Below are 144,179 nucleotides of genomic sequence, written 5' to 3' on the forward strand. Positions count from 1 at the left end.
CAGCTTTAGTTGTGTTGATATCATATTATATTTGTTTCTTCTTATGCCTCTGATTGTTTTTTTTCCACTATGTTGCCCACTTGTATATTGCCTTTAATTAAATTGAAGTCAGTCAATGCGTTTGTTTTCTATTTAAGTTAATAGAATTTCTTTTTAAGTGTTTACTGTATGTGCCTCCTCATTTTCTCTCATATTATTATTCCAGTTGTTTTGTTCACTTGTCTCATCAACTTTTAGAGGCACTCACCCATAAAAGCCTGGAGGCGTTTTTGCCTACCCCCCGTGCATTGTATGTGTTTATTTGAAATTGTTATATAATGTAAAAAAAATTTGTAAGTAAACTGCTAAAATGATATTATTACTCTCGTATTTTGCATCCTGATGTATCACCTCCATAAAAGAGACGTTAGTGCCGGTTTCTGTGTTCATCAGAGAGCATATTTGTCCCGCTTTTTTTTTCCTTTTTTTGAAAATGCAGCTTTGTAGTTTGTGTCAGTTTCAGGCTGCTGTCACTCAGGGGAGGCAGAGGGGTGGAGGTTGGTTCGGTGCCAGGGACTTGGAGGAGAAAGCAAGTCCTGCCAAATTGGTTGCAATTCCTACTGGCCCTATAAAGGTCATAGATTATTTAACACCCCTTTAAAGCCATGGACAGATTGCAAAGAGCAGCTCTCTGACAGTGTTAATATCTGCATATCAGGAGCCCGTGGCTTTGTTTTTCCCCCACAATAAATTCACACTATTGTTTAATGAGTACACATCTCTGCATGTGATGGACTTAAAGCTCTCAGAAACAGGCAAATAAAATCCTGAACCAGTGTCTGACTAATGGCCACGGAGCCAATATGCAGTCTGTGATAGCACTTGAGTGTAGGGGAGTTTGGCCTTTTCTTTGGTGTTGTTCAATGGTGTATCACTGAGGAGTATCTGCTATGAAGCCAACTGGGTTTCCCCTGACATTTTTGTGACATTTTACCGTCTGGATGCGACGGCCCACAGTATGGCACAAGCTGTCCCATCTGCAGAGTCTCGTAGGGTCCAACCAGCATCTCAGTCTGTGCACGGCCGACTATGAGAATATTAACAGACAGTGAGAAGCCAGGTTACATACAGGATGATGAATAATTCCCCCCCCAAAGCAGCACAGTGTTATCTGGCCTGTTGGGTTTTATTACGTTTGATGAACTGCAGAAGTGAGCAATGGAGAATCCTGGTTTGATTTTTTTTTCCTTTTCTGTCTGAATGCATCACACACACTCTCTCTCTCTCTCACACACACACACTCACCAGTCACATCCACAGAAAACAAATCCAGGCACAAACTGGACCATAACTAAATAATGACATTTTCTCTGCCTACTGTCTGCATGCAAGTTTCCTGACATTATGAGGACATAATATGCATATAAACATGGCTGCATGTGTGCCATGTGCATATTTATACAGCAAAAGAGCAAATTATCATGTGTAATCATCACATGTAAATCATATGTAAATTTTTACTGTCCTGCATGAATTTACAACTGGGAACTGAATTTCGTTGTAATTAGGTCAAATATTTTACAGTGTATGATGTAGGCCTCATATCTATCTATCTATCTATCTATCTATCTATCTATCTATCTATCTATCTATCTATCTATCTATCTATCTATCTATCTATCTATCTATGCCTCAGAGTCCTTATGAAAATCAGTCTATTTAATGCAGCTAATTTAGCAAATTAGCTAGCTAGATAGCCAGGTAGCTAGATGTATTTGTTAATTTGAAAAGGGACAGTGTACATTAATAAATCATCGTAACAAAACGTAGATTTAATGTAAATTTACATTTACGTAAGTTAGCTGAGAGATAGATAGATAGATAGATAGATAGATAGATAGATAGATAGATAGATAGATAGATAGATAGATAGATAGATAGATAGATAGATAGATATTTACACCCAAGGTTCATAAAGCATCTGCCATAAACACATTAGACGGTTTGTTTTCTCCCTCTGGATCCACACTGACGCTCTAACACACATGTTGGTGTTTCCTTTAATTTGCCTGTCACTTGTATGTACGATGCACTTCCTACTAAAGACACAACATGGACTACATCTCCTCACCAAGAAAATTGCAATGAAACAGTTCTGCATTGTCTTCTTGCACCAAAATGTGCAGATAGTGAAAAAAAAGCATTAGCATTAGCTCTATTGTTTTTTTTTCTCCCTCGTGGGTATACGTGATATATTATTAAATAAACCGGGCATTCATTTAACACACAATATTATTAGAGTACATATTTTAATGATTTCCGTCTTATCTCCCCAACCCCCAAACAGAAATCATAATCCACCAGTAACCCCACATTATCTCGCCATAGCATTGCAGGAGATGCATAAAACATTTCATAATGGGCTTCAAGGGAGAAATAAATGCAAATAAATGTGGACATTTGTACAAATAAAAACAAACCATACAGTATAAAACAATGAATGAAGAATTAACGGCTAGGGAGAGAGAAAAAAGTTAGATTTGTTTTTTGTGTAAAATTAATCTAGTGGAGCCAATGAGTTGTAGTAGGGTGGGGGGTGGCTTTAAGCTTATAGTACTGGATCATGGGACCCAAAGTAGAGGGAAATTTATCAGATAAGCCTCTTACTGTGTACTTTATTTTCTCAGCGCTCAACAACAATATTCGGCCACTAAACCAGAGAGAGAGCGACTCCTGGGGGGGTCTTGACAATTTCCTGTTGAGGAAAATCCTTCCACGAGCCAACACCGATGCAAATGTAGTAATTCAGAGTCATTCAGCGGGAAACAAGAAAAGGAATTGTTTTGTTTCTTACTGAATGAAACCTAAGTAGGGCGCCTGGAAATGAGCAAATCTCAGCACCGGGCTGGAGTAGTTACACATGCAGTAAGTGTTTCAGGTGACAATAATATGTGAGCGCGGTTCCTACTTGAAAACCAAAACACCGTCTGTAGCTATACATCTCATCAGGGCGGAATAACGTCGCAATAATAATACTAATACTAATACTAATAAAAAAACAACAACTCTGGGATTATAAACGTGAAGTTTGTGACTGGAGTTGCTGCAGTGGAGCTTGTGCAGTGAAGCGTCTCCTCGCTGCCTGTCTCAGCAAAAGGTCGTTAAATGCACTTTAACTTAACGAGGTCCAGCTGGGATGCGTAACCATCAGGAGAGTGCACCTGTAGCCTGTAGGCTACTGTACACAGCAGGTGAAACTGCCCGAGCTTAACCAGACTTTATCCATAACCAGATAGTTTACACTCTGCTTCTTCCTTTATGTCATTTACAAAGCTAAAGGTTAACATTTCCATCCAGCTATATGATTCAGTTTTGCCTGTTTTTCTCATCAGTAAGATCTGAATTCTCAGTAATCAATACGTTGGAGCTTAAAGGGATATCCCTATAGTCACAGCAGTAGGTTCGTTACCTTTAATTGTTGGTGCAAGCTATTTTTAGAACGGCGGAGCAGAGCCGTGAGCTGCTCAGAGCTACGCTACGGAGGCTGATGGGATTTCTTGGTTTCCCTCATCAAACAGAGTTTGTTTTCGAGGCAATTGCAGAGACTGCTTGCTGAAAAACTACCCTCGACGGGAACACGCATCAGCGGTTTTGCATGAATTTCATAATACATTTTTATTTTTGTAGGAAGAGCCTTTCACGCCACTCAAGGACACTTTACCATTAAAACAACTCTGTCTGGTAACGTTCTTATAACGTTATTATAACGTTATTATCTCAAAGCGTGGTGAATGTGCAGGTCACAACTTGTCCACGAGAGCATTTTGGAGTTGTTGGATTGTGTATTTGATGAGTTTATGAGGGAAACCAAGAAATCCCATTAGCCTCCATAGCGTAGCTCTGAGCAGCTTGCGGCTCTGCACTGACCTCCTCCTAAAACTATAGGGATTATGGCAATGGGCCAATTTGCCAAAATGTTGACCTATTGGCAATGGGCCGATTTGCCAAAATGTTGAACTATCCCTTTAAATGAGCAGAGGCTTCATCTGGGGTGTGTTTGTCATGAGCTGTTTTCCTCTTCTTGTTTTTTGTGTATGAGGCACTTTCTCACTTTCTTTCTCTTTCTTCCAGTTTGACTCCTGGGAAATGTTCAAGTGAGTAAAGTGAGTAATTTAGAAAGAGAGGAAGGTTCTCAGTGCTTTAGAAACACACCTTTAAGATGCAGTGTAAGTGTTGGCACCTGTGGCAAGAGGTCTGATTGTGACTAAACAGTAATGATGTGCACAATCATCACACTGATTCTTACTTCTACGTTGTTGTGTCTTCTCTTCATTGCGCTGCTTCCTGCTCATTTTGCAGCTGCAACTCGAACACAACAGTTCAGGAGGCACTAGGTAATGTTATTAGTGTAACAAAAAATAAAATATGACTGTTCTGTTGCAGTTTGTACCTCAGACAACCTTTTTTAAAATTTAACACCTGCAAACTTTGCTTTGAATGAAAGTTTAAATCAAGTTTGCTTAAGTTGTTCTGATTTATACATGAAGGTACAGAATGGGAAACACTGACTGCAGTGGAAAAGGACTGTGGAGATACAAGTAGGATTGATATAAATAAGAGAATATAAGAGGAATATTTGATATGGACAGAGTTGAAGTGGATGTTAAAATAAAAGAAATTTGTCGTATCTCAAACAGTAGCTGCCTACCATCCTGAATATTTGCTGCTTGTAATTGAGAAAAGATTGGCTCTTTAACTCTGAGGTTTTTCTCCGAAAGTCAGTCTTTTAAACTAAGCTGAAGAAAAAACACAAGTTCCAACACAGATGGGGAGGATTTACCGGAGGGCAGCAAAATAAACGCATTAACCAAGGTGGAAATAACTCACAGACATGTGACGACGGATAGAGCCCAGTCTTAAAAGCCTGGTGGATCCGCGGGTGCTGTGGATTCTCTAAGTAAACTGTAATTTCTTATGGATTAAAAGAATCATCCATTTTAGAGTCGGAGCTGAAAATGAGACCGTCTGGAATACTCGACTTTACCTAAAAACCGTTTTCGTTTTCTTCGGCGCCTGGAGACGAGACATCTCACACATAGTTTTTATTTCTTAACATCTTGATTTTTGTGATTCTGTGCGAGTCAGCACCGTCTCGGCTTCTCGCCTAGCGTCTCGCTCGCTGACATCAAGCAGAGCTGCAGTATCGTATCTCCCCTCCACCGGCCTCCTACAGAGAGCTGATTGTGAGAGTGTGCTTTTTGTTTTTGAAGCGTGGCGCTTCATATCTCTGACCTCTTCCCCTCTTATTTCCACTCTTAGGCCTCTTAGATCTTTTGCTAAATTTATTCTACAGCATTTCTTTTTTTTTAATTTGCAAAGATTCTTCAGATAATTGGGTTAAACTGGGGATTTGTTTGCAACCTCTCTGACCCCCTGATTATGAAGCTGTGGGCGGTGGCGCTGCCTCATCCTCAGATCTCATGAACCAGAAAGTTGAAGTTGGAAAGTAAAATATTCACATAAGGGATGGAAAAAAATAAACAAACAAAAAAACTTGTTTTGATTTCAATGGATTACCTTTTATCTACATAATAGATTTTGTCGCCAGCTTCTGTAGTGACCCTGATCGGCCAGAAAACACCAAGTTGTTACCAAAAGGACAAAGATTTAAAAAAAAAAAAATAGATAAAGATAAAATGCTAAAACACAATACCTGTTTGGTTGGAGATTGGCTGATGCCGGTACAAACACTTGATGTTTTCGTTGATGGGAAACTCACACATCAAAGTCTGTTTACAGGTGTTGGGGAGCTCCACTGCTGCACATGTGGGGGAAAAAAAAAAAAAGCTGTGTAAAGGCTTTTGTGGTTTCAGAGGGAGCTGTGTGAAGTCCGATAAAATATCAGTTGGTCTGAAGTCGACAAGTTCAAAAATTAAGGAAAAAAGAAAAAGAAACAGAGAAACCTGGGGGTGTGGAGTTGGAGAGGAGTGAGCTCGCCACACCTCTGCAGCCTGATACATCTCCACTCAGATTTTGGTTGAAAGAAATCGGGAACCATCAAGGCCGAGCGTTGGAAGAGGACGATCGTCCAACCCTGACCTCCTCCTTTCTGCTGCGCCACGATCGACCCTGCTGCAGGTCACCTCAGGCCTGCAGAGCTTTTATTGCTCATTGTTTTCATTCACCAGTTCGCAGATTTATGTTTGGAAGCTGTTTTCTAAAGAGGAGACTCTAAAAACCCACTGAACGTGACCCTGAACGCCACATACAGTACTGTATTTTCTCAGGAGGTGGAGGAGAGTAAAACGGAGCTAAAAGGAGAGGAAATGTTGGACCAACAATGCGTCAGATGGACAGAAAAACACAACAACACTAGAGTTTCAATGTGTTGTTGTGTTTGCAGCTTGTACTTACGGTGGCCCTGAGAGAACATAAAGGTTGAAGTGATTCATTCCTCTGAGTCTTTTACTGGAAAAGGAAAATACGGTGGCCCTGAGAGGTCAAAATACCAAGTTAAGCAAACACAGACAAATGGACAAAACACAAATTGAGTGTTGTGGGTAGTTGCAGCACAGATTGATTTAAAAGAAAGGGAAAAAAATCCTGAATTTGTTTGTGTTTTGTCTCAGGCTGAACTGTTTTGAGCTCTCTGGGCCACCGTAGCTTCCTAATTCACTTTGCACAGGTTTGAGGTCGAGTCCTGCTACTTCACACAACAGCATGAGGTTGTTGTCAGGTAAACTTAACATAGTTTGCCTTCGACATGTCAACACAGTCTTTAATGTATTTATGTTCATTTATGCATGTGTTGTCTCCAGCTGCAGAGCGTTGAGCTCTCAGGGTCGCTGTAGATTTATCTTTCATTTATTTATCTCTGTATCAATTTGCCTTAAAATAAAAACTTAACCGCACGTGTCGATATTTGTGCTTTTAATCACGTTTCCATTTCATTACAGCAGAAGATTGACTCACTGCCAGCTTCATGTGTTTGTATAGGATAATCCATAGGTTTTTATTTTAGTGCTTCTAGGCTCCACAGGATGCGTTTACTGTCCAATAACTCATGCTGGAAATGTCAGACTGAAATAGGAACATTTTTATGTACTCAGATAGAGCTAATTAACTTAGTTTGGGAAAAAAACCATTAAAACACATAGGAAAGTAGTTGATTTGATGCTTCCCATATCACCAAGACTGTGTTTTTAACAAACAGAATCAGTTAATATATCAAATATATGTATGTATTACGAGTATATTAATGTAATATGACTTTTTACACTAAGGATAAGGTGGATGGAGGCTATGTTAGAGTTAGTATCATATGAACAAACATGAAACTCAGTGATGAGCTCCATGGAGATCTTGTCAATGAATATTTGAAGCCACAGTCGCTCTGTCAGTTGATCTGTGTTGTTATCAGTCTCGTAGCTCTTGTCAGACATGTTGTGTTGTGTTTGGGTTCAGGTTCTTCTCAGAGTCAACACTTCAGATTCACAACAAACAGTAAAGCCGATTCCCACAAGGCCCAAAACATATGGTAAAAATAAAGTACCTTTATCTTGTTTGCAGTGCAAACAAAGACCAGAATCAAACAGTAATTTATATTCTACTCTATATGCACAAAATTATAATTTATCATTTTATTCTTCGCTGATTTAAGATAAGATAAACCAACTTTGTGCTGCACCACAACAACATTATGCAAAACAAATACATTGCTTTACAATAAATACATTAAATAACAAACATTACAGACATTTTGTTACGTGTTCTCTGCACATGATCCTTTAGTTTCCAATGATGAATATCTCCTTAAGTCTTTTTCCCAGTTTCTTTGAACTACCATCCTGATGCTTTTTTTTTTTTATCGATTCACATCATTTCTACTCTGTTTTGTCCATGAATTCTTGCTTGGACTTTCGACTTTGCATCAACTGGAGCTTCCCTTTCCTATTTGGTGAGTTATGATCTTATTTGCATTTAAAAAAGTCTTTATTTTCAACACCGTTTGTAGCTTTAAGCTGAGCAAACATTTTAAATTCTCTGTCATGTAGATTTCTCATATCGTAGCAGTCGATATTATCACTGATTAACCTGTCGTTCAGCATGAATCCGTGTTTGTTCTGTGTTTATTTTGGTTTTAAAACCATGAAAATGATGAGAGATGATGATAGTTTCCTCTTCACCTTTATTCCTCTCTCTGTGTGTTTCCTACCAACCAGTAGGTGGAGCTTGTCTCCTTCGGCTTGAGAGAAAGAGAGAAGGAGGGAGAGAAGGAGATGATTAAAAGAGAGAGAAGAAAGACAGCAAGAGGAGAGGCAGAGAGACAGAGAGAGGGAGAGAAAGAGATGGAGGAAGGAAGGGAGGGGGGGAGGAGAGAGAGGGAGAGAGAGAGGAGAGAGAGAGGAGAGAGGGAGGGATGGGGAGGAGAGAGCAAGCGTCAGCACTCCATGCGTTAAAAGGGCAGATGGTAACCGCGGGTAACTGAGGAGCAAACCACTCTGCTGGCCACAGAGCAAGAGATCAGCAGAGAGAGAGAGAGAGAGAGAGAGAGGGAGATATAGAGGGAGGGAGGAGAGCGAACACATGCAGCGCAGCGGAGGAGAGGAGGAGGAGAGGAGCATCTGAGAGGAAGCTGCACGCCTGCTCTGACTGAGAGAAAGACTGAGAGAGGAGGAGGAGGAGGTGAAGAACAAGAAAAAGAAGACTGAGTACTACTTCTCCACAGCACTAACAAGGAGGAGGCAGAGGGACGGAGAGAAAGAGAAAGACGGGAGAGACAGGAGATGGAGAGATATTATTAAGAGGAGAGGGGGAAAAAGTATCCCTCCCCTCCACTTAGAGAGATACAGAGACAAAGAGGGAGGGAAAACAGGAGGAGGAGGAGAGAGAGAGAGAGGGAGAGTGGAGGATAGTTAGAGGAGCTCCAAGACTGATCAATGAGCGGCTGAGATTTCTGCAAAGAAATTTAGACTCAGCAAGAAAAGACGGAGAAGTGAGAGAGCGAGAGGGGGAGAGAGGGAGAGAGGGAGTCAATGACAGGGAAAGATTGATGAATGAAAGATGGGAGCAAAAACATCTGGAGGGAAAAAGGACTTAAAGAGAAATATTTAACGAGAGACAGAGGAGTCTAGCGGGAGGGAGAGAGAGAGAGGCAGACTTGGGTACAGAGGGAGAACGGGAAGAATAAAAAAAACATTTAGAGTGGATGAGAGTGGAAAGAGAAAAAAAAGGAGGAGAATGAGGATGGGGAGGAGGAAGTGAAATATTTAAAAAGAGAGAGACAGAGAGGGGAGATGAGCAGAGTCAAGGAATCACCGGCGGAAACTTAAGAGAAGAGAGAGAATAAATCAGAAAACCTGCGAGCTCCTCCTCGACTTCACACACCAGAGGAAGAATGAGGAGAGCGAGGGAGAGTTGAGGAGGACAAAAGAAGGAGGACGAAACAGTTTTCATGACTTTTTCCACTCAGAGTCCACTACTTCGATAAAGAGACAAACAGACTGTGTCCAATGGCGTGCTACTACATCGTGATCAGTTCCACACACCTGCGAGACGGACAGCTCAGGAGCATCAAGGGGGTTTTCAGAGGACCAATAGGAACCAACGGACAGAGACACACGGTAAGGCCTCACTCTTCACCTCTTTTTATCTCTGTTTGAGTTTGAGACTTTGAAGAAAACACACACAACACAACACAACACAACAAACTCCTGTGTGCTTTTATTCTGAAAAGTAAGGGAGTCATTAATCCGCTCTGATCCTCTGGTCTTTTTCTGTGTGAGAGTGATTGTTCTGTTCTGTTTGGTTTTGTTTTTTTTATTTCCTGCATCAAAGAGGAGGCAGGAAGTCGTTACGTCTAAATCAGCATCACTTAAACTCGCTGCCACTCACTCACTTGATTGTCAGGTCCTTAATCAGCGTGTTTGCAGAGTTAATTAATTGCCACTTCCATTAGGTTAATTGACTCGGTATTGGAGGCAGATGGGGGAAGTGGGGGAGGTGGGAGAGTGGTTAGACCCCCCCTCTACTTACTCTTACACTAAGAGCTGCTCAGGCTCTTAAACATGTTTTGCCTTTTTCTTCCTCCGTGTTTGATGTTTGAGGTCAGTGAAATGTCAACAGGCTTGTTTCTTTTTTCTTTTCTTTTTTTAAATGTTTTATTTACATCTATCTTCAGCACTTCCTGTCTGTCCACACACTTCCTCCTCCATGCACATTTATTTAATTCTCTAAATGTCAATAAGATGCTGAATGAAGATGATTGACATGACACCGGTGCGGTTGGCTATACACTTAAACTTCAATCATATTTTGATGGTTTTTTTTGTTGTTGTTGTTTTGTTTTTCCTGACATGACGAATTAAAAAAGAAGCATTAAAGTGCATCTTATTGAAATGTGAATGAGAGTGAGTCCAGTGTGATGTGTGATGTGTGTGTGGGAAGATTTGAAGCCGTGGCCAGATGAGTCAGACGCTTCTTTACTTTTCATATCTTCATATCGTCTTTTTCTTTTTTCCTTTTTTTTATATCATCCTCGTGATCTAAACTCCAACTAAACCTTGCTCCTTCGTTCTTCCTGGTGAATATAATCACAGCGAGTCCTTGTACAAAAAAAAAAAGAGTTCCTCCAGTAAAAGAGGCACTGGAGGTTGTGTGAGGGCACAGCTAGTTGGCTCATTAAAGCACTTGCTTTTCCTTTTTTACATAAAATAAAATTAACTTTACAAATCAACCAAAAATACAAACTTTGACTGTTTTTACCATCGTTTAAAGTCTCGTTTTAAACCATTAGAGGTGAATGTAGAACAAGAAGAAGCGACGGCGGGCGGGAGGGCGGCTCGGTGTTTGTTCATATGAAGTCGGCAAAGTCGGATCATATTTCATTTTTACTTATGTCAATAGTTTTAACAGCCGCCGTAAATCATAAATTATGATGTGACACGTCACGGTGAAATGATGGAGCCATTCGTCTTCAGGTGCAGTAAATCACCACGGCAGCAGCAGCGGCGACGGCGGCGGCGACTCAGACCGAGCTGGGAATTAACAAGAGAAGACGTAACGACAGCTCTGACCTGCTCTGATTAAACCACAGCAGCAAAATGCAAAGAATCAAACTTTGAGCGTCGCTTCATGCTGCTTGTTAGAGCTTCAAATGAAGAGTAATGGTGCAGGTCCAGTTGTGATGTTGACACAGTTCATCCTGTCAGCTACAGATGCCAGATCAGTTAGAGGAAATAAAGTGTTTCTCAGCCTTTGGCTCGTAGTTGCTGCAACCTTTCACTGGTTTTTTTTTCTCTCTCCACTGAGGCTTTTGAGCTGAGTGTTCGTAATAAAAGATCCTGGATCTCTTCCACAAACACTCGCACTTTATTTTTTTTCCCTCCTCACAATTAAATGACACTTGAGTGAAGCGGCGGCAGCTCGGAGTAAATCAGTGAGAAATCAGTGTCATAAATCACTGCGACAGCAGCTGTGGCTCAGCCTGGGTTTGGTTTTGTTTGGTGTGGTTTAGTTTAGTTTGGATGATGGTTTAGTTTGGTGTGGTTTGGTTTGGTTTGGTTTGGTTTGGTTTGGTTTGGTTTGGTTTGATTTGATTTGATTTGATTTGATTTTGTTTTGTTAGTTTCATTTGGCTTAGTTTGGTGTGGTTTGGTTTGGTTTGGATGATGGTTTTGTTTGGTTTGGTGTGGTTTGGTTTAATTTGGTGTGGTTTGGTTTGGTTTGGTTTGGTTTGGATGATGGTTTTGTTTGGTTTGGTTTGGTTTGGTTTGGTTTGGTTTGGATGATGGTTTTGTTTGGTTTGGTTTGGTTTGGTTTGGTTTGGTTTGGTTTGGTTTGGTTTGGTTTGGTTTGGTTTGGTTTGGTGTGGTTTGGTTTGATTTGGTTTGGATGATTGTTTGGTTTGGTTTGGTTTGGTTTAATTCGGTTTGGATGATGGTTTGAATCTGATAAAATGTGGGACCTTATGGGACCGTTGTTGTCACGGTTACAGCAGTAAGCACTTGGTTAAGGTTGGGAAATGACGGTGATAATGAAAGTGCTGACTATCATTCATGATTTAGAGATGAGTTGTCTTCATGTTTGGAAACTTACATCAACACTTTAAAGGTTTATTTTGTGTTTACCTCTAATTTACACTCTGGTCTCTGGTGTAACACTTGTGCTCCATCTTTCAACAACAACAACATGTCTCCTCTGAACGTAACCCAGGCAGTTGACTGTGTCTTGATTTCTGTTCTGTGCTAAATACAGACAAAGTGATGTGTAGGTGTGGAGGCGTGGAGGTCGTTAGAGTCTCCTGACGGAGCAGCGCTGAGTGTTCGGGGTTGGTAATGTAATGGAAGTGTTACTCAACCCTGACGCCACAAAACAGGAAGTTAAGTCCAATGATCCACCCCCCCTCCTAAGACCTGAACCCTCATGGGCTTGTATCGTGTTACCTTGACGATGCCAAATCATTTGCATCCAATTCTGTGGGTTTGGGACCTCCGATCTGACACTCATTGTGCTTCCTTCACAAACTACACAAGAGACTACACACAAGCTGCGTTTACATTCCTGATCATTTCTGGCGGCTTTGTTCCTTCCTCTCATGTTTTGTTTGTTAACTCTTCTTCTTCTTCTTTCTCATCATTTCTTCTCTTACAATTGCTGGTTTTTTGTTTCTTTACGCTTATGGTCATCCTCTGATAACCAAGGTAACCCTGAGTGTAACTTTAGGGAAGTTCCCTCAGGCAGAAGTGTGAACTTTGCGGGGGAAAAAAAAGTGTGCAGGAAAGTGTCTGAGCCTTTCGTGAACTCTTTGGACAGTTTCCTCTGTTGCCCCTGACAACGAAGAGTCATCATCTCTGGAGATATTCGTCACATGAACGTAAACAAATGTATTTCTGAGCCTTTGTTGGAAACACACACACGTCGTCACACACACCGACGCTGTTGCTGTTCTCGGGTCTGAAGCTACTTTTCTCATTAAAGCCTGTCAAAGGGAAAAGTCAAAAATAGCCTCTCACATGCTAATTATTGTGCTTCATTAAAAAAGATGACAAACTAATGAAGCCTTTATCACACCTTTAACAAGGTAGAGCTTTCACGACTTGTTAAACGACACAAAACTCAGCAAACAGACGGTAAAGTTTCCAACTGCAAAACACAATACCATAAATAAATCCTCTTTAATTACCCGCAAGAAAGTGGAGGCATTTCAAAGGCACGTATTCAATTCCGTTTGTCACCTAATCCAGGAATAGAAAGCTTTATCAAGAGATTTAATTGGCGAACAACCACACATGACTATCACCAGTCACCTTGGATCCTCACAGCAAGCTAATTTTATCTCCCAAGTTTTTAAGCGCGGGCAGGTCTGATGAAATTGCATGAAACAATCACGTCTTTAAAAGATTTTCAAATAACATGCTCCATGCACGGGGGGGGAAAAAACGAGAAGAGGGATTGCATGAGGGAAACATGAGCAGAAACAGTGTGAAGCCAAATTAAGTGTAAAGTGAGAGCGCAGCAGATCAGTGGGATGGACGAGTGTCTGCAGTTTCCTTTCAACTTCTAGTGACTCAAAGTTCAGTCCCATGTTTATGCTAAGATGTTTTCCCCCCGAAATCTTCTCTTAAATAAACCATTTGAGTCCCTGAACTCATCACGTTTTAGCTCTGTTACTAAAACATAACGTGTATCGGGGATTCAGTTTGGCACCCTAATGGTTTGAAAAGCATTTAAGCAGCCTCCTGTTTGAATCCTGTGCATAAATGATTGTCATTATCACAGTATGGCTGTCTGGTAATACACATTCAAACGCATCATTATTGGTATGGCGCTTCACAGGAAACAGAGGTACAAAATGCCTTATGGAGAAAAAAAGTCAGTGGAAAGAAAGAAGTGAGAGTCAGGTGATCATCACCTGCAGAGAAAAGAAAAACAACGGACAAAAACAAGTGGGCAACATTTTACCACAGGAGATTTGTTTCCTAGTGTTTAATCTGTTAAATCCACCACTAATAAATCGCTTTAATCTGCAGATGATGGATAATAACTCGCTTGTTATTCCAAAATTTGTGCCCTTTGGTTTCTTTTTCTGGAGCTACAATGCACTAAATGTACCTACAGAGTTATAGCTGGGTTTCCTGGTACTGAAAAATATTTCTTTTTAAAATGTCCAATCATTGCTTCCCTTTCTTTCTTTATTCCTTCCACTGTACCGCCAGTGATATATGATTAACAATGATTCATGCGATTGAACTACGCTGTGAATCAGCGGCTGCACAAAAGAGGACAAAGAAAACTTGGAGAGAGAGTGAGAGATGGAGCAGGAGGAAGAGAGTTAGGGGAAGTCGGTTTTTCCTGAGGCCAGAGGCGCGCAGGTCTCTGACTGTGTGATGTGGATACAGGAGCTTTGAAATGTACAGTCGAGGTGATAAAGAAGTCTGAGTGATGCCCATAAAGATGTGTGCAGTGATGTAGGCAGCGCAGGACGACTCTCCCTTCAGGTTGCTGCAACATGCGAAGCACAGTTTGCATTCAGCACGTAAACAAACAGAAAAACAAACAGCTGAGAAAGTGATATGAATGTAAATAAATATTGATGCAGCGTTCCCTGACAGGTTTCTATAGAAGAGCGGCTTTGAAGCTCAGAGCGAGCTGTTCCGTTCTCGCCACCCTCTGCAGTGTCTGACCCCGCCTCCTAATTCCCAGCTTATCGTGATTAAAGATTGTTTTTATAAAAATAAGTATCTAAAAATCGTATAATTATAGAAAATATAGAGTAAAACATACAAATTCAGGTGGAGTCAGTTTGTGGCAAGACGACATCCAACCACCTGTCACTCAAACAGGCCACGCCCCTAATTATGCTTAACTTAATGAGAGTCATAGACCTGTGGCTCGTTTTCTTTGTTCCCGATACAATTGTTGCATTTCTCTTTTGGGTTGTTGGTCTAAAGTTGTAAACAAATACAATGCAGGAACCAATTGTTCTCTCATCGGTCAGAAATCTTACCCCGGAAAAAACAAAAACCATGGAACAGAGATATGAATGGGCCTGAAAATTAAAACCCAGCCCAGTCCGAACCGCGGTTGAAGCCTGGACCCGATCCGATCCGAGTCAACTGTATGTATTGTCGACCCGAACTCGGTCAAAAAAAGGACTGTGATTTCAGCCCACTTGTTTTATTCCAAATCTGCCCAAATGAACTGATCTTTGCAGTTAAACGCTCCCTGTTTTGGAACAACTGCTCCAAACAAGCCAGGTCTGAATTTATTGATAAAGAAGGGGTGGTATTATGCAAATTTCAAAACCTAGTTACATCACAGGAGGACAACTGAGAAAACAGCTCGTAAAACCACATGGATTTCAACCTAGGGAGTCTGAACATTACAGATTTTTTTTGTCAATTCTCACATTTTGGGGGCTGGAAGGTAAGACAAAGAGCCTTCAAAAAGTGATATTTCCATAATATGTTCACTTTAATGAGAGACAAAATCTGTTTTGAGGGACTGCCTCACTGTTGGAGACCCACACTAGTGGTCAGGAGAGGAACTGCAGGTTGGTGTTGGCTTTTATTTATCATTATTGGATGTCGCTGCTTATCTCAAACATGCAAAACTATACAGTAACCACGCTATAAATGAACTATCTGGGAAATATTTACCTACCTGATGCTACATCTCAGTTTAGCTTAACATAAAGCCTGGAAACACCTTGTTTGAAGCTAATGAATCAACCCACTCAGGCTTATTAATGTATAATCTCACATTTCTTTAATAAACTGCAACGTGTAAAAACGCCAGTGAGAGGAGGATATTTCTTCAGCTTCTCTAAGACTCCGCTACTGGTTTTTCTGACAAGTTCAGGGCGACAACAAGAACCCACTTCATGCTTGACCGTGGGTTTACAAATATATATATATATTTTTTTCTATTTCTAATTTTTCTTTGCTGAGCACTTTGAGGACGTTTTGAATGTGCTGCCATAAAAGCTGAGATTCAGAGTTCCTTCGTCACCTTGGAAACAACGATTGAAGAACACAATCTCACTACAAGGTCCCTCTCATATCTATTTTGGAGCTTTTAATCACATGTGACCTTGTGCAGAGATTATTTTCTCAAATCACTCGTGGGTATTTTAAAAACATTATGGTGACGGTACAAATATTATGATCCGAAAACCTTGGATGGATTACGGTCCTGAGAGGCCTCCACCCCCTCCACCCCCTCACATCCCCACACCCACAGTGTGAATGTTTCTGCATCTCTTTGCAGCTGTTGTTTCAGTCTGGGAGAATTTTTTTTTTGGAGGTAAAAAAACAAAAAAAAAACAGACGGCCCCTGAACCCTTCAGGCCCGTGTCCAGTTGGTCCATTCGGTAATCCATGCGTGCACTAACCCGACATCCCTGGAGTATTAAACAGGGAATGAAATGTTCTGTATCAAATGAAGTGTATCAGTGGCCATCTGTATTTTCTTTCCATCTCACCGGCTGTCATTCTGATTAACTCTTTTTTTCCTTCTTTTTGGACTGCAATGACCTTTTTATACAAAAGTATCTTTAATGTGAAGAACATCTGGATATAATAGTCAAGTCATTCAGGGATTCCCAAACTTATCCATCCCAACGGCCCAGGGAACATTATACAAATACTATGGCAAATATATTTAAAAAAAAAAAAAGAAACTTCTTACAATGTTTTCTTATTTTTATTGATCAAATAATTTGTATTTGCAACAGCCGGGTCTTTTCCTTGTCTATTTTTTGTAGCACCAGCTCGCTAGATGCTAACAAGCAAGCTAAATTTATGACCTGATAAATGATTGATTGAAGAAATACAATATATTTTATAATAATGCAAATTAACTGATACTAAACTACTGATCCAATTCAAACCTCTGCAACTTTATTATTTATTTGTCCTTTTCCATTTTTGTAGCATCTCTACCTGCTAGCAAACAAGCGAGCTAGTTCGTGATCTTATGAATGATTGTTTGAAGAAGTTTTATGTATTTTATAATAATGCACATGAAATAATACTAAACTACTGATCTAATTCAAACCTCTGCAACTTAATTATTATTTTTTCTAAGGATAGCCATCATAGTTTTGGCCTTAAATCTCATTTCCTGTAAAAAAATTCCAACACCTTGTTGTCGCACAGGTGAGAAAACACGTCTGATGCTGTCGGCTGATATCACCTCCTCTCTCCTGCTCTCACAAGGAAAACAAATCCTCCTCACATCCTGAATTAAATGCTTTTTTTTTATTTCATTTCATTTATTTATTTCATTTTTTTTTTTGCATTTTGTACCCTGATTGCTTGAATGAATGTACCACAGATATTTGGGCTTGTTGCCCGTTGTGTCTCTGTGTGTGATTATTCATGCTGTCATCACTGCTCATCTCAGGTGCTGCCTGGGTGGTCCAAAGTCTTCATTTATTAAAATCAGCAACAAGTGTGCACACAAACACATACACACACACACACACACACACACACACACACACACACACACACACACACACACACACACACACACATACACAAACACACACAATGAGGTTGTATAGGAGTGTGTGTGTGTGTTTTTATAGATCAGGTAGTTCACAGTGGCTCAGCGGCGACATTAATTCATGATAGCCCGCCAGCTGTCAGGGAATTTTTCACACCTTTCCCAATATCAGCAAGGCCAGAGTTGCGTTGCTATAGAAACATTGATTCCAGTAAGTTAAATAACATCAGATTCCTTTTCTGAGTATTTAATTCTCTCTGTGCCGTGATATTTTCCAGCAATTTATCTGTTTTGGAGGCTTCCTGTGCCGCGAGTGCGAAGTGCACAGTCGCTCCTCAGCGAAGTGACAGAAGAGAAGAGAAGAAAAAGCAGCAGTAAAAAAAAAAAAAAAAAGGAAGGGACTAGTTAACTGTGCCCTGGTTTATTTATTTTAGCTCTGTATTTAGTGCTGAGTGTTTTCAATTAAACCCACAGGTGCTGCTGAGCGTCGGCTAAGAGCATTAACGTCCTTGAAGCTGCCGGGTTATAGAGCAATATTCTCACTCGGTGTTTTCAGCTATTTGACATCAGGCCTAACAGCACCCAGGACGCTACTGCACCATAACCCACCGCCTCTCCGCCGGCAACGCTGTAAACCTGCAGGAGAGAGAGAGTGTGTGTGTGTCTGTCTCTGTGTGTGTGTGTGTGTGTGTGTGTGTGTGTGTGTGTGTGTGTGTGTGTGTGTGTGTGAGAGAGAGAGAGAGAGTGTTTGAGCTAACTTGCCAACAACATGGCTCCTCACTCCATAAATTAGCACCAATGAGGACACTGTGTGCATGCGTGTGCAATTGTGCATGTGTGTGTGACTAAAATGACTCTGCATGTGTGTGAGTGTGTGTATGTGCATGTGTGTGTGTGTGTGTCTTTGTGTGTGCAGTGTGCATGTGTGTGTGTGTGTGTGAGGAGAATCGGTCAGTCCGTCTGGGTTCGAGCAGTTACGCATGTGTGCGTATGCAAGCATGTTTCCCTGTTTGGGAGTGTTGTTCCATAGTGGTGACCGTGTGTGTTTGTGTGTGTGTGTGTGTGTGTGACGGAGTGAGGGGTGTGTATTCAGTAGTTGTGAGTACATGGTGTGCTTCACTGATGTGTGAAACATCAGCTATGACTATGAAGCCATCTGCTCCAAAGGGAGAGATAGAGTGCAAGAATGTGTGTGTGTGTGTGTGTACAGGAGTGTGTTTGCGTGACACAGCAGTGTGTGTGTGTGTGTGTGTGTGTGATTTTCTGACACAGTTTGACTACTTGGCTGAATGTTGATTTTGGTGCATGTGGGACATCATGGAGTTTCTCAGCCTGAGTCTCACTGCACTAAAATATCTCTTGAATCTTTTCACCTCTGGATCAAACAGTGTGTGTGTGTGTGTGTGTGTGTGTTTGTGTGTGTGTGTTTTCATGCGTCACGTTCACATCAGCTTCATTTCCTCTCCTGAGGATTCATGTTTATATTTAGATAATAATCTACAATAATCAGATTTTATAGGAAACATAATGTGTGGATTATGTTTCCTATTAACTTAATGAGGATCTGCTGTTAAATGACGTGAACGTATCAATGAATCCTGTTTGGTTTCTGATCGTTACTGATCATTAGCCTATTACTGATCAGTTTGTTATTAAACTGTTGCTCTTGTGTTGAGGTTTTTTTTTTGTGTTTTTTTTTTTGGAGAAGAAGGTAGTGTTACTGCCTCATGCTTTGTGCAGCCTCCACCCACCAGAAACTCCTCCTGGCAACAGCTGCTGTTAATAATAAATGTACCGTTTCATTCATTCAAAAAAAGAGAGAAAGTAAAAATATGGATTCAGTCGTGACTGCTGCGAATCTGTTTCTGAGGTCAGCTGATCAGGACTCAGAAAGTTTGTGTTTTTTTTGTCATGTGCGGTTGAAGACAGGGAGACATTGACTGATTGATTGATTACCTCAGAATAAAATGTTCTCCACCTCTGCTGTGCAAAATACAATAGAAAATAAATTTTATCCTCAAAATTTTAACATGTGCAACATGAAATGAGCAGGTAACGATTTATATTATAATTACACACCAGACAAAGAGACAATGTGACAAAGGAGGAAAATAATCATAAAAGATAAAGTCTAATGTGGATGATAAAAGTATTAATCATGGATGTATTTCTAAATGGAGCTATTGTATTTTATTGTTCCACTGATGATGGAAACGTGTCAATCACTGACTGTTAGAACATTAGGAGACTTACAGTAGAGAGATGAAGAAAACAAGTTACTTTATTACTTTTATGAAGCAGTAACTGGCCAAACAACTCAAATACTTCTTGATAGAAGTAACTAAGTTAAAATAAGCAATTGCCAACACTGTTTAAATCTAAGGAATACTACTAAGGAATATCTAATCAGGTAGGCTATGTTGTAACGACTGGTTGAGGCCACAGGAGCGTTTACACCTCCAGACATGAACCTGCTAATATAGATTAATACGCCACAACCATATAGATATATCATGCTTAAAAAAAACAAACAAACAAACAAAAAACAAACAGACTTGAATCGCTGCATTAAAGGAGAATTCCAGTCATTTTCTAAATGGCGCTCTACAGAGGTCCCCGAGTGCGACCATAGGAAAATACCAGAGAACAATTATTGTATGTGCAGCCAGGAGGACCTAGCTCTCCTCCTGCTAGCTGTGCAACACTGCAGTTAAACAGCAAAGTCATGGGGGCAGAACTTTAAAACTGTGACTTTGGCCTCTATAATGCTCAAAATATCACTACACATGCTTTGCAACATCCACCAGTTCCTTACCACACAACACTGACTGTGCATAAACTCTGTTAATATGTGAGAGCAGTGTTTATTGTGTGTTTTTGTCACGTAGCTCTGTTCATGCTGGCTTCCTTGGTAGACCTTACTAGTCGACTGTCGAGTGCATCGGTGCAGAAAGTGGAAGAAAGAGAATATGTCCGGATCCGATGTTGAAGACATGGAGGAACATTTTGAATTTGACGGTCGTGCGTGTTCATTCGAACCAGAATATGGAGATGAGGAGCAGTCTTCATTGATATGGAAACAGTCCTGAGCTCGACAGTCGACTAGTAAGGTCTACCAAGGAAGAAGAATTACTTCGCTGTTATATCTTTGCTGCAATGTAGCGCAGCTAGCAGGAGGAGAGCTATAGGTCCGGGCTGCACATATTTTTCTCGGGGCTTTTCCTATGGTAGCACTCAGGGACCTACTGTAGAGCTGTAGAGTGTTATTTAGAAAATGACCGGAATTCTCCTTTAACTATGAGAATATGGTTTAATTTGATTAGTTTTCCACCTCATTTCTGCTTCTGTTGGTTTGTTTACAACATCGATCATCATCCTCCGTCTTCGTAAAGTCATGTGGAGTCACTTGACTAAGGCAATTGGCTTTTACTGCTACTACTGTTGTACTGTTTTATGTAACTTATATTAGTTCACACAAACACCCGGTCCGTCCGTCACATTTTAAAACTCATTGTGGCCCCTGAAACAATAAGTATAGTGGCGTATCTTATGGAGTGAGTAAAGTGACACTGGAGTGAGGTTTCGGTGTTTGATGTTAGACTCAGAGATTAAAGACTGAGCAGCTGCTTCTATTTTTTTTTATTTTTTTTTATTTATTTTTTACAAGAGACAGAAAATTACAGATAAACTAAACCCCCCAAAGAGATAAATGTGATTTTATGAGGATTTTATGTTGTTAACATCTTTTATCTTTATAGATAAGGAAAACTGAAGGTCATTTCTTTTGTTTTGTTTTGTTTTGGATATAAACTTATATTATTCTGCACAGACGTCGTTATTGATTGACATAAACAGTTTGCTGAGGTTTGTGCTGATTTTGAAAAAGTGCAGCAGCTGATAAAAATCTTTAAATTGATAAGTTTATTAGTTTAAAACAACAAACAATATAAAGTGTTCTCAGCTTTTATACCCAAATGAGCATCGTTGTGGGCTTTTTTTTCTCCTTCCTGAGTCGTGAGTTTTAAAACGTTCTCCCCCTCCCGAGGTCACAGGATGTCACGCCTCGCAGGTTGTTTTGTGTGTGTGTTGTTTTGTGTGTTGCCCCTTTAAGAGGGAAAAAAATATAACTACACCTCCTCCTCCTCCTCCTCCTCCCTTAGAGATGTTTTTATTATTTCTTCTTATCTTTTTTTATGCAGAGATGTTCTTAATGAGTTGTGAGGGTGCTGAATGTTAAAGTATATATTTATGTAGCACGGTCGCTACTCGATTACCATGGAAACTGAGGTAGCATGTTGGAGGTGAGTGGGCGTCAACGCGACTTGGATGAACCCTGCAAATGTGGTGGGAGGGACGGAGAGATAGAGAGAGAGGGAGAGGGAGAGGGAAAGAGAGATAGATAAAGAGGGAGAGAGGGAGAGAGGGAGCGTGACAGAGGAAACAGAAACAGATGGAGAGAAGACAGAAACATTGTGAGACGTTCGAGGAGAAAGTTTTGTCGCTTTGAGAAGTTTTTGCAGGTTTCACTTCTGACTCCATGTTTCCTTCCCTCCTTCCCTCTCTTCTTTCCTCCCTCCCTTCTCCCCCTTATCGTTATTTCTACTCCTCCCTCCTCGTCTCATCCTCTTTTCTTTCCCTTCTCCTCTTGACATTGACAAACTTTGCTTCTTTTTTTTTCTTTTTTACCAATTTTCTTCCTCTCTTGCATCACTTCCCTCTCTCCTCCTTTGTTTGTCATCTCCCTCTCCTCTTTCTTCTTCTCCTTCCCCTCCTCCTCCCTCTCCTCCACCATCACCTTTCTCCTCCTTCAACAGGCGCTTTGCTTTGCTTTTCCACTTGTCTTTTTTGTCCTTCCATTTCTCTCCTTCATTTCCATTTCTGTATTTTCTCTGTTTCTCCTCACATTGGCAGCTTTTCTTTCAACTCACCCCCCCTCTCCTTCCCTCCCTCCTCCCTCCTTCATCCCTCCCTCCCTCCCTCCTTCCCTCCCTCACCTTTCATCATTATCTTCTGCTCCTCTTATCTTCTTCTCTCCTCCTCTCTCAGCTGTTTTCTCTCCTCTCGTCTTTGTCTCGTCTCCTTGTTTTAAACACATCTGCAGCTTTTCTTTTCATCTTTTGTACTAACACTCATCTTTTCTTATCTTTCACCCCCTCTTCCCTCCCTCCTTCGATTCTCCTCTTCCTCTTCCTCTCCACAAGACGTTGGCATCATTGCTTTCCAAGAATCTCCTTCCAGCGCCTCCTTCCTCTTTCTTCCTCCTTTCACCTTCTTCTCTATTTTGTTTACTCTTTTCCATTTCTTTCTTTCTTTTGCTCCTTCCTCCACTCCCTCCCCTTTTTTCCTCCTTCTCCCCACTCCCTCCCCTTTTTTCCTCCCTCCTCTCTCTCTCCTCTCCTCTCCTCTCTTCATTCTCAGTTTAGTGAGCAGTAAAAACAACGATAAAATAATAATAAAAACAACAACTGTCCCGAGATTATAAACCCATCTCCATCTGGATCTCTCACACACACAAACACATTCACGCACACACATTCACACACACACTGAGCTGAATAGGAAGTCAAACAGAAGGCCAATAAGACACGGTTGACTGGAGGCGACTGCGGTGAGCGTGCGTGTGTGTGTATATGTGTGTGTGTGTGTGTGTGTGTGTGTGAACACAGAGTGTATTCACCCCTGTCATTGTGTGATCCTCCTCAGCGTCCTCGCAGCCACAGGAAGACGAGATAAATCCTCAAACGTTCCCGTCGATACTCGAGGGAGAAACGTTTCTAAACCAAAGACACCTGGAGGTCAAGGGGGGTTGGGAGGGGGGGCGTTGGGGTGGCGACCGGTGATCGCCACGACGACAACGGCCGTAATATTTTTTGATCAGTATTTGCAGATTTAAAGGAGTCTTTAATGACTCCTCTTGTTTGAGTCATAAGACGCATCCGACTGTCAAGTTTTACAGCAACAAGTTTTAACGAATGACTTTAACCCTCCTGTTGTTCACCTGGGGCAAGGAAGGAAGGAAGGAAGGAAGGATGAAGGGAAAGAAGAAAGGAAGGAAGGACAAAGGGAAAGATTGGAGGAAACAAGGAAGGGAAAAAGGACGGAAAGATAGATGGAGGGAGCTAGGGAACAGATTGGGTCAAGAAGGAAGGATGGAAGGAAGGAAGGGGGAGGATTGTGGAAAGAAGGAAGGGAAAAAGGAAGGAAAGAAAGATAGAGGGAGGGAACAGATTCGTTCTAGGAAGGAAGAAGGAAGGAAGAAGGGAAAGAAGGGAGCAAAGAAGGAAGGGAAAAGGGAAGGAAAGAAAGATGGAGGGCCAATTGGACCAAAAGAGGAAGGAAGAAGAAGCAAGGACGAAGAGAAGGAAGGAAGGAAAGAAGGAAGGAAGGAAGGAAGGAAGGGAAAAAGGATTGTGGAAAAAAGGAAGAGAGAAAGGAAGGAAAGAAGGAAGGAGGAAGGGAACAGATTGGGTCACTTTGACCCAGAAGGACGACAGGAGGGTTAAGACATTATTACTACCAACCTTGAGTGTGTGTTTGACTGCTTGATGAAGTTAAAGAAGCAGTGGTGCAAAAAATGATCGCAAAAGGGGACACATCTGGTCACAACAGCCTGAGGGACACACACACACACACACACACACACACACACACACACACACACACACACACACACACACACACACACACACACACACACACACACACACACACCTAAGTACTCCAGCTGACACACTACGATAAGTAAATCCAGGTTTACACTCTTATCTTCAGTTCCTAAAAGACGTCGTCATACATACTTTTTTAACATCTTTATCGTTGCCATCTATAAAAAAAAGCAGAACTGATCAGCATCACGTCACCTTTCCACCTCTGATTGTCACACCTCACGTTGTCGTCTTTGTCTTTGTCGTAACAATTCTGCTCGATCTCGATATGCAAATTAAGTGGGGGAGGAAGAGGAGGAGGAGGAGGAGGAAGAGATGCACAGTGGCTATTTATTCCTCCGTCGTCATGGAAAATTAGCAGAAACACCTGCATCATCCATGTGATTTTTTTTTTCTTTTTTAAAAGTTCATCTATATAAAGAACAGTGTCACCCTCAGATGATAATTTACTGCTAAATGTGAGGAAAATCACGCTAACGAAAGAGAAATGAGATAAAGAGCAGCACGTGTGACTTTTAACGTACACAGCAAATAAATATTTAGAGCATTTTAAATCACTTTTAAAGACATACTTCAATTCTCGCTGGCTTTCAGATCAAGTTGAGACAGCAACTTGACTTTTAACCTGTTATCAGTTTTGCTTTTATTCATATTTTACCTTATTTTAAAAAGTTGTCTTAACTTTTATTGTTGATCTATGTTTTCTTACTGTTATTTTTATTTGCTGGCACTTGATTATATTTATGTTGTGCAGCACTTTTGGCAACTGAGGTTGTTTTAAATGTGTTAGCCTATATGAATACATTTAAGTTGATTTGAGTTGAATTTTGATGTGATTGGATCAGATGAAAATCTATAAATACTGTATCAATGGCATTTCTTAAGATATTATGTTGCAAAGAAAATTGGTTATCACAGTAAATTGTAGAATTAATCAGTAGATTAAAAAAAAAATCAATATCTCAACTTTTCTGTGAAAAAACAACACTGTGAAAACTACATATAGCCATGCAACGCTTCAAAGAATCAATATGATATCACGTCATAATATATCGCTCCAAGAATTGATAAGGTATTATATCATAAAATATCACAATGTATATTTTTTTACATCCCCGATATATATAAAACAAGAATTTGAGTGTTTCTTCTCCATTGACATTGAAACCGTAGTTTGCAATCAGATGGAGATCTATAAATATAGGAATAAAATATATAAGTTCTTGTGGCATTTCTCAAGATATTGTGTTGAAAAGAAAACTGATTATCGCAGTAAATTGTGGAATGAATCAGTCATTAAAAAAAAAAAAATTGATAGACAGCTCTATTTTTCCGTGAAAAACTGAAATCACAATGTGCAAAAACAGTCAAATTAATGATGAATTATAACATATAGACTTAAAATGACTTATAATTACTTACACTACTGACACTACGTCCACATGTGAACGCGTTATTCAGTTAGTTTTTTTACGATACATCAATGTAAACTTTACACATTTGTAAAGTTTGCATATTTATTGTGTGTGTGTGTGTGTGTGGTTCTGACCCGTTCTCACGTTTCCCGTGTCTCCCTCACTTATCTGTGTTCAGACGCTGTCAGCTCTCGTTCACTACAACTCCTCCGACAGCGTAAACACTGATGACCTGCAGATGCCCTTGCCCCGGGGCACGTCGGCAGCGTTGATACCCGAGATCAAACGGGTAATTCCTCCTCCTCGTCCTCGTCCTCGTCGTGCTCCGAGAGAGAGAGAGAGAGAGAGAGAGGGGGGGGGGGGGTAAAGAGAAAAGATGGTCAGATTGTTTTGGCACTCGCCGAGCCCCGGTCTAATGACACAGCAGACGAGCAGATAGCATTGATCAGAGTGACCCCTCTTTCTAAATCAATAGGAACGATCCCATCTAGATAACGTTACACACAATCAATAACACTCTCTCTGTGTGTGTGCGTGTGTGTGTCTGCTCTGATGACCTGACCTGTGTCTTGGTGAGGCTATACCTGTGTGTGTGTGTGTGTGTGTGTGTGTGTGTGTCTTAATATAGGCTCAAGATTGCATTTGTCTGTCTGTGTGTGTGTGTGTATATGTGCATGAGTTAGTGTGTGTTGGTGTGTTGATGTGTTGATATGTGTGTGTGTGTCTGTGTGTGTGTTGGGGGGCGGAGGTGGGGCATCTTAAGGTCAGACAAGGTGAAGCGTAATGGGACTCTGACCAGATCCAATCTGGGACCACTTGTGGCAAAATGAATTGGCCTCACACAAGGAAGCTGAGTCTATGTCTGAGTGTGTGTGTGTGTGTGTGTGTGTTTGTATATGTGGAAAGGCCATGCTTGCTTGCTGTGGAAAACTAATCTAATTCTGACAAGTTCGCACAGACAAAAGGGCAGATTTATGAAAAAAAAAAAAATAAATCACGATGCGCTACATTGACTCTGTACCTCTGAGTGTGTGTGTGTGTGTCTGTGTGTGTGTGTGTAGACACTCGCTGCAGCCGCTTCGCCCCCATCGGTGATAAGTGTAAAAAGGTCACCTGATCGGTTTTGCCACCAGCGTCTTCTCTGTTTCCTGGTTCATCTCCTTCGTGGTCGAGTGCTGATCGAGGATCAGTCTCCACATCAAGGTCACGACTTGGACCAGAGACCAGATTCACTGCAGATAAACAAATAACCAGAGGCTGTAAAAGTTTAACACAATGATACAAAGTCATTTTACATGTGTCTGTTTTTCATGATAAAACTCACATTCTGTTATTTTGTCCTATGGTCCGACCCGTAGTTTGAATCGGTTGCCGGTGTTACAGTGAAATCTGTGTTGACTCCTCCAGATCAGTTTCACTTGCCTAAAGAAATCATATTAGACCTTTATTAAACACTTGAAGAACAGACCTTTAAGATGCTTTTACAACAAATAAAAAATGTGCGATTAACTCACTTAACGTAACTTAATTGTGTGACCGCTGTGATGACAGAACTTGTGTTTAGGGGAAAAGCAAAGACATAAAACCAGATTTAGTTCTTAAAACAATTAATGTACTAATGAGGAGAGTCATTGACTGAACAAGAAAACTAAAAGAGCAGATTAAAAGAAACAGATGCTTCTCGAATCAAAACAGAATGAAACCAAAAGGCGACTCGAGAGGACCTGAGAGAACGTTAGTGAATCGTAGCCTACTAAAAAACTAAACTAAACTAAGATCAACACAACACAACTAAACTAAACTAAACTAAACTAAACTAAACTAAACTAAACTGAGCTAATACATAAAAAAATACAAGAAGCTAACGGTGAAATGAAAATGTAGTTTCTGGACCACATCTGTCTTTATCCACTATTTTCCATGTGGCCAAGAACGAGCAATTAGCGATTTATCGTGATTAACTCATACAATTAGTCATCATTAATATTTTAAATGCAACACAAACACAGACCACTGTCACTGTGTAAACTATATAACAATGCAACAATTGATACAGTCTCATGTCATATTATATCACAATATTTCAGTATATTGATTATTCCTTTTACACCTTTAATATATAAAACAAGAATTTGAGTGTTTCTTCTCCACTGTTCATTTAACAAATTTACCGAACATTACAGAGCCTTTTCTTCTTTTTCTTCTTCTTCCTGCTTGGATCGACTCTTCCTTCTTTCTCTCCCTGCCACAGTAGATTATGTTTCTTCCCTCCTTCATGGTGCGTTTGGAGAGCACAGCAGGAAATAAAACTTCATAATAAGTCCAGAGAAAAAACATCTCCACCCACTTCAGCACTGGAGCATCAGCGTCGGCAGGATTAGGACTCAGGATTAGACAATTTCAGGGCAACAACAACGTTCATCACTGCTCATGTAGATTCACTGAGTTTATTATTCTATTACTCTGATCTCACATTCACAGGTTTAGCACGTTGACGGAAATATGCTCCAACAACAACACGCCAGCATTTGTTATTTCTATTATTATTATTATTATCATCATAAGCATAAATATATGCAAATGAGCTCCAGGTAACTAACACCACACAGGAAGCGTTGAACCACACTGAAGTCGTCATGAGGAATTTACGAGAGGCTCTGATCAGCGTCGGCGACGTCGCACACGATCAGCACAGCCGATGTTTGATCAGATCATTGATGGAGAGATTAAATAAAACATCACAGACACAATTAACATGATAAGAAGAAGAAGATGCTGTTATTGTTGGGAAAAAAATTAACTCCAGACGACATCGTTTTCACCTCCGTGTTTATTTACTGATTTATTGATTCAGTGTTTTATCGACGTCGTCCTGCTCTGACGCTTCAGTCAGCTGCACAAAACTGTTTGTCGATGGCTTCGAGAACCAGGTTTATTAATATCAGATCTATTGATCATATAATGACTTTTTTTTCCCTTGGAGCAACTGTAACATGATACAATTTCTCCCTGGGGATCAATAACGTATCTGATTGTGATTGAGAAGCCAGAAACGTCACAATCTCTCTGATTCTCATGAATGAACTCAACATATTGACCAGTGACTGTATGAAACGTTTGAGTGGATCATTGAACAATAAAAACACTTGGGGATTATGGTGTTGCACCTTTCATCACTGGTGTCCTACGGTGGCCCTGAGAGCGCAAAACACAAAACAAGTTCGGTGCTACAACACAATAAATTGTCAATTCTAATCCCATTGTTGCATCTCTGTGCTTTAACTCCACTACTTTTTATTTACTACCGTAAATTCTCAAATAAAAGCCGAGTCTCAGTTACAGTAGAAACTGGGTTAATTGGTGCCGATTAAACTTCTAAATGAATGCTGCTCTGGATCCGTCCCTTTCCTTCTATTCTTACTCTTTTAAATAGTAAGAACAGAACGAGTTGAGAAGATTTTCCATCTTTGATGAGCATAAGATTCATTCTAATGCTGCGTTCAATTGAAGAGCTGACCTCCGAATCAGAAAAGTGCAATAGAACCAATCAAATCAAAGAAAAATGGCGTTGCACACCGTCAGAGGTGTTTATTTATTTTCCAACTTGTTTAAGCAAGGTGGAAGTTATGGAAAAGGGAATATAGTTCAATGCGTACAATGCAGCAAGAGTTGACATCTGTGCGGCTCGCTATGACGCCATTCCCCTCGCCAGTGCGTTCAGGACTGTGTGTTGCAGAAGTGGCGTTTCTCTTTCTCTCCCTCCCTCCAGTAGCTAATGTTCTTCCCCAGCAGTAGCCTACTTTTTGATGCTCGAAAGACATCAGCTCACTGTGGCCGGCCATATTTTCCGCGGTTGCGCAATGAAACGCATTTACCTCAGAAGTCGGAATTTCAAGACCTGGATCTTTCTGCGTTCCAAGTGCAATTGAACGCAGCATAAATCAAATAAAAGCCTGCCCCATGTAGACGCATGTCTCAAATACAACCCGGGTCAGTTTGGCATTTGAAGCAAATAAAAGCCTGGGCTTCTATTGGAGAATTTACGGTATTTATATCTTTGTTTATATTTTATTATAACTTTTTCTTTGTTTACTGTTTAACTGTTTCACAAAAAAAACACCAAATCAAATTCCTGATGTGAAATCTTGGCAACAAACCAGATTCTGACTCCAGGCCAACCAGGTTCACCACATCACCACGCAAACACCTCCTGTTGTGCTGTTTGCATGAATTTCCTGGAGCTGCAGTACGTTGAGCTCTCAGGGCCACCGTAGTCATTGCTACTAAAGACAGTGGAGGTTAAAGGAGACATTAGGTCAGGTTCAGGGACACAGTTAAAACAAACTCTTGAAGGTGACGTTTTAGGGAAATTTCATCGTCATGGTGAAAAGAAACCAAAAGGATTTACAAAACAATTGCTCAAACGCTCTACTGGGCCATAAATCCACCACGACCTTTTCAGTGAAACTGGTCGTTTAGTCATCTTCTCTGGACGGTCTCTTATTTACTGACGACAATGAACGGAGGAGTTCATCATCTCTTAGAAGACGAAACTTGGCTCTGTCGTTTCTGTTGTGAACCTGCCTGCAGTCGACTTCCTGTCAGCTCAGCATCCGATCGTCCAAACACTCGTCGTGTTTCTGTAAAACCACAGGGTCGCTGCATGTCGTCGTTGTTGCCATCCGTCGCCGCCGGTGTGTTGTTAATAAGAGGCTTTTAAAAACGTTTCCCCTCTCTCTCTGTCGTCGGTGTCACCGCAGCTGCAGCCTCACCTGTCTCAGCTTTCCTGTCACTTCTATTTCCGGCTTCCCTCGGTTTACCTCTCTTTCTCTCTCCTCACCACTCACCACGCACCACCGTGCAGCGAGGAATGTAAATAAACCGACGCCGAGAAGCCCACAGCCAGCACAAACACACACACAAACACACAAACACACACACACACAGATTTGTATGCGGCAACGAGTTTGACCGTGTTTCTATTTCGGGACGGTTTCGACTTCTTTGTAAGTCTGCTGCGCCGCCTTTAGAGCGTTTCTTGGTTGTAAAATAAAGGCTGCGGATACATGTACTTCTCCACAAAGATTTGTTAGCTCTCTCTATTACAAGGTGTGTGTATGTGTGTGTGTATATTCAACAACTGTGTGCGTGTGTGTGTGGAGAGAGAGAGAGAGAAAGAGAGAGGCAGAGATAACATTGTTCTCCCAGAAATCTATCAGCGCCAACAGGATTGCTTTTCCCCCCGCCTCGCTTTTTCCTGTGTTTCATTCCTGTTTCCATCTCCCCTGCTTCGTCTCTCTCCTTCTCTCTATCCACTCTTCCACCCCTCCTCCCTCCCTCCCCCTCCCACTCTCTCTCTATTTCTCGCCCCCTCTCACTCTCCCTTTACCTCCGACTCCTCTCCTCTTTCCATCACTCTCTCATCTCCCCAAACAGAGCACCAGTTGCACTTTATAACATCTAGTTTAGCAGCTGCCCACCAAAAACAGAGACGCACTGGGAGACAATGGATAGCCGGGCTAACTCGTGTGTGTGTGTGTGTGTGTGTGTGTGTGTGTGTGTGTGTGTGTGTGTGTGTGTGTGTGTGTGTGCGTGCGTGCGTGCGTGCGTGTGTGTGTGTGTGCGCATCGGCATGTCTGCGAAAGCTATCTTCTCTAAATGATACTCTGCCTCCTCTACCCCTGACAGAGAGAGAGATAGATATGAGGACGGCAGAGAAATGGGAGTCGGGAGGGGAAGTGGTGAGGCGGGGAGACAGATGTGAAGAGAGGGAGAGGAAAGAGAGGGATGAGGGGTGGGGGGAGAAGTGAGACGACGGAGGAAGATACTGAGGGAGGGAAAATGAGTGATAGAGGGCGAGAGAATAAAAAGAGATCTATAGGGATTAGGTGAGAGGGAAAAAAATTAGTTATGGCTGGTGCAGATGGGAGACAAGAGAGATCGAGGTAGGGCACAGCAAGGTTGTACTTTGCATTTGTCAGTTCAACTCTGTTCGACTCTGAATGTATAATTTGCTCGTGCAGGGGGGGGGGCAAAACACATGCAGAGCAACAACACATGACAGGGCGAGCAGGCAGCCAAGAGATGTGATATATAAGAGAATAAATGGCCTTTTTATAAAACACAGGGACCATAAAACAGCTCTAAAGCGTCGCAGCGTGAAGCAGATACAGCTGCCGGACGTCAGTGTCAGAGGACGACCGGAGAGCAGAAATAAAAAAGATGGACGCAGCCGCTGGTGGAGCGCAGAGTCGGCTCGGCACAGCTCGGCTCGGCTGCTGCTGCTGCTGCTGCTGCTGCGCTGTCGCCATCTTGGCAGCGTTTGGCTCCGCCCTAATTCTGGCTAATCCAAAAATGTCATCAAAAAGGAAGGGTGTGCTTGTGGCCACGCCTTCGATTATGCAGAATCATTCTGTTGGTCATTTTAGCATATAGGAGTTAATGGGGATAAACTCTTCAGCCCCTAGTGGCCACTAGAGGAACTGCAGCTTTCTGTCAATCCACTGATTCATGATACTGTATGTTTCGCTTTTTATTGTGACCCAGCTTGGTATTTATTCTTCTCTGTGGAGAAAAGAGAACATGCTTTGATTTTAAGGGCTTTTATAGGCTTCTTTATTTATCTGTCTATTTATTTGTGTATCTGATTGAGAGCGAAGTTTTACATTTGTTTTACACTTGTATTGACATTCTCCTTTTAACTTACTGTATGAACGTGTGTGTGTATGTATGGGTATGTGTGCAGTGCATATATTTAAAAAAATATATTTTATTATTTATTATTATTATTATTTATTTATTCATTCTTGGTTTTTGGATTTCAGTGCACTGTTTTTAACGCTGGTTTTAGCCTTGCATGTGACAAATAAAAAAAGTAAAAACAAATATCTACTATCTGCATCTAATTTGACAACAGACGACTGAAAATCTGGGGTTTATGTGAACACTCATTGGTTCTGGTGGTGGACAATCTTGCCACATGTTGTTGTGCCAGAGCAAACGCGGACATGAACCAGCAGCTGGCACCATTTATATGCAGCTACATCTGTCCAGAAAAGGACAAAAACTAGACAACAGGTCAGTGCATGTTGCTCAGATCTTGTCTTACTGGGTGCAACAGTCACCATGCCCCCAGAATATATTAATAAAAAACACAGAAGAATGTCTGGATGGGTAATTTAACTATTTCTGGTGAAAGAAGTATCACACATGGAGTAAATTGTCTATAAACCTATCTGGAGGGGAGCTGGTCAATGTTTTGGAAAATGCAGCAGTTCTTTCTTGGACTTTAGATGAGAAGATCGATAAAACCACTTGTGCTTTTCTTTTCTATCTAAAAGGGGACAAAACAAAACACAACACAATCATAAAGGAAACGCAGCGCGAGTAGGAAACACATTCCTCTCAAATGTCAGCTTTCATGTAACCGAGAAAAACATTGCTGGTCTGAGACTAACCGCTCAAGCACTCGTTCACCTGAAGTTCAGACACAACAAAGTCAAACCAGTAGTCGTCACACTGAGATAAAACCAGGATTTTATTGTTGGGAAAGATGCAACATGGCTAAGATTCAAAGCTTATTTTGAGAAATGCGTATCAGTAAGACAATAGAAATAGTAAGGGTATACCCTGTTAATTTATGTCTATTTGCTGTTCGTCCTTTGATGTTTTAAAATAAATTTTTCTTTTGGGAAAACAAGGGGAAATCAATTTATTGTATTGTACTTTGTTGTATTTTCTGTTAAGGATCCATCTAAAGGGGCTTATCCCTCCAATAAATATATATAAATTTAGATTTTGCACAGTCACATGTCCAATAAACACGCACCAGAGGTTGTGTTTGTGTCGATCTGATGAGTTTAAGTTCAGTATTTACTCGTCTTTTAGCTCTGTTTTGGTCTCCACCAGCTCCTGAGAGATTCCCTTAAATATTAAGCAGAGTTTGTAGATAAAGATTCACAATAATCAGTCACCTCTCATTCAACGTCATCATCAACGGTGTTAAATTTGTTTATATTACGAACACAAAAATACTCTGTACCTCGTATCCAAACATTTGCTCAAACTCTCCACCAACCTGAGCCGACACCAGTTTATTGGATTAACCGTATTTATTCTACTCTGAAATGTATTAGCTAAATGTGTGATAGAAATAAATAAATAAAAAAAGTATAATAGCTGTTGCCATTACAGGTTTTAGGCTTTAAGTAATTATGTTGCAGGTATCTCCTGCTGGGAAGTTAGTAAACCTTTCTAATTGCAGTATTGGATTGCTCATGCCTTGCTGCAAACCATTAACTAAACGTCTGAGGAGCCAGATATATGCTGTGAGGTAGTTAATTAGAATGGAGCAATGCCAGCGGTTAAGACATCCCATAATATAGCTATAATGCCTGAGAGATCTCGGCTGAGCAACCTCTCTGACTGGAAGCAGGGCGCCTCTCGGCTTCCAGCTGCATACTTTCCGACGTCCAATATTAAAAGAGGTTGTTTTTTTTTCTTCTACTCTCCATTCATCAGTTTCGTCTTCGACCAATTTTGGAAAAAATAATTCCCAATCTCAGCGTCTGAAATCTTCTCTCCGCCTGGCGTCTCTTCGTTATTTACCCACCTGCGTTTTCTCTCCCTCTCATTGCCTTGTCTCTCTCCATCCCTCCCTCTATCTGTTTTAATCTCTTTCCTCCTCCCTCACCTCTCTCTCTCTATCTATTCATCTCTATCTCCCACTACAGTATCTCTTTATTTCTATCTGTTCCTCCCGTTCCCCTCTAGTCGCCTCTTAGAAATTCCTTAACGACACTTTTCTCTTTTTTTTTGTGGGAGGAAAGACAGAGATTGATGGAGTGAACAGCAATAAAGAGACAGGAGGAGAGGGAGAGGGAGTAAGAGTGAGGAGGAGGAGGAGGAGGAGGAGGAGGGGGTAATAGACAGAAAGAGTGAAAGAGCAGGGAGGGAGAAAAAAAGAGGAGAAGTGAAAAATCTCTGAGCCATAATCTTCACTCAGCCTGGAGAAGCTCTGCCAAGCTGACCACACACACACACACACACACACACACACACACACACACACACACACACACACACACACACACACTGTGTGGGCTAAGTTTAAGACAGAGTGGAAATCAATGCAACCACTACCACTATGCATGATAATGAGAAACACTGTGCCTCTGTGTGTTTGTGTGTGTGTGTGTGTGTGTGTGTGTGTGTGTGTGTGTGTGTGTGTGTGTGTGTGTGTGTGTGTCTGTGTGTGTGTGTGTGGCTGTATGACGGAGGATGTGTGTATAAAACGAGCATCTGTTTGTGTGTGTGTGTGGATGCAAGTGGATATCTGCAGAGTGTGTGTTTGTGTGTGGTCTAATCCTGACTAAGCCTGTGGATGTATGTGTGTGTGTGTGTGTGTGTGTGAGACTCTGATACAGAGTCGTAGGCTGATTGGTGTGTCTGCCCCGAGACTGTGTGTGTGTGTGTTGCGTTGTGTATGTGTGTGTGTACATGTGTGTGTGTGTGTGTGTGTGTGTGTTGCGTCCTGCAGCCTGAATGCACCGAGGCAGAGTTCAGGTTCAGCGAGGAGTCACTACATTAGACGTGTTGGGGGGCAGGAAGTGAAACTAAGCTTCTTCCTGGGAAGAGGAAACAGCGATGATGATGATGATGATGGTGATGATGATGGTGGTGATGAAGGCTGGTGTTGGTGTTGGTGTTGGTGTGGGCGGAGGTTAAAGACGGGGCCTTGTAACTACAAGCAGCACTAACCTGTCAAGATCCTTCGCCGCTTAAAGCCGGGATCCAAAAATCGTTATTTTCCCGGTCACGCTGCAGAGGCTCCGTCTGGAAATCCATACGAGCTCGGACCAGAAGCCTGACGCGTCGGGGGGGAAGTTCATCAGCAGCAGCAGCAGTAGCAGAACGCCGATCGCTCACTCGCCTCAGAGCTGGAAGACAGAGAGCAGCAGACATATACTGTAAACATGACGACGTCAAGGTGGAGCTGAAGCTTCACTTCACTCCGTCTACACCTACAGTTGTTTGTTGTTTGGACGTTTCCTACCTGGTCACAGCTGATGGATCAGGTGACGTGATGAAGGTTTCTACCCCATTAACGCTACTGTTGTCCTCCCGGGTCAAGACAGGATGGAAAGAAAGAAAGAAAGATGGAGGAAGGGAACAGATTGGGTCAATGAAGGAAGAAGAACGAAGGGAAAGAATAAGGGAGGAAGGAAGTGAAAAGGGTGGTGGGAAAGGAGAAAGGAGGGAAAGAAGGATGGGCAAAGGGGGGTCAAGGAAGGAAGAAGAAGGAAGGAAGGAAGGAAGGAAGGAAGGAAGGAAGGAAGGAAGGAGGGAAAGAAGGGAGGGAGAAAAGAAAGAAAGAAAGAAAGAAAGAAAGAAAGAAAGAAAGAAAGAAAGAAAGAAAGAAAGAAAGAAAGAAAGGAAGGAAGGAAGGAAGAAAGAAAGAAAGAAAGAAAGGGAACAGATTGGGTCAAGGAAGGAAGAAGAACGAAGGGAAAGAAGGGAGGAAGGAAGGAAGTGAAAAGGATGGTGGGAAGAAGGGAGGGAGAAAAGAAAGAAAGAAAGAAAGAAAGAAAGAAAGAAAGAAAGAAAGAAAGAAAGAAAGAAAGAAAGAAAGAAAGAAAGGAAGGAAGAAAGAAAGAAAGAAAGAAAGGGAACAGATTGGGTCAAGGAAGGAAGAGGAAGGAAGGAAGGAAGGAAGGAAGGAAGGAAGGAAGGAAGGAAGGAAGGAAGGAAGGAAGGAAGGAGGGAAAGAAGGGAGGGAGGAAAGAAAGAAAGAAAGAAAGAAAGAAAGAAAGAAAGACAGAAAGAAAGAAAGAAAGAAAGAAAGAAAGAAAGAAAGAAAGAAAGAAAGAAAGAAAGAAAGGGAACAGATTGGGTCAAGGAAGGAAGGGAAGTGATGGTGGGAAGAAGGGAGAAAGGAGGGAAAGAAGGATGGAGGAAGGGATGAACAAAGAAAGGAAAGGAGTGGAGGAAGGAGGGATGGAGAGACAGAAGGAAGGGAGAAAGGAGGGAAAGAAGGATCGGCAAAGGGAACAGATTGGGTCAAGGAAGGAAGGAGGGAAAGAAGGGAGGGATGAATGAAAGAAAGAAAGAAAGAAAGAAAGAAAGAAAGAAAGAAAGAAAGAAAGAAAGAAAGAAAGAAAGAAAGAAAGAAAGAAAGAGAACAGATTGGGTCAAGGAAGGAAGGGAAGTGATGGTGGGAAGAAGGGAGAAAGGAGGGAAAGAAGGATGGAGGAAGGGAGGAACACAGAAAGGAAAGGGGTGGAGAAAGGAAGGAGGAAGGAGGGATGGAGAGACAGAAGGAAGGGAGAAAGGAGGGAAAGAAGGATGGGCAAAGGGAACAGATTGGGTCAAGGAAGGAAGGAGGGAAAGAAGGGAGGGATGAAAGAAAGAAAGAAAGAAAGAAAGAAAGAAAGAAAGAAAGAAAGAAAGGGAACAGATCAAGAAAGGAAGAAGGAAGGAAGGGAAGTGATGGTGGGAAGAAGGGAGAAAGGAGGATGGAGGAAGGAGGGAGGGAGGAACACAGAAAGGAAAGGGGCGGAGAAAGGAAGGAGGAAGGAGGGATGGAGAGACAGAAGGAAGGGAGAAAGGAGGGAAAGAAGGATGGGCAAAGGGAACAGATTGGGTCAAGGAAGGAAGGAGGGAAAGAAGGGAGGGATGAAAGAAAGAAAGAAAGAAAGAAAGAAAGAAAGAAAGAAAGAAAGAAAGAAAGAAAGAAAGAAAGAAAGAAAGGGAACAGATCAAGAAAGGAAGAAGGAAGGAAGGGAAGTGATGGTGGGAAGAAGGGAGAAAGGAGGGAAAGAAGGATGGAGGAAGGGAGGAACACAGAAAGGAAAGGGGTGGAGAAAGGAAGGAGGGATGGAGAGACAGAAGGAAGGGAGAAAGGAGGGAAAGAAGGATGGGCAAAGGGAACAGATTGGGTCAAGGAAGGAAGGAGGGAAAGAAGGGAGGGATGAAAGAAAGAAAGAAAGAAAGAAAGAAAGGGAACAGATCAAGAAAGGAAGAAGGAAGGAAGGGAAGTGATGGTGGGAAGAAGGGAGAAAGGAGGATGGAGGAAGGAGGGATGGAGAGACAGAAGGAGGAAAGAGGACCATTTCAAACAGATTGGGTCAGTTTGACCCAGGAGGACGACAGAAGGGTTAAAGTGAAACTGCTGCAGAGAATCATTGAGGTGTTTTTCCAGAATTTTTTTGCAGCACAAATAAAAAATTGAGGTGAAACACGAGGTTAATGGTTGAAACAGTAAAGATGTGACGGTCGCCGGCCTGCAGCTGTTAAAGAGAAATCTGTTGATACGAGACGACGATGTAGAAGACGACGTGGAGCTTTAAATGAGAAACAGTAAAGTCACATCAGGCGTGACTCATATTGAATCTACTGTAAATCTACTGAGGATCGCTGCGAGTGTGGAAACAAACATCTAGAAAAAGACGACGTTAACGAGCAGTGTGAAATATGTGAATCATAGAAACACTAGTTCAGTGCTGAGGGAATTTAATTATTATTATTTATTTCAACAAATATACTTGATTTTTATGATTCAGGTTGTTGAACTACACTTGGTTTCCATTGTTTGTTCCATTTCGAAAGTAATTGAGTACTGAGTAATGAGTAATGAGAGCGCTTGATCATTGAAATGACTGATAATACAACCAACATCTGGACTGATGTTCAAACGAGATAATTAAGAGTTGGTAGCATTATTATTTATATTAAAAGTAATGAAATTAGTGTTCCTTCCTTTTTAATTCTGCATGAAAAACTAGTTTTAATTCCTTATTCTTCTGTTTTCACTGCATTTCTTGAAAACCGTACTCTTTTATCAGTTTATCATGAGGTCACGTTGAACTAATAGATCAATATCTATGACATCGTCTTCGCATTGTTTACACAGTTATCTCAATCACATGCAGCGTTTCTATCATTAACACACATTTAAACATAATCATTTCCCTCTTCATCTGAGACCTCTGACCTGAGCTGGACGTTTCACAGTTGAACGATCATCCGGTGTCGTTGTCGTGGCGACACACACACACACACTAACTCATATCTGGCCTTTCCTTTTCAGTGCTGCTGGTTCTTGTTAGTTAAAGGTCGAAATCCACACAGATCCCAATAAATCGAGAGTGACGCTGAAACCTGGAGGATTTATTTATCCCTCCGCTGTTTATGAGCTGAGTGTGTGTGTGTGATGTGTGATGGAGCAGCTAAATCCAGATGTTGCAGCTCTCTGCTTGAACGTAAATGAACGGAGACGTGGACATAAATCACAGCGGCGGCGGCTGAGGTTCGGTGGTTCAGTCCACACTGAACTGGACCAGAGGCTCCTGGTAGTTTTTTTCCTGCTCTGCAATTTGTTCGACATGATCCGAGAAAACACAAAACCAAAGACCCTTGTTACTTTCACTCTGTTGCCATCATGAATCTCCCTGCAGCAGCGCACACACACACAGTTACACACACACACACACACACACACACACACACAGTTTCCCCATTGTGTATGAAAATATGAAAATATCCAGCAGCCTCGACTTTGTAAACAAATGTGCTGTCAGAGATAAAACATTTAGTCCGACCCGAACTCATCGTCTTTATTAGAAAAGGATCAGAACCCATCAGACTCAGCTGTGAGAATATCTCTATATGTGTTGCTATGTGTGTGTATGTGTGTGTGTGTGGTAAAAAATGTGTGTCTATGGCTGCTAGTGGTGCAAGTGTGAGTGAGTGTGTGGATGTGGGGTGTGCGAGTGTGATTTGTGAGTGTGTCTGTGTGTTAATTGGAGGGCTGTTGTCTTGAAAGATCATCCATTTGTCTCCATCTGGCCCTCTGGCTGCAGATACCTCTCTGCTACATCGCACACACACACTAACACACACACTGACACACTCACAAGTGAACAGTACATCCACTCGGCACTGATGTTTCCGCGGCGAGCCAAGGTCCTCACCCGCTGCACTTGAAACATTTTTTTTTTTTTCCCAGAAGACAACAGGACTGACAACATTTTATCAAAGCTGCCACTCAAAACGCCTTTTCTATAGAAAAAAAAAAATCTACATCTTCAAACAAAACACACAACGGTGTGATCTCAAGGTTTCTGTAGTCTGCACGATTAAAGGGATAATTCAACATTTTGGCAAATTGGCCCATTGCTATAATCCCTATAGTCATAGCAGTAGGTTCGTTGTCGGTGCAAGCTGTTTTTAGAACGGCAGAGCAGAGCCGTGAGCTTTTCCAGCGTTTCCAGACAGAGTTGTTTTAGAGGTAATAAATTCATGCAAAACCGCTGATGCGTGTTCCCTTCAGGGGCAGTTTTTCAGCAAGCAGTCTCTGCATTTGCCTCTAAAACAACTCTGTCTGGTAACTTGTCCACCAGAGCGTTTTGGAGTTGTTGGATTGCGTATTTGATGAGTTTGATGAGGGAAACCAAGAAATGAGCCTCCGTAGCGTAGCTCTGAGCAGCTCGCGGCTCTGCTCCGCTGTTCTAAAAATAGCTTGCACTGACAATTAAAGGTAACGAACCCACTTATGGCAATGGGCCAATTTGCCAATTTGCCAAAATGTTGAACTATCCCTATAAAGCCTTTAATATCAGTGGCAAAGAAGGAGGACGAGGTGGAGGTGCAGCCCGGCCCCTCGTTCATTTGGAGGTGAAGCTCAGACGCTCTATTAAAAACACAACAACAACACAACGGCCTCTTTCCTTCATCCAGACTGAGCAATAAAGTCTTGGCTGAACAGGAAGTAGCTGCCATAACTGTGAGGGATGAGATGAGGCCTCAGCAACGTGTGTGTGTGTGTGTGTGTGTGTGTGTGTGTGTGTGTGTGTGTGTGCTGTCTAATTTGAACAATGTTTATTCATAGGATGAGACTGTTTGGCTTGAATGTGGGTCGTGTTCACGAAACAACATGGCAAACACTCTTGACAGTGATGCAATATTAATGTCAATATGCCCGGCTCATTTTCATCTCGTCGTCGCAAAAAAAATTTGGCGGGACTTCTTAAAGGGCCGGTACGCCCATTAAAATAAATAAATAAATAAAACCTGGTGACGAGGGGATAACGACACCAGCATTGAAAAAAGAAAAAGAGAGAGAAAAGTTTACCATGCATTAGAGATGAACTCAAGTGCATCAAAGTCTTGAATCTTCTGACGGAGCGACCCTGACTCTGGTTTTTCATTAGTCTCAGTTCACTCACACAGATCAAGAACAAGGAGTTGAAACGAGGACGACAGCTCAGAGAGGAAGGTGGACGGACGTCATCGTCACCATCAGAGGTGGAAAACATCTGTAGAAGACGATAAAACATCTGTATCTGTACATGTGCAGATGCAGTGCTGAATCAGTGATGTAATAGATTACCTGGGCGACAGTCTGTTACATGTGATTCATAAATATCTGACAGGGATGGAGCTGCTTCAACCTGTATGTTAGTGAGTGTAGCCGAAGCAATTTATTGGTTTGGATCAAGTAGTTGTTGTTATCAAGTGGTTTTCAACCCTCTGATAGGTAGGAGCGTCTTCTGAAATAGCGCTCCTTGCGTATACTGGTCTGTGGTTGTCAGGGTTACAACAATAAACACAATACAATACTCACAAGGTCAAAATAATAACAGAAAAGACTTGGTTATATTCAAGAAAAGATGGTGTTTTAGCTTAAAATCTGTGTTTACTCTACATTAAATGATCTGCAAATGTTGGAGTAGTAGCTTCTCCAAAGAACTGAGCACAAATCACAACAAAATTACTAAAAAAACTCCAAGTCACTCATATTTTAAACTATAAAAAGCTTTTTTTGTACCAGTTTGGTCCTGTGAGACTTTAAAAACCAACAAACTTTGATGTATTTCAGCATCGAGTCTTCATCAGGTAAATTATTTTGACTTACAACAAGATTTTTGTGATCTATAAGTCCAAATGGCTCAGCTGGCAGAGTAGTCTTTGTACCAACTGCAACAAACTCTTAAAAAAAATAAATAAAATAAAAGCAAAAATTGCCTAAAAATATATATATTTTAAATGAATGAATAACAGTGTCTCTGTCTGTTTTAAAACTTTTGAGAATCGAACACCACACTCTCTCGTCTTGTAATCATCCACTACAACCTCCTACAAACATGGCCTCTCATTCGGCTAGGTCATTTCCCCTGTCATACTTGCTGTGACCACTAGGTGTCGCCTAGTAACACAATGTAACGACAACCTGCTGCACAGACGTCCTCTTGGCTCATCGTTATAGAGTCCAGGAGACAAATCAAGTCGTAACAAAAAAATATGAACAGTAAACAAACAAAAGAGATGAGATTTAAATATTCAAAGCTTCATTCATATTAATCTTCACACACAAGAGTCGACGGCTGCAGAATAAATAAAAAAGGAGGAAAACTTATGTGCACGCAACACCACAACAGTTCACACACTGCTGTTGTATTCACGGAGCGGAGCAACAAAGTGAAGCGAGTATTAACTTTTGTTTTCATTAATCGAGCTTCATCTGACTGGACGGATGAGCGAACTCGTTCTGCCGTGTAATCAGAGTTCACACAGAGAACAAAATTCACCGTTTAAAAGCAGCTGGCATTAAACACAACTTGGCAATCTGGCCCGTGTTCGGCCTGTGTGGGCGCACGCTGCGACACAACAACAACTACACACACACAGACAAAAGAGTTTAACACATATGTTGTTGTTTTTTTTTGTGAAGCCTGGAAATAATATTCTCAGACCAGAGTCACACTCTTTGTAAAGTTGACTATTTTTTTTAATCAGAGCTGTTTTCATCATCAACTGATCCGATGACTCATTTCTCAATTAATACATTAGTATATTTTAGTCTATAAATAAACCTCATAATATTCATGTTGTGCAAATTCATGTATTCAGGGCTGCTGGTTGAGTGCGGCCGACAAGTTCAACAACATTCACTTTACCAAAATAAAAGTGCTTCAGAAATCAAAGTTTGTTGTTGTTCACCAAAGCAGCAATTAGTCAGTGTTTCATGAGGACACACTGCTGATCCTCCAGACTACTGTACACAATGTCGCTGTTTAGTTTAACCGCTTCTTCTCGATTTATTGTGTGTACATATGTGTGTGAGTTTTTCAAAATAAAACATTTGTTAATTGGCTCGCTTGTGCTCATCTCCCTCTCCTCGTGGCCGCAGCGTTGTGTAGTTATAATTACGTCAAAAGTTGGCAAAGAAGGCAGACTGGTACAAATGTTAAAGCTTTTTAAACATTTCTTTAAAAGATTGAATTATTGTTGTTTCCGACACCGCTCCATCTCTTTATTCTTTAACAAAAGGGGGAAAAAATGAAAGCGAAGTGGGAGGGTGAGCCCATGTAATTAACCCACAAAGTACACTGAAGACATCAAAAACCCTCTTTACTTCTTCCTTTATCTCTCTATTTTTTTCCTCCACCCCTGTCTGTATCTCTCTATCTTCCTCCTCTCTCGCCGTCTCTCTGAAGTCCAGTTGCCATATCAGACGGGCTAATTAAAGCAGCACATAATGAGAGAGCAGGAGAGGAGGAGGAGGAGGAGGAGGAGCAAAGGGGAGGGTAAGAGGGAGCGACGGAGAAGAAAGGAGTCAAGATTCGTGGATGTCACATTCCTATCAAAGGAACTCGCTCTTCAGACACGCCGCTCATTTCCTCTTCCTCTGAACTTCGCTGTAACGCCGGATTTTTCTCCCTCCTTTTGTATTTGATTTTTTTTTTCCCCCCAACCCTCTAGATTAAATAATTCAAACCAACTAGAATTATTAAATGCACACATTTGGTAACGTCCCCGATAACGAGAGGCCAGATGCTGCCTGTGGGGTGTTAATTAAGACGAGTTTTAAAAGTTAAAGAAACGGTAACGTGCAGCCCTAAGGACCTCCCCGGAGAGTCCAGGTCCACGTTTTGAAACGCACGGATCCAGTCATTTTAAATGAGCTGTGAGAGGCAGAGGTGCCTCGTGGGGTGGAGGGGGGGGCACACACCTATGTGCAGTATTTCCTGTGATATATTTCAGAGTCATTTTTATAAATGGTAGGTGTGACTGGAGTGTGGAATAATTCCTGTGTGGGATCCACCTGGATCTGAGCTGCATGTTAATGGCAGGTGTAAGAGAGGAGAAGAAGGAGCCATGTTGCAAAGAATCACATCTGAAGCCTCCCACTGCTCTGACACAGGACAGAAGAGACTCTTTAGTGTTTGATGCTTCTGATCTTTTGTGCCATTTTGCCTCCCTGTGCTCCGCTCTCTGTTGGAGTCACTTTCAAATCTCAGAGAGTTCACTTTGTGTTTTTTTTGTAGTGGTTTTGCTTCTACGTGCACATTTGTGGGTTTTTTTTAGACTCTACGTTTCCTTTTGTCCATTTGGCATCCCTTTGTAGCAGTTGTGCTTTTTTTCATTTTGTGTCTCTTTTCTTGTGTCTTTGTAGTCCCATCTTCAATGAATATAGTATTTATTTCTGTCATTGTTAGTTGGTCTGTATCCCTTCATTTCCGTTTGGACTTCCTGTGACCATTGTGCATCCCTTTGTAGGTATTACACATCTATTTAATTCTATTATTTTGTGTCTATTTGTTTTGGTGTTGGGAGTCTTCATTACCACTTTGGATTTATTTGTAGTCATTCTGCATTTCTTTCTGTCAGCTTAGCTGTTTTGTGTCCATTTTGCATCCCATTGGGGTTATTTAGCATCGTTTTGCAGCCATTTTATGTGGCACCCCTGTGTAGTGATTTTGCCCTTCTGAATGAATTGAGTAGCACTTTGTAGTTACATTGTGTCTATTTTGTTTTTGTTTTCCATCTTGCTGTCCTCAGTCACCATTTTGCATCCCCCTTGTGCAATTATTTTGCATCTTTTTGTACTTATTTCAAGTTTTCTTGAAGTCGGTTTGCAAGTCTTTGTTTGCTTTTTAGACCAATCTTTTGTCTTCTTGCATTGCTATCTGACCATTTTGCTTCTTTTTGTGGCCATTGTGCATCCCATTGCATTATCTTGCATCCATCTGAGATCAATTTGTGCTTCTTTTTAATTTTATTTCCCTCTCTTAATCTCCACTTCAGATCTCTTTGAGGTCACTCTGTCTTCATTTTGCTTTAATTGTGTCCATTTTGCATCACTTTGTGGTTATTTTGCATCTATTCGTTTCCATTTTCTCTTTGTAGTAGTAGTTTTTCATCTCTTGACTCCTGGCTGTCATTACTGGGGCTCTTGTCTTGGTGACTGTTGTGAGCTCTTTTCATCTCTATGTTATCGGGTTACATCTTTTTTTTTTTCTTCTTGTGGCCTTTTTGCATCTCCGTCTGATTGTTTTGCATCACTTTGTATTTGTTTTGCGGCACTTTGTGGTTGTTTCGTGCCTTTCTTCATTTCTCGTTTCGACGTTGGGTGAATCCATCCAATGGTCGTGAACCACAAAGAGCTACTTTGTGGTTTTGGTTTAAGTCAAGAAGCAGAAGAAGAAAAAAAAGGAACATAGTCTCTGAGTGATTTTTTGACTTGGTCTTGTCTCTGCTGCATAGATGATGATGAAATGACGTGAAAGATGAGAGACAGACAAAGAAAGACAGAGATGTGCAGCGGCAGAGAGAAGAGACAGAAGGAGAACGAGACAAAGATGGAGACACAAACGGACGCGAGAGACAATAAGGAGGATGTTATTCCTGCATCATTACTTCAACACCCATTCTCCCTCCACTGTCTCATCTTCTCGTTTTTCTATTATTCGTGCTCCCTCTCATCTTTTCTTTCTATTATTCATCCTCTCTCTTCTTGTCTCTATCATTAGTTTTTATCTCTCTGTCTCTCTCGCTTTCTGTTGTTCAGACACTCAGACAAATGAGCCATGAAATATCCGCCATCAAGAAACTGAGAGAGTTTCTGCAAGTGTGTGTGCGCGAGTGTGTGTGTGTGTGGGTGGCAGCTTGTGCGCATGCATGAATATGTGTGTGTGTGTGTGTGTGTGTGCTGATTTTGATGTCTGTCAGGTTTACTCGCCACTCTGGAAGGTGGCCCACCTGTGTTTGATCAGACTTTTGTAATCCAAAAAATAATTTGGCAGACAAAAAGTCAAATTGGCTGCTTGAATCTGTGAATTTGCTGGCGGCTGCACAGCTGACCGGCCGAGGAGGAGAGAAAGAGAGAGGAAGAAAGAAAGAAAGAAAGAACCACGTTTCATCTCGTCCATAAATCTCGCTCAACAAATTCAACAAATTAAAAGCTCGGCAATGGAAGAAAAACAGGCACGACCGCGACCGTGTTTGATGCAATCTGATGGTAAAGATTTCAAACAGGTGCTGAGACATTTCAGATTCAGGTTCACAGCTGATCTCAGACCTGTAGTACATGACAGTATGTTTTTATTATCACCTGTGGTCTTCCCCTGAACTCACCAAATGTTACCTGCCTCTCTGTCACCACTGATTTTGGGTCATTTTGCTTCAGTAACACGTCTTCACTCGCACTGGAGGAAAGAAAAATATACAAAATACACTATACAAAATGTTTATTCTACTTCACCTTGTCTTTTTACATCGGTGCGTTTTCCTTTTTAATTCAGTCTGATCTTTGCTTACATCAAGTTTCCTATAAAGCCTGATGTGTAAACAGCTGTTGTGTTTTAGCAACAGCTGCATTAATGTAAAAAATAATCAACAGGCTCCAGTTCCATCCTGGTCTGTGTGTTGGTTCAGTCTTGGGTTTTTTGATAAGAATAAAATAAAGAGTGACTCATTTTATGTAAAAAAAAAAAAACAAATAACAAAAACATTAAGACTCCTTACCCACACGTTACCATGGTAACAATAAATGACAGCTGCACAACAAAAGACCAGAAAAACATGGCTGATAATTTGTTCGAGTTTTTTTTTCTTTCCTTTTAACATTTACTTACCAAATCTGATTTTTTTCACTTGAATTTCCAAAATATTTTATTTATTTATTCATTTATTTTTTGTAGTTGTTGAATTATGTTTTAAAAGACTTATAATTTTTCTCTGGGGTTTAGTGGTTTGATGAGGTTCTTTGGTCGGCCATTTTTTCCTAATCAGTCTTTATTTACCCAGATTTCCTTGCATCTTAGTCCATCTGGGGGGAAGTTTCATGATTTCTCTGAACATTTTTGAGTCTTGGTTTTATCCAGTTTTACACATTTGGGTCTCCAGTGTTAAACAGCAGCAGCAGCAGCAGGTCGGAGGAGGGATCAGACGTCTGATAACGGCCTGAAGCAAAACACTGGAGTCAAACGACTCAGTGTTGATGTGATAGTTGTTCAGAGTCAAACTGAGAGAAATAAGTGACGGCAAAATGGTGCAAACATTGAGTTGTTGTGAAGCTCTGATTGGTCAGTTCCAGCACGTTGTCGTCTCTTCGCCTTGGACTAAAATACACCTAAAAACCTGTGTGTGTGTGTGTAATTTACATGTTGGTCTCAGAAGCCGGGGCAGCCAGAGTTCAGGTCGGGTGAAAAGGAAACTCTGAATCGCCCATTAAGAATAAATGTGTTTGTCAGAACAAAGACGGGGTTGGTGGAGGTTGGTGGAGACGACCTGACCTGAAACAGAAGCAGCGTTAAAGCGGCTGCTGAATACAAACACGTTAACACAGTTAGCGCTGCAGCTTTATCTGGTTTCACTCTGTAAAAACACATGTTTCTTTTAGATTCATCATCTCCAATCCAGCAGATGTTGATGCTTTAACCTGCATGAGCTTCGTCAGGTCCGTGCTAAGTGCTGTTGGAGTCATTACCTGGTTCCTGTCAGAGGTCACTCAAAGTCCTGAGTCTCCTCGTATCTCATTATCTCGTTAAGATAATCAGATTAACTGGCTCTAATTAACCAGACACCGAAGGGACAAAACAGTGGCCTGACTGAACCACAGGGCGTAGCCGGCTGATTCTCCGCCATATTGTTGGAGAAGAGTTTTTAAACTTCAAAATTCAATGATCTGCATTTTACATGAGCTGCTGTTGGGATGAGCTTTTGTCAAAGTGAGAGTATAAGGAGCATCAGCTTTAATTTGTTTGCAGCTCGTCCTCGTCCTCTTTACACAACACCACTCGTAAAATATGCATAAAATTCTGCATTACGAATATTAAGCCAGAGGCGCTGCCATATGTTTGATCTCTCACGTCTTAAGGCTGCAGCCCACATACACACACATATACACACTCTCTCTCTCTCACACATACACATTCACATTCACACACACAATGACTTCTCTTGTGTCTGAGACTCCACGTCCAGGGTCAAACACACACTCCGCTCCCGACCGATCACAGGTGTTTCTGTGTTTCTGTTTCTTTGCTGCAGGACTGGACCAACTATGATGTTCAGACTGGTGTCACGTTCACTGACATCATGTTAATTACATTAATGTTATGGAGGTGCACGCAGTCTATACAGCGGCATGCAAAAGTTTGGGCACACCTGGTTTAAACATTTCTGTTAAGCAAGTGGAAGATGAAATGATCTCCAAAAGGCATAAAGTTGCATATTACACATTCTCTTTACACCTTAAATATTATATATATATTTTCATCTTTTACATTTTCAAACTGACAGAAAAACTTGGAAACTATCACAACTTGTAAATAGTAAATATCTTATCTAATACCTTGGTCAAAGTCTCCTGGGTTTCCCATTCTTTTGCAGGCTGCTGCTTTGTTTCCCTTTTTCACTCTAAACCTGTAGACAACGAAGATAATACATTGATGTTGTTTAAAACATTGCAAAAGAGTGTTTCATGTTTAACTTTAAATGCCTTTTGGAGATCATTTCATCTTCCAGTTACTGCTTAACTGTTCACATTACCAGAAAGTTTGACCAGGGGTGCCCAAACTTTTGCATGATGCCACTGTAGTTGATCATCACTTTGGTTCAAGCTGTATTCAGATCAGATCTCACTTCCTTGAGCATTAACACACACTTGTAAAAAGCTAATTAACAAGTTAAAACACATTAAATCAGCTGTATGAGCAGTAGTGACGGCAGCATGGCGTCATTTTGGCACAGACTCATTCAACAGGGAGATCTGCTCGCCATCAAGAAGTCCCACAATCCTCTAGTTGTTATTTGACGACGTGAAAGTTTTTTTTTCTCCTCTTTTAGCTGCCAACGCTCAGGGTCTGTGAAATATTCCCTCGGCTGTATCGTAAATCGTTCACTTCCAGCTACTTATCAAATGTACAAACACATTTACAACAATACACAACGACAACGGCTTCTTCTTCTTTATTCCTAATGGATATAATAAAAGGCAAATTAATTCATATCTAACAAGCCAGGTAGGACTTGATCACAAAACACGTCCTCTTTTCAGACCAGTGGAAAGAAAATATGCAGCGATTTATCTTTGTATTCAGCAAGTTTGATCCTGAACTTGAGGTAAATAATCAACTATAAAGCGTAAAGTTTACTTATATCTCTTTGTCCTCCCGGTCTGGCCCCTCCCACACTGGTGAAGACAATATCACCACATTGAACATGTGTCAGCTTCCAGTTTTACATAGGCTACTGTATATTAATAATAGATTAAGATGCAAATAATGTAACAGGTGTTTCAGATATGAATATCCAACTTTTTGCATTTATCTGTAATAAATCAGTATCTGCTTTTTATTTCACCAAGCAAAACTGCACAATTCATCACAAAGAAATGAATAATCATTAATCAACAGGCTCTAATACAAATCTTAAAATAATAAGATCAAATAAAGGCTGACTCATTCAAAGTAAACACTGCGAAGAAAACAGAAAAAAAGAAGAAGAAGGGAATTGTTGAACTTTCAAACTTTCAAAATAAAACGTTCTTGTTGTAGCTGTTGAGCTCTTTGAGGAGACGGGCCGGGCTGGACCAGACACACACACACACACACACACACACACAGAGAGCCATTTGTTGGAGTCATGGGAAATCATGTATTCTTACAAAAGACTCGAGTGTCTCAGTTAGAAAAGGTTGAAAAGTTTGAAAATGTCTCCAGTTCAAAGTTTCATTGTTTCAACAACAGCTCTCAGACACAGTTCATATCTGCAGGCCCCCTGCTGCCACACACTCACACACACTGCTAAAGAGCTACTGAACAACAACAGAGGATGATGGAGTCTAGAGAAGCTCTGGCTGCAGCCGGAGCGCACACACACACACAAACACACACACACTCACACTCACACTCATCCTTTATATTCCCGACTCAGCAGCCGGAGCTTCTGCCTCTTTGTTGCCGTCCCTCAGCTCCAGCGCTCCTCCAACCCTCCGCTCTCTGACTCTGACAACATGTTAAGGAAAATGTGCAGTAATCCGGAGGGTGCAGACCAGCGAGGGGAAGTTGTTGGGTTTTTTTGGGGGGGTGAGGGGGGGTGAGCAGTAGCAGCAGCAGCAGTTTCCTCCCCAGAGGCAAAGATCTGAAGCAGCAGACAAACGATCTCATGTATCTGCTCCACCACCATCAGCTCCACTCCACTCACCTCCAGTGACCAACACTCAACTATCATCGCTACACAACACTACACAACACACTGATGATGGCACTAATATGTTCAAACGTGGCAGGAAAAACCACAAGTCTGAACTTCCTCTTTGTTATTAATCCACCAAAAAACCCTCGTCGTCGTGGTCGTCACCGTTAATTAAAATATTTCGACCGTCACCAGGATCTTAACATCTTCTCTGTTGTTATTCAAGGAGAAATAATCACATTAATAATTATAATGATGCATGTTGTATCTCTAATGAGTCACATCCATGGAATAATGAATCTCTGAGTTTCTTCCCTTTTTTTTTTGCCAGTTTGGTCGTTACGGTAACCGTGGTTACAAAGAGAAGAAGGCTGAGATGAGATGAGATGATGAGGTTAAATCTGTGATGGGAGAAGAGTCAGAGGGAAACGATCTGATGACTAAACACACTGTTTTTCTTTGGTGTGTTGTGTTTTTTTGTTTTGTTTTGGCTTTGTGTCATTTCATTTGATTAATTCGATGCTCTGAATCCACGGTGGCCCTGAAGGCTCAACACACTGCAGCTCACAACAGAACTGAAGTGCTTGCAGGGAGACAAAAAGGGTAACACTTTAAGTACACACTATTAAGCATTAGTTAAAGGGATAGTTCAACATTTTGGCATATTGGCCTATTGCCATAATCCCTATAGTTTTATGAGTAGGTTCGTTACCTGTAATTGTCGGTGCAAGCTATTTTTAGGCGGAGCAGAGCCGCAAGCTGCTCAGAGCTACGCTACAGAGGCTTCTTGTTTCCCTCATCAAACTCATCAAATACGGAACGTCTGATGGAGTTGTTTTAGAGGCAAATTCATGCAGAACCGCTGCACGTTCCCGTCAGGGCAGTTTCTATAACTCTAACTATCCATTCAAGCATTAATAAATACAGAATTCTTCATTTAAAACACATGAATACTCATTAGTATGTAGTTTGTTTATAAACTACATACGACCACATTAAACATTTCTCTCTGTACTACTGATCATGTCACTGCCCTTTGTTTCTTTGATTCTGTTTGCGTCCACTTAAAAAAAAATGGCTGCTCATTTTCACACACATATATGAAAGTCTGTATGTCTAGCTCTGAGGAGGAGGAGGAGGAGGAGCGGCCACGCTGCTCTTGACCCTCGTCCAATTTCTGGTGCATGAACACAGAGACATTTGCTCAACTAACAGACCCTGAAACGTCCACGTCAGCTCAACCCACACAGAGAAAATTAAGGAAATGAAACTTTTTCTTTGTCTTCAAACATAATTTTTTTTCTTCTGCTGGCTGTCTCGTCTGCTTTATCCAAACAGCTGCTGCAGGTCACAGGTTGGACTCAGTGAAGCAGTTTGTTCCTGTGTTTCCTCGTCTGGATGTCTTCACAACTAATTAATAAACTCTTATGTCCCTGTAGAAGACCAGAGCAGGCCACTAATAAAATAAAATAATATAATATAATATAATATAATATAATATAATATAATATAATATAATATAATATAATATAATATAATATAATATAATATAATATAATATAATATAATATAATATAATATAACTAGAAAATTTCCTCTCGGGAAATTTTGAATGGGCCACGGGAGCTACTGCGGGTTGTGCCATCTCTGTCAACATGGGAATCAAACCCACGATCTTAAGGTCAAGACAGAGCTGATCAGACAGACACATGATCATCTTTCTATAAGCACTGATATGGAGGAGCTGTAACCACATTAGGTTACCTGTGTGTGTGTGTGTGTGTGTGTGTGTGTGGTGTGTGTGTGTGTGTGTGTGACTGTAATCACATGAAGCTGGCTCTAGAGTCTGTGTGTGTGTGTGTGACTGACTTGTCACATAGTTAGTTAGTAGCTGCATCCTGTGTCAGTCTGATTTAGCTGTGTCTGTGTTTATAAACATTTAAACGAGCGCCAGGTGGATTGTTTATGAAGTTAACGAGCTCTGGCCTGAGGATCAAAGAGGTTACCACGGCGATAGGGGCCCCCGCAGGCTGAGACAGACAGAAACGTGGAGAAAAACAGCCATTTTCTGCCTCTAAACCGGCCTCACAATTAGGCTTAGCATGACAAAACGGTAACTCCTATCAGAACAAAACACAGATCAACGTTGCTCTAAGGACTTACTGAAAATTTGGTACGATTTGGTGTTTCTACAGTAAATATTTTGGCGACGCTGGCAGTTTTAAAACATCAGGCCGTTCTGCTCCTCTCAGAAAATATTTGTATTGGACTCAATGAGGAGCAGGGACAGACGTGGCCGCACTCAGAGGCTGATTCTGTAAGTTCTGTAAGTCTCTCTGATATTTTGAGCACATGACATGAGAGATAACAAGTTTGTCTTACAAATTCTGAAAAAATTATGTCTGTAGAGTGTAAATTGTGGCCGTGGTGGCAATTTATCCAGAAAAAATACAGAATGTTTCTTCACTCTCTCCCACTCTAACCGATGATGTCACGCACTCTGACACGAACATTCCATGCAATACACACCCATTATAAACTCATAATTTCTCCAAAAATGATCATGGTCATTGATCAGGGATTGATCAAAAACTATATGACCTATCAAAAACGTGGAGTAATACGACAATACACAAGACTTGTGTCTACTGTTTAAAGTTTAAATGGAGTCTCTAGTGAAAGTATGCCTGAGCAGTAGACTTTTTGTTAAACTCCAATGATTGGTCTTTTCGGTCTTTTTTTTTCGCCCGTCCCATTGACGTACATGCAAAATTTTTGCGCAGTTTTTTCGCGACTACGTCGCGAAAAATTCGTAAACTGTTGAGAAAAGTAATAGCACACCGATCCCGATCAGGACGCACGTTTTGATATATAATTTGTCCTGCAACTCTTCGAGTTGCAGGACTAGTAGCGCATCGAAAATCGGCCGGAAGTGGAAAAATAATAACTAGAAAATTTCCTCTCGGGAAATTTTGAATGGGCCGCGGGGCTACTGCCGATTTTGCCATCTCTGTCAACATGGGAATCAAACCCACGATCTTAAGCGCAAGACAGAGCTGATCAGACAGACACATGATCATCTTTCTATAAGCACTGATATGGAGGAGCTGTAACCACATTAGGTTAACTGTGTGTGTGTGTGTGTGTGTGTGTGTGTGTATGTGTGTATGTGTGTGTGTGTGTGTGACTGTAATCACATGAAGCTGGCTCTAGAGTCTGTGTGTGTGTGACTGACTTGACACATAGTTAGTTAGTAGCTGCATCCTGTGTCAGTCTGATTTAGCTGTGTCTGTGTTTATAAACATTTAAACGAGCGCCAGGTGGATTGTTTATGAAGTTAACGAGCTCTGGCCTGAGGATCAAAGAGGTTACCACGGCGATAGGGGCCCCCGCAGGCTGAGACAGACAGAAACGTGGAGAAAAAGAGCCATTTTCTGCCTCTGCACCGGCCTCACATTTAGGCCTAGCATGACAAAACGGTAACTCCTATCAGAACAAAACACAGATCAACGTTGCTCTAAGGACTTCCTGAAAATTTCGGTACGATTTGGTGTTTCTACAGTAAATATTTTGGCGACGCTGGCAGTTTTAAAACATCAGGCCGTTCTGCTCCTCTCAGAAAATATTTGTATTGGACTCAATGAGGAGCAGAGACAGACGTGGCCGCACTCAGAGGCTGATTCTGTAAGTTCTGTAAGTCTCTCTGATATTTTGAGCACATGACATGAGAGATAACAAGTTTGTCTTACAAATTCTGAAAAAATTATGTCAGTTAGAGTGTAAATTGTGGCCGTGCTGACAGTTTATCCAGAAAAAATACAGAATGTTTCTTCACTCTCTCCCACTCTAACCGATGATGTCACGCACTCTGACACGAACATTCCATGCAATACACACCCATTATAAACTCATAATTTCTCCAAAAATGATCATGGTCATTGATCATGGATTGATCAAAAACTATATGACCTATCAAAACGTGGAGTAATACGACAATACACAAGACTTGTGTCTACTGTTTAAAGTTTAAATGGAGTCTCTAGGTGAAAGTATGCCTGAGCAGTAGACGTTTGTTAAACTCCAATGATTGGTCTTTTTCGGTCTTTTTTTTTCGTCCGTCCCATTGACTTACATGCAAAATTTTTGCGCAGTTTTTCGCGACTACGTCGCGAAAAATTCGTAAACTGTTGAGAAAAGTAAAAGCACAGCGATCCCGATCAAGACGCACGTTTTGATATATAATATGTCCTGCAACTCTTCGAGTTGCAGGACTAGTTGCGAATCGAAAATCGTCCGGAAGATGAAGGAGAATAATAATAATAAGAAGAAAAAATCCACACAATAACAGTAGTGCCCGGGCTTCGCCCGGGCACTGGTCCCTGCAGCTATTTCATAGCTGTTGGGACCAGTGCCCGGTGCGATTGCCCGCGGCCCTAATAAGAAGAAAAAATCCACACAATAACAGTAGTGCCCGGGCTTCGCCCGGGCACTGGTCCCTGCAGCTATTTCATAGCTGTTGGGACCAGTGCCCGGTGCGATTGCCCGTGGCCCTAATAATTGTTCCTTTTATGAGAGCTGGTGCATTTGGTAAAATGTAAGGAGCTGTTGAAGGTCGACCTCTTGATTTCTTTTCCTTTCAATTACAAAAATGCACTTAATCTGATTGTATGATGCACACACACATGCACACGCACACACAGGCATGCTGTACTTTATAGACACAAACATGCTGTACTTTATACACACACACACACACACACACACACTCATTTCATTTCACTTCATTTCCCTTTTAATTTCAGCCTTTATCGTCCCTGAAGGATTTTTTTCGATTCACTTCAGGACTGGATTTATGATCAAAAACACAACACACTACGATGCAAAGACACTATACAAGATAAATAAATAAAGAAAATGAAGTTCAAAACAGCTCTGGAGACAATGGCTCCATACAGGCCAATAAAAATGATGATAAAAAGCCGAATCGTTCCATATTAACCAATTAAACTGCAGTGGATATAAAATGATCCTGCGATTTGTTTATTTATTTCTTTGTGAGAGGAAGTAATGCACATTAATCAACATTCAAATGAATGTAAATGTCCCTGAGGCTGATCTTCACTGGTTGGATATACAAATAATAAAAATAATATAGACTCCAGTCGCTCTGTTTGCAGGAGATGAAGCCAGACAGAGCGGACGGAGCTACACTGAGCCAGACATTTTTGTATGTGATGAAGGTTTTAAGCTTCTTCAGAATATGGTGATGACGAAGAGTGAGCGACTTCTTGTCTGAAGTTTAACATGTTTGTGTGTGTGTGTAATGATTTATCATGTGAATAAGTTCAGTTCATACAGATGAACACATTCATTTGTTCCTTTTTGTTCATATGAATAAGCTGCTGTTGTTTCTCTGTACAACCTCCTTCTACCGTCAGCTCCACATCATCACGACTCCACAACTCCACCACTAAAACAATGCGTCATGTTCTGCTCAAAGTAAAAACAACAAGATGCAGTTAAAGGTTCACTGTGGAAATACCTGGAGGCACAATTACCATAAAAATATGTCTTTTTTTCCATCTGTCTTCACTTGTTTGTTCATAAAACTGCAGTTGCATCTCTACTGTCTGTCAATATCAACATCAACAACATCAACACACTGTTGATGCCGGGCCGTAGCTATGGAGGCATCTTGCGGTGTGCCATAAAAATCTTGTAAAATGTTCGCACTGATTGTTTATCAACCAGTCAAGAGTCCAAGGTTTGTTTTGTGATTGTTGCGGGCAAAAATCCTTGATTATGCAGCAGGCTTTCCTAAAACATGCAATGAAGTATTTGGGGTTCTATGCAATTTTATGCGATGAAATTTCGGGAGCTAGAAAAAATAGATTATTTCAACATATTTCAATGTTTATTGTAAAGCAATTATTTTTAATAACTGGGCTATATTTTATTCTATCTCTCTCACACACAATTTTGTTAATCTTCTCACACGTAATTGCGTCACTTCATAACGTTCTCAAGCCAACAGGGGGCAATGGCTTCTCCTGTGTGAAGTGTCAACTTTTTTCAACTTTCTGTAAAGATATGTCTGACTTTTTCGCAACGGAAGTGCAGATATTATGAAATCATGCCAGCCCCGCATATTATGTGGCCTGGGTATACGCATGCTGCCTGCCTTGTGCGCAAGACGATGACGACACACCAAAGTGACTTTGCTGATAGCTTGTTGATCCAACATGGCGGCAGATGCTTTACCTTTCGATGCGGCAGTAGAAAGTGTTTCAAGTAGTTTCGACCGCAAGTTTATTTTCGTATTTCTGTCGCTCTACATACGCCATCGGGTATGATTGATACGATTGGCTATAAGCTACGTACAGACGCATTTGATAGACATTCGGGTGGTTCCCAGACTGAATCTCAATCTACATTGGGATGAGGTCTGGTGTTAGCCAGGCTACTGCACGTTTTTATGCAATCTACATGGCGAAAGTGCTGCACTTTTGAAAAAATGCGGGGCTTTGCCTGATTATGTATATTACGTGATCGCGTTTTTCTGGAGGGACTGATAAACAGATTTGTTCAGTTCGGTGTGTTTTTGCAGCAGACTGCGTAAAGTCTGTCACTTTTTCTTCCATTTCTGTCACATTTAGGTCAAGAAAAATTAGTCGTTGTATAGAATAAAGAGCAAAAGGTGAAGATCAGAGTCCTGGGGGGAGCTGGTGTGTAATGTGAGGACAGTAAGATGTGTGGTTGTTTGTCGGCTCCGTCTGGGATGAAAAGCTTCTTTGCACTTGGTCGGTGGAGAAACTGTACAAGGTGACAATAACATTCAAAGAGCTCAGTCATTGCTGAATGTGTTCTTTCTTATCGTGCAGTTTGAAATCGACACAACATTTGTCCACACCGATTCCGATTTTTCACAATTTTTTTAAAATCAAAATGGTCTTCAGGAGAGGGCAGCGACCTTGTCCTTGGTCTTCAAAAGCAGCACAATGGCGACAGTGCCAGACCACGGGGGCGACGAGTGCTCGACATAAAGGCCGTGCCCATTTTCTCTCTTCTGAAAAAGATTAAAAATGACCTGACTTGACCCCCAAAAACTTGATAAAAACGTCTATCTACATAGTGGCTGCGGTTAGTCATTAGTGTTAAGAAAGTACAAGCTTGGAGAAAGAACATAACCCTGAGGGAGACAGAGAAAAAGAGATCTCTCTGAGAGAAAGTCATTTACAGGAGCCGCTCAGTGAGCATGGGAGACGGAGGAAGAAAAAAGCTGCAGAGGAGCTTCACTTCACAAGTCTTCACACTTCAGACTTATCAAGCCAGTTATAAGGCATCCAAAATCAAATTAGTTACAGCCGACAGCTTTGTTTCAGCAAAAGTAATACATTTCGAGATATTGAGTTGGGCGAGACGTCCTAAAATGTAGATTATTTGATGCTGTTTTTCTCCCTTTATCCTATTTTCTTTTTTATTTCCTTCAGTCACAACGAAAATTATGAAGCAGCAGAGTCCAAATCAAACACCCAGTGCTGCTAATTGGATAATAACAGTGACATAATAACAGAAGAGAAAACTCAACTCTGAGGCCCTGAGCAGATTTTAGGCTCTTTGAGCTCAGGTTTTCGGTTTAGAACCGAAGCTCAAACACAACACAAGCTAAGTTTCCATCCATACGGTTTCATGCACATTAAGTTGTAGCAAATTAAAAACTATAATATTTGATTTAATGTCATGAATATTGATGGTTTGTACTATCGAACTCATTGGATCTTCTCTTGATCGATTTAAGGTGCAGCGATAAATGCCAATGGAAAAACAGTTCGTTACTGGATAAATGTTTTATGTCAAAAGTATTTCCGTATTTCAATGACAATGGATGGAAAACAGAAAGATGCAAAGAAATGTATTTGATATCAGTTTGAGCCCAAAACAGCATGTGACGTCTTTACGCAGATATTTTTATTCAATTTAAAGCTCTTAGATGGAAATACACTTCCACCAGCTTTATTCGCTTTAATATTTTTAAAGATCTTCAGATGATTTGATTGACAAGAGGATGGAAACGTGGCTCAGAGACTCAGTAAAAACAAGGCTGGTGACGGAAGTGGAGCTTCCAGCAGCTAAAGAGCTCAGAGCTAAAAGTAGAGATGCGTTTATTTTACGTATTTATTTGCTAACGTATTAGCCATAAGCTGATTTGTGTGATTTGAAGTTATGTGTTACAGCTTTTTATAAGTAAGATTTAAATTATTAATGTTCCAGCTACTCTAATGTTCAGATTATTTTTGATTTCTGCCACTGCAGCAGGGCTGTAAAGTAAAGTTCAAGCGATAATAAGCTGTGCAGCGGAGGATGATGGATCTTCTTGAAACCTATGTGACAACTATGATTGTGGACATTAAGAGTGACTCACACTGTAGAAAATAGGTCTAATAAAACCCTGTGTTGAACTAATTCGATGCATGTCAGATTCTGCATGAATATCAGAGCTGACGTCACCCGGCTGCACAGCTTCCTGGAAAAACAAAAAACAATGAGGAGAAGTGTGGGTTCTTCTTTTTGCCTCCTACACAATATTAATTATTGGAGATTTTGAAAAGTTGAACTGGCCGTTGTATTTCTTTTTAACACAATCTTAAATTGTATCATGATTGGCTGATTTGAGGTCATATCGTTCAGTGGACGTGTCTCAGTTCGATTTCAGACCATTGACGGTCCTGAGGTTCAGATCTGAACATAAACAAACAAACCAACAAACTGTAGCTCAACAACTTCCACTCTGACTAAACCAAAACTTCTGATTAGACTTTCGTGTTAGAAAAACTCATTATCTAAACTGACAGTGATATTTTTTGTAAATTACAGCTTTAACCAGTGATAACAGTCACAAAAATACCAATAACAAGATCCCAGCAAATGTTTCAAATCAAACCAACAGATTAGAAACCCAACAATCTTAAATTCACCAAATAAAAGCGGTGAAATCGACAAGGGATGATTTTCAAATAGTCAGAAGAAGAAAAAACTGAATAGTTCATGGGATTATCATGCTGATTTTCAACAAAGTGAAGGCAGGTTAGTATTTGTGAGACACATGCGTTGACACATGCAGAAAGTTAGAGTCACTAAAAAGTTCTGTGTCGAGCTGCGTCGAGGGAAAACACGACAATGAGATGCAGCGAAAGCACTCATCACAAATCCACATCAACAACAACAACAACAACAACAACAACAACAACAGCAGTACGCACTCATTTAAGAGCGAAGCACGGTTTGCAAAAATTAGCATACTGCAATTAGCTTCATCCAATATGCACATTTCCATTTTTCAAAATAAAAGCATGTAATAGCCTAAAAGGCCTGAACAGGGACAAACTTTTAGGAATAACTGACTAGTTTTTACTTAAAATGCAACAAATCCTCACTAACGTAAAGGGAACATGTGGATGTTTCTACTTTTCTCTGTAATTCATTTCTGTCGATTGAACAGACGTCTTGTCTAAGCAATAAAACCAGCTGAAATCAAACACTGCAGCTGTTTTACATCACACCTGAATCGTACCTCTAGTTTTATGAGATGACAAAACACATTGTCATCAAAATATTTTTCATAAAGCAGTGGAAGTTTTTTTTTTTTTGGCACATATCACGCCCAGCTGAGAAGCTTCTCAGCAGATGTTTTCCCAAAATCATGTGGTTTAAAAACCGAGTTTGCAAAGACGCCGTCTGGACTCGGGAGGTTTGTTTTTTGCCTCCCAGCTGCACATCTCAAGAGTTTGTCCTGCAGGTTTTGAAAAATTCATTCACACTATGGGTCGGGCAATTTCCACAAAAACTCTCCTTCAGCTAAAGTTACCAAAAGGAAAAATAAATAAATAAAAGGAGAATGAGATTTTAACACAGGCAACAGGACAATCCGTCTATTTTGTTGCACAGAAAACCTTCCTAAATTGTAATGCGTTTTAATTTGACTTTGCTGAGCAGCGATTTTCCAAGCCATGTTTAATGGACATCAAAACCCATCTTCGTGGGGCTAATGCAACCCAACGACATCTTTAACGACATAATGCAAACCAATGCTGTCTTTGATTAAATAATGCAAATGTAATGCTTCGTTCTGTAATAGAATAATGTAACATAAATTCGTTACTTAATGGGATTACGGCAGCAGCAGTAATCACTTGTCTGATGAGCTAATGCTGACTGAGGGAGGGAGGTCCCTGCGGTAATGGCCGGGGACGGTGGACGGCTCTTTAAACGAGGTTGTCTGCGTTTTCCCCCTCGGCTTTTTGTCACCGCCGCTCTGTTTGTCTCCATCTGTCCTCTGTCACAGCTTTCGGTCTGGCTCGCCTCCCTGTTTGTCTTTATGTCTCTGTCTCCGTCTCGGCCGCCCGGCCTCCATCGCTCTGTCTCCTGAAAGCTGCTCATGGCTGCACAGTTCGGGAAGCTGCTGCTGCTTTTTTTTTTTTTTTTCACAGACACACAAAGTAGGAAATATCCAACTTGTGCAAACTGTGACGCACACACTACACAGAGAGCACAGACCTCCAGTGAAGGTCGTGTCACAGATTGAATGTTCCCTACTTTTAAAGATAAATCAATCTTCCATTAATGGAGATGGTTGGTGTGTGTGTGTGTGTTTCTGTCTTTGTCTCTGTGTGTAGAAGCCTGAGAGTAAAAATCCTGCAATTCTACATTTGTGAGTTAAGTGTGTGATTGCTGTATCAAAAGAGATGCATGTATGCCTGTGTGTGTGTGTGTTTGTGTGTGTTTGACTGTTTGGGATCACTCAGACACTCAGATTGCTGATCAATAGTTGTGATTGAAGGGGCCATTAGCCATCGGAAGCAATAGAGACAGCATCACTCCACATGACAAACTCTGTGACACTGACGCACAAACACACACACACACACTCACTCCTACCTGGACAAAAGGGGGAGTTATTTAAAAAAAAAATGTTTTACCACAGTTGTTTTTTCTGCTAAAACCAGAAAGTGAGATGGTTTGTTGATGTTCAACCCACCAACACATAGTACATCGTGTTACTGGAGGCACTGGGAGCTTCTGTTGAACCAGCAGCTGTTTGAGTGGAGCACTTCAAACTGACCGAGGACTGAACCCAAACAACAAACACTAACACACAATCCTGAAACCTTCTCTCTCCAATAGTCTGAGCTTGTTCCTTAAAGCTCCGATATTTGTCTTTGAGCGTTCACTTCAAATCCGCAGCAGCGCTTCAGGATTGAACCTATAAAAGTCCGACAGCTCCCTGATCCAACCAGACTGGAACTTCTTGGAGCTTTTCTCTCTTTACACTTGAACAGGCCTCTGACTCTGACTCCTTCAGCCAGTTTAATAAAAGACCACTTGTGTTCGTCCTCCGGAAGTCGGACATCAGATTTCAATAAGTCAATACGTCCTCTGACACCTTGAGACATTCGGTTCAACAAACAAGAACCTCATGACTTAGAGCCTCAGAACAACTGACCACGACTCCAAGACTGTGAGAACATTAATTAGCAGACCTCCAGACTGCATTTTGCCCCTAAAATTCATCTACTTGCTCATGTGCAACCAGTAAATTTGCTATTTTTCTTTTAACACTGGTGAAACGTGGAAGAGGCGACTCAAAGAATCGGGAATCTGTCATTACAAGTTGCAGACCAGTGTGTATGTGAGGATCATGAATGGAAGGTTAATAATGACAGAAATGTGAATGTTTGCTTTCCAAGTCAATTTGCAGTTTGCACCCCTAAATTTTCAGCTTGCACTCATAAAAATTTAAAGGAGACATATTATGGAAATATCATTTTTTAAAGGGTCTTGAAGATAAATTTGGGTGTTTGTTTTGCCTTCCAGCCCCACAAAATGTGAGAATTGAAAAAAATAATCTGTAATTTTCAGACTCCTGAGGTTGAAATCCGTGTGGTTTTACGAGCTGCTCCCTCAGATGTCTTCCAATGATGTCATTAGTTTTTCGAAAATGCATAATTAGGGGCAGGGCCTGGTGAGAGGTGCTTATTTGCATTTAAAGGGACAGGCCCTGAAACCAACCGTTCTGAACAGGGCTGTTTTGAGAGGATTAAAAGAGCTGTGATGTTTGATCCTTTGATTTTTACCAAAGCATGTCACAGACATGTCTTTAAGACGCCTGGTAACTATTTTAATTCGTGGAAAAGGGCCATAATATGTCTCCTTTAAGTTAGGGGGCACTGTGCTCCTGGTGAGCCATTATGCTATTATGTGCAATAATCCAATTACAATTCTGTCCATAATTTAATCTGTGCACATTTACTGTAAATAACAAAATGCATATACCCTGCTTACAACAAACCCAGAGTATATTTTGTTATATATGCAGTGGGAGCACTGCAACATAACAATTTCCCAGAGGAGATTATCTGGTCTGAAATGAAAATAAATTCACATTTATTCTGATTATGATTCTGGGAAACAGTAAATAATGGCCGGTGGTTTGTTCAGAGCACGAAGCTCAAGTGTTGAAATATCTCGGACTGAAGGGAGTTTTGAATTTTAGCCACCATGTAAACATTTATTCAAGGAGAGATTTATATAGATTATGTAGAGGGAAACAATGTGTGAATGACTGTAAATACACACACATACACACGCGCTAAAAGTATAATTTAGCTTTAAGGACCCTGCACTCGTCCGTCTCTGCCTGCAGCTTGTCTCATCATGCTCCAGTGAACAGGAGGTGAAAAGTGTGGATGTTTTTTTGTTTTTTTTTCCTGTTACATGCATCAACAAACAGTGTCATCCTTATATGAAGAGAGGAGACAAAACATGTTTTAAACTTGTGTTTCTAAAGTTTTATTTGGAGGAAAGAAACAGAAATTAACTTCTTCTGACAGTTGTATTTCTTTCAAATTAGATTTTGAAATGTTTTTATTTCCCCGTCTTCTGGATTTTATCAGAGTGTGGAGCTCATAGTGTTTCAGGAGTTGCCCCTTTAGTCCTATATACGTCTACTTCACACACTGTGAGTGAATGAGTTGGTTAAAGTCTCGGACTTCAGTCTGAACTTTATCACTCAAACACCTCGAGCCTGTCCCTCTCGGCTGAACTGAAAAATAAACTCTAAAGTTTTAGAGAGTTGGAGGAATAATTACGGTGTTGATTTACGGCTCCAACAACAACAGCGGACCTTTAAAACGTCCCCTGTTGGCTCGTCGGTCCACTGTTGGTGGTACTACACACACACACACACACACACACTGGATGACAGGCTACAAATTAAAAGCTTGAGTATGATGAATATACATCCCCATATAAACACATTTTATGACCTATACCGGCCGTGACGATAATTCACCTCTCCTTCCTACACACTTTGGTTTTTCTACACACACGTTCTGTTCTCTGTTTGGTTTTCTGACCGGCTCTGTAATTACTTTTACACACACACACACACACGACATGTGAAAGCTTTTGTTTTTCCTGCCTATAGTTATGTGGGTAAAACTGATTAAAACCTGAGTTGGATGTTGTGTTTTTTTACCTGAGGATGATGATGAAGAAACAAATAAAAACAGGATCTAGGTACCTGGAGTTATTTATTTACTGCAATACATTTTTTGGGTGTCATCAGGGACCTTTGAAATTAATTCTGGACATTTTTCTTTTTATTATAAACTGAAGCCGAGGAACTACTTTTCTTGGTAATGGAGCAGCAACGCTTAAAGGGATAGTTCAACATTTTGACGAATTGGCCAATTGCCATTATCCCTATAGTCACAGCAGTAGGTTCGTTACCTTTAATTGTCGGTACAAGCTAATTTTAGAACGGCGGAACAGAGCCGCGAGCTGCTCAGAGCTACGCTACGGAGGCTCATGGGATTTCTTGGTTTCCCTCCTCAAACTCATCAAATACGCAATCCAACAACTCCAAAACGCTCTGGTGGACAAGTTGTGACCTGCACATTCACCACGCTATGAGATAATAACAGAACGTTACGAGACAGAGTTGTTTTAGAGGTAAATTCATGCAACACCGTTGATACACGATGCCTTCAGGGACAGTTTTTCAGCAAGCAGTCTCTGCCTTTACCTCGAAAACAACTCCTTTTCTCATAGCGTGGTGAATGTGCAGGTCACAACTTGTCCACCAGAGTCTTTTGGAGTTGTTGGATTGTGTATTTGATAAGTTTGATGAGGGAAACCAAGAAATCCCATGAGCCTCCCCCGTAGCGTAGCTCTGAGCAGCTCACGGCTCTGCTCCGCCGTTCTAAAAACAGCTTGCACTGACAATTAAAGGTAACGAACCTACTGCTATGACTATAGGGATTATGGCAATGGGCTAATTTGCCATAATGTTGAACTATCCCTTTAAGATCATCACAAAGACACAACACAACAAGTGGGATTTTCATAATTACACCTTCTCCTTCTTCTCCTCTATCCAGGAGGAGGGCGACTCCAGTCTGTACTGCGAGCTGTGCGATAAGCAGTACGTGAGACACCAACAGTACGACAACCACATCAACTCCTACGACCACCACCACAAGCAGGTGAGTCACAGCCAGGCAGCCGCCTAACAAGGCACCCGGGGGTCTGCTTCATCCTCTCACACACTCACACACTCACACACACTCACACAACACCTTAAACCCTCCTCTACCAAGGTCAGGGATCTATTTCATCCCAGGGCCATAACGAGCGCCGGGTGCTCTCGCCGGTTTCTCTTACACAACACGACACGACACACACACACACACACACACACACATTGTGGCCGACAACATCACACAAACATCTTTTCTCATGGCCACTCGCTCTGGGAGCTGTAACACTTTCTGCTGACGGATTATTCACACGTCAACACTCAACCACCAGCAGCTCGACAGCAAATTTGTTTATATTTTTATTTAAGAGTTGGGTTTTCTAACTTCCAGCCTCCCCCGCTCTTTCTCTCTCTCCCTCCCCCTGCTCCCCCCCGACATCTCCTGGGGGGGATACAGGAGAGAGAGATGAAGGAGGGAGAAAGCATGAAGCAGATGTGTGTGTGGTGTGTGTGACTGTGTGAGGTGAGGGAGACGAGTGCATGCAGGTAAAAACAGCAGGACATCAGCGGATCATCACGTTATCACTATTATTGGATTTTAATGACTTTGGCATTAGACATTTAAACATCTGGATTTGTCTTGTTATTTTAACCATTAACGACTGATTTTCCTGATGAGATGCAGGAATAATACAACATAAAGTTACCAATCCTACTGCAAGATCTATAATTCTATAAAATCTATAATTGCTGTATAGAACGAATTGCCTTGTTGTTAGCCTAACAACTATTTCCAGGTAGAAAACCAGCACGTAATTTGAATGAGAAAAGTAGTAACGAATGAGAGTTTAGCTATATCGCCTATATCGTGTTTTTTACGCCTTATCACCGTTTAGACAAATCTGAAATGATTGAAGATACAATACTATTTCTTGTTTTGTGTTGCTGTATGGTATTTATTCAGCTTGGGGGTATCACAGTGTCTAGAAGCATCAGCAGCTGACAGGGACAGCTAACGGTGGTAGCTAAGCTAATGGCGGTAGCTAAGCTAACACCAGGACGTCAGCTGTTAAAACCCTCCCGCTGTCGGACACGACATGAAACTACTCCAGTTAGCTCAGTCATGTTGTAACTAAGATATATCCGCTGGAAAAAAAAAATTTCATGGACCGTTTATTGAGTCACTGAGTTACTAGAGTTAAACAGGTAGGCTCGATTAGCCCTGCCAATTTACGATTACAAAAACGCGCACACAGAAATAGTAGCCTATGTTTGTCCAATCATTGGTTTTATAGACTTTACAAACATCAGATTAGTCTAAACGATGATATAGTGACGTGAAAAATTAGATAAATAGCCTATAGCGAAACTCTCGTCCGTCACTATTGTCCTCATGCTGGTTTTCTACCCAGGAGTAGCCTAGTTGTAAACGGCGATTCATTGTCCCTATTGTAGCAGGCAGATCAGATCAATATGAACATCGACTGTTACGAGCAGAGTTCATCTGGACCCTCAATTGTCTAAAACTCTTTAAATTCAATTAAATCCTGCACAAGTGAATCTATAAAAACACATAGACTAGAACAATAACGACGGCACTTATCCAGAGCAGCACAAGGCTATGGGTTCAGATCGATAGTAGACATATACAGCCCTGATTACATAATAAAAACACAGCTTATCAATAACACACACAGGAAAAAAAGACAAAGAAACAAGCAGAAACAATCAGGAGACTTGTTACAACTCTTTTCTTCTCCTGTCGTTTTTTAGTTTTTTCCCCCTCCTCTCTTCAGTGTAATTTTCAGAGTTTTGTTCTTCCACAGTTTGATGTGGAGGCGACGCTCGGCTCACAGCTTTCTGGGTGTTTACTAAATTACAGGTGCTGGGAGGGAGGAACGGACCCGCTGCAATTATCATTTGTTCTCTTGCAAGTGATGAAAGAGGCCTAATATTTTTCACAGTTAGCCGAGTGTCAGTCTTATTAAGTTTACCTGAGGATGCAGAGCATTTAGGGCATATTGTTTGAGACTTGGAAGGAAATGGATTTTTCTAAGAGTAATATTCTCCAGCCTGCACACACACGCACACACACACACACACACACACACACACACACACACACACACACACAGAGCTATAAGCTGGTTCATGGTCAGTCACGGTCTCGTCTTCTTTTGGAGATGAAGTGGTTTGAGCCAAAGCTACGTCACTCGATGAGCTGACAGAGAGAAACCTCCAGGCTCGGCTCTGCTGCTCAGACAGACACTGTGTGTTTTATAATTTAATATATGTACAGTATATATATGTATATGTATATATATGTATTTATGTGTACAGTGAGATCTGTGAGTGGGAGGGAGGTGACACAGTATCTGCTGTGCTGTCACTGTTTTCCTGAAGCCAAACAATGACTCAGACGTCAAAGTGCCGACTCGGCTGCCGTTGAAAATAAAAAATAAAATAAAAAAAACATTCATTGGAATAAAAATTAACCCAAGGAATCAAGTGTAAATATATTTAATTGACCTATAACTTATAGCTGAGGCACAGTAAAGCTGTTTTGCTCAGGGAGACAAATGGGAAAAATGATGTTGGAGTGCAGCTCGATGATGATCAGTGGTCCTGACATAAAGAATATATTAATGTAAGATTTAAAATAATGAGAAAAAACTACCCACATTTTCTTTTATAGTCTTGGATATATTCGCTGATTAATTAAAGAGCAATACATCTCTGAACTGCACCGGATGTTACGTAAATATGAGATTGGAAAGCCATAATCAGGTCCCTGGCGAGTTGCCGTAGAAAACACATTGAACAAAGTCTTCAATATGGAATCAACTCATCGTCTTCGCTGTTCTTCTGGGGACGAGTCTGATCAGCGGTTTAACATCGAGCTCATTTCTTTGTGCTGAACAAACGGCTGACGATCCTCAGGTCCCGTCCTTCTCTTCTGTGCCTCATGCGGTGCAAACCGATCGATTAACGTAGGGTATTTATCTATTTACTGCTGAGACTGGTGCACATGCGCCTGATTTCCATTATCATTTTAGGAAAGCAACGCTTACATGTATAATTTCAGTTTTTGTGCACAAGCTGTGTCCCAATCATAGACTGTAAAAAGAATGGACGTAGCATCACCCATTGGTTTGGGGGAGTCTGTTTTGTGCCTCTACTACGGGGATTTGAACTGCGCCATATTTGGAGAGGTGCGGCGGTTAGCCGGCTGAGAACCCACCCGCTGAACTCGAAGCAACCAATTAACGGCCGGTAAACTGTCTGTGAACCCGTCACTCAACGTAATTTATGCACGAATTTGAAGCCTAAACAATACTAAAACGGTTGTGGTACAAACCCCCCCCCACACAGTGTTCATGGAGGTGGAAACTATCGATAGAGACCAAAAAAATAAAATGTACCAGGCTGTAAATATGTTTTTTTAAGCTTTAAAGTCGGATATTTTAACATGGGGCTCAATTGGAGTTGCTCCCTTCTGGAGCCAGCCCCCAGAGGCCGCCGGGGTACTGCAGCTTTTTGAACGCGGAAGTGGAACCCACAACTCCCCCCTTGGACCCAATACAGAGGAGTCTACTACTACAGTATGTATCTGTAGGATTAACCTTCCCATTTCCATCTGAAGTGGATTTGTTGGTTCACACCTGCCAGTCATCGTCAACTCAACAATATTTCAAACTACAAGAAACAAGACAGCGACATGATGTAATGATGAGATAATTGTGGTTTCATTATGTGTGATGTCAGTCACAGCTGGATTCATAAACTGAACTTCACTCACAAAACTTTGAACAAATTCGATCTTTTTTCATCTAAGCAATTATTTCCTCCTGTTAATAACCTTTTCATTTTAGCTCCAAGCTCTATAAATTTGTTAAATAACGACGACTGACACTGTGGTGAAGCTCACAGCCACATCTACATTAATAAATAAATCAAGCAACTGTTGCTATGGTGCAAAAACAGATGTTGATGGGGCGTTTCTGTGGGGACACTGTGACTCCAGGGGACCCACCCGAATGCATAATGGGAGGGGTGGGGGCCTTAAAACAGACCCTCAGTCAACATCAGGAGGATCCAAGTCCTTTAATACGCAGCATCTGTGAATCTTCTAATATTCACACTTCATTATTTATTTGTTTATCAATTCCTCCATTAAACAGCTGCACACTGCGAGCGCTGCACACATGCTACAGTAAATCTATATTAAAATTAGCAAAGCAATTTAATTTGCCACGTAGGAGGAGGAGGAGGATGGGGGTGGGTGGTAGTGGTGGTGGTGGTGGGGGGGCTTTCAAGTGTTTGTGCCCGAGGGCCCATTGTCTCATAATCAGTCCATGAACTAGATGATATTTTACATTTGGAATATGCACCGTCTCGTCTCAACAAACAAAATTATGCAGCGAAGCAGCTCCCAGCTGACACCGCGTAGTGTCTGATATTCAAGGGAACATATTTATATTGTGCATTAGTTAATAACTGCAGGACTCCAGTGGATTATCCTGCTCACACCGACCACCGCCTGTGAGTAAATGTTGCTTAAGTTTGGATCAATGGAGCCTTTTAATAGAAACTTTACTTGATGCAATGTGTGCTAATGTGTTTTTTTTTTTTTTGTGTGTGTGAGTTGCGATAGAGTTAAATAGAAAACAGAATATGATGAGTTGCACAACATTCAAACCCGATGTCGAACTGGAAAGAGCACAAAGATGATGCTGTTTCTGGTTTCTGACAAAAGTCTTGGTAAAAAAAAAACTGGAAAATATGTGAAACTGAATGAAAACATCTGATGGAAGCAGCGCTTAAAGCTCAAAGGCCATTTTGGAGATAATTATAGGTCTGTGGAAAATGTTCTTGCTTATTTTTCTCTACAGCCATAAGGTCCCATATATTTTGTCTTTGTCAATTAGAGCGGTTTTATTAATAAAAACCTTTAGACGGACAGGTCAGGTCGTTCTTTATGTCGGTGAAAGTCTTCGGTGGGAGAAGAGTTGAGATATCTTTCTCTTTTTCTTTCAAGTTATCATGAACATTAACATTAAAAATAGATTAGATTCATTGTTTCCTTCATCAGTCTGTAGCCTGCAGCTCATGACCCCTCGACCCTCAACTCATGTCAGACACTGAAATTCTCCTTGTTTTAAAATGTAAAGTTCATGAACATTTAGTTAGTTAGAGCTGAGCAATGTACAAAGAACACCTGGACAGATGTTGTGACATGTGATTTCAGACAGTGAACAGACAGTTTTACTTTATATAAATGAGGCGCTGTGAGGTTTGTTGGGTGTTGTACCAAACAAACTTAATCTTTTATGTCTTGATTTGTTGTCCGTGGCAACCCTCACATGGTAGTAGTGCCGACAATGCACAGAAATGTTGTGAGTTGTGAGGTTTTAACTAGATGAAAAAAGAAAAATTCCTCCTGTGAATTGGATGTTGACCTTGGAGTTTTTGAACTGCGCAGCTCTACAGAAGACAATGAAATTCCAACATTTGATGCAACTTGCAGCTTAAATGTTTTGCAACTCATCACATTCTTGTTGTATTTTACGTTTTGTACACACAAGTCCCAGTTTTGTAGTTTAGATTCCTGCACAGACGAGCTCACAATCACATGTGAGTCTCAGTCTGAGCTGGATGAAGACAGAGCCTCACACTGAGAGATGATAGAAAACATCTGTCGGTGTCCGTGGGTCGACGACTTGCAGGCAGGAGAAGACTTTAAACGTGACAGTTTTGTTTATCTGACCAGTTCCATCCCTGTCTCCCACACAGACGTTCCTATGGTGACGCAAACAGAAGATCTGGGGGGAGTTTGATGAAATTTTAAACACTTATTTCTGATGAGAAAACGAACGTGAAACTGTCACAAAAACACAAATCACAGCACAAACATCAGCTCATCTGAAACCGGTTAAACTGTGGAGCTGGGAGTCGTGTGGGAACAAACAAAACAAAAAATAAATAATAATAATAATAATCACCAGTGACTGTTGTCGTTAAAGTATTGATTCGACTGTGTGGTTATTTTTAAAGTCACAGTTTGTTGTGTTGCTGCTTCTGCTGCTGCTTCAGAGTGTGTTGTTGAGGTTTCCTGTCACTTCGTCCAAACCTTCACACTGTATGTGCACCGTCGAAGAAACGCTGAGGCTACAGTGCAACGCTTTGAAAACAAATAAATAAATAAATGACACACACACACGCACACATACAAATGCACGCACACATACACACACTCTGTCTTCCTGCCTGTCTCTTTGTCCCTCTGTGTTTTATCTGTCTGTCTATTTCGGTCTGTTTATCTATTTGTCGGTTTCTCTGCCCGCCTCGCTGTCTGTCGGTTGTCATCTGTCTGTCTGTGATATGAGCCCACCGGTATATTATTGTTATTGTTGTTTGTGACACACACACATATACACATACACATACACACACGCACACACACGGGGACACAACACAGTATCAGTATCTCCGGCTTGCAGACAGCTTGCAGACAGAGCTCAGTAAGTGAATTAAGCTGGTCTGGCCTGTACTAAAGCTGACACAGGCTGACTTAGTAAGTACACATACTGTAAACACACACACCGACACACCGACACACACATACACACAACACGGAGCAGATAAAAAATTGCAGAACAGAAAGATAAACTCCCACACACACACACACACAGACACACACAGAAACACCACATCAACTTATTCCGACACATATTTTTAACAGCGCAGCCTCTTGACCTCTTATTTCTCACTACTACTAACATTACTACTACTACTACTACTATAACTACTACTGCTGCTACTAAAACTACCTGTATTTGTCCTGCAGAGGCTGAAGGAGCTGAAGCAGAGGGAGTTTTACCGAGCGCTGGCCTGCAGGAGGCAGAGGAGGCGCAGGGAGGAGAGGAGGGAGGAGCGGGTGCAGAGGAGGAGGAGGCTCCACCAGCAGCAGCAGCATCATGAGGAGAGGAGGACCGGAGAGTGGTGAGTAAGGTTAAAGCTGCCATAATCAATAGTTTACTGTATATAGTCAAATAAAGCTAAAGCTAGCGGTGAAAAACTAAATAAAAACTACAATGAACAATGCAAAACTATCTAAAACTAAATTGGATGTCAGATAACATCGGCTCAGTTTGTTGCAGGAAGAAAACGCTCAATATGGGACGACAGATTAAAAAAAAGCAAACCGAAAAACTGAAAAAAGATAAAAACTAATGAAAATTTTAAAAGTATAATAACAACTGGATGAAGAGGAAACAGAAGAAAAACTCCCCGACTGAACTCTGATCTGTCATCGTCTGTGTCATGATGTATTGAAATCAGACGAGCTAATCTTCTGCTGCTGGACTTTAGTTCATTTTCAGATCCTCTGCTGCATCAGCAAAAAGAAAAAACGACCTGACGTTAGTGAAACGCAGCAGCCGCAGCAGCAGGAGCAGACGAGTGATTTATGAAAAACAGGGTCGTAGTGAAATGGACACAAGATTGAATGTAACATAAAGTAAAGTTGTAAAGTTCAAGTGAAGTTGGTGAAAATACTTTTACATTCATGAGTCTCTTGTGAAGCCACCCTGCTGTGTTCCTTCAGCGGCTTATTGTGTAGAAATGGGACCGGGTCTCATTGTGCATTCAGACCTGTGGATCGTTTGCTCTGTTTCGATTCAGGAGCTAAACCGATACAACTGTTGCATTTTTATTTTGGGTTGTTTGTGTTCACACAGTAACAGTCACAAGCGATTCCAAAGTTGTACCAACTCTACTCTCATTGGTCAGAAATCTGACCCAGAAGGAGGAGGATGAGGAGGTTACCCGGGAAAACCAAAAAACATGGAATAGAGGTCTCAACAGGCCTGAAAATCTGTCCGGTTGTTGAAAACCATGCAACATCAGCAGTGTGTCACCTGTTGTGTCGGTTGATGAGTTGATGACGTTCCAGATCCAGATCCAGATCCAGAGCTCGAATGGAAGCGAACTGAGATGAGACCGCCACGACTTCTCTGTGATCTCGGCCCACTTGTTTCATCCCGTATCTGAGCCCATTAGCTGTGTTTACATGTGGCCAAACGATCCGATCTTTGGGGTAAAAAAAACTCCCTGTTCCGGAACAACTGCTCCAAAAGATCCAGGTCTGAATTCACTACGGTGGCCCTGAGAGTCCAACACACTGCTGCTGCTGCTCGACAGCTTGATGCAACAGTCATGTCTCCAAATTCCTGTTAATATCTGCTGGATTTGTAAATAAACTCGTCATGGTCTCAGCTCTTCTAACTCTATAAATAACCTCAGATACAACAATGACGACAACAACAGCAGTAGAATAAAGACTTTTATTGTGAAAATCCCTACATTTTTGAGCCAGTGACCTTTCATCCTCACTATCGGCCTGTTTTGACCTCTTCAGATTTACTCTTTGGTGACGGTTCACGGCACATCTGTCGGCGGTGCATTCATGTGCGGGCGGGAAGCTCGGATATTTGGCACTTTTTTCAAGTGGGGGCTGCCAGACAGTGATGTGTTCATCTGGTGTTCGTGTTAAAAAAAGAAACAAACAGATGTAATATAAATGTTAAAAAAAAACAGGAGAGAGCTGATCTGGCGAACTACCGAGCACAGGATTTGTTTTTTGTTTTTTTCTCTAAACGTCTGCGATGGTACTTTTGAATTCGCAGCAAAATTTTAAAGCTCAGAGCTGCGAGTCACAACCTGACGATGCCCACGCACACAGAGAGAGAGAGAGAGAGAGCGTAGGTCTCCGCCAGAAAATAGTCCCCGGAGACACAATCAAACATCTCCGACTTCTTAAATCCATGCATGAAAGTTTAGAGCTTCAACGTGGGCTCCCTTTTTTTTTTTTTTTTTTTACAGTGAGTGTGTGTGTGTGTGTGTGTGTGTGTGTGTGGGCCTACGCATGTTTAAAAGCAGTTGATGTGCAGACTGACATGTTTGTTTCACAGAGTTTTTTAAACGGGTAAAAATAAAACAGAGACGGATCACTAACCGACGACTCCCTGGTAACTACAAGCGTTGGCACATAGCAACCGATAAAATGCGTCCTGCTGTTCTTAATGGGGGGATTATCAGCGCGGCCTGTAGAAAGTGTCTCTGACCAATCACGGCGAGCGTCTGAACTCAGGAACTCGCCGCCTGTCGCTGCCATTTTCTGATTTGCAACAATGCGAGTGGCTCCTGGCAGGAAGGGCGGAGAGGAGAGGAGAGGAGAGGAGAGGAGAGGAGAGGAGAGGAGAGGAGAGAGGAGGCCAAATTGATTTTCAGCTGGATTTCAGCTCTGCTCTCTTCCTCCTCCTCCTCCTACCCTCCTTTGTTTTTCCATCTCCTTTCCTCTTTATTTGATCGACTTCACTCTTCTTTCCTTACCTTTAATTCATCCTTATTTCCTCCTCTCTTTGTCTTCTCCCTAACTTTCTACCTTTCCTCCTCTTCTCTTTTCATCCTCACACCAACTCTTTTCGTTTGTTCTTCTCTCCTCGTTCATTTCGTTTCTCCTTATTCCCTTCCTTTCATGCTTTCTCTTTGTATCCCTCCGTCCTTAATTCCTTTCCTTTTGTCCCATCATCATATCATCATCATCCCCTCTCCTCATTCCTTCAATCTTTCCTTTTGTCCCGTCTTCTTCTCTTCCTTTCATCTCTCTGGTAATTTCTTGTCCTCCTCTCATCTCTCTCATCGTTCGTCATCTCATCCTCTCCTCTCTTTGGTCTTTTCTTGATCTCCTTTTGATCTTTTTTGTCTTTTCATCCTTTTTTCTCTCCTCCTATAACCTTCTTACGTTTCATCCTTTCATCCTTTCATCCTCTCTTCTCTTCTCTTCTCTTTCTTCCTCAGCGCTCCAGGTTCTGGTCCCATGTTCAGATCCACCACCGTGGCCGTTGATCCGGCGAACCAGTCCAGACCGGACTCGGTGCAGAACTGGGCCGACGTCTACGCCAGCAGCAGCAGCTCCACACTGGGAACAAGTGAGAACTCTTATCTGCTTCAAAGCTGCGGCGGCTGCTTAAATAGTTTATGAGAGTGTGTTTGGTTTTGGTGATGAGGATATCACTCTTCATATTGAGGGATTAAACAGAGTGTGGTCTGCTGCAGCGATGTTGGAATATCTTTATCGACAGTCGACTTTAGACCAGACATGAGTGAGTGATGATGATGATGATGATGCTGCTCAACAGACGGAGGATGTGCACAAAAAACACTAACAGAAACAATTATACACACAATGTTTTTTAAAAAACAGGCTCCAGGGGCTGAGCAGCGTTTGTAACGTCTGGGATTTCAAGCAGAAATCAATACATTTAAAAAATAAATAAAAAGGGAAACTGCAGCAATCAGTGGATTTGTTGTAAAAAAAATCAACAATGGAGCTTCTGTGCAGTTCAACTTTTGCAAACTCTGACGCACAACTTCCTGCTGGAGACCAATTGAAAATGGTGTCGACAGCGCTGACCTTTGAGCGAGGGGGGGAACAGTAGAGAGCTATTGTATTAGTTGTGTCGCACCGGCTCGAGTCGACGTTACATAACCGAGCTCTGCTGAAGAGTCGACGGCTCGGGAAGAAAGACTCTGCAGCCGCGAGACAGGAGGAACAAACACACTTCCTTAAATTTAAGGGGGATTTGGAGTTTGTGTGTTGGAGGATTAGAGCGTCGCCACAAAGCTTCAGAGTATAGTGATGTGCACTTTTTCTTCATTCCTTCTTCTTAGTAACGCGTTTAGCAGATGGTTGTTCTTTGTCACAACAAACAGGAACGTAAACACGGCGACTGCAGAGAAGAAGCAGGAGTTGGTTCCCGTCGTCTTCACATTAAAACTGAATCAGAGAAGAGTAAACACAAAGTGTGAGAGTGTGATTACCCAGGATTCATCACTTCAGGGGCTGAGGTGGTCAAAACCTACCGTATGCACAGTATTTATGACTTTACATTAACTTTAATTCGTTAAGTTATTAGTGACTCGAGTGTAAATGGCCTCTAAATGGTTCACATTCACTGCTGCAGAGCCACTTTTATTACAGACCTTTATTATTTCCACTTTCGTTAACGATATGCTTTTCAAAATAAAATGTGCAAAAAGTGAAGCACTCAGTCCTGTGCTCTTTTTTTGGGAAAAACCCAAACACCTCTGCACCAACAATCTGCCAAAACGACCATGAAGTTGAATCAACGCCTCTTAAAAAATATGATTTAATACAGAGCTGCTGCGTTGGACCGAGTCTGAGGTTGATGTTCTAATAAACGGTGAATACACAGCTGTAACGGTGAGACTGGGATATTATTTTCCAGTTAAATGTGCCTCTCAGTCCATGTCATGTGGACTTTAAGGTACAAAATGGATTTTTTTATTTTTTATTTTGGCGACGGCGTCTTCGGTTTCAGGGAAACAATCAATTGTCAGAATGAAAATCTATCTGTTCCTTATTCAGTAAAGTTTTTTTTTTAAACTTAGAAGTGATGGAAAAGTTCGACAACTCCACTTAAAGTCGACTCTCTCTCTCTCTTTCACCGAGTGCTAAATGTATTTCCACTTTTAATAATTCATTTGCAGGCCTCCGCTTCTAAAACTCTAATATTTAACGGAGCAGCAGAGAAAGCCACATTATGGATTACTTTTTAAAAGTTGTGACTCATCTTCAAAAAACCTTCACTCGAGAAATAATTGCCTGATTCATCTGCCACCCTGACACATGTCTGGCAGCGTGTTGTGCTCCCAAAGTGGATCTACGCAAAAAAAAAGAAAAAAGAAAAGAAAAACGGATATAACATGTTAAAATAAAACCCTTAATCTTAATTTTATTTTTTCTTTCCCCTGTTTCTAAGTACGACACATATTCATCCGTCTGCTTAGTATATTTTTCTTAAGTCCATCCAACACCCACGATTCATATTCAGACGCGTTAAAGGCAACAAAGGAAGTAATGGTGAGCAGCCAGAACACTGAATAAATGCATAAGGAGCTTACAGTATGGGAAGTCTTGAAAATGAGAGCTATTCTTCTACATGTATCTCCTCCCACTGCTTTTCTTTATAGTCAGGTTAGGCAGATAATCCTGTTATGTTTGTGCATGTGAATGTAGCCGGTGTCAGCTGTTGTTTGTTTGTTAATCCTTTCTCTGCTCTCCCCTCTTCTCCATCATCATCATCATCTCAGAGCCTCAGACCTCCCTGATCCGGCCCTTCCTCCCCCGACTGGACCCAGGACTGCTGAGCGACACACAGTGGGTGTACGACCGAGTGGACAACAACGCCACAACAAACACTGCTGCTGCTGCTGGTGATGATGATGATGATTCCTCCTTCTTCAACAGGACCCATCTGGACGACAGTGACCAGGCAGCTGCCACCGCTTCGCCCACGAACACCTCCACTTTCTCCAACAACGACAGCATCGACAGCAACGGCAACATCGTCATGGACACTGACAGCAGCAGCAGCAGCCACTTTAACAAGCTCCCCTGGGCTCATCATCATCATCATCTAAAGAACACCTTTCCTCCCGGTAACGTCCCAACAGCTGCCGCCATCACCAACGCCACCGCTAACGCCTCCTCCATCCTCAACAAAACCACTGTGACCAGCTTCGGCAAGAAGAACATCACCACCACCACCTCCTCCTCTTCCTCCTCTTCCTCCACCAGCATCAGCATCAACAGTAGCAGAGCAGACGTCCTGTCCGTCCCCGGCAGCAGAGTCCGTCCCGTGTCCTTCTCGCTGCCGAAACGGAGCTGCGTCCTCCTGCACCAGTCGGCGGCCGTCTTCATCCAGGCTCCCGGCCGCGGCTCGGGTTCTTCCGGGAAACACGAAGTGGGGTTGACGCAGGAGAGGCCCAAAGATCTGGGGGCGAAAGTGGCCGATCAGCAGCTCAGATCTCCGGTATCTGCAGACGTGGATGTTGTTGTGGCTGTGCATCATCACTCTGACACTGGAAACCAGTGCGGTGTGGACAGTAAAAGTGCAACCCAGCAGCAGCAGCAGCAGCACTCGGAGGCCGGAGCCAGGGAGTCTACCGAGAGGGGACCGGCTGCTGCGGGACTCTCTGGGACCGGAGCCCAGCTGTCTTTATGTAATCGCAGCGGGATCAGAGTTGAGGGCTCGGTTATCAGCGGGAACGGAGCCCAGCTCTCCTTATGTAATGACAATGGGACCGGAGCCCAAGTCAGCGGGGAAACTGAAACTGGGACTGGGACTGGGACCGGTGCGGATCTTCATTTAAACGTCGGGACACTGGGACAGATCGCAAATGACTTAGACCCCACCCAGGAAGTAAAAAAAGACCTGCTTTGTCCCTCTGCGCCTCAAAAATTGATTATAAATGAGACCAAAGAGCCGAAAGAATCCAACTGGACTAAAGAGTCGACCTCTTTGCCCCTGAATCGGCCCAAAGAGCCGTTCTGTCGCGTCCTGAGTCGGGACGGCACCCGCATCCTCCTCTGGCCTTCGGAGATGGTCAGCTACACCAAAACCTCCCCCTCCATCTCCTACAGCGTCAACCCTCTCCTGCACGACTTCAGAGCGCATCACAACAACCGGGCCAAGGAGGAGGGTGAGGACAGGAAAGGAGGGCTGGAGGAAGAAGGCAGGGAGAGAATAAAGCCATCTGTGATCAAACAACCCAACTGCCAACAGAGGCAGGATGATACGGAGGGAGGAAGGGAGGTAAAGATAGATGAAAGGGAAGAGGAGGATGAAGGAAGACAGGCAGGAAATCCTATGGAACTTGTAGCCCATTGTAGCCGAGGCAGCGCAGCTCTGGATCGCTCCGGCTGCCGTGATGAAAGCGCTTTAAAATTCGTTCCCGTTTCCGCAGAATGCCACCTTGCACCGACGACAATGACGGCGGCACCGGGCCTTCAGAAAGAAGGAGGGAGGTGGGGAGGGAGAGGGAGACGGAGGAGGAGGAGGAGGGGAGGGGTGAGGCGAGGGATGAGGAAGAGGGGGAGGAGGAAAAGAGGCGACAAGACAAATAGAAAAGACCCAGAAAGGGGGAGAAGGATAATAACCGGTCTGTCTGTGAGTCAGATGTTCGGTGAGGAGAGGTTGAAAAGAGAGGGCGCGGAAAAAGAAAAAGACGAGAGGAGGGAAGAAAAAGAAAAAGGGCTATTAAGTAATCTGGCGGCGCATCATCGGCCGGCGGGAGGCAGAGAAAAGAGGATGAGGAGAGAAGAAGAGGGGAGGATAAGAGGAGATCAGACGGAGCGAGGAGAGAGGGCAGGTAGAAATGACGAGAAGAGAGGCGAGCTATTAAGTAATCTTCCCGTGAATCGGTGTAATCGGTGTAACCAGCTGTGTCTGCAGGTGAAACCCGAGGGCGGCCAGCATCAATCCCAGCAATCAGCCTCCGGGTGGGGAAAGCTCCTCTGCAGGGGTGTAGCATGCAACTCAGTGATTAGCCCCGTCCCGTCGGAGTCAGTTACAGACGGAAGCGCGCCACGCTGTCCCGCAATTACACCCGACCCTGCTCAGAATGACAAAGAGACGGGGGAGATAAGAGACAAAAACACGCCGGTGGCGAGGAGGAGAAGGGAAGAAGAGGAGGAGGAGGAGGATGAGGAGCGGAGGTATCTAAGGACGACGAGCGCCGTTCAGGAAGACGTGTGTCACCGAGCGATTAGCAGCGTTTCTTCTTCTTCTTCCTCCCCCTGTCGAGACGACGCAGCACGCCGGCCCGAAATTCGCCTTTCAGTTCCCGCAGCAGCAGCGGGCGCTCCGGCGATTAGCCTCGTCCCCGCTCCCGTTGGAGAAACAGCGTGCGGTCAAAGAAGACAAACAATATCCGCAGCAGGCGAGCCGCCACGCTGCTGCTCCGCACAACAGACGGAAACCGAGGCGAGATCAGTGACCCTCAACGCCGAAGACGATGCTGTTTCAAAGGAAGTGACGTCACAGGAAGCAGCAGCAGCAGCAGCAGCAGCAGCAGGTGACAAGAGGAAGATGACGGAGTCGCCACCGGAGCCGCCGCCGAGGAAGAAGCGGAGGAGGGGGAAGAGGAAACCGAGGAGAGCGACGAGCTGTTGTACAGGAAGTGAGACAACAGGGACGACGGACTGGAGCTGTCTCTGCAGGACGATGAACGATGGCGGCGGCGGCAACGACACGATTCAGCGCTACGACGCCGATGACGCCGACTGCGAGGAGACGCCCGAGAGAGACGACACGATAAACACACACCTGGACGAACTTCACGCACCTGTGGACTTCCTGTCTGACGACGGATGCACGCAGGACGACGACGCGTCCGCCGACTGCGCTGCGGAGACGGACGGTTGTCGTAGAGACGCCAACACCTGCGATGACGACGACGACGTGCGCACAAACCAGAAAAGCGTCTGTGGCGCCGGCTCGGCGATCGATCACAGAGGAGGAGACGCCGATCGACCGATTGATCGACGCATCACCGATTGTGACAATGTTGATGATAATAAAGGAAGGGGAAACGGAGGGGGGGAGGATGTTGCCATGGAGAGGAGAGAGAGAGAGAAGGAGGAGGAGGAGGGGGAGAAAGAGATAGAGAGGATGAAGGTGAGGGAGAAGCAAGAGGAGTGGGGGAAGGAGTGGGTGAGGAGGAAGGAGGAGGAGGAGAGGGAGAGGAGGAGGAGGAAGGAGGTGGAGCTCGTATACCCGGAGAAGAAGAAGATAAAGAATATTAGGCCTCGTTGTTTCCCCCACGCCTCCCTCCCTCACCCGCCGCCGCCGGCGTGCATCCCCCTCCACGCCGCTCCCCCACTCCTCCTCCCCCCGCCCCCCTCCTCCTCCTCTTCCTCCTCCTTCTCCTTCCACCACACCGTCATCCAACACCACCTCTCCCTCCTCCCCCCACCTCCTCCCCCTCCTCATCATCATCATCATCACCTCCCGTACCCTCAGCTCCTCCCTTCCTTCTCTCCTCACCTCTGTCCCCTCGCTCCTCCCCCTCCTCCTCCTCCATCTTTCTACGCCTCCTCCCCCATCTCCCTCCTCGATGCCCCCGGGCCGTATCCCATAGCAGCGGCCTTCCACCACCACCACCACCCCCACCCTCACCACGCTCACCCGCCTCTGTTTCCGTCTCCACATCCGGCCGTCCTCCCTCTACAAGTGTTGTTCTGAAAAAAAGAAAAAATAAACTGACTCATTAAAGGTTGAGTCTGGAGTTTTTTGCCCAAAAATAAACGTAAGGCTTACACAAATGAAATCTGTCAAGCCACCGGTTCATTATGTTTTGAAATCCGTCTTAATCTAGTCCTGTGTGGTGGTGGCTGTGTCTGCAGAGCCCCCTCCCCCCTGCCTGTATTTTAGTCTTTTGCTCTGTTTTGTTGTGCACGTGGACGTTTCTGGGTGGAGAGCGAGAGAGTCTGTGTTTTCTCTCCAGCCAATGACGGCGCTCAGGTGAAACTACATGCAGCAGAGTAGGAGGCCTCAGGGCTGCTAGCCGCACTTGCTGTCCCGGATGTTAGCAAGTGTTAGCATGACTCTTTCTCTCTCAGCAGCAGCAGTTAGGACCGCAAAGAAAAAGAAATACAGTCTGAGTGAAGCCCTGGAGCCACGGACCGATTCCCGACCGTCACCGACAACCAACAACAACCTCAAGGGGTAACAAGTACGGGGGTCGTTGTGGGGAGCTAGCTCGATGCTAACTTCGGCTAGCGGTAGCGGTTAGCATCCACAGCTAACACTCTTCTTAGTTCACCACAACAGCATAACAACATAACACGGAGGCTCCCGGTGTTGGTGACGGTCGGTTATCGGCCCACGGCTCCAGCACTTCTCTCGGACTGTATTTCCTTTCCTTTGCAGTCCTGACAACTACTGCTGTCAGAGGCAGGAGGCTACACAGTTGAGCCCGAGAGGAGGGGCTGGGTTTCAATGTTTTGTTTACAAACTGCAACAAACAAAACTCCAGACTCTGCCTTTAAAGGTTCATTTTCTGTTTTCTCCCCAAAAAGTTGGCTCGGCTGTGTGAAAGCAGCTTTTATGTGTCATTACCTGCAAACAGCAAAAAGTGAGGGTGAAACACGAGGGGTAAACAATTTCAGAGAGGGGGGGTGGGAAGGAAAAAAAAACCCTAAAACTGGTGTTTCTTGAAGCCGAACCTCTCCACCTCCGTCGCACAAACACTCCCAGCTCTGATTCACACACATGTGGGGGAAAAAAAAGAGAGAGCGAGAAAGAGAAATGGCTAATTATCTTCATCAGTCGCAATCCTGCTCAAAATGAGCCTCAGGTGTGCAGCCAGCGGGATCGTGGTGACGGTTGAGGGGGGGTGGAGGGGGAATACACAGCTGGGCTCGTTTCCTCCCTCGGCAGAAATCAGTCGATTTGCTCCTGTTTTGCTTTTTTTTTATCCAATGATTTGCTTGTGAGGCATGTTGGGAATTTTTATGGTTTGTGACTTAAAAAAGACAAATTCATCCTTGTAACACTCAGATATCTTCAGTCTGTGATAATAAATGCAGGATTTTCCTTTTTCTTTTTTTCCCCCTTCCTTCCTCCTCCTCCTCGTTCAAATTTACATTTTCTTCTTCTGCAGCAGCAGCAGCTCCTCCTGCGCTGTAGCTCCCGGACTCACTGTGGAGTTGTGATGTGAACTTGTTGCTCTCAGCTGGTGGTCATCAAAGCCCGTGACCTGCATGACTCTTTAAAGAGGAACTACTGTATGCAGGATTTGTAGCTTAACTATGCTACATTTGTACCTTAATGAAACAGCTTTGGAGTAATTGTGATTAGGCTCTCTGCCTTCCACCTAGCATCTCTTGGCTGAAAACCAACCATGTAAGATCAGAGCCTCCGACCCGGTGTCCCAGCTCTCAAACACGCCTCGTAACCCGTAATCTCTTGTTTATGACAGATAAGGCTACACAGATATACACTTTGTCAAATTGTATATGATATATATCGTTATCCACCGCTCTATTGATTGATTTCTTGCCGGCTTTGTTGAAAACTGCACATGACCAGGAGGAGGGTTAGCAGCAGAAAAGCGACCAGACTATAGTTCCTCTTTAAGTTTATCCCCCTGTTAGGCTATTATTCTGCAGGAAAACAGTGGGGTTTTTCCTCCGTCCGTCTTTCTAACAGGCTCAAACAACATCCTGGAGTTTCCTGTCCACAGTTATCAGTAAAATAAAAATGTAGATTTGCTCATCTTATAGTAACAAACCCCAGTCTTCTGTCACTTTAACTGGTTTCATATAATGTGCAATTATGAGTCGGAGACATCAGGAGGTGGCAGCAGCAGCAGCGGTGGCAGCGGAGCCTCCATCACTGGGAGTTACATAAATAAAATCCAGAATTAAAGGGGAGCTCCGCTGATTTTTTTTTTTTTTAAACATCAAAGTCCATTTACAAGTCATGGGGAGTGCGAGCGACTGCATACAGTATGTGAAATAAGTTTTGTGGCTCCAGAGGGAGCAGCAGCGTGTGAAGTCGGATGAATTGGGGCGTCGGCTGAAGTTGAGAAAAAGGAGCAGAAAAAAATTGTTTAAAAAAATTGTTAAAAAGTGAACTTCTCAGACCTCTGTGGCCTGTACAAACTCAAGCTCTGACTGAACTGTCGGCTTGCATTGTGGGTAATGTAGGCCACCCGGATTATGGAGATTAATAAATTATTTCAAAAGCTAAAACATGCTGATAAAAGCTCATTTAGACTCATTTGTTTTTATTTATCAGATCATAATGTTGATCTCTTGGAGCCTCTTGGACGCTGTAGTTACTTGAATACTGACAAAATAATGTCTTTATTCTTATTAAATGATGATAATAATGATTTTTTTATTACTATTGTGGTAAAAACCCATTTGGCTCAGAGTGTGGACGGGAAAAACACAAATATCTTGATTGAGCTTTGTTAGAAAGTGCAAGGTTGAGGTTACTTTGCTTTTCTTTTCATGCAGAGAGGGGGGTTATGGGTAACTGGTGTGTGCACACCTCCAAAATCTAAACAACGGGTCGTGGGGGTCGTGCACACCTGAAAGCTAATTGGCTGATCCGGCTCCTGTGGGGAGGGGAAGGTCGGAAAAACAAAAGGAGCAAATGCATGTAAATTTATAATCTATACAAGTTTAAAGGAAACGTCTGAGAGGAGCAGCCGAAGGAAAAGGAGCTCTGCCTTTTATTTTACATTAATTTAGTATTTAGTCTGAATCTCTGCATAAAGGCCACTGAGAGAAAAGTTCATTGATGCAAACTGATCAGTGATCACAGCTACGGTGACACCTCAGAACATTAAAGAGGAGATAATTATGAGATATCTGTAAAAACACACTGAAGCTGAAGTGACGGTGACATTTTAAAAGTTGCAGCTTGATTGACGTCACATGTTCAGTTTTTCATTTTCTGTTCGTACAAAACAGAAAAACTATAAAATGATCAATTTATGATAATTACTACACTGTTAGTTGGCAGTATGGAAATAAGACACATGAATGCATAGATGCATAGTCATTAGTGTGTTACTGTACTTGGGCTTAATCCCATTTCTTACTCACATCCCTTCACCTGTACAAGTGTACAAGTACAAATATTCACCTACAACATAAGACATGACTTCTAAACCATAATACGTCCTCATCTGGATTGATATCAGTTAAAAGATTCAACTAATTCTCTTTAAATGTTGGATTATCTGCAGCATCAGACATGAAAATATGTTAAAGAAAATGTGGGAATGTAACATTAGCAAACTCAACAAACAGCTAATGAAACATAAAAAAGTTGTTTGAATTTAAAATCCTTATTCACAGTGAAATATTTCTATTTGCATGTCTCTTGGTTGCCTGTGCAGCCGTCTGGTTGGTTCATAGAGAAGTAGAAATGGGCCCCAGTAACTTTTTTATAGAGTATGTGCATCTCCCAGTGAGTATGTTGACTCAGCACACACACACACACACACGGTGACACACAGTGTGTAAGTTTAGAAATGAGCCTTTGCTCTTTGATTTTGAGGGACTGACTCCAGCGGCCGACCTTTTACACCCGACGTTTTCCACTGTTGATTTTCTGCCATCTCGCTCTCTCTTTCTCTCTCTCTCTAAAAATAAAACACCCAACGTGGTGGAGAACTTTACATTTAGTGACTCACCCTGAGAGGAAACAAAGGTCCAGACACACACACAAGGAAACACACACACACACACACACACACAGTGGGGGGGGGGTTGGTTGGTTGTGCGACTGATCCGGCACGTCGACACGCGACACGCTCGGCTTCAATAGCACCGAGTCCCTGGGAGAGAGAGGAGCCGGTGCAGAGAGATGAGTGGTGATGAAATGTAGGAGGATTTGATTGTCAGGCAATCACAGAACAACCGCTTTTTGATTAAATCCCCCCTCCTCCCTCCCATCCCCCTCGTCGTCTTCATCCTCACCCCCTCCCACCACCACCACCTCTGTAACTCGTGGGCTGCTTGTTGCAGTTTGACAGGTGAATTTCCGCTCTGGGTTCTGCGACAAAATAACACAAGTGTATTGTGTCTTTTCATTGAAATGCAGGAAGTTTAAAGTGTTTCTTTTTCTTCTGCTACTACTACAACTACTGGCACTTTTCTATATCTGAGCGGCCCCCCCTCAGGATGGATTTTTCTCCTTTAAAAGCCTGAGGGGGGGGTTGGATCTGCCTCTGCTCCTGCTCTTTGTTCATATTCTCCTTATTTCCGAGTCCTAATGCTCCGACTTTGCGTGGCAGAAATACCTCGCAATTAACAAAGCATGACTGCCCTATGTGTCTCCATCATCATCACTCCAGAGACGCTCGGAGGTGTGAACGAGCACGACGACTCCCACACTTACTTTGTCTTCTCTCGCTCCTCTGAATTGGAAACATCTGGCTGTGCTGCGATGGCTCTGGGGCGGGAAGTGGCAGCGCCGATCCATCCATCCATCCATCCATCCATCCATCCATCCATCCATCGCAGCCAACAAGAAAAACAAAACAAAACCTAAAAAACAAAAAGAGAAACATGCATGAGAACTGGACCGGAGAGGCTTCATGCACATATTGTAAAATACTTTAGCCTCCTGGACGCAGTTTTTCCAGTTTGCAGATGCCGATTCCTCTCTAGAGAAGTTTAGCCTACGACTTCTTCGACTATAGTGCAAGAAAAAAAAAACACCTGAATCATATTTAGCCGGTGTGATGACGACTCACTCTTTGTCTCTCTCCCTGTAGCTCTGTGACCACGAGGGGTTTGAAAAGCCGTACGTTCCCTCTGCGCGAGCGTACGGTTTTCTGTTTATTATTGTGATAAAACGGTGTAAATTAGAGAAGAGTACAAAGCTGTTATTAAATGTATTTTTGTAGAGAAGCCTCAGTTGAATGAGGCACAGTTTTTGTATATGTCCTCTGATGCTATATTAGCTAGTAAAACCAACTCAACGCCTCTTCTTTTGATTTCTCCTCCTGTCAACGCTGTTGTACATAATGTTCTTCAAAGACTTTGTCGTCATTCAATGGGTTTTAAAAAAAAAGGTCACGTTTAAGTTTCACCAGAAAGCTGTTTTTTTTTTTTCACCCTCCTCTGTTTTTTTTTTTTTTGTCAAAGAGATGTCTTGAAATCCTGATAAACTAATATTTGGCAACATCCTTCATGTAATCTAATTTCAGCAGACTCATATCCACAGATGTTATCCCTGCTAATATAATAGGTCTCGTAAAAAAATAAATCCATGGAGAAAAACAAATTACTCTGGAAAATGGAAATAAAATCAGTAGAGTTGATATCACAACGTTTTTTGTTGTCACTGTGTTTCTTTCTTAAAAAGGATAAAAGATAAAAAACCTGAAATGACTCAGCTTTCATATAAAAGTCCATTATCAAGCCGACAAATCTGTGAATCGATACCTTTTTACTGACACGTTCAACTGTAATTTCCCCTGTGCGTGAAATAATAAAGGCAAGAAACGGCAAAAGAAAAAGAAGAAGAGGAGGACGAGGAGTGCGGAGCTCATTCACAGAATATTTTAATCACTTTTCAGGCTGAAAAGAAAACGACACACACACACAGCTTATCAGATGCTTAGGGACTGAGACCTTGTGTGTGTGTGTGTGTGTGTGTGACAGCTGGGACCATCACATTCAATGACTAAAATAGCGGCAAAACTCAACATGTTCAACACCTGGGGCTGTTCCGACTGTGTGTAAGTGTGTGTGTGTGTATAATATCAGATTAAGTGTGTACAAGTTATTTTTGATTCAACGTTTCTCCATAATTTGCTTCGGTGACCTTTAAGAAACCGACAGAAAAACCTTCTGACATTAAAACTTGACTGCGTGGAATTAGTTTTAAAAAAAGAGTGTGTGTGATCTTTCTGCTCCGAAACTTATGTTCTTTGTTATTCCTTTTTCCTCCACACAAACACACACACACACACACACACACAGGAGGTTTGACGGATGTCTCGTCTCAGGCAGCTGCTTGGCGAATGAGTTAATAGACTCCACGGCGGCGGCGGCACATTATCGGATGGCTTCCCTTTCGCTCCGACCACAAAAGCTACTCAGGCGACGTGTTAAGAAATAAAAACCTCGGAAGCGGCTGATTGTGTTCTTCGTCGGGAGCAGAGAGACAAAGCTCTTAGGGAGAACGCCATCCATTAATGAGTCATTGTGGCTCCTGTCACTCTCCCCGGGATTAACGAGAAACTAAACGCTGAAAAATTAATGATATTTTCATAGTGTTCAAGTGATTTAAGTGGCAGAGACGAGCTCGGAGACAAGTTGCCGAGTGCAGAGGACGGGAAACAGGCCAAGAGAACAAGGGAACATGTTTATATAAACTACTTAGATCTCTGTTTAAGTGTTGACCTCTGATCTTTAGCCACCAAAGTCTCATCAGTTCATCCTCCAAGTCCAAGCAAAGATTTGTATACAATTTTAAAGGGATCTATTTGTCCAAAGTGTCGTGAAAACATTGATGTCAAAGTTTTAGAGGGTCACTGTGTCTTTAAACTTTGACCTTTGACCCTGAAATCTAACATACTAATCTTTGACCATCCCCAAGTGAAAAAAAACCTGAACCGACTCCCACGAGGAGTTCTGGAGACGCTGTGTTCACAAGGACAAAAGTCACTTTTTGAGAGGTCACTGTTTCCTTGATCTTTGACCTTTGAGAGACAAAATCTAAACAGTTCATCCTTGAAGACATTTAGGGCGCGTTCACACCGCTAGTTCGATGATTTGGTCCGCTCCAGGCAGTAAAATTGTTATATTGTAGCATATGGACTGCAGTGTGGTCCGCGTTCACACATGCAAATGAACCAAAATTGGTCTGAATGACGTTTCGTCATCTTCCGGTAGAAGTAAGCGCCAATTTGGACTTTCACAATGGAGACAACACTGTTGTAGTAGTAGCTCTCAGTGGCTACGTGAGATTTGCTGCGAGATGTTCTTCCATGTTTACATCATACATCCAATGGTTTACAACGATGAACGAACATCTCACAGCAAATCTTGCGCATCAACAGAGCAACTGGGAGCTACTGCTACAACAAGGATAAAAACAGAGATCAACTTTTTCATGTGGCGGCTTCAGGACACTTGGGTCAGTACAGACGAGCAGTATGGAGGTATCTGGATGTTTCATAGTGTGTGTTTTGGACGATTCAAAAGTGTTGGCATGACGGTGAGTAGAAAACTGGTGAATTATTGATTTTGGGTGAAGTATCCCTTTAACCATACAGTTCCTGTGCCTTTCTGAAAACGACTCAACACACGGTAGTGCACACACTGCCACACAAATCCACCCAAAACAAGGAAGAAGAGTGGAAAGCTTCCCTGCTGTAAACAAAATCCAAACATTATAAGTCGACTAAACACAAGACGTCGTGCCAGAACAAATATGATGATCGATGCCGCGTGGATGCGTTTCAGGCGCCGTATCTGACGAAAGTCCGCTGTTGTTGTTGTTATGTTGCGTCCAGCGGTGCAGCTCAGGTTTCAGGTATGAAGTGCGCTTGTAAATAAAACTTAACTCGTCGCATTTCAGCCGTTTGTTTATCGTGCATGTTGACAACATCGCAATGATGATGAAAATACGGTCACGCAGTCACGCAGCCCGAGTCAAAAGAAAACCCCGTTTTCTTTGACCTTTGACCCCCAAAATCTCATCAGTTCATCCCTGAACACCCAAGTGAAGGTTTGTACAACATGTGAAGAGTTTCCCATGAGGAACTGTGGCACATTTTCTGAGCTCACTGTGACTCAGTTCAGCCTCAAAGTCCAAGTGTTTCAAAAAGGAAGTAATCTGTCCGAGGTGTTATTACATTCAGAAGACCAACACATTGTTTTATGAGGTCACCACACCCTTGGACTTTGACCTTTGACCCCCCAGTTGATCCCTAAGTCCTAGTGAAAGTTTGTACTGTGTATTCCTGTAATAAAGTCACCTGACTTCATACAGGTATTAGAACCAGTGATTTCTTTAGAGTTTAATCTATTGATCCTAATAGTATAATTCAATACACGGTATAAACTGTATTTATTGTCCTGTACCAGTGGTTCAAGTCTCTGCAGCAGAGAAATGAACAGCAGCTGATTCTGTTCGCTTTGTTATTTGGCTTTTTATTTAAAAAAACAAAACAAATCACATCACCAGAAGTTCAGCTGTGAAATCAACAGGCGTGTTCTTCTCGTGTTGCTCTCAGTCTGTTTAACACGTCGCATAATGCAATCAGACACAGCGGTGAGTGAGAAATTAAAGAGCACACAAACACACACACATACGCACACACTAAATCATCACACATACTCAATCATATTTGTTAAAACCACAGTGAAACAACTTCTGTTCTCATGTTTCTCCTTCACATTGAGGAGAGTTTCAGTCGTGGACGGTGAAGCTGAGATTCAGATAAATTTAAGGCTAAAACTATAAAAAAAAGTAGTTTAGTTGTTGTTGTTTTCTGTTTTTTTTATGTGTGTGTGTGTGTGTGTGTGTGTGTGTGTGTTTTGCTTTGCGGGGCTGAAGGGCTCAGTGGCTCCAGGGAATGTACAACAACTCCATAATCGTTTTGTCTTGGACTTGAAGCGTTTCGGCTTCACACTGGGATGTTTGTGAGTTTTCAGTGTGTGTAGGCTTCACAAAGCGCCGCAGACACCGGCTGGTGGGCGGTAAGTACATTTACTGAGGGACTGCGCTTAATTCTCAACAACTTTCTGCACAGATTAGTACTTTTTTCTTTTTACTTTTGTTTTTTTGTTTCTCCTGCCAGTGTTTACCTTTAGATTTTCACATGCAGCATCAGAGTTAGGGCCACAACACCTAGCTATACAGTAAGGCTGAAATTATAAAGTTCTGAATATATCAAGCAATGAGATGGGAGACACTGCAGGTGAATAGGGTAAAAAAAAAATGTAAATAACAGATATCACCATGAAACTTCCCAAGTTTATCACTTACATTAAGAGAAATATTTTTTGTATTTACAAGTTTTGTCAAGTTGTACGTTTAAATATGTAAATGAGGCTATATCTGATGAAATTTGCAATCTGAAAAATGGATAAAGCCACTTTCAAAATTCTTGTTTTATTTTGTTGACATATTAGAGTCAGAAGTTTTTACAGAGGGGATTTTGGATATCTATTTTTATCAATCTGTAAATGAGAAAATACCGTCACCAGCCCAAAAAGAAATCCAATTTCGTCCTGTTTTTAGGAATAAAATGTAGTATAAATCAGGCTGTGAATGATATATCAACAAACCCCTCTGTAAAAACCTTCAGAATATAGACAGGAATAAAACTGGAAGGTTTGGTGTCTGTAAGTGCTGCTGAAGTGGAGATCTCCAGCTCAGAGTCTGAGGAAAACCTCATTTTGAGAAAATGGCCTTTAAAAGACTTGTACTGTAAAATTCCATAGATTGTTAATGTAAATTGTACTTTTACGATTGGTTGTGGATACGAAGGAAATGAGTAGCTGTTAACTTTTGGCGAATTTAGGAGAAATCTACCGAGGAAAGAGACAAAATGAAGTACAATAAAAACCTTAATGTGGATTTTCAACCATTTCTCTCAACTTTTCTGAAAGAATACATGTTAAGGAAGAAAAATAGCCCAAAATCTCAAAATTGATCAGTGCATTTTGCCTGTAGTGTCTCACCTCAATAAATGAAACAAACGCCACATTTCTATGATGTTTTCTACATTATTTATCACCTGCGCTGAGTTGAACTGAGGCTCCTGTAATTATGTCATCTCTGCAAAAGCAGAGGGGGGGGAAACCTGGCTACTGACTTTTCAGACATGATCTAAGGGAGAATTTCCCTGAGCCTGTGAAAAAAAAGGAGACGTAATCCCTCTTTTGTTGGCTCTTAAACATTTTATCTGCAGCTTTTGGAGATTTTCATGCTTCAATATTTCATTTTCTCCAGTTCTGAGGATTTAAAAGTGTGACAGAGACCAATTTGCACAATGAGCACTTTAAATTGTGTCACCAAATTACATTTCGCTCCTGTTGATGCAGGACGTTTTTTTTTTTTATATACCCGTAAAGTGCCGTTATTCCTCTGTGGTGTTAGTAAGATTAACTCCTGGGGGGAGGGAGGGATGGAGAGAGGAGGGAAGCGGTGGACGTGTGTGATCCTCCAAGGAGTCGGGGTTAAGGTGTGGTGTGGTGTGGATGTACGGCTGCTAATGGCTGCGCAGGACGGGGTCGACATTTCCTCCTATCGCGGGAAGTCATGACTCAGAATCAAAAAAGAAAAAGAAAAAAAAAACCACAGGGAGGCAACAGAAAGCAATAACATTTGTTCTAACATTTTTTGATCACTGCAGCTACTGTGCAGAAATGGGTCACGGCTGCCACAGACACATCAAACATCTTGTAGTCGTCTGAGTCAGTGGAATCTCTGATGAGCCTCTTTTGCACGGCGCTGTCAACACCCGCTCTCCGCTGTTCAAACGCCGACAATGTTTTAGTGCTGAAGAACTAAAAAGTTTTTTAGCCTTTTCCACTTTTCTGCTCATTTATGATGACTGATTGCATCTCACTTTTCCCGCCCGGAGTCACTGGTTCCTTTCTCTCATCGTCGGCGGCTCCTGTTTAGGTGAAACAAAAGGTTATTTCCGATTGAATACCTCTCCACCGCGCCTCCGACGCTCGCTATGTAAAGTGATTCATCATCTGTAATCAGCCCCAACTACTGTGGCGGGCGTCTGCGAGCTTAAACACTCGCGCACACACACTCATCCTGGGATACAGAACCAATTGTGAGCAGAAAATACAACAGAGGGAAGCAGCAGCCTTGAGCGCTGAACAGAGCAGCAGCTTCTTTCAGCCTCCATGACCAACTCCTTTTCTTTCTTTCTTTCTTTCTTTTCTTTCCTTGTAAAAGACTCTGAAAACCTAATTACACAAAGTTTGGCTCTGATTTAAATTCAGAGTTTCTGGTCGTGCGATTGATCCGACATTGAACCGCAGTCCCCGGCAAAAAAAAAAAGAAAAAGAGAAGAAGCGGAAAAATCACTAAGAGGATCTCAATTTGGCCGCGATCGACCGATAACGTTTGACTGAGGAAGTGTCTGAGCTGAGCCGAGCCGAGCGGGGGTCAGGGGTGATGATCTGTTTCCTCTCACACAGAAACGTATCTGTGGATACTAAAAAATAAAAACGTAAAAAATTATGTTTGGACCTGAGAAAACATTTTGGTCCAGATGTTACATTTGAAAAAGTGTGTTATTTGGAGGAGTTAGACATGAGATGCTGTAAATGTTTCAGTGGCCCAGGCAGGAACCCCCTCAAGCGCCTCCAAAAAAAAAAAAGGGGGGAATTATTTATTTTCACAATATTTTCCATTCATAAATAACACATTGACAGAATATGTGACTCCATCATGGTGCTCCTGGGTCTCAAATGCTCCTTTCCCACTTCACAGTTACAGCTCTACTCGACTGGATTTGGTTTAGGGGCTTTTCCATTACAGCTGAGTTCTTCATCGTGGACGGGGTCGTCATATCACGGCGGCTACGGCCATGTCGTCTCGCTCTCTTTTTTTAAATCCTCTCGTCAGCTTCAAACCATAGACTGTAAAAAATATAGATGTAGCATCCGTGACGTCACCCATTGGTTTTGGGGAGTTGTTTTTGTGACTTAAATACGGCGGCCTGACCAGCGCCATGTTGGATTTACCGGCCCACTCGCCTCGAAGCAGCTGTCCACGGACCTGTCACTCAACGTTTCCGCACCCTGAGAATTTTAACCTAATAACAGTAAAACGGTAGAGTTAAAAAAAAATTCACCCCCCTCAGAGTGTGTGCGGGGGTAGAAACTATCGGTTGAGACCAAAAAACGTAATGGTACCAGGCTTTGATCATGTTTATTTAGGATGTAAAGTCGGCGATTTTAACATGGGGGTCTATGGAGAAATGCTGCTTTCTGACACCAGCCCCCAGTGGCAGCCGAGATGATTGCAGGTTTTTGAATGCGGAAGTGAGCTTCACTTCTCAGACCGACAACTCCCCCCTTGCTACGGCCACTTCGTCTCGCTCTCTTTTTTTAATCCTCTCGTCAGCTTCAAACTCACTCGTCTGCACCTCGATCACGGACCACAGCGTTGTTTTCCACACAGTCAATTAACTGACGTAAAAGAACAACAGCAGTCTCAGTACAGATCAGTGGCCGGCCGCCGCTTTTTAAAATGAGCGGGTTTGATTCTTGTTGTGTCGTTACGACGTTCTGGCCAATCTAGAGCTGTGCGATATTACGATATATATCGTAGTACGATATAAAAACGTCTACCGTACGAAAGAGCCGTCTATCGTTTAAATCGTAATTTTAACTACATTAATCAGAGAGGGCTCTAATTGCAGCACCTCGCCACTACTTTGCGGCGGCATTTACGTCACCCGCGACTTTACGGCACTGGCACTGCAGCATGCACAGGAGGATGGATGCAAACAACCATACATGTTGCTGCACCGTTGTTGTTATTAGCAACCTAGCCGCTAGCTATCGAACGGAGCAGCTCTGTGCTGTAGCCACGGTAACCCGGCTCTGCGGCCGGCTCAGAGGCGTGGTCGCCCGCTGAGCTGAGCTCTGCTCTGGCTGCACAGGTGAGGAGCTGAGGCAAAGCATCTGAGTGTGACAACTTTTAATAAGAAAGCTATGAAAACACATTACTTGTGCTCTTTATTCTCTATTCACTTAATAGCCTTAACAGCCTGAAGCTTAGCCCCCTGGCTGCTGTTCAATGGTTTGTTTATTAGTATATGAATGATAACTGCCCTTGTATTGATTCTACTTCTTTAAAAAAAAAAAAAAAAAAAGGAGGAGGAGGAGCGGAGGAGCAGTAGAGCCGTTGCAAGCGGCACTTTCAATTGTTTAACGTCCGGCTGTTGTTTACGTTACGCCGTTGTTTACGTTCGGATCAGGTAATGCTCTGAAGGCTAGACCGTCCCATTTACCGACCGTTGATGCAGCCGACGGAGGAGCCTCCGAAGCCGTTGCCTCCGGAGACCGCGTAGGCTGGGTCCTCCGAAGGCTGCAGCCCCTGAATTGGGACACAGCTCACGTATCCCGGCAACCAGCTCTCCGTCAGAGCGGGTCTTCAGTGCGAGTGGGAACATTGTTACATGTAAGAGAACTTGTCTCAAGCCTGAAAAAGTTGACCAGCTTGTGTTCTTAGCTCTCAACTTGTGAAAAATGTGAAACAAAACATTTTAAAAAAATGTCATGTCATTTTAAGAGGTTTCACAAAGTTGTGTTCCTACTAAACCTCTCAAACAGTTTACACTTAATTAGCACTTTTAGTTGTTACTTGAAAGGCATACCTGAATGTTACTTGAAGCAACATTGTTTACATCATTTCTTTGCACTTTATACTTGATACTACATACTTGAAACTGATTATTATGTGGACCATTTGTCCACTGGATATTTGTGTGATTAGTGTTTTATATTATTTTTTTTATGTATTTTTTACTGTATGGAATTAAATGTGTTTGGTAAATAAAAGGAGAAAAGATAAGAGAAATTGCCATTCATTTCATATATAATGTTAAGACAAAATAATATATCGGGATATATATCGTTATCGGGATATAAAATTGTCTATATCAGGATATTAAAAAAAATCCATATCGCACAGCTCTAGGCCAATCAGTGGTCGGCAGTCGGTTGACGTATCGCTTCGGCTCGGTTGGAACCCAGGTTGAGATGTTACCAAAAAAGTACCAGGAACCAGGAACCAGGTTGGTTAGTGGAAAAGCGAAAAAAAAAAGTTTCTGTATAGAGAACCGGATATGAAAAAAGTCCAAGAGCCTTTGTTACAATAATTATAATGATGGTAATTATTGTTATTATTATAAACTTCATGTGTAGAGCACCAGAGCTCAACGTGTGTTTGCAACAGTCAGACATGTTAATTATACACAGATGAAAATGTGAAAGAAACAGAAGTCAAATCATGCATCGGATTTGATAAAATTAGATTATCACTGACTCAAACAGAGTCTATTGGATTGCAAAGGCTACTTATAACAACGAGTTCAACACAAAGCTGCAGTTCCTCTCCTGACCACTAGAGTGAGTATCCAACAGTGGGTCAGTCCTTGTCCAACGATCTTTTTCTTGTTCATTTTGAAAAATATCTCCATAAACACAGCATCATTTCAAGAAATGTCTGCGTCCACACGGATCCACTGAAAACGACTCTAAACTCTGTCGTACATACTGTACACCAGGCCTGGAGGCTGCCACACATAAACACCAAAATCACAGAAGAAGAAGGAAAGCTTCCAGCTGTTTTCAAACTCCAAACATTATAAGTAGATTAAATGTTGACTGGGAGTCGTGTCAGTGCAAATATGACGATCGATGATGATTTAATGGACGAGATTCAGCCTCAGTGTCAAGTTACAGGTGAGAACGGTGGGGGGTATGACATTGTAGTTTCTCAAAAGATCCGTTTTGGGTGTCTACATGAAAACGCTGAGGTGGCGTTTTCAGATTTTCCCACCAAAATCCCATTTCTGTCTGGACAAAATGCCAAAATGATTAAAAAAAAACTGGCACAAAGCCGAACTGTTTTATTCTCTACAGCTAATTTTCTCCTTCATAGCGATTGTTTTGCATAACCGAAGGCGTGGCCTCTGAGTGACATGTGGGTCACCGTATGTCCCTCCTCTTTGCCTATTTCTGGATCAGCTGTGAGTTTCAGGTGCTGCCAAGATGGCGACGGCGCAGCAGCTCGCTCTGAGCTTCAAAAACAGAAACCTGTGGGTGATTCACATCTTTATTTATAGTATTAATAGTTATTGCCTCTTCCAGCTTAGTAAAGCCAGGTGGTTAACAGGTAATAGAGAGGTATTAGATGTCATTATACAGCTAAGAAACTCCCATCAGAGGTTCATCAGCTCTCAGTGTCTGCATGAAAGAAGCAGTGAAAACCAGAGAGGTCAAGGACCCAGGAATGAACATGCCACTATTTGGAATTGAAAAACAACAAAAATAAAGATCTTAAATGAAGGACTATTGTGAGAAGCAGAGTGAGTGAATATGAAACTAACAGACGTGCTCCACCAAGGTTGGATTTACTGCTCTAATAGACGTGAATGTTTCACTCCTGAGACAAAAAGCTTCAAGGATGAAGATGACTTTCTTTAATTTAAATCGATTGTGATGAATTGATTTGTTAATTTCTACATGAAAACTCTGCCTGATGTGATTTCCCACAGCCGAGGGAGATCATTTACTACTTTAAACATGACGAAAACGATTCATTTAATATTGAAACAGGTGCAGAATAACTGCACTTATATATATAATATCTAAGCACTTCTCATAAATGCCCAATTAAATCCTCGCTGTCATCAAATGTTAAGCTTGTAAAACGTGTTTCAAGTTTGAACAGAGGACCTGATGTGATCAATAATAATCCATCACATTTATCACATTCCAGATGTTGCTGTAATTGTTAAAACTGTTTACAGCTCTGTCAACATCTGTGTGGGCTCATACTTCACCTGCAGAGCTCACACTTCTCGCTCGCATGCAGCCGTGAAATGAAATGAAGATCTCACCGACTGTCACGGCGTGAAACAAAGTACAGAGCCAGTGTTTTAATCATAGTTGGGTGGGTGATGAAATGCTGATGTGCCTGCTGGCCGCTGCTGCTGCTGCTGCGGCCGCTGAGCTGCTGCCAGCGCCGTCAGCACAGGTGGCGGTGGCAGCAGCAGCAGCAGCAGCAGCATCGGCGGTGGCGACGGCCAGTGGAGTGATTACGGTTCAGGAGCTGAGTGGATGAACTGGCCAGAGCTGAGAGCTGCACGTCAGCTCAGTGGAGCTACGAGTTCAGCAGAGGCCTCAGAGGCTTTTTCTTTTTCTTTTTTCTTTCTTTTTTTTTTTTTGGCCCCGATGTGACATTAATGTGCTGATTGTCAGTCTCTTAAAATCCATAACAGGTAGGTGGACAGGTCTGATGCGCCTGGAGGATTTTTATGACACGGTTTTAAGAGACGTAGTCGCTGCTTTCATCCCTCAGTCGGTGCTGCCGTGTCACACACACACACTAACGCAGCTCTCCATTGCTCTCGCCAGCACTTTCACTTAAAAAAAAAAAAAAAACACACTCACACACTCACAGCTGTTTGTGCCACAGACAAAAGGAGCTCTGACACCTGGACCTTTTTATTGTTTTAACAAAAAGGATTGTTTCCATATTTTTTTTTACACTTCTCCTGTGTTTTGTTTGAAGTGTGATCCAATAAAAAACAAAAAAAACAAAGCGGATTTCAGAGGAAAACACTCAGAGAAACCAAATCCCGCAAGGTTTAGATATGAGGTCCAAGTGGGCGGGGTTTGGTGACTGTTTGTTGTGACATCATAAAGTGACAGGAAGTCAGCTGGTTTTAAGGCTCAGTTTCTGGTTTCTGAATACAGAAGTGCATTTTTCTATGGACTGAGGCTGAAAACAAAACCTGGACCTGATCTATAATTAAACTACACATCATTTAATATAATATGACATTTTCATATTCACCATCAGTTTCTTCTGGTGTATTTTGCAGCTAAAAAATGTAACTCTCTCCAACATAAAGTTGCTTGTTTTTCATATTTAATGTTTTTCTTCTCCACTTGACTTCAACTTTAAATAATTTCTATGACCTGACCTGACCAAAAAAAAAAAAAATTCTTTCTCTTTGTCTTTCTTTGTTTGCACATCCAGACTTTTTGCTTTTTCAACCATCGGTCACTCAGAAACCGTCCTCTGCCGACCGCCTCTGAAAACACTCCATTAACCTATGCATGAGGGTCAAATTGAATCGGTTGTTGTTCATATTATTCAACATGTATTTTGTAAATAATATTTATTTGCCAACATTTCAATGCAGCTTTAAAAAAAAAAAAAAGAAGTCACGAAATGGTCCTCAGGTTTATATATATAGAAGAATTTATACGAGACGAAACACACACACACACACACAAATCCACACAGAGGCTATTTTGGCAGTCAGCCTCTCTTAAAGCCGTAATCCATAGTGATTGAACTGTGACATCCGAGCTAAAGCTTTACAGATGACAGTGCTGAGCTCTGTCTCTCATTTTGCTGCTGTTCATTCATCAGGCCTCCCTCCACCCACCCACCCCTCAGGACCACCACTACAGAAAAAACAAAAAAAACAAGAAACAAAAAATAAAAGCGATTGGGAGGTGATTTCTGCTTCTATTCTTTTCAGGTGTAAAAAAGGGAAATGACTGAGACAAACTCAGGAATAGATTTGCGAACGCTGATAACGCTCCCCAGAAACACCACAGTGACATCTGTGCCGCTTCGCCGCCGTGTTAATGATGACTTATAAAAAAACAAGACACTCCACATTTCCTCCCGCTCTGATTGGCCGAGCCGAAGCCGTTGTTAAACACCCAATAAACACGCACCTGTGGTCGCATAAATGCTAATTTAAATGTTAATGCGGCAAAAGAGAGAGAGAGAGAGAGAGAGAGATCAGTGCTCGTCCAATGTGATTGGGGCTAAACTGCTTTGATGGGAGGATCGGCTTGTTACAAGAAAAGTGTTGTAATTATTCAGCATTTTTGTCCCAGCTTGTTTTGCAGAAGAAAAAGAAGAAATCACAGCTGCAGCTCGCCATCCTCAGCTTCCATCACATTAACAGTGGAGCGAGGGGCTGTGGTTACACTCAGGTTGGTGTTTATGTACCTCCTCCTCCTCCTCCTCCTCTTCCTGCCTTTGCTTTTTTTTTTTTTGCGCCTCGGCTGCTGAAATGAGTGTGATCTCGGTGTCAGTAGCTCAAACAATCATTACAGAGACTCTGCAAAGTCGGAGTTTCTCTCTCTTGTCCGTGGCGCAGCGCTGCAAAGTGTCGGCTGTTGCCACTGCTGATTAGAGGTTTCACTCTCTGGACTCTTGGCTGTGGGGGAGGACTGCGCACCAGCTCCTCCTCAATTACATCAAAACACAGAGGCGAAGAGGAGGAGGAGGAGGAGGACGAGAGCTCAGAGAGAGACAGATGAAGGGGGGAAAAAAGTAGAGAGAGGGGAGAGACCGGAGGAGCAGAAAATTAAAGAATAAGCCGCAGAAGAGGCCGCAGTGATTTGAGGAGGGAAAAGTCTTTGTCCTTTTTTAAAATCCTGTTAGCTGATTTAAAATCAGAGTAAAGCAAGCCATCAAGTGGCTTATTGCTTCTTTTATTGCTTGTGTAAAACAGTCTTAACAGCGGCGTAATAAAAAGCGCTGCAGTAATATGAATCATAAAGTTCCAATCTGCATTATTATGTATATATATAAATAAATATCAGCTTTGCTATTGTTTACGGGGCGGCGCATGGAGGTGAGGAGCTGCAGCAGAAGTAGCGGTGTGCATGTGTATGTGTGTGAAGTACCGACTGCATGAAAAATGAGAGAAATATGTTCCAAGCCGACATGAAAAGCGCTCGGCAGACAGCGGTACATACAGGCTGAGGTCTGACAGTGAAATTGCAAAGCGCAAGGAGTCGAGTGTGGAGGCAGAGCTGCTGGATCAAAGTGTGTATTTACCTTCAACTCCTGTGACCTGACTCACATCCCAACACACACACGGGCAGGAAGCAGGAAGGGTTTCCTCTGTCAAGAGAGTTTTTCCATTTTCAAATCAAAGTTTTAAACTCATACGACTCCATTAAGTCAGTCTCCACCTCCACCTTCTCCTCCAACTCGGACCAGGATGAAGCCGTTTTGACTTTAAATCGAGGAAGTTTGACCTGAACTGAGCCGATCAGCGCCTCAGTAACTGGGACTGTTAGAAATGTACATGTAAAGAGAAGTGGGTCCAGTTCTGATTTAGCCTGTTTCTGAAGATCAGTGATGAAAATTAAATTAAAACTACATGAAGCATTTCCTGGAGAAAGTGCGTGCAAATGCTGAAAGCTGAACGTCTTTGCTGAAGCGCTGTTGAAAAGGCTGCATGGCACTAAAGCTGTAATGTAGCCTACAACTTGTTAAGCAGGAGATTAATGGCTTAAGAAGTAGAGATGTTAAAAAGGAAAAAGAAAATATTGAAATCCTGCATGTTTAACAGTTGAAGAGTAGAAATCTGCAGTTAACCTGACGGTAACGAATACTGATGAACCAGTGCTAAAAACTCATACGACTCCATTAGTGAAGCCATTTTGACTTTAAATCGAGGAAGTTTGACCTGAACTGAGCCGAGCAGCGCTTCAGTAAAGAGAAGTTGGTCCTGTCATGATTTTGCCAGTTTCTGAAGATCAGTGATGAAGATTAAATTAAAACGAGATGAAGCATTTCCTGGAGAAAATGCGTGCAAATGCTGAAAGCTGAACGTCTTTGCTGAGGCGATGTTGAAAGCATTGGCCCAAAAGCTGTAAAACAACTGTACAACTTGTAAACCAAGAGATGAATGGCTTTTTAAGGGCTAAAAGAAGTAGAAAGGTTAAAAAGAAAGAAGAAAAGTTAACCTTGATTACCAAGTGTAACAGTTAAAGAGTTGAAATCTGTAGCAAACCTGAAGAATATTGATGAACCAGTGCTAAAAACTCATACGACTCCATTAAAGGTTCAGTGTGTAATAATTGTCAAGGTTTATTGGCAAAATCTGAATATACTACCCAATAAGTGTATAACCACTATAAAATAAAATGTGTTTGGTTTATAATTATTCTTTTATATATACATATAGCAAGGGTCTTGCTTTAGAGAGCGTCGCCATCTTGCGCCGCCATGTTTGTGTCCAGTTATGATCTGATCTGGCATGTTTCTGAAGATCAGTGATGGAAATTAAAATTCATCGACGGTAATGAAGAAAAAACACATCAGTTTCAGCCTGACATGTCAGAGCTGGACTTCATCCCCCGAGGAGGTGAGGAGGAAACTAACATGAAACGGACAAGAAAAAGAAAAGAAAAGAAAAGAAGAAAAGAAAAGAAAGGAAAAAATAGCACAAAAGTGGTCGACCAATTGCTCAAAGAAAAAGAGCTGCGGCAGAAAATCCACATGGGGCGATGACAGAAATCTGAGTTTTTATAAAATGTGGAAGATTTATTCCGATACTAATCAATTTACAGTTGATTTGCCCATTTTGACTTGTGCACAGATACGAGAGTTTGCTGTTAATCAATATTCTCTCTCTCTGTTGACAAACCCCATTGAAAGATTGAACGTCTGTTCCCAGTGAGTGAGTGTGTGATGTGTGTGTGTGTGTGTTTCTGCTGCACTGTCCAAAAGCCATTAAATATACATCAATGAAACACAGAGGGCGACATATTTCTACAATACCATGAACACACACACAGCGTCCCACTGCCCCAAATACACACTACTAGAGCCACAAATGTGTATTAATCCGCAGATGAAAGTAGTCCGCCCTATGAAATCTAGAGAGGAACTGGTTGGAAATGAGATTGTTTGACTTTTTAAAGATGAAATTACACATTGGTTGTTTAAGATTTTTAGTTTTAAGTTGAAGCCAAAGAGGAAAGTGTTTAAAAAATTGACTGAAACATTGCTGATTTTGGAGGAGTCATTCATTTATTCTCGTCTTTATTATTATTATTCTATGGTTAAATGGTTTAATTAGTAAACGAGGACGGAAACTGTGTTTATTGAACATCCTAACCAACTCTTCCAGCTGTGGACGTTGGGAGAATCTATGGTCCAAACTCTCAGACTTTTTTGTATTATATTCTCTGTGCCTTTTCTCTCTCCCAATGACAGCGTCTTCTAAAAAACCCAGAGTCTGGACTGCTGTGTGTATTTCTGGTTTCATGGGTAAAGTCTGTCAGGAATTTATAAAAAAAATAAAAATAAAATAAATAATTTAAAAAAAAAAAAATTTATCTGGTACTTTGCAACAGCTCCGAACACTAACACGATTCAGCCAATCAGAGCTGAGAGCTGAGAACTAACCACTACATCAGAGAGAGTTAATGGCACGAGGAAGATGGAAGGACAGAGCACTGCGAGGCATGAAGAGGAGAAGACATTACTTTAAGTGGAAGGGGAGGAGGAAGAGGAGGAGGAGGGATGACACGGAGAAGAAGGAGCTGGGAGAAGGAGGAAGAAGAAAATGGCGGAGATGGGAGGAGGAAACAGAAGGAAGAGGAGGAGACGGAGCGTGAGATGTTTCTGCCGTCTCCACCAGCAGATGCTGAGGGGTCCGGCAGCACATACACACACACACACACACACACACACACACACACACACACACACACAGCAAAACTCTCCCAGTCCACTGCCAGATAAATAGCTTTACACACACACACGCACACACACACACACACACATACACGCACACACTCAAAACTAAATAAATAGCTTTATACTCAGCAACAGCCAAAGTGGGTCAGACATCAAAGTAGCCACTCGAAAAGCTGCTGGAGCTGTCGACACACACAAACACGCACACATACACACACACACACACGTCGGGCACGCACACACACACACTTGCTTACTCCAAATTGCTACTTGAACTGTCTACACACACACGCACACACACACAGACAGACACACACACACATATTTGAAGACACACAGTTGTGCTTACTCCAAATTGCCACACTCTTCTCCTCTCTTTCATCCTCTTCTTCTTTCTCTTCTCTTCACACACAAACACACGCACACAAACACACACAAACACACACACAAACACACGTACGTACACACAGGGTCTCTTGCGTCTTGTAAATTGCAGCGAGCGGGTGCCATGGCTGACCAAATAACAGCAATCAGGAAGTCTGAGTGCTGAGGGACAAAGGCTGTCGGCCACTTTAGACACACACACACACACACACACACACACACACACAGTCGCACACCTTCAGCAGCAAGGACGCCGTCCTCTAACTGAGCTCAGGCTAATGGGCGAGGGGTCAATGACGACGGGGTACAGTACCAAACTTTAAATACCGTATTGTGATATTCTTCATGAGCTTTGAACCAGATGTTTCACTGTGACATGAAAAGAGTCGACTTTTCACTTTTTTTTCCTCTTTTAGCTCATTATTTGTGATTTAAGACAGATTATTAACAAAGTGAAAAACAGAGCGAGAGAGAGAAAGAGAGAGAAACCAGAGCTGGAGCCGCAGTAGGAAGGGTTTGAATTTTCCTTTTGACAAATTACTGCCTGAATAATTAATCAATTATCAATGAGATATCTGTCAAATGACTAATTGACCAGTGTGTTCACTCTCACTTTAATCATTTTTTCTTTAATTGTCACTTGTTATTAGGCCTGTTATTAATGCAAATCAATTCAAATATTTGTTGGTGTTGTTTCTATTTGATGCTTCAGTTTATTCCTGCTCCATTAGATTACATTATATTCCAAAGATAGACACTGTTTATTGTATTTTAAAAGTTGTTCATAAGATGTCAACATTATAAAACATGATGCAGTGCATAAACATAAATAAATCTTTGATTAAAGGGATACTTCAACATTTTGGCAAGTTGGCCCATTGCCATAATCTCTATAGTCATAGCAGTAGGTTTGTTACCTTTATTTGTCGGTGCAAGCTATTTTTAGAACGGCAGAGCAGAGCCGTGAGCTGTTCAGAGCTACGCTACGGAGGCTAATGGGATTTCTTGGTTTTCCCTCATCAAACTCAACAAATAGACAATCCAACAACTCCAAAACGCTCTGGTGGACAAGTTGTGACCTGCGCATTCACCACGCTATGAGATAATAACACAACGTTACCAGATGGAGTCGTTTTAGAGGTAAATTCATGCAAAACCTCTGATGCGCGTAATGCGGTGCCTTCAGGTAGCCTGGCTCTCGCCAGACCCTTGTAGTTCCGCAAAGCTCCACCAGAGGCACTACGCTCAGCTTCACACAAGGGTCTGGACTCGAGGCCAATGCAAACTTCTTCCCCGGAGCAAAAAATAATGAACCAATCAGGATCGCCGGGCGGGACTTTCTGAGGTGTGAGCGCTGAAGCGACTGTTTGAGTCAAACAACAATGGCGGCTCGCAGTGAGGAGTCGTGCGTTGGCATTGATTCTGCTATTTCAACTGTTTTGTCGAATCTATCGAATATTAATTCTTGATGAACAGAGAACGATGTGAGTGGCTGAAGTAGCACGTCATTCAAGATAACGGACAAGTGGTTTATCCAATCACATAGGCTACAAGATTTTTTTACAAGGCCCCGCCTTCTGAAATGAATCGCCTATGGAGCAGTCCCAGACCCTTGTGTGGAGCTCAGCGTAGTTTTGCGGAACTACAAGGGTCTGGCGAGAGCCAGGCTAGCCTTCAGGGGCAGTTTTTCAACAAGCAGTCTCTGTATTTACCTCTGAAGGTAACAAACCTCTAAAGGTAACGAACCTACTGCTATGACTATAGTGACTACGGGAATGGGCCAATTTGCCAAAATGTTGAACTATCCCTTTAAAATATATAAGTATTCACATATCCTTATTAAAAAAGGGTCAAAGTTTGTTATGCAACGTTAGCAGTCTGCATTTAACATTGTTCCCCGCAAATGCAACAATTAACAGAATAATATAGAATGTATATAAATGTGTATAATAAATATATATAAAGTATATAGTAGATTGTGACTGAAAGACTGAATCCACTATCTGGGTGTTATATTTAGAGACTCCTGCTGTATACTGGATCAGGTTCAGGCTCCAACATGATAACATTGATCAGAGAATTTGCTGTGAGGTAGGTTGTGAGAGGTAGAGGTGACGATCACAAGCGCCTTTTGGGGACGACATTTGAACACCTCATTGAACAGCTCATTATTTACAGTCAGACTTTGTTATTTATGTAATTTACAAGGTTTTGTTTTGTCAGAAACAGAAAAGCATCATTAATGTTCAGGATCTATTACAAAAGTTAGTTTAAGGTCAATTAAAAATGTTGCAAACACTTTAAAAAAAAGAAAAAAGTCCCAAGTTGCATCACATTAATCTTGGGAACATGAAATCATGATGTGATTAACTGTGCTTATCAAAACCGACTCCAACATAAATATCAACGTATCCTTGAATAACCTCCTCCCCTCTCTCCTCTACGGCACATTTAAGAAGTTGTGTTTTCACTGAAGTCAAACTCGGTGTTGACTCTGTTGTCGAACGGCAGCGGCTGCGATTCTGAATTTAGCTCTTGTGAGCGCCGGCATCCCATAACACAAACAGGCAGTGATTTATTGCAGCAGACAGCCAGTGTTTTCATTGTCAGGAGGTTGGTAATAGGAGCCAGTTGAAGAGTGAAAGAAACATTGTGCTGCTTTGAGTGTAGGAACTATAGAGCGCAGCGCTGTGGGAGTGTGTTGTTCTTTTACTGTCGCCCCCCTCAAACCGCCCAGAGCTCAGCAACACCTCCACACGGACCCGGACCGGCTCTTAACTCCCATACAGCTGGCTGCCGGCCTCACATGCTCGCTGGTAATTGTGTAAAGCAATATGAATTTAATTGTCTTTCCAGCTGATCTTCAGTGGGATGTTGATTCTCTGCAGGGGGGGCGGATAAGAATGAATAATAATACATCTGAATGTTGGATTTGTTAATGTGACGTGACGTTCTCCAAAAATGTTTGCACCTCCGGGATTTTGGTTAAACCTAAACCGTTTTCACACCTGCCAGGTATCGTTCGCTTGTAACAAACTCAAATTTGTTTCCCCTCCTCGGTGCCGACCTTTTGGCCAGGCGTAAATACAGCCAACCAAGCAAGCGCACCAAGAAGAGGTGGTCATTGAAACAAACCTTGGTACGGTGCATTTGAGGTCTGAACACGGACCAACTTATGCTGCGTTCAAAACAACTCGGAAGTCAAAAAAAAAAAAAAACGAGCTCCGAGTTGTCAAAAATGAATTGAATGACGTCGAACTTGGAAATAACAGGTCGGAAACTCGGGTATCAATTCAGAGCTCTTGACGTCACGACAACATCAAAACATGGTGGCCTTCGTCTTAAACTGTAAGAAATTAAAAATTTTAATTTGTTGAGGTTTCAATGCATATTTTTTTGTGTAATACTGCACTACTTGAATTACATTTATATTAAGCTGTGATTATTGTATTGTGTGAAATTGTGGTCCTTGTATGCAACGGAAATAACGTTTAACGGTTATCTAAACTATAATGATATGCTGCATATATTTTTCGTATTCAGCGATGAGCCACAATATTCCAAACTTCCTTCGGGTATTCATGTTTTTTCTCTTCCGAGTCCCTGCAGTGTGAAATTTCAGAGTTGGGAATTCGGACTTCCGAGTTGTTTTGAACGTACCATTAGCCTACGTACTTCCACTCGATTTCATTTCCCTTCAGGGTTGAAACACTTGCACACTTTTTCTCCTGCCGATAACCGACCAGCCAATCAGCAAAGAAAGGGAGTGGCTGAGAACGATGACGTGGAGGTTTGAAGTTGTAGTTCATTCAAAGACGTTGTCTTTGTGGCAACGCTGCTGTTGCTGACGGACATCTAGCCTCTCGCTGTCATTGTTTACAGCGTGCAGCAGCTTCATTGCGCTCTAGCCAATTTCGGCACTAGACGTATGTCATGAGCAAATGTTGGCAGATGCGATAGTTCAACAGAGTTTCCACCAGGAAGTAAAGGTTTCTGAATGGAGAGCCTCTTTACACAAATGAAATCAGGTGTAAGCGACTGTTGGGACCAGGCTAGACCCAACATCGATCCAAAACCAGTTGCCATGAGAACACCTCTCTCCTTCTTGCAGAAAGTCTTCTTCATTGTACGATGATGAGAACAGTAAAACTGACGTTGTAGTAAATGCTCTTGCCTGAAGGTGTACGATCCAGATCAATATCAGAACAACAAGTGCAGTGTGATTGTTCACTTCCTCTTTCGCCTTTCTGACCAATCACTGCACTTCTTGGATGTGGACCAGAATTTGTAAACAAAGCCACATGTATGCTGAGGTTGAAACTCTGCATTTAGTCTGGACCAAAGCCAGTGAACTAACAGACTTTCCTGGTGTGAAGATGCCCTGATTTTGTAGATTAAAGACGAATTGCCGTGACTTCTTCTTCTCGGCAGTGTTGAGGTTTTGTGTTTATTCCTGTTAAACTCAGTCGTTTCTTCTTGTGCTGCCTTCGTGGTCTTTGAGATTTGCCCCGGTGCCTCCAGCGGTGCGCTCACTTCTTATCAAAAAACACTTAATTTTCCCCTCGACCCCGCTCACCTGGGAAAGAATCACCTCAGCCATAAGCCGAGGCACCCACAATTCACCCGTCGGTGGCCCACGGGGCACGGGGAGTCGCACTCAGGCGTGAACACACTGTATGACAACTCAATGAATAAAATGAATAAAATGGCTGCAGTAATGACTCGAGTGAGGCGGCTGCTCCACTCGACTAGTCGTAGAGTTTTATTACAGCGAGGAGAAGATTTTTACCAAAACAGGTTAAAACCTGAAGTCAGGAAATATCTCAAGAGCAACTTTCTGAGCCGAGCTGCTGCAGGGACGGACGGAGGGACAGAGGTTTGTCACCTACGGGCTTCTATTACGACCATTTTTATTAAAGTCGGAGGAAATTAGAAATGTAGGAAAATGAAAATTGATTGTTTCATTTATGTCTGATGCTTCTCAGATTCAGGAATTTCAGAGTGTAAGCTTCATTTCAAAGGTGAGAACTAATATTATCTCAGTCTTCAGATGTTTCAGATATTTAGTTTAGTGTCACAAAAAACAAGGAAAAGTATAAATCTATAATTGAAACAATCAAATTTTGTCATCTTTGCAACCAAAAAAAACACACACACAACTTAAATAGCAGCATAAAGCATCCACAACATCATCACTCTTCAGAAAAGGAAGTGTTTCATATAACCTTTAAAAAGTTAACATGTTTGCAACAGCAGCTCCATGTTGAAGGATGTTATCACTTCTATCTAGTAACATTTAACCCAAACAATCTTTTCTAAACGTTCCCAAACACTCTAGCTGAATAAACTTTATCTCAGATGGGACTGTGGATGTGAGCCCTGCTCTCTGAACATGGTTAGTGTTGCTAGACAAGAGGTCGTTGGACGAGAGGGTTCCTGTTTAGTTTGTATCAACAACTTCAGTGTTCAAGGGAAGTTCAAGGAAACGTAGCCAACAGTGACAACAGGGGTTCAACAGCTCCAGGTCTTTTCAACAAACCTCATCAGGATACTGCACTGCCCGTCCAAAAAAAAAAAAAAAAGTCACACTTGAATATTTCGTTGGACCACCTTTGGCTTTGTTTATGGCAGCTGGTGTGGCATCGTTTCAATAAGCTTCTGCAGTGTCACAACACAACACTTTATTTACGTCCAGAGTTGCATTCATTTTTCAAAGACTCTCAGTGGGGTTCAGGTCTGGACTCTGTGGTCACATTGGACCACATTTCTTCCTTGAAGATGATGGTTCCTCACTTATTTTTAATAATGTGTTGGGCCGTTCTTAACTCAGTTTTAGTAGTTTCAGCAATCCCCTTAGATGTTTTATTTGCTTGATGCCAATAATTTGACCCTTGAAACAGATTAATGGTTGTTGAAATGAGACTACACCAGTTAGGGTTAACCCTCCTGTTGTCTTTCTGGGTCAAATTGACCCAATCTGGTCCCTTCCTCCATGCTTCCTTCTTTCTTTCCTTCTCAATACCTTTTCCCTTCCTTCTTTCCTTCCTTCCTTCCCTTCATCCTTACTTCTTCTTCCTTCCTCTTTTGATCTACTGACTACTATGTCTGTTTTTATCTTGTATGAGGCCAAAGATGAATTTCCACGGCAGTGGACAATAAAGACTTCAATTCAATTCAATTCAATCCAATTGACCTGATCTGTTCCCTCCCTCCATCTCTCTTTCCTTAATTTTTCCCTTCCTTCTTTCCACAATCCTTTTCCCCTTCCTTCCTTCCTTCCTTGAACAAATCTGTTCCCTCCCTCCTTCTATATGTCCTTCCTTTTCCCCTTCCCTCTTTCTTCCCATCTTTCCCCTTTCCCTTCCTGCCTGCCTGCCTGCCTTCCTTCCTTGACCCAAGAGGACAACATGAGGGTTAAATAAGTTGTTGCCAGATGAAACATAATCATCCATACAGTAATTATCCAATGGGAGGCTCTGACCTGTTAGCTTAGTTAACTTTTCAGGTGAGTGGGCCGTGTATAGGGATGGGTATCGAAAACCGGTTCCTCTTCGGAACCGGTTCCAACTTGGATCAATTCTTGGAATCGTGTGCGTGTCTGCTTTAACGATTCCCTTATCGATTCCGTTTGGTTCAGAAACCCGCGCATTAATTGATTAATGACGTTACGTGACGTTACGTTAAAATCAATCTTCATTATAAATGAGGGTGCTTAGTGTTTATATCCACGTGTCACCGTTTGTTCTCCCAAAATAAAGTTAGTGTGGTGTCTGCGTGGAGCGGAGCTGCTGACAGATGCAGCTGACAGTGACGTTTCCTCATCACTAACCTGTGAGCCAGAGCCACCCTCCGGTCCTCGCTCCCTCACGTCGTGAGGACAGGTCAACGTCTCCTGAACAGGCTACATGTCTATTCTTTGTGTTTTTCTCTCTTCATTTCCAACCACCTCGTTTCAGGTTTTGCTCGTATCACGTGAAACGGTGCGCCGTGTGTCTTTTCTCTTGCGCGCTCTCTCTCTTTCGCTCGCTCACTCGCTCACTCCGCATAAAAACGAACGTTATGAAAACAATAACTAGTGAGAAGATACAGATGCATAAAAACCATGAAATGGAAACATTGTTAAATTCCTCCTGTGAGCACAGCTGCCCCACAGCCACAGTGGTCTAGTGTTAACCTGTCCAGGCAGGTCGGTCCTGTCTACTTTTTTAATGTTAGAGCCATTAATACAGTGTTTTCAACCTTGGGGTTGGGACCCCATGTGGGGTCGCCTGGAATTCAAATGGGATCGCCTTAAATGTCTAGTAATTGATTAATTTTTTTTTTTTTAACTAATTATTTTTCACAATCTTAAACAACTATATTCTTTATACATTCACTTTCTTGAATATAAATCAAGATCAAATAAAATGCAGCATATACAAATATCTGAGCTTGCTCATCTTGATTGAGGGTCACCAGAAATTTGTGATGTCAAAAGGGGTCATGAGCCAAAAAAGGTTGGGAACCACTGCATTAATGCAAACAAACCCATTTCTCTTTTATTCCCTCACCCAATGAGAATCGATAAGAGAATCGATAAGGAATCGAATCGATAAGCAATATCGATAATGGAATCGGAATCGCTAAATTCTTATCAATACCCATCCCTAGCCGTGTATCAGTGTCTTAGACCTATTCAGTTTAAAATCGCTACAATATCATATCAGGGTTTATATAACATGATAATATTGAATCGTTCCAGTCCTGAATGTGAACAGTAAGTGGGCTCTTCACCACGGCCTCATCACATCACTTGTCTACAGTACAAACTCTCTGCAGATTTCCACACTACTTCTTCGGAAAGTGGAAGTTTATGTTTGGAAATTGTCTGCGAGAGAACACACACGCACACACAGACACACACTGGGCCTGGTAAGGTCTGAGTCATCATCACCTCTGTGACTCAGTCTGGGCCGAACCCTGACATTACAGCCGTGTAGTCTGAGCCTCTGCTGCACAGCTGTCGTATTGTTGTGTTGTACATTAGACTGAATGTTTGTGCTGTTTGTGTTATCGTGTCCAACCCCCCCTGCAGCAGCAGCAGCGCTCCCCTGCTGCTCCACACTATTGAGGCAATAATTGCACAATCTCTGCTTTTGCTTTACAACCGTGTGCACAGCCTCACATCACACACACACACACACCCCCAGTATATTTGCTCACGGTGCCGTTTTTCTTTACAGCCTCAGGAATTATGCATCGTTCTCCGTAACTCTGAACTTTTCTCCAGGAGTTTTTTTTTTTTTTTTTGTGTAACTTTCTGCTTTCATCAGCGGGATCCAGGACCGGACCGAGCCGAGCTCCGTCTGTTCAGAGCTACAGTTCGGCGGCGTCAACTCCCTGCACACCGGACAGCAGCGCTCATATATACATCCCTGCTTCGGTATGCTGTATCATTACAGAGCGAATGTATAATTTCTTTAAATCATTCAGGTATAGAGCTCCTTCCAGCTGACCACTGATTATATCCTGCAACTCCTATGAATCTGATTTCATGCACTCAGACTTCTGTTACTGCTGCAGCGTCCTCAACATATATATTCCTGTAATTTTACAATGAATTTAAACTCGTAGAGAGAAAAACAATTAAATAAAATGAAATGAAAAAAAAAGTGATGACTCTTCTCTCTCTCAGCTCCATCTGTCTCCTCCTCTCCTCCCTCCATCGCCGCCTTCTGTTTTCCTCGCGACTGCTTGAACCCTGACCGACATTGTCCCAGTGTTGTCATGACGACAATATGGAGAAAGTTTAAGTGTTAGTAGGTAATTGTTGTGCAGATGCGTTTTTTTTCCCGTCTGGAGTTAACGCCAATAACGGTGACAGAAGAAATCACCGTCTAATGAGCTGTGATCCTCTTCTATTCCTCCGTCACTTGTTTTTTTTCTGTGTTTGTTTTTTAATGAAAGCTCAGTTCAACTCATGAGGTAAAAAAAAAAACGTCTTATATCAATCTTCTTCACACGTGTGTGTGGACAAAACTGCTCATCACTATTAGAGGAGGTGATTAATAGTAGCAGATTAATTCTTATACACTGATGTTTGTTAACCGCCATTTGGCTGTAAATGATGATCATTATCATCTCAGCTGAATGAACAATCTGCCAATCAGAGCCGACCCCGGGGCCTCCAAGCCTCCTCTGTTGTCATGGTAATAGATGCATCACCACCACCACCACCATCATCATCAATGTTTCACCACAGAAGTCCAAAGAAGACCACGAGGAGCTGCTCATTATGTATTAATGTTAATTATTACTAGTTATTCTCATTCCAGGACGATTCATCTTCTGATCGCTTTGACACCGGGAAACCAACGACTCTTAAGCAAATTACATGTTAACTCTAAGTAACAGATGAACTGTCTCGTATCTCCTACATCATCTACAGGATGTTAATGAGCTGTGAACAAAACGCAGTGTAACGCCGCAGTCGGATTTTTGTCTCCGTGTTGTGAAAACACCTGTGTGGGCGTTCAGGCCTTTTAAAACACGCCTTCAGTTCAGTCGAACAACAAACACCTCCTCTCTTTTCCTCTCCTCTGTTGCACCTGTTCGTTTAAAAACTCCTAATTAATTAGTTTATCAGCAGTGTTAACGTTTCCCGCCTTCTCAACTGTGAGGATTTGCTGCTTTAGAGAGAGAAAAACACAAATCTTTGCGTTTTTTGGAGGCCGTTGAATGATGCACATTAATACTCTAAATAAAAAATAAAAAAAATCTTTAGTGACACATGGTCCCAGAAATAATACAAACAAGATACAGGACTCATAAAAATAATAACAAGGCTGCAGCTGGAGATTATTTTTATAAATTAATCTACTTATTTGCTCGCTTAGTGACTCCATTATTCAGCCTGTAAAAAAAAAACAGAGAAGATGCACATTGTGAGAAACAGTGTCATGACTTCAGATCCGTCTGCAAAGCCAAAACATATTCAGGTTCTTATTAATGTTATTATTATTATTATCATCATCTCATAAGCAGCAAATCCCCATCGTTGGAGGGGAGGCTGAAATCGTAGCTGCTGATTCATCCTTAAAAATAACTAACAGGATTAAGTGATCGTCAGAATAAAACTGGACCACAAACAAAAAAACAAACAGTGTATGAACACACAGGTCCCGTTGTTGTTGTTGTTTACTGTAAAGCAGTGTGTGTCTGTTTGTGTGTGTGTGTGTAGTGATGATGAGGATGAGCTGGGACAGTTCATGCTGCGTGTGTTCATAAAAACTCAGAGAAGCTTTAATTCTTGTTCCTGATCCAGAACATGAAGAGAGAGCCTCTGTTTTAACTCAGTGTTTAAATAAATAAAATAAAATAAAAATAAAAATAAAAACCCCCCAAAAATACAAACACACAACAGTCACTCTGAGAGAAATCTATCAAAGAGCAGGCGGCGCAGTAAACTCCTCCGCTGACAGTCGCCTCATCCGACTACAATGGTGCCACATGACAAGTTGTGTGTTTTGTGTAAAGCTGCACGAGTCTCACTTTACTTGACAAGAAAAACAAAGATCAGAAAAAGCGGCTCATGTCGCGCCTGTTACCGCCGCTAAAGCTTAAAAAATAAAAAATAAAAAAATAAATGCAACAAGTTCACGCTGGAAGTTTGTCAAGTTTGTCTTCTGGAAGAAGAAGACGACGGACAAGAAGAAGAAACTTGGAGAAATATTGTACTTTTTTTTTTTTTAATAATATGAAGCCAGGTTTCTATAGAGGTATGAGCATTAAATGTGAAACCGAGGAGCGACACAGCGAGCGAGATCTGATTATTTGCTTATCAGGCTTCCACCTACAGCACATATTTCACCGCTTCCTGCTGTCAACGACACTGTAAAGAGACGGAGAGTGATAAGTTTGTGGAGGAATGAGGAGGAAGAAGAAAAAAAAAAAAAAAAAAAGAAGAAGCTCTGTTCTTCTGCTGAGTGAATCTCTGACAGGAAAATGAACCAGACCCAGAAAAAATGGCAGCACATCAGATTTCGCTGCCTCGCATGCACCAAACCAGTGACTCTTTCCATGGCAACCGTATCAGTGGCTGTTTTGGCAGCCGCCCGCGGTGTACCAACCAAATGACAAATCAACAATGTTGATTCCATCACACTTCCACAGAGATGACTTTCATTCCCGTCTTTGTGTGTATGTGTAAGTGTGTGTGTATGTGTGTGTTTTCTCTCTTTCCTGCCTGTCTGTCCACCAAGATATGTCGACCACGGATCAAGATAGAGAAGCACAAATAAAAGCCGAGCGCTAAGAGGGCCTGTGGGAGAGAACAGAGGGACAGGGAGGAAAATACGAGTGTAGGTTTAATTTCAGCTCTGACAGGGAGAACACAGTCTGGATTACACACACACACACACACACACACACACACACACACTAAATGCATTTGTTCCTTCATCATGCTGGAAACAAAAGGAGACGTACTGGGAGGGAGATGGAGACACATCCTGTAGCCGAGTGTGAGCTGCAGTGACTCACTGATGTGAACACATGTACAATTCACCGGAAACTGTTCTGACGGTCCATTCACCGAACTGAGATAAAGTCACATATTCACAGAAATGAGGACATGGAGGATCATTTATATCCTGTAGCTGCTATTATAAACTATTATATTTTAGATTTCAAAAAACTGTAGGTCGCCTCAAACGATATATGTTATCAATCTGACACAGTCCAGCAGAAATATATTTTATATATACTTTATTTGTATAGCCTGCTTTTTTTTAACAGTTTGTCTCAAAGGGCTTTACATGGCATCATAACAACATCCCCTGCCCTTAGACCCTCACATCGACTGAGGAAAAACTCCAGGAAAACCCTTTTAAAAGGGAGTATGAGGAGTTTTGGAAAGTGAAGTGTTTTCTCACTACATTTCCCATGAGCCTCTGCGCGCACAGTGAAATTCTTGGACCGGCGCAAGACGGACGAAAGTGAAAACATTTGCCAAGAATGTTTTCATTGATCATGAATGAAAGTCGGAGGTTGAAGACGATCAGATACCGTCGTAGTTCCGACCATAAACGATGCCAACTAGCGATCCGGCGGCGTTATTCCCATGACCCGCCGGGCAGCATCCGGGAAACCGAAAGTAGGAAAACCTGGGCGAGCCGACCACTAAATAATAATATCAGAATAACTATAAAGACAAAACTATATACATGTATTTATCGAAAATGGACCCATTAACAAGTGTGGGTAACGTAGATTCATCCACATTATTATGAGACTCTTTTATAACCAAATACAAACTCCTCGTTGTCGCTTTAACGGGGAAACCATTGGAGAAACCTCAGGGTGAGCAACAGAGGAGGGATCCCTCACCCAGTACAATATCTAATAGTATATATTATAAATATAACTGATGCTGCCATCGATCTGAAGATTAATGCCAAGATAAAGTGTACAGTGAACAAAACAGTGACACAAGGGTCACATTATCATCAAAAATATTGGAAATGGCAGGAAAAATTGTGGTTATTGATATTGTCAAGTTGTCTTGTTGTCTTTTCATGTTGCATGGACTAAACAATTAATCGATTAAATAATTTGCAGATGATGTGATAATATGAATAATAATTAGCAGCAGGAAGCCCAATTAGTTACTTTGTTGACATTTTACTGTACTATACATTAGTATTATCAGCAAATACATACATGTTATAGGCTAACCCATTTAACAGAATTATTTTTGATTAATACATTAACAGTGTGAGCAGTGCAGTATATAGGTGGGGCTACATGCAACTCAATAATAATTTAACTCATAATATTATTTTCTATTATCATCATTCACCATTAAAGGCAACGATGGGATAGTCTATAGCAGACTAATGATAAATAAACTCATTGATTAACAGAGAAAACAAATCGACTATTTTCAGACAAATTTTCTGCCTCACAAATGTGACGGTTTGCTTCTTCTCCGATTTGATATCTTTGTAAATAGAAGATCTCTCTGGGTTGTTGGAGTTTGGCATGTCTGTTTGGATTTTCGTCTTCAGGGGTGAACGAGGACGTCTGGACTGATTTAATTTGATGCCGATTCGCTCTCGACCCCCTTTTTGTCTTAAACAGTCGCAGGTTTGGTGCAATGTCAGTGTTGAGTCGACTCGCCTCTAAAATCGACCACTCAGCTCCAACTTCCTGTAACACTTGAGCCTCTGCTATGGCTGACAATCGCAGCAGCAGCTCATTAGCAGAGAAGCTGCTGATGTGAAACAACACCCGGGCCGGCTGGTCGGCCTGTGGGCCGGTGGGTGGGAGACGAGCAGCTGAGGAGTGAATTGTTAGAACGACAGCGAATGGACCTCAAACTGAGAGAGAGAGGAGGAGGAAACTTCACGGATGTGTCTCACTCATTGTTCACTAGGTAATTATACCTTATACAGCGCTGCAGGAGAGTGAAGGATATTGCTTCTGTAATGAAACAGTAAAACATGTCACACATAAGCTCCAGCGTGTCCCACACACAGACAAATGCTCCTAAAAGCTTTGGGTAATTTCACATGGGCTTGTAAAACTGAAACAACTCCTGGACTTTTATCTTACTTATAATGTTAAAGCTGCGACAAGTAGCCTACATGCAGCGTCAAGCAGAACGAGTCAGAACTGATCAGAAGAATACGCTTCTTAAAGCAGAAGTAAGCGATCCGGTTGTTTTGGCTAACTTCCTGTCAGCAGATGGAGTTAGCAGTCCCCGCCCTCGTCCCTACGTCACCACATTCACGCGCATCCCTTGGCTGCACACACAGGCCCTCATTTATGAAACTTGCGTACACCAAAAAAATGGGTGTACACCAAATTCACCGCAAGGATCGGCATTTATTAATCTGAGCGTGAGCGTAGGGTACGCACAAATCTCACGCCAGCTCTGACCAGGTGTACGCACATTTGGAACCAGCGTAGAACATGCAGGAAGGAGTGCTGCTGTGTCAGAATGATTATTAAACCATAGTCTAATAACGCAGCGATGTGGACCACATGTTGTTGTTGTTTATATTGATAAAAAGTTAAAAAGTAGCCAAAAAAGAGAAACGCTACAACCAAGTCCGTGTTGAAAATTTAACTGGACTTTTATTTTGAGCAACTGAGATGAATTAAAAACCACGACGTGACAGATGCTCGTTAATCAGCTGTGTCAACAGAAACAGTCAATGACAGACAGACCTGTTATTGTTAGATCACACACACAAACTTCCAACATCTGCAGCACCAGAGCATGACCGGACGGCTCCTCAGTCTCTCTCTCTGCCGGACACCGGAGCCGGCGGGGGGGGGTGGGGGGCTCCGCTACCTGTCCAGGTGCAGCTGATCTCCGCGGCGGAGTGTTTTTTTTTTTTTCCCCAGTCACCGGGACCTGTCAGCGGGACATCGGGCCGGTGTTTCACATCCCTCCATCAGCCGACCCATGCCAGCGGTGCTGATGGTCATAAAGTCGCGTTCGCAGCAGTAATATGCCTATGATTTCTCCTCAGTCACGTGTGTTTAGTAAACTGCAGGAGCATTTCATGAGATCACTGGGTTTCCTGACGTGGTCGGTGACATGTGCTTCTGCAGCCTCCATCCACCGGGATGACGCTTATCAGTCACAAAACCTATCAATCTATCAATGTCCAGATATTTAATGTTGCCGCCCTCTCCCTGTTCAACGCGGTAACGCCAGTAAAGTCCCTCTTCTTGGCCGTCTTCCGTGTCTCCCTGTCGTAAAAGGGGCAGGGCGACGCCTCTAAAGCAGGAATATATCGGGGCGTGACATTTAAATGACGCTCGTTTTCAGCCGCCGGATTTATCACCACCACGCCGGTTCTACGCCGAAATCAGCAGCGTACACACTTTTAGTAAATCACACGTGACACTTGCCGTACACTGATATTTACACCAGAATCTACACCAGATCCTGCGCAAGTTTGATAAATGAGGGCCACAGAGAGGACCGCCCCTTTATACTGTTCTCTCTCCTCATTGGATAAAGGTTGTAGGATACAAGGAAAGTTTTCTCCTCGGCTTACAGCAAAGCAGAGTGACTGACAGACCCGTGTTTCAAACCAAACACTCTATATAAGTGATTGCTGTCGGAAGAGATAACTATTTAGGACTTATATTAACACAAATATTCCTCTACTTCTGCTTTAATGTATGGTTGTTGTATTGTTGTGTGTTTGAACATGTATCATCTGCTGCTACGTTTCCAACATCAGGGTTTCCGCCACAGCAAAATAAAAGCCACCATACCTTCAGAATGATGATTTTTAGATGTTAAAACAATGTAAAGCAAGGTTTCCACTACCAGTTACCATTACTTTGCACCCCTTTCCACTACACAGTACAACTCTACTCGACTCGGTTTAGGTCCTTTTCCATCACAGCTGAGTCCTTCATAGTTCCTCCTCAGTGGGGGCGGGGTTGTCATATCACGGCGGCTACGGCCACGTCATCTTGCTCTCTTTTTTCTGCTCCAAACTCACTTGTTTGCTCCTCAACGGACCACAGCGTGGTTTTCCACACAGCAGTCATTTAACTCAGGTGAAAGAACAACAACAGTCTCAGTACAGATCAGTGGTCACTGCTGCAGCTGTGTTTTTAAAATTAGCGGGTTTGATTCTCATGTCCAACGTAGCGTAGAGTGCTAGTGGAAAAGAAAAAAAAAAGAAAAACAAGTAGAGAAGCAGCACTAACAACCAATTATGCAACTCCATCACTCAGTCAGTCACTCAGTCACGTATGTCGCACTGGCCTTTAGATGCACTTTTCTATTTTCTAATGAATTCACAATCACAACCATCTGAAATCCGCTCCTCTCCGTGCTGATCTCTCGAGGGAACGTTGGCAGGAAGATGGAAACAGAAGAGTCACAGATGTTCAATAAATTGAGTAATTATCTCCACCCCTCTGCACTCTCAAACGACAGGGAGCGCCGCCCTGTTTTACAACCTGATGCACCTCATTTACCGACCACCCAACCACGCTTTGCCATCACGGGGCGCGATCGTACAACGTCATTAATTCTGTCAGTACAGTATATACGCTGCGTGATCAATAATTAATGTGCTGTTTAAAGCCAAACTGCAGAAGAGAGGCGAGCTGTATGAAGTGGAAATGTAAACAAAAATGTAAAACACGTGTTTTACAAATGCACATAATGTCTCAGAATTACGCAGCAGAAGCAGCACTCAGAGGAATTGCCTTCATAACGTTACGCCGCGGCACAAAAGCCACTTGATGTTCTCTCTTAAAACAACAGCATAAATACAAGTCACAAAGCAGCAGAAGTGATGTGACTCAGCCCTCGAAAAAACACACAAAATAAAAGTGAAATGAATGAATAAACCACGGTTGGAAAATGGTCTGTCAGTTACAGTAATAACTGAACCCTACAGGAAGAGACACTGAAGAACATGGGAGAGCTGAAATTAACATGTTTGTTCAATTATGTTTAAAAGACGAAGAGACTGGGGTTAACAATGTGGTCGGTGATCAAAGAGAGGACACAGTTAGCACAAATAACATGGGTGTGATTTCATTTGTTATGTCTTCTTTTCAGTTTTCAGTTGAGAGTTTTTTGATTCTTTTGAACAGACAAAGGGAAAATGTTTCTTTACCTTGACATGTTTCAACTGCTGCAGTATGTGCAGTCTTCCAGCTGATTGTGGTTGTGACGTGGTCAGTGGTCTCATCAGGCGTGGCCAACTTGTTGGATCTGACAGAAGAAAACAAGAAATGCAACGTCATGTACGAAATCCCATGCAAATCATGTAATAAGACATATATAGGGGAAACGGGAAAGTGTGAAAAGGAGACAAGAGGGAGACTCACAAGAAGGAAAAAGGTGAAAACAGAGCAGGGAACATTATCAACATATCAGAGTTTAACCCATTTTTGAATACAGTATGCTTGATTTTGCCTTTATTTACCACATAAAAAAAGTTTACCATACCCATGTTTGGTATCTTTTTTTTCCCAGCACAACTTCACCCAAATGATCTGACAATTATTTTTTCACTCTAACCTACTTCATTAACATACTGGGCCAAAAAAATACACAATGCAAAAAAAATCATGTAGAGTAGTATCAGCTGATTCCATCACTTCCTGTTTTGTAAAATGACAAAAAAAAAAAGACGGATATATGGAAAGAAATGTGACGCCTGCCCATCCTATCTGTACTATCAAATTAAAACTATCTTACATGATCTATCAACAGCAAACACAAACTGGGAGAGAGTTTCAAATCTGCACTTTGGAGTGAAGTTGACAGCATCGCACCAGTTTTTTTTGTCACATGATCACAGACCCTGGAGGATAGGAATTTTGTCAGTTCTTTTTTGCCATTTGGTAAGTACAGCTTTAAATCATAAAAACAGAACTTGAAGGCTAATTTGACGATATGTATTGTTGATATTTCTGCTTTCTTAAAGCTTGGGGAAGGTTTTTATTCCTCTTCAACACCTGTGAGTTTTTGTCTGTTTGTGTTTACGTGATAAAAAAAAAAATCCCTCGTGGGATTGAAACTCTTTTTGTTTCCATCTTAATTCGTCTCTTCAACCCGACACATAAACACGGCGCCACACTGATGCCCTACAGTGTCGCCGCTGCCACCGCCGTTGCTGCTTCTGCTGTTGCACTCCCTTCCACCCAGCGAGCGGCTCATAATAACAAAGGCTAATTTAAAATTAAGAAAAGTTAATTATTTTCTCAGTTAAAAAGGTCTTTTCCCTTCGTTGTCTTTGGCGAGTCGCGGCGAGGCCGATGGCGATGCGTCGGAAACAAAAAAAACCCTCTGCAGTGTTTTTTCTGCACAGATTACTTGGGAGGCCGCGGCCATTTGGCTCATCTTACAGCCAAATGCTGCCATGGCAACAGAGAGGGTTCAAATCCCACCCCTCCCTCCCTCCCTCTCCTCTCGATCCAATCTCCTCTCCCAGTGAAACCATTAAATTATCAATCCGCAGCCCCCTTAAGGTTCATATCTCCACCTCATCTCTCCCCCTCTGTCAATATTTACAGAGTTTCTCATAGACTCTCTCAGGTAATAGTGTCTTATTCCCAAAGCTCTGCGCGGTGCAAACATGCACGCACACGCACACACAAAACAAACACACTCACATGCCTACACACACACACACACACACACACACACACACACACACACAGGGTGGGATGGCCATTCCATCTAAATGAGTGCTATTCAACTAACTGTCCCTGCTGACTGCTGCAACTGCCTGCCTCTGCATGTGTGTGTGTGTAGGCGTGTTTGTGTGGCGCCAATCTTTTTAACCATGTACATGTACTTGTTCAAGTGGATGCACGGGTTTTCTTACTGCATTCACACACACACACACACAGTGGTTCCTCTGTGTGTGTGTGTGTGTGTGTGTGTTACGCTGATAGCTCACTGTCCCTTCAGGTAATCTCATGGTTGAGAAGAGAGAAAGAGAGAGAGAGATAGAAGAAGGGAAAAAGAGATATTCTGAGAGAGAGAAATAAAGACAGAGACGTCGCTGCTGCTGCTGCTGCTGCAATAACCAGAAATCTCTAAGTTGACAATAAATATGTAAACGCTCCTCATGCATGTGCAGCCGATGCTCTGATGTGTTCAGGCGCTCTGCTCCTCTTCACTTCCTCCTCTCGCTGCTGCTGCTGCTTAATTTTTACCGCTTTTATACTTTGACTGACTGACTTACTGCTATAGTTTATTCCCTCATCATTGTTCTTATTCCCTAAGACCATCATCTATCTTGTTTTTACGATCGTCCACGACACTCATCCACCCACACACATACAAAAGGCCAAATGTCACCATTTTATTGACTTATTAAGTAAAGGTTAATGTGGCTAATGTGCTTTATAATGTGGAGCTCGGTTCACTCGGTGGAGGTTGGAGACGGATCGTGGTCTGGTTTCGCTTCACAGTAACATGAGAGCTCTGGTAAAAACAGCTCTGCATCACTGTTTATATGATGTTTCCTCTGAACCAGTTTTGTCTTCTCCATCCTGTTATTGCAGTTTCTTTGTTTTTCTCTGTGCACCTGCCTCCTTTTTATTTATTTTTTTTGCCAAACTGTTAATCTTGGCACAACAACCAGGTCTGATGTTATTTGTCTCCTCTTATCGACACAATCTCACTCTCAATCTCTTAATGCATGACACTGATGCTGAAACGACACACAGCTGCCCGAGGAACGTTTAGCAGCCAAGTGTCCAATTACTGTTAAAACCCCCTGAACTTATGTGCACTATATTTTCCCCCCGCTGACTGGAAGCTACTCAGGTTAAAGCTCAGAATTGGCACTTTAATATAGTGTCCAATATTGCATTATTGCAAAGCAAAGAACGTAAAGATTAAAAAAAAAAAGTGTAAAAGCTGTAAAAAGATACTTCAAGTCTCAACCGGAGGTGTTGCATGGAAATAAACTCGCAGACACATTCGACAAACACTCCTACGTATGTGTGCGTTGTACGTATGGACGACGTGTAAACAAAAAGAAAAGCTGCAGACTGCTGCGAGCACATATGTTGAAATGCAGCCGACTCACCCACAGCGGTCACGTGTTGGAGAGCAGCGAGTGGAAACGATATCAAGATGTTAAATATTTAAATCCCCAATAGTTTCACAGCTGGTGCCAGCAGATAGCAAAATCAAACATGCAATATGGTGCAGGCCCACACACACACACACACACACACACACACACACACATATCTATAGGTTCAGCCATATATATACACTTTATAAACAAGACTGAATGTTTTCATCATCAGCAGACTTTAATGAATATTTATGATTATTAGAAAATCACGGTGACCCGTAGAAAAAACAAGTTCTCCAAGCAGCTGCTGAGAACTTATGTTGACTGATAAACAAAATGCACATTTAGAAAAAAGAAAAAAAAAAGGTTTTTGAAGCAGATTTATGAGAATTTAACAATTTATCTCACCTGACCAGACTGTTACACTGCAAAAACTCAAATATCTTACCAAGAATGTTTGTCTTATTTCTAGTCAAAATGTAATTTCTAGTCAAAACAAATCTCATTATACTCAAAATAAGAAACATTGCATAAAAAGTTTGTTGTTAGACAGTTTTTACTTCTTTCAAGCATATTTTCACTTGAAATAAGTAGAAAAATCTGATAGAACATGTTTTTCTTCCTTATTAGAAGCACAAAAAACTTGAAAATGATCTAAAAACAAGTTAATTTTTAGGTGATGAGTCTTAGTTTTGACTAGAAATTAGACATTTTGACAAGAAAAAGGACAAATATTCTTGGAAGGATTTTGAGTTTTTGCAGTGTAGGAACGACTTTGTCTGAGCTCTTGTACTTATTTCCCCCCCTCCTCTTCTTTACGTCTCCTTTATTCTCTCATTTTCTCCTTTTCAATTTTTCTATTACATTTTCTATCAAGCTGTACTAATGTGATTCTGGAGTCACTGGTGCCTAAGCAAATGATTATACAGGCCAGCAGCAAATGAAAGCAGACAGTTTGATGGGCAACAAGTCAGCCGTATTGAACATCAGCTCGTCAGCCGCCGCCGCCGCCGCTTTAAAACATGGCAGATGACAATTATCATACAAGTGGCTAAAACTGAGGCAAGCTGTCAAGATCCGACAGGACAAAGGTAATTTATAGACCGCGGGGGACGTGACAGGACCCTCCTGCCAGCTGCGTGATGAGCCGCGTGATGGCCTCGCTCACAGAGGTCTGAGTTAATTACATAAGAAATTCTAAAATCTCTTTGATGTGGCGTTGTGACACGGCTCAGTAGTTTTTTTTTCCTTTCTTTTTTTTGGTGGGTGGGTGGCGGCAGCAGGGGCAGCAGGTAGCTGAGAGTCTGCAGCAGCAGCGTGACCAGTCAAATCCGCATTAATTAAATGAGCTGCTGCTCTGCTGCCGCTCTGCCTCGCCAGCAACAAAACAGCTGATGAGCAGAACCCGATCACGGATCAATGCTCAGGCCTCTCTGTAGTCGAGGAGGACGGAGCGGGACTGAGACTCTGGACTAAGCCGTGACTGACTTAATTCCGGCTACAGGACCGATCAGGCTGACAGGCCGCTGCAATGACAAGAAAGAGGGCGTCAAGGGCAAAGACCAAATGAAACCGGCGCTCTGTCAGATTAAAGAGCAACTCCACCACATGTTGAAAGGTGGAAAAGCTTCGCTGCACTGACCTCTACGGGCCGAACGCCATCAGCGAGTCGAACCTCTGATCACAGCACACGACCAGGTCCGACTGTGATGTTTTATCCGACTAAGACCTTCATCGCTGCAGTAAGACGGTGTCAACAGTGACTCTTTGCACTTGGTTCCTTCCAAGCACATTGCTATTTTTATTTTGGTAGGAATATATGATTATGTTTGACCTTTAAAACTTTTTTTTCTTTTTTCTTTAACAGATCTGCTTCTTACATCTTAGCGACAGAGGAATTAAAGGTGCCATATCTTACATGGAGATATATCCTGTATGTAAAGCTTTAATCTCATATCTTCGTGTTCATCTTTTATTTATCTGTTTATATTAACCAAATTCAAGTCAGAAACTTATTATCCGAGTATTTTATGTTCCTGAAAAACAATGTCGGACATTTGATGACTCATCCTGCACTCGAGGGTATTCCTTATTTTTCTGTCCCATTGAAACAGTTTCTTGAACTTTTACGTTGTATACAAATCCTGGCAGTCACCATGAGAACCGCTTATTCAGAAATGCAAAAAACAACGCGCTCACCCTCCAAAAATATAAATGGGTGCTGGATCCTCAAAGCAAAGTCCTCCTTAAAGTATTTTATTATGACATGAACGTTTCAGGGAGAACCCTTCTCCAGCACGTAGGTGAACCATTGCAACCACTTGTTCAGACCGATCGCCATGAAGGAGGACGACTGGCAGCGACAAGAAAACCACTGTTTTGATATTTTTAACAATACACAAGTTTTCAATACAAAGGTTTAGGACGTTTTCACACCAGGAAAGTCTGATAGTTCACTTGCTTTGGTGTGGACCAATTTTTTTTTTACTTGCAATTCGTATTCAGATTGCTTTTTTTTTTTAAGTGGACCAACTTTGTAAACAGAAGCACCTGTGTCCCACAGTTGCTCGATCATTGGATAAAAAACATTGACAGGATCTTGCATGGAGGTCAGGCATGCATTTCTCGCTGCCCTTTTAATTTGGTATTTCCAGTTATTGTCACTTGCACAACATCCTGATTGTTCATGGTCAAGGACAAAGATAAACGGTTTCGTCCTCTCCAGCATCTGATTCATGCTTTCCCCTACCCTAAGGCCTAATGGAGGAAGCGGCTCTTCTGTGCTCCATGTTGACCCAAGCCACATTTTTTGGTTGGTTGGCGGTTGGTTGTGGTGTGAATGCAGTGCGAACCCTTTCCGGACCAAATGCGAAATCCAAACAAATCGTACCAGGGTTCGTTTCGGACCAAACAAGTGAACCAAGTACCAGATGAGATGAGTCCGGTGGTTTGTATTCTCACCGACCCAAAAGCTCTGCACCAAGGAAAAAGTCTGTTTCAAGTGAACTAAACAAGCCTGGTGTGAATATGTCCTTAAACAACCACTAACAGACAGATGCTCTGTACTCCTCCTACCTCGTATGATTGACAGATGGTTCAACCAATCACAAGTATCATCAAGTATCTCGATTTTTTTGGGGGGAAGCACCTGCTTGCAGCTTTCCAAACAGTTTCCAGATGGTTCCACGTAACAAAACCACCTGGAGCACCACAGGAGTGAGCAATAAGACATTTATCAGGTGATTTATTCCGACTTCCAGAGCAATTACACTTCAAGTGATCACATGATTGATCACATGTACGAGTGTCCAATCAGAAATATGGATTGGAAGTGAATCATCTTTGTTTTTGTGTGTGAAATCTTTGAATCTCTGGGTATAATTAGGGTGGAGAATTAATAATTAAATAGGTTTGAATAATATGACATTGGCTAAAATGGAAACTGTTGTGTTTTCTCTATCTTCTTTAAAAGGTTTATTTTTTACAGGCTCGTGTCATTTTAGGGTAAAGTTAAAGGGATAGTTCACCCAAAATTCAAATTTCACTCATTATCTACTCACCCTCATGTCGACTAAGGGTTGGGAGAAGTTTCAGAGTCAGTGTTACCATAAATTGGACACACAGCCTCTTCTACCTTTTTAATTAAATTCTACATGATCATATTGGAAATAATCTACTGGTGATTAAAACCATGTGATTGACATATTTTGAATTTAAGCCCAATGCAAACAGGCAATCTGAAAACTCTCTACAGATACAGCGATGATGATGATGTGCGGTGATATCTGTAGTGATATCACCAGTGTTTGAGGTTTATACCCAGTGGGACAATCTTGGTGGGTGGGTGATGTCCCTCTCTACAGCATTTCACAACATCATCAGTGATGCACTAGAAAAACTCTGGTCACCAACAGTTCACTGTGCATCACTTTACATGTATTTTTAATTTCTGGAGTCACACGCAGTTCAAAAGCTCAAGCAACTAAAGTTTGCAGGTTTGCATGAGGGCAAACTCAGTCAGTGAATCTGCATGTAAAACAATAATTTAGAGATTTTTAACAGCTTTTCAATCATGAACCTGAACCTGATACCGAAGTCATTTGGTTTTATACATATGAATGAACACCCACCTCGACCCTAACGCTAACCCTTGACTACTTCTTAACGCTTCAAACTTTGGAGAGCGGTGGATTTTGGCCAAGATAAACTTCAGCAACTCCTCCTGGAACTCAACGTTCCTCATGTGTCTATTTATGTAATGATAAAAGGTGGTTTAAATAATTTCGGAGGAAGATTTTAAATCCAAAAGTCATTAAAACCCCGTCTAGCTGCTGGCAGTCCTGTCAAGTAACAGTAGGAAATGTCTAATTGAAGTGGGAGTAGATTAACCAGGTGGGTGGAAAATAAGCTGCTGAAAAAAAAAAAAACGAAACAACTTCCTAACATTTGCTAACAGTCTTAGTGGTTTACCCATAATTGTGATGTGGCTTTGACAAACTGCATCATAATGGTTTGTTGGTTTGTCTGTTGTAATCTGTTGGTAATTATCGTGGCCATTAGTGACCAATGCAGCCTGTAATGGAAACCATTAAAACCCACAGCTAAAGGATGCAGTAGAAACCATTTGATCAGAGAGAGAAACCCACTGGAAACCAGTATGCAGCAACAGATCTAATGGTTTATGAGCGCTTGTTTTTTCTTTTAATGCTCTATAAACCTATAACCATGGAAACAACAAAGCTTTATAGAAGGGTTTCTGATGTTTTTCTTTTCGCGGGGTGAGTACACAAAAAGTTAATTACAGCACTACAGAATGAGTCCTGGAACGAAGCGAACGTTACAGATTGACATTTAACAGTCTGAGAGGAGCAGAGGCCGACGCTTTCATTTGATTTGCTACTGAGACGTTGCTGCTGGAAATAGTTTTACTGTACAGTCTCCCACATGAGGAAATAAAACAAAGACAACTCACCGTCTCTGCTTTTATTATGTTTTCATGGCTTCAGAGAGCATTTATGTAACAATGCAATCTGAAACAAATGGCTCTATGGATTTACAGTAATGCATCATATCAATGTGATACACGTCACTTCAAGGTCAGTTCAGTTAGTGGGTAACTGACTAAACTAGGATAACTAATGGCTATTATAATTATTGATTATTCATTGGTTCTTTCTTTGATTCTAAAAATGGCAAAAAAAAAAAAAACTAAAGTAAAGTTTAAATCTTCGTGATTGGCAGGCTGATGAGTTAAAAGAGAAGTCGCTCTCATTAAACATGTGGTCTGTGCTGTGTGAGACATCGACATCGCTGCTCTTTGTCCTTGAAGATGAACGTTTTATTCCATTAAAATGTATAAGTTGCAGAAAACCCTGAGACGTCGGCTGAAAAGACGGCGCTACATATGAATCTCACTGATAAGTCTCTGTGTCCCACACACTGTATATTTACTTAGGTACAGGTGGATTGATTATGCATCAGACACGTTGAAGTCACAGTCACAGCCGACTTCTTCTGGTTTTTCACAAGCCACCTGATCTGGTTCATAATAATCTAGTTCATGGGTGTGAATTATTGATATTCAATGAATGTTTAATTGAGACGTTCTGACTTCTGACATGGACGTGACATGAACTTCTAGACAGAAGAAACACTTGGTTCATTCACAGCTGCACGGTGGTGTCACAGAGTGGTGCATCTTTCTGCACAAACAATCTTTGGTCGGCCTACAGAGAATTAACAAATGTTAACTAAACTCACTAAAACTTACTACTCACAGATTTAATGTTTAAGGGATAGTTCAACATTTTGGCAAATTGGCCCATTGCCATAATCCCTATAGTCATAGCGGTAGGTTCGTTACCTTTAATTGTCGGTGCATGTTGTTTTTAGAACAGTGGAGCAGAGCCGCGAGCTGCTCAGAGCTACGCTACAGAGGCTAATGGGATTTCTTGGTTTCCCTCATGAAATTCATTAAATACACAATCCAACAACTCCAAAACGCTCTGGTGGACAAGTTGTGACCTGCACATTCACCACGTTATGAGATAATAACAGAACGTTACCAGACAGAGTTGTTTTAGAGGTAAATGCAGAGACTGCTTGCTGAAAAACTGCCCCTGAAGGCAACGCGCATTAGCAGTTTTGCATGAATTTAACTCTAAATCAACGACTCTGTCTGGTAACGTTCTGTTATTATCTCATAGCGTGGTGAATGTGCAGGTCACAACTTCTCCACCAGAGCGTTTTGGAGTTGTAGAAATCCCATTAGCCTCCGTAGTGTAGCTCTGAGCAGCTTGCGGCTCTGCTCCGCTGTTCTAAAAATAGCTTGCACCGACAATTAAAGGTAATGAACCTACTGCTATAGGGATCATGGCAATACCAATTTGCCAAAATGTTGAACTATCCGTTTAAGGTTTTGCATTGGATGTCCAGATTAAAAACTTGTAAACTACAAAACAAAACCAAGCAGAGGCTGTAAACTGAGTAGATTAAAGCTTTTAGATGATAAACTTAATTACTGCCAAAAATAACAGTAAAACATAGTGTTTATTGATTAGGTTGACTCTTTCTTATAAAGTGGTAACAATATTTATTCAACAACCTTCATGCTGCAAAATTACAAAACAGATAAAAACAAGTCGTCCCGTAGGATTAACCACTGCAGACAGTGATCATGAAGATAATATCATCATTTCGATGAGTCACTGGGCTCACGAACGTCGTCTGGCTTGTTGTTCAGCAGAGGACGTTTAACTGATCGTTGCCAATAAAAGAGCCAGATGTCGTTTCTCACTGAATTACAGTTAGTTTAAAAGAATCTACAAACCTTTCCTGGTCAGCCGTTTGGTTTCTGATTTAGCTTTAATGTCTTTCCTAAGTGGATGTTGGATCCTGTTACTGTCTGTCTGTGTTTTACTTGTCGGCCGCCCAGCGTCTGCACTTTCACTTTAGTAGCTTACATTAAAAGTAAAAATAGAGACTTTAAAATGCGCCCGGTTGAAGAATTAAGGCCTGTGCTGCAATCCTACAAACAGAGGAAAAGTAACTATTCTTGATACGGTGTGCAATTATCACCATCATCAATAATATATATAATTTTGTTGGGGTTTTTTTTTTTACCATGTGTATACTGTAATTTCACCGTGTCACCTGCGTTCACACTTGTGGGGTGATTTTAACAACATCCCCTGTGCTGGTCAGTGGATTTAATCTGCAGAGCGCATGTGGGAAAATTTTTCACCCGAGCAATAATTACAATTACCGACTGTTGTTCAGTGGCCTCGCCGGTCCTCGTGTAATTTAAATCCCCTTCCTTAGTGATGTCCTTGTGTTTTGAAGTGGACCTCTGGAGTTTTTCCTGCATGAATAGCTGCTTGTCCTTCTTTATTCTTCTAATGAGCTCAGTGTGAAATCTTGACTTTTTATCTAAGAGCAGAAGAAGTAAAAAATGAGATGATTTTGTTAATCTGACAGATGGGGAACGAGTAGACGCCAAAACATATAGACTTGTTAGGGGACCAGTGTGCAACAGAGCATCAGGCCATCAGGAGAGAGAGAGGGCAAGAGTCCATCAAAATAAAAGTGCTGGTGCAGTGTCAGCATTTATTTACTCCATTAAAACAGAATTAGGGCCCTTTCAGACCGTAGACGTATTTTTTGTGCGAATAATTCGTGGGTCAATATTTTTTTGCCAAATTACGAGTCCTTTCACGTCAAAAGTTGCGTTGGAAATGCGACATGCGTGAGGTTGATTTTTCTGAGCTTTCACCCGGCGAATAAGCGCATCAACCAATCATGTAGCATGAAAAGAAGGTAGCCACAACAACCTGTGTCTCTCAACCATGGATCTATTATAAGTGCATCCATGCACTCGCCATCTTTTTTTATATACAGTCCAAGTTTACCATCCTGTCTTGTTCGACAAGGGACACAAACTTTACAAAGAAGGAAATGAAGGACAGTGTGTCGGCGGTCAGGACTCAGGACAGAGATCAGGCAGTGAGCTGTTGTGTTGGATGTGGTGAAGTCGGTAACCGGACGACAGCAGGTGTTGAATATGTGATGGATAATCAACGAGTAGTTGTGTAAAACGGATTTAAGATACGACGTGGAGGTGAAGAACCACGCCACGCAAAGCCAAACTTTGGTTTACACGGTCGCATCTGTCGCATATTCACATCACCCCCGGTGTGAATGGTTTTGATGCGAAATATTCGCCGCTGAATGGCCACGTTTACATGAGAGCTTTAATTCTGAATAAAAATTCATTCCACTTTAAAAAGACCATGTACACACCTAATTCCGGATGAAAATTATTATTCGGAATTAAATTTTGTAATTCCGAAGTCAGTGGCTGTTTTATTCTGATTTTAAATCCGAATGAATTAATTCATAGATCATATAAAACGTTTATTCCTTTTAAGAATAATAAAAACTGAGAATGGAGTTTGACGTGGATACGTAAACACGTGTGGCCCCTGTCCAATCAGAACCCTTCCTGACCCCCAGACGTTAAGAAGAATCAAATAAAGGAAATTGAACGTGTTTTCCATGTAAACCTCAATTTGGAATGACTATTTCCATGTAAACTCAAAGGAGAATATTTTAATTCCGAACTATTTAACTCGGAATTATTAATTTATGTAACCGTGGTCAATGTTTCGCAATTTTGTGTCTTTTATTCATCACGTCCCCGGTGTGAAAGGGCCTTTAGTCACTGACAGATTCCTGAAGCCACAGCTGTCGCTCCATCACTGAGTTTCTGACTTTTTCTCCTCCTCCTCCTCCTCCTCCTCCTCCTCCTCCTCCTCCTCCTCCTCCTCCTCCTCCTCCTCCTCCTCCTCCTCCACCACCACCACCGAGGAAGCTTTTTGTCCTGATAGACGTCCTCGTCCGTCACAGGCCACATCCTGTCATTTTCGGATGGTTAAAAAAAATGCCGAGCGACACGGGGCGTTAAATTACCAAAGGAGCAAAGTGAATATTCATCCCTCCTCCCCCCTCCTCCTCCTCCTCCTCCTCCTCCTCCTCCTGTAATGTTAATCCTGACTGAGTCGGTTCTGGTTCAGTTGTTTACGTCGCCCCTGGATTCAGGCTGCGGGAGGAGGGAGACCCCGCGCGACACCTCCTGCTCTCTGGATCCAGGAGCAGGAGGTGACGCCATGACACATGAATCTATTACGGCAATATCTTTCTGAACTACTGTGGAGAAATGTCTGCTGAACACACACACACACACAAACACACACACACACACACACACAGAAAGAGCTAATCCCTACCTCTGCTACACACACACACACACACAAGCACACGGCTCATTCTCTATTCCACTTGCTTGCCGTCTGGAACTTATCGATGGCTGATCGATACCTTCTGATCGATTGGCCCCGTCACCATGGCAACCACCATTTAGCCCACTATCTTGGGCTATTCATTATAAAAGCCATTAAGCCCTGTGTGTGTATGTGTGTGAGTTATTGCCGCCATTAGAGGAGGAATAGGCTCCTGCTGTCTGTAAACTATGCTTACAGAATCACAACACTGAGTCCAGCAGCAGCAGCAGCAGCAGCAGCAGCAGCTTCCTGCTTAACGCACCGCACTCACATGTTTTATTGGTCCGGTGTGACGTTAAAAGGCCACGGCTCTGTTCTCACAGTCGGCCTCTTAGTGCAGCAAAGAGACTCCATAATGAACACGCTGCTGCTGTTTGACAGAGTTTCACTGCATCACTGTTATACACGACACGACTGTCCCAGAATAAACAGCGTCCGAACCGTCTGCTGGATGTTGTGGTCTCACTGGAGAGACCGGGGATGTAACGATTAACTTGTTTTCACCATTAAATGCCACAATGAATTAATCATAAAGATTCCTAAATACTATTACTTTCCAAAACAAAACATTATTTTGGAACCATATTGGCAGATGTGCGCAAAAGTAAAAGATACTGATCCATTAACGCAGCACTGAACTGGTAGGAATTTAAATGTCAGCGTTTCATTTGTAGTTGAAAAAAAAAATTATTGAAATGAACTTAAACATGTGGTAAAGATGACAATTAACACTTCCCTTGGGGGATTAATAATTGCTGCTATATTAATAGACACTTAAAATAACTGTGTAAATAATTAGTAAAGTGATTATATTTTGACTATATTTTAGTTCATAGGGTTGTATTATCTAATTCTAATGCATAATAACCTTGATAATTGTAATACTATGTGATTATTTCATACCACAAAAAAAAAAGAAAAAGAAAAGACTCCCTCCTCTCACATGTTGTTTACATGTGCATTTCTTCTACAATCTGACTATAAAAGAAAATCCAACTTCACTCTGGAAGAGGTCGGGATGTTACACCAGGTCTGAGTTTCTCTCTGGAAACAGGAGCCATTATTCCACTTCTAAATGACACCACAGTCTGTCCATGTCTATTTCTAAAGACTGTGACTCATGAAACTCTTCTCTTGTATCACTGAGGGGGAAAAAAAAAAAGCAAAAAGGAATCAATCATCCGAGTTTCTGGCCATCAAAATCCTCATGAACTTATAAACTCCCTGGCTCCCAGTCTGACTCAAACAGCAGTCGTGATGCGTTTGCTGACATGATAAATGAATTAGGAGAACTGGCTACTCTCGTTTCCAAGATGGCGCCTGAATCATTTTTTGGCCCAAAAACCGGCAGCATTAGTTTCTACTGACTCACCGCGTCCCTGAGCGCCACGCTAAAAATTTACTAACTTTTTTTTTTTCAATCATTTAATTTTATAATTTTACAGTCAAACCATCTCCAAGACCAGTTATGTCATGTATGTAGTGTATGTAACGACAAGCACAACCAGAATCTCCTCACAGCTCGGCACTGACAGGTGTTTTTTTTATTTATTTTTTTTATTCCAGTTGGAAAAACAATCATCTCTAAGCTCCGTAAAAAAATAAAATAAAATAAAAAAGAGAGAGAGAGGATATGGTGCAGGGACGTTTTCTCTGGTGCCAGAGCCAGAAATGCATCTACATCTGTGAAAAACAGCCACAGGAACTTGGCCAGAAAACTTGGTGCCATGCTTTACAAATTTAGAGATTAAAACAACACACACACACACACACACACACACAGAAATATGCACATTTTTCTAATCTCTGTGAAAGACGTAAACATCTCATCGCAGCTGCCACAGTGTCGATGGAAACTTCATGTCAACAAACTGCAACCCCAGACACCATTAACTGGAACTATATCAAACTTGTCTGATCAGCAGGGCGTCCTGAGGGGGCAAATATTGATTAATTGATTGATTATACTTTATTTTGAACATATATTTTTTTTAAAGAGAGAGAAAAGAAAAGTAGCCCAAAAAACAACACCAATATTCAAATTATGCTTGAAAAGTTCAACAGGTTAAACATAAATCTTTTTTTTTGTTTTTATCATTAGATTTGTTATAAAAGTCTGTGATGTAGATGTCACAGCTGCTGAGCTCATGCACAGTCTGTGACAAACAAACACAACATTGATCATCTATATTTGAAGCTGCACAACACCACTGTCGTTGTGTTTCTCCACAGTACAAAAGCCTCAAACTGACCAGAACTGATCGAGCACACCGTTCACGCAGAGTGAGATAAAAAATAATGAGCTCCAGGCGTCGATACACATCGATTATCACATTGTTAATGCATGTGATCGATTCATTTTACTGTCACTCACGCGTGTCTTGTGGTTTAACCTACAGTTGTTTTTTTTTGTCCGTACATTCAGACCTGAAAAACAGAAAAGCCTATTGACACAATCGATACGACACTCTGACATTTCCACTATACTTTGAGTGTGCCGAGCTAATTGGCCGGATAAACCCTTGTCAGACTCCGCCTGCCACGACTGATCAGCGCTCATCAAACCACAGAGACTTCAGGAGGATCAAATGAGTCAGAATTCATTACGACCCGAGGCTGAAGCAGAGGGTTACAGGTTCTTGACACCAGATTCCTCCTCTCTCTCTCTCTCTATCTTCACCTTATACTCGTCCTGTCATCACTTTTTCCCGCTCCATCCATCCAGTCCGGCCTGGTTCTGCTGCTGCCAGCAGTCGGACCTACAGATGTCACTGTCAGTTGTTCGGGCTCCATCTGTCAAGCTTTTTGTCCACTTCAAGATGTTGAAAAAAAAAAAAAAAGAAAAAACAGATTGCTGTTCCAGTAGCTCTGAATATTCACCGTCCCCCAGAGGACGACTTCTAACGGCCGCGATGACCCCGTGACCTCTGCACCATCAGGCCTGGATTTCCACTTGTGGGCAAGAAAAAATGTGAAATGCACTCAGATTGACCTCTCTCCGTCTATTAACGATACTGTATTGATTGATTGATTTCTTTATTTAAGTGTCATCCACATTTTTGTGCCCACCCCACATGGGCTTGTAAGACACTTAGCAGTACAAACATTCAAGAATGGCTAGCGTGTCATCTTCAAAGAAAAGGAAGGAGAAAAAACAAAACAAAAAACGACAAGCTTCCAAGATAAACAAAACAAAAATGTATGGTTTTATGTGGGACATAATATTTTCTGTCTCATTGTCCAGGCTTTATCAGTGAATCTAGCCAGGACATAGATCTCCTCCTCCTTGGGATAGTTGAACATTTTGGCAAATTGGCCCATTGCCATAATCCCTATAGTAATAGCAGTGGGTTCGTTACCTTTAATTGTCGGTGCAAGCTATTTTTAGAACAGCGGAGCAGAGCCGCGAGCTGCTCAGAGCTACGCTACAGAGGCTCTTGGTTTCAAACTCATTGAACTCATCAAATACACAATCCAACAACTCCAAAACGCTCTGGTGGACAAGTTGTGACCTGCACATTCACCACGCTATGAGATAATAACAGAACGTTACGAGACTGAGTTGTTTTTGAGGTAAACGCAGTGACTGCTTGCCGAAAAACTGCCCCTGGAGGGAACGCACATCAGCTGTTTTGCATGAATCGACACACAAGACGACTTTTGATCGAAACAGTCGAACTTGTTTAATATTTAGGATCTACCATTTTCTGAGCAGATTGTCGGGAGAATTTGACTCTTAACACACCTCACACCACAGGATAATCTCATAGAATAATCTTAAAATAAGATAAAATAATCGGGAGATAGGGGAAAATCAGGCCAAAGTCAGACAGATTATCTTTATGCTTTAAAGAACTAATACAACATCATGCTGAGACATCCAGAATAAGTCTGGATTCTTCATCTGGGTTTTCTCAAACAAGGACTGAAACAGTATTACTGTGAGGTCACACAAAACACATAAACGCTGCTCTTCTGGTACTGTAAATGTAAATATCAAAACTCATCACTGTTCTGTGTGTACTGTATTTGACTGCGTTTACAGATTTTGGTTTACAGCAGATAAAGAGGGACATTAGTGGGAGCGTGCAGCTTCTTCCTCTCGCTCTCGTGAATCCACTGCACCCGACTGTGCAGCACATCAACAGAGCAGGAGCGATGAGGCGATGGGGCGACTCAACAGAGAATTAATTGGCAACGTGATAATTGATGGATAATTAATATAATTTCTTCGAGCAAAACTGCCAATAAATTGTAAGTTAGAGCTTCAGCGATGTGAATGTTTGCTGTGTTTCATATCTTTGGTTTTTAGCTGACTGTGATAGGAAATGGATCAATAGAGGAAGTGATGAGCAGATGAATCCATAATGGAGATAATCATCATCCACTGGCTGCTGGAGAGAGGAGGAAATGTTTGTTTCTGGAGAATCAAGAAACTCCAAGTGACAACTGTTAAAATAAAACCCATCTACACGGGAGCCGCTTCGCCCTTCAACATGAATCAAACATCATGAGTAAACAGTGAGTGAGGGGTGTAATTTGGTCAGAGCGCGACATCGCCGCCCCCCCCCCAAAAAAATAGACGCCAAGTGCTGACGAACCACGAGCTCGACCCCAAAAAACGATCGTGTAAGAACAGATTTTTAAATATCACTTCAAGGCAGGAGAGTGTGAATCAGAGGGGAGAAGGGGAGGAGGAGAGGAGTTAGAAAAAAAAAACATGGGTTGGCTTGTGTTGCTCTGACACACACACACACACACACACACACACACACACACACACACACACACACACACCATTTACATGCAACTGAGAAAATCGAATAACTGACGGAAACGCGTTTTAAAAATAGCTTGCACCGACAAATAAAGGTAACGAACCTACTGCTATGACTATAGGGATTATGGCAATGGGCCAATTTGCCAAAATGTTGAACTATCCCTTTAAACTCTGATTAAGGCGTATACATGCCGGAGAAAGTCGTATTCCAATCGCATCAGCCAGGTGTCTTAATCGGAGCTGGAGAACTCCGATATTAGTCGGACTAACGTTTACATGCACTCAGTTGTCCAGTTACAGTCGGATTAAGGTAATAATTTGGTTTTCTCAAGCGTCATGTAAACGTACTGAGTGATGAAGACCTTCAGGGTGTGTTCATGAAACATTCACATGTGGAAAAAAACAGTGTGTGTGTGAGAGAGAGAGTGAGAGAGAGAGGGTGAGAGTGATGGCATTTAGTCTCACCAGCAAATAAGGCCAACTGGACACGTTGGCAGAGACCGAGGAGAGAAAGTATCATTATGTGTGTGTGTGGTGTGTGTGTGTGTGTTTGTGTGTCACAGTAGGAGCTTGTCATGCCCAGTTGTCTATGTCCGGCAGATTTCTACTCCCCATGGGACACACAAACACTCATGCACACTTAAACACACACACAGACGCACACATACACACACAGTGCCCTTCTTGCTGACACTGCTTTTTAATATTTCACTACATGCAGGGCTAGCCATATGCTGCCCTGTCATACACCTACACACACACACACACCACACACTCACAGTACTATGAACACACACACACACACACAGACACACTGCTGTATCTGTTTGTCATTGAAAACTTCTTATTTATAAACCGAAACGTGCACAGTAATGCTAAACTCACACTAAAATCTCCCTATTTGTAACAAGAACTGGGTTTTTACCATCTTTGTGAGGACACTAGTTGGCAGAGATGCAGGACCACCGACTGTCTCACACACACACACACACACACTGTAACACCTCCAGTTTGTTTTGTTCGGCTCTGCAGAAATGCCTTTTTGTTGCATTTCTGACTCTGGTTCTTACACATTCACTCGGTCCAATTACCAGCGAACCAGAGCTTGTAAACAACTGTGGAAATGACTCAGATTCACCTCGTGTGCAGGAGGAAGAAATATCTGGTAACCTGTCAGCTCTTTCTGAGATTCTGGCAGCGGGGAGGAGGAAGAGGAGGAGGAGGAAGAGAAGGAGGAGGAGGAAGAGGGAGGTTGTCGGCACCTCTTCCCATAATTCAGAGCTGGAGGAAGAGACTGGATGTGAAGCATCAGCTCAGACTCTTGAAGCAGCTTTCTGTCTGTCACACGTCACCGTCGATTTACCTACAGTCACACGCACGCTCTGTGTTTCGGGGCCGACATCACGTTGTCACTCTTAATATCCCCGGTTTTGAATGTCATCATCGTTTTCACCTGCACAATCACAAACCTGACTGCAAGTGAGACGCTGCAGACGTCTCTGACTACTGTAGCTCTGCACCGGGAAAAAACACACACAAGATCTATTTGTCTCCTGGTTCTGGCTCCTTCATCCAGACTAATGTCGGGATCAGACGACACAATTTCAGGCAGAATTTCACACGATGGAGTTAACGCGTTAACACGTTTCCAGCGTCGGGCCTCATTATGAACGTCAGGAACAACAAACAGACGTGTAGTGTAACATGACTGACCAACAGTGATTTAGCATCCAAGAAGCTCGACGATGCCGTAACGGAAAGTAGTAGTTTAAAGGGCAATTCCGGGCAAATTCAACCTGGGACTGTAGTTTTGTAATATTTTGGGTCTAAAAGCAGGAACCTGAAAATGTTCTTCTTAAAAAAAGGCCAATTCCGGGCAAATTCAACCCGGAGCTGTATTTTCCTAACATTTTAGGTCTAAAAGAAGGAATCTGAAGATTTTCAGTTTAATTAGTCCTGTTTTGCGGTGGTTGTGTCTGTCTCCGCATCGCCACGGCAGCGATGAATGGGAGCGGATTGAAGTTCAACTGCTTAGGCTGTTTACATCCCTCAAAACTGCAATTTTTTAATTTCCACAGACAGCGTCAGATGGCTACTCAAACATGCACCGAGAAGTTTATTTACTTCAAGCAAGCCGACATGTTTGTAAAACTAGATCTAATTCAACCCAAGTTGACGCGCTCAGTGTATTTACGTGCAGTTGGAAGCTCCCGTTTGTGTCATAAACACAGGAATATCAACTAAAAAATTGCAGTTTTGAGGGAGGTAAACAGCCTGAGCAGCGGAACTTCAATCCGCTCCATTCATCGCTGCCGTGGCGATGCGGGGAGTTGAATTTGCCCCGAATTGTCCTTTAATGTCTCTAGTTCTTTCTGCCACAGCAGAGCATAATGAGAGCAGACCGATCTTACGCTGTTTACATCCTGCAAAACCACTTTTTTCCCCACAGACAGCGTCAGGTGGCTTCAAACTTACACCGAGGGGATTGTTTACTTCAAGAAAGCCAACATGTTTTTAAACGGAGCTGTAAAATCGTGTAGTCTGAACCCGGCCTACGGCAACATTACTCACAGATTTTTAAAATACATTCCATTCCATTCCCCAAAATGTGAGAATTGACAAAAAAAATCTATAATTTTCAGGCTCCCTAGGTCAAAATCCATGTGGTTTTACGAGCTGTTCCCTCAGATGTCTTCCAATGATGTCATTAGTTTTCAAATTTGCATAATACCACCCCTACCTGTGAGTACCGGTACAGGTAGAGGGGGCGGGACCTGGTGAGCAGTGGCTGATTTGCATTTAAAGGGACAGGCACTGAAACCAGTCGTTCTGAACAGGGCTGTTTTGAGAGGATGAAAAGAGCTGTGATGTTTGATCCTTGGAGTATTTTGACCAAATCACGTCACAGGAACTATTTTAATTTATGTCTCCTTTAATCAATCCCAACAACACCGGCCTCATATTTAGGTGTGGACAGTGAAAAACTGGAAGGAGCGGTAGCGGACAAATAAACCTGCTCAGACAGGACATATCTTGATATATATGTAAATGTATGTATTCTACTATAATCACACTTTCACTTTGAGGTAAAACACAAATCTAAAAACATGCAAATGCTGCAGCAGACAAAGTTTCACACCAACAACTCCCAAACTCAAGAGCTTCATTCTTCAGACTCCCGTAGCTTTGACCCAGGCTGACCCCAGCTGGGAACACCAGTCTCATGTCTCATAAACAATCTGCCAAAAAGTCCCGTTCTTCCAGTAACTGTCTCTCAATGACTGGCTCCGATCCTAGGACACTGGATGGAGCAACTCTACCCCGCTCGTCCTGATCCGCTGTTCACATTCCTCACAGCTGACTCCCATCAAACTGGACAAAACACTTGGCAGCAGTGACTCTGACAGACAGATAACACACATACACACACATACTGTGATGTCTGCTTATGGATACGGATAATGGGCCTCCAGACTAACGTTTTTTACTAGGAGCACAGTGGCCCCTAACTTAAAATTTTAGAAGCGCAAGCAGAAAATTTGATGCTCACTGCTCACCACTTACATCAACTTGCTCAGCAAATATTCACATTTACTTGTCATTCATGATCCTCACAAACATTGGCCTGCTACCTATAATGACAGATTCCAAAGTCATTGAGTCGCCCCTTTCACGTTTGATATTATAGCAAGCCCAAGAGACTGATATGAAACAGCGCAGATTACCACCTTAAACTTAAGGTTCGAGATGACGGGAGCGCGCTGTGACTCCAGTAAAACTCCTAAGATTTACTAAAAGACTTTCAGTTTTTAGTCTGGGACTGTGAAACTCGTTTGGTGTAAGCCCAGCATAAAAGCTCAAATCCTGATGCTTGAACCATTTTCTCTGCTTCTAACACTTAAACTTTGAGGTCAAAATGTTCACTTCTACTGTCAGTGCTCGTAATGTTAGGCCTGATGTGGTGTACGTTATCATATGTGACACTTCAAAGCTAAAAAACACTGCAGATGACCTATAGAGAGTCCGGTTAAGTCGGCACCATGTTGCAGAAAGACAACTTTATGTTCTGCTTTAGTTGCCGAAAAACCTCAGTCTCTGGTGTCAAATCGCAAACACGACTTTGTTCCTTGAGTGTTTTGAGGTTTAACTGTGATACTCACTACAATAACTACACACCAAAAACTTCTTTGTTTCAAATTAAGCCTGAACTAAAACTTTTCTGTGGTGCGTGGACCAGAAGCTCAAAATCCGCCCGTGGTCTTTGAGGAAGCCCGTCGTTATCTTCAAAAAACGTCGGCGGCACATTGGCGGCGGCGCTGCTCAGATTGTGTAACACATTTGTCCTCTCATTGTCACTGTGAGAATTGTGGGACTACCTCGAGTAACTTCATTTCTTTAGAGGCTTTCAAACCACTGTTCAAAGAGGGTTTGTTGTACAGTATCTGCTAATGGCAAACGCTTTCTCTCGAAGCTTTGATCTCCCTCCTCCTCCGATAACGGTTTTAAAGACAAACTGAAAACTTGAAGAAAGCAAACATCACCATTTCGAAAAGCTCAACTCTTCTTCTTGAATAGCAGCTATATATTTTTTTGTAATTTTTATTAAGTATAAAGTTTCATATTTCTAAATAAACAACTCTGGACATGCTCGATAAAACAGGTCCGTACAGCAATACACAGACGTTTAAGTTAAGGGATAAAAAGAGGAGGGAAATCAAAGAAAATAGATAGAGAGAGAGAGGGAGGGAGGGAGGGAAGGAGGGAGGGAGGGAGGGAGAAATAGAAAAGAAGAAGGAGAAGCTGAATTTATGTGTCTGACGTCAGGAGGAAATATCGCTCGTCCACAGTTAAAGTTTGGCCTCAGCAGAAGTGCTAACGCTGGAACTAAAAGTTTTTAAGCTCATGAGGATTTTTCTGGGCTGAATGAATTATTGATATGAGGTCAAGTCAGAATGAGATCACACTAAGAGATGGTGGGGAATCTGTGAGCTTAAAACAGAATAGCAAAGCTACAGTGGCTGCATCAGATGTGTGTGTGTGTGTGTGTGTGTGTGTGTCTGTGAGTGTGTGTGTGTGTCTGTGTGTGTGTGTGTGTTGGTGCTGGTCGGGGGAGATCCACCTTTTCCTCACCCACCCAACCACCTACCTCCGCACCACTTCACAGATTGTACACCAATAACATTTAGGCGCCAGTTATCGGTGTGTTTTAACGAGATGAATCTGGCCGTGGTGGTGGGCTTTAAAGGGATAGTTCAACATTTTGCCAAATTGGCCCATTGTCACTATAGTCATAGCGTTCGTTACCTTTCTTTTTCTTTTTATGTTTTGTCTTTATGTAAAGCACATTGAGTTACCTTGGTATGAAATGCGCTATATAAATAAAGATGCCTTGCCTTGCCTTGCCTTGCCTTAATTGTCGGTGCAAGCTGGTTTTAGAACGACGGAGCAGAGCCGTGAGCTGCTCAGAGCTACGCTACGGAGGCTCATGGGATTTCTTGGTTTCCCTCAAACTCATCAAATACACAATCCAACAACTCCAAAACGCTCTGGTGGACAAGTTGTGACCTGCACATTCACCACGCTATGAGATAATAATAGTGAACGTTACGAGACAGAGTTGTTTTTGATGTAAATTCATGCAAAATCGCTGATGCGCGTTGCCTTCAGGGACAGTTTTTCATCAAGCAGTCTCTGCATTTACCTCCAAAACAACTCTGTCTGGTAACGTTCTGTTATTACCTCATAGTGTGGTGAATGTGCAGGTCACAACTTGTCCACCAGAGCGTTTTGGAGTTGTTGGATTGTTTATTTGATGAGTTTGATCAGGGAAACCAAGAAATACCATTAGCCTCCGTAGCATAGCTCTGAGCGGCTCACGGCTCTGCTCCGCCGTTCTACAAATAGCTTGCACCGACAATTAAAGGTAACGAACCTTCTGCTATGACTATAGGGATTATGGCAATGGGCCAATTTGCCAAAATGTTGAACTATCCCTTTAACTGTGTGAGAGGATGTGTATGTGTGTGTGTGTGGTTGTTAGGCAGCAATAACTCGACAAAATGTGTGTTGTCAGAGCAGGAGGCTGACGAAGGCTGATCTGGATGTAGGACACAGTCGTCAGCTTGAACCAAACAGAGCGAAGCTGCATTCAGTCGTTTTATATTATATTATATTACACAGATGGAGCAAACAACCTCCTGATGATGTTGAATGAGCCCAAATTTAAGCTATTTCTTGATCTAAATAAGTGTGTGTTGGCTTGATGCTGCTGCTGTGGTGACACACTAGAAGAAATATGTGTTTGTTTGGTTAATGTTGGTGGCTGTTGGTTTTATTTAAGCCCTGATTAACTCAACAAATCAGCCATGTTAACCCAAACACAGATGTTTTTTGTTTTTTTTTCTGTGGTTAACAAAGAACTCTCTTCAACCCAATCCTTCACCAAGGAAGGATAAACAAGTACTTTAAGAAAGTTTGTGGCTTCATTTTAAATGCTTGTTGCATATAAATGAATAAAATGAATGTATATATTTTGGCCTGATGAGGCCATTCAATGATTAACTTTATTTTTATCTTATTTTTTATTTTATTTTATTGATCTCATTTGTACAGTTATCATTTTCACCCGTTATGTATGCTTTTTAATTTATTTCATTTGTATTAATTTTATGCCTTATGTAAGCTGTTATGTCTTTTATTTCTGATCTCTTATTTTTAATAAAGTTGGACTGGATTGGAGTTCCCTATAGGAGAATATGAAAAAGTGAGTGAAGTCTTTCACTTTGTCTTTTAATGTAGGCTATTTGAGTCTGTGACTAATATAATTTCAATGATCTAATAATGTGCTGCTGTCTCTGTTAATTGGTTAATGGTTCATGTTTATATTCATTATCTCATTAGAAAAAAAGCAGCAGATCTTTCTGCTTCTACACCAACTGATGATAAATCAATCAAAGTAGTTGCCATTGCCAATAATGTTTCTTGTCAATCAACGGCCTGATTAAATGACTCATTTTATAAGCATTGATGCACTTCCTTCTCGTAAATAAAGCACTTTGCACGTCTCTTGTTTTTCAAGATTGATCCTCTGATTGTTTAGGATGAAGAGCTAAGTGTGAAAATACAGATGTTGCAGTGGTGGTTTTTAACTTCTGTTTGTGCCTCAGTAGTCGACGTGAAAACATAAAAGCAGAGAACATTTATAAAAAAAATCAAAAAAAAATCTATCATGGACTTCACTAAACCTGTGTGACCCCAAAATGTCAAACGAAACCAAACGCTATAAGCTCCGGTAAAAAGAGACACATGGAGGGAAAGAGCAGGTAAACAGGGAGGAAGTGTTGGGAGCTTTGAGGTGCAACACAATGGTAACATCCCATAATATCCCTGCTGAAATTAATGGACTTTTTTTTGGAGCTCTTTGTCTTTGGAGAACAATAAGTCTCCTCTTCACGCCTTCGCACCTCCTGCATGTGTTAGCTCACCTGCCAACAGGTGACGGCAGCTCCGCAGCAGCAAGTCCTCAGTGACTTACAAGGTTAATAAAAGTTGATCGTCCTTTTATTTACATTAAATTATTATTTTTAAAAAAAATTCTCTGCACTCATTCATACTTCGTTTCCAGCTCTGTAGTCGATGCATTCAGCAGAGTCTCTGTCTGCAGGGTTGGAAAATTAATTTTGTTTTTGCATTATTTTTTTATTTATTCCAGTCAAGCAAATGTTTTGCTTTTTATGAGGAACATTGAATTTCATGACCTCTAAGAGAGCACTTAAAGGCATTCCACTCTATATTGAGACCAACCGAACCAATATTGCATTCGAGTGAGTCCTTAATAGATTCTTTTGATTCTGATAAATAAAACACAATCTTTC

General features: G+C 42.0%; 1 protein-coding gene across 1 annotated transcript; it reads left to right on the forward strand.

The window, feature by feature from the left end:
* Positions 1–8,394: 8,394 nt before the first annotated feature.
* On the forward strand, positions 8,395–80,723 carry LOC146973139 (uncharacterized). Its single transcript, XM_085799416.1, has 5 exons — positions 8,395–9,602; positions 64,489–64,593; positions 71,434–71,588; positions 74,448–74,578; positions 76,764–80,723. Exons 1-5 carry the CDS (start codon positions 9,492–9,494, stop codon positions 80,696–80,698), a joined length of 4,437 nt encoding a protein of 1,478 aa, XP_085655542.1. The 5' UTR covers positions 8,395–9,491; the 3' UTR covers positions 80,699–80,723.
* The last annotated feature ends 63,456 nt before the right edge of the window (positions 80,724–144,179 follow it).

Source organism: Trachurus japonicus, chromosome 15, assembly GCF_045865225.1.
Source record: "Trachurus japonicus isolate A0001 chromosome 15, Traja_1.0".
Taxonomy (NCBI): domain Eukaryota; kingdom Metazoa; phylum Chordata; class Actinopteri; order Carangiformes; family Carangidae; genus Trachurus; species Trachurus japonicus.

What these genes read in the sequence shown, in the direction of transcription:
- LOC146973139 (XM_085799416.1), top strand. Translation starts at nt 9,492, where the DNA reads ATGGCGTGCTACTACATCGTGATCAGTTCCACACACCTGCGAGACGGA. An exon ending in CCAACGGACAGAGACACACG is followed by an intron (nt 9,603 to 64,488) that starts GTAAGGCCTCAC and finishes TCCTCTATCCAG; the next exon opens with GAGGAGGGCGACTCCAGTCT. An exon ending in ACGACCACCACCACAAGCAG is followed by an intron (nt 64,594 to 71,433) that starts GTGAGTCACAGC and finishes TTTGTCCTGCAG; the next exon opens with AGGCTGAAGGAGCTGAAGCA.